Below are 117,099 nucleotides of genomic sequence, written 5' to 3' on the forward strand. Positions count from 1 at the left end.
CCATACCTCTCCTTACCGTCATTATTAACGTCACTCCATTTCCTCAATCTTTCAAACCGACATCCTCATTGTTAGCTAAACATTTCTACACATTTTTCTGCATGCATGACTGTAAACCCCATCATTTAACGTTTCCAACTGTCGCTATTGAATTTATTGTCTTCCTAAAGTTTTTTTTTTTGGAGCGGTTTCAATGTCTTTCTGACGTAGCCAGTTTTTCTTGAAATTCCTCATGTTGTTGGAAACGGATTGTTTATCCCTGGCTGTGTTTTTATTATTATTATTATTGTACTAGAGACTCTGGATTTGAGTGATGATGAAAGAAGGTGGTCATCCTCTCTGTGGACTGAAGTAACTGATAAAGGCTGACTGATGAGTCACTGAGCATAAGCCTGAGTTTGAGTCATGACTTTGAGGCCTCTGTGGCTTTTAGTCTGAATCCTGGAGACAGACTGCATCTGAAAAAGCATAAAAACACATTAGTGCAATCGACTGATAGAATTTGTATCTTGTAAATGTCACAGTATATTGTTTTAAACTGTCTTGGTCATAAATAAAAGCATAACCTCTCAGGTATATGGCAACTGCATGTTGAATCACGCGAGGACAACGGCAGAACTTATAGTCTTATACATTTCCCATGTGTGATGAATAATATGTCAAAATGTTTCTGTATAATCATGCATATTGCACAGACTTATTCACAAGCACACACCGAATGAGTCATCGCTCTGTGCTTCATCGTTTCATTGCATTACAGAGCATGCTCAGTAACACAGTGACTCAATTGGTGGCGAGACGCTGTTGATATACGACACCCCCCTTCCAGGACAGCCATACGTCGCTTCCAGTTTTCAGCAGACATTAAACTTTGCAAATCCACTTTGAGACATTTATATATTTCGGTCATATTTTTAAAAGGCATGGTTTATGCTCAGGAAAAAGCGCAATGAGAAATACAGCCATTACGCACGCTTTATTTATGTCTCTTTCAATTTGATGTTTGACGTCCGTTTTAAGATGTGCACTTTTGTTTTCCGATTATCGGAGCCCCTGCTCAAACGTAGCGTTGGAATTAAAGTAAAGAACACTGAAATTGTGCCTCTCTTGTTCTGCAAAAGCGTTGATGCACCTTTCACTTCTCTTGGGATGTTTTAATTGCAGGTGTTGAAAGGAAAAATATACTACATACTTAATAAATGTAAGCAAGCATCTCAGTTTAAAAAAAAGAGGTCCAACGGTGTTTCAACTGTATGCTTTTGCTGGATTTTGATAGTTTCATTCTGCTTCCATTTCACAATTTCTTCTAAGCTGAGAGTCACTTTACAAAGCACATTTAGCGTTCCTTAACAGGAAAGATCTTGCATTTTGTTTTTAATATTGTAGATAATATTAAATCTCCTCAGTCGCGCAGGAGTGTAGATTCAGAGCCGTCACAAGATTTATGAAAAGGTGGTTGGAATATGTTTTCATGAGCGTAGCCCTGAAAAAAACACAAAGTCCATGCTAAACATCCACTCAAGCTCATTAGATAGCAACAGATGTTGACATCCCCAATGGGAGCCAACACAAACTCCATCAGAAGAACAAGAAAGTGGCTTGACAGAACAAAATAAATGTCTTTATTTCCTCCTTGTGCAACAGATACTCCCTCACATGCAACAATATCATTCAGAGAAAGTTTTCACATGCATCAATGTCAACAGATGTTTCTTGAGGGGCTTAAAATCCAACTTCACTCAGAGACATCTGTTGAGGTGCACGGATGGCTTGCAGGGTTTCAGCTTCAGTCCAACTGAACAATGAATATTAAATGGAAAAATGTTTATGATGCAAAGACAAAAAAAAAAAAGAAAAAAAGAAAACCTCCAAAATTCAAAGATTCATATTTATATCCATGAAAAGAAAAGCTCACTGTGGACTGAGTGACATAATTTATTATATTTTAAAGATCTATCGCTTTACCATGCTGAGAGTAAGATAAATATTTACCTTTTTACCTTTTTTCTCAGTAAACATATTTCTGTTGACATGAAATTCATTTACATGTCAGACAGAAAAAAAAGACCAAATATCCACACACAAAAATCTGAACAAATTAGTCAATTTACGTAGTTAATAGAAAAGCCACAGAAAACCAAGAAAGCAGCACCAGGAATGTTTTCTAGATACTGATTTAAGCTAAATGCAAATCAGGATTAGCTGGCCAATCAAAAGGTGAATTTAAAAAATAAATGTTTGTATTTTTTTTACCCATAAGCTCCCTGCTAGACAAGAGACAATCAAATGAGTTGTTTAACTCTTGTGCGTGCGAGGACTGAGGCAAATGTAGAGACTGTGGCAAATGATACCCCCCCAAGAGTGTGGGGTTGGTTGGACCCCATTTCTAAACACAAGGGTTAAAAAGCAAATGAGAACTCACAGAGCTTCAAAATGAAGAAAACAACAACAACAACATCAAAAAAAAGACTTGTTAAAAGTCTATTTAAGGTTTGGGGCACCATACGGCTCAGTGGTAGAGCAGGTGCATCATCTACAATCCTGAACACACTTGTCACCAGTTTCATTCCCAGTCCTTCCTCTCCCAGTCTCCGATCTCGGCGGTAGGTGACAAACTGAACGCCGCCAGGACGCTGAGACCAGCACGTCCTCCTCTGACTCGCTTAAAACGTTCGGAACTTTATTAAAGAACAACAACAACAACAAAATCAACAAAACGTGCTCAAATTAATGACTCAACAACAATAATAATAACCTGTGATTGTTGTTTCAACAAGGTGTTGCGCAATTCTGTGCGTTTCGGTTCCATTATCAAAATAACTAGCAGAGCAGGAGTTTAAAATTAACTAATCAACCACCGCTGTGTTCAGGGAGCGCTTATTAATAATCGCAAAAATAATGTTATGTCAATCCGCGTTTCCCCATCAGATACGGTATCTGATGGGGAAACGCGGATTGGCAGCTCGATGAGTTAAATAATTTCGCGGGTTATTTGTTTAGCTTTCTGACCGTCATGCTAATCCGGGTGAGTGTTTGTAGCTGTGCGCTGCTTTACCTGCTGTCTGATCCTCCGTATGTCTTTTTTACTGCAGTGAGCCTCGATGTAGCCAAACTCCGTCAAGTATGTCATTGTTTTTATGTCGTATTAGCTTCGTTGTGTTGATGCATTTTGACCTGCTTCAATTTTCCGCCGCAACACACAAACTTCCACATTCACTCAGTGCGTTATAGTTACACATCGCTTTGGATTTGTTGCTGCGCGTTTGCGCAGAGTGAAGGAAAGAGGAGACCAGCTGCACACGCAGGCTGCGAAATGAGATGCAGGTGATCGGTTTGTGTGATCGGCAACAAGAGACCGTGATCGGCGATCACCGATCATACACTTTTTCACGGAAATCGGCCGATTATGATCGGTGGCCGATCGATCGGCACACCTCTAATATACATACATACATACTAGTACCCCCAACAATTCAAAACTACTTTCACCCCTGCATGTTATTGACATTACCACATTTGAACGTCGCAGCTTATCTGACTCAAAAGTCCAGTAGGTTCTGTTCTTCGTAATGTACTGTGCAAAGTTGTGTCTGCAGGCCTCCATGTAACAGGTGTTTATGCTTTCATCCAGGTTTTCATCCCAAGTGTTTTCACCCTCGGGACGGCAGCTGACCGAATGTTGTGCAACGTGCTGCGTTACGTGAGCAAAAGGAAAGTGCGCTAGTGATACATGAAGTGATACATTTGGCTGCCGCTTTGACACCAAGTCATGGAAGAGGATTTTAGCAGATGACGTTTAGTCCAAGTTTCATGGTGAAAAGGGGAACACGTCCAGTCGTGGGAAGCTTTATGGCTTAATTATGCATACTTGATGTTGCTGGATGTACCCTGTGTGTGTGCGTGTGTGTGTGTGTGTGGGTGTGTGTGTGGTCAGTGATCTCACAGGCAGAGTTTGTTTGCGCATCGACACCTGCTCTTGTGCGCCAGTGTGAGGTCAGGAGGCAGATTTTATGCGCCTAATGTCTTCTGAAGTGATCCGTTCCTCCTCTGAGCCTCCCACGAGAGGGATGGAGGCTCTGACCTGCCAACATGCAGGCACACCAGCACCATCCACTGAACAACAGCCCCATTCCTCTTCCTCCCCGCTCCTTTCTGATAAGTTCCAGTGACTGCTGCCCAATCCCTCATGTCCGCAACTAATGCAACCTGACAGATGGATGTGGGTTATGTACGTCTATGCCTAGCAGCTTCATCTTGAGAAAACAAATAAGGATGGATTTAGAAAGAAGGTGGGGAAAAAGAGCAGGGCAGTCCCTGTAAGACATCTTGTGAAATTCCGGGAGATAAGAGGTGAAAAATGGAGTGCGAGTGAGTGAAAAGTTTGCTGAAGTACGGACAGCTGAATCTCTCATGCGGTTGAGCTCATGCTGCCGTCTAGTGGTACACTATTGTTCTCCTGCACGACTCCTTTCCAAAGCCACAGACACTGTGCATTGGATTTGCATTGCAGCATAATGTGGATAACTCAGTTTGGAAAATTGCAGGGAAGAGTGTTCCTACATTTACAGATCCAACTAAACGTGCCGGAAATCATTTCCAGCAGCAGTGAAAGAAATATTGTTAGAGTCCAGCTAAAAGGAAAACAAAGGAAAAGGAAACAGCTTATTAGTTTGCTGCCCAGAGCATTAGTACAGCCTGCAAGGATGATTAAACATCATCAAACAATAAACATGCTTCAAAATAAGAAGGAAAATGGTTTATTTGATTATTAATTATGATAAAGTTAATAAAGCAGTCTAAATAAAACTCCAAATCAGGGAGGCTAAATGGAACATTAGGACTGCAAGTCTGGAAAAAGCAGGTTTAACTCAGTGAAGTCCACATTTACAGTCAAATGCACCCAGCACGCTGAGTATGGAAGGAAACAAAACTTACTTCTCATAAATATCACTTTCTCACAAGTCTGAACTTGCACCTGTGGTGGGAGCTAAAGATTAGCGCCAAGGCAGGGAGGCCTTGCAGCCTCCAAAGCTTTGAATTTTATTGCATGGATGAACGGTCGGCAGTTAAAGTGGAAACATATAAACACCATGCAACCATTTCAAGATGCATTTTTGTATACGTGTAAAAACTAAGGTGATGCAAATTGTATATTGGGCTATTTTTTTTTTTTTTGGAAGATGCCTGTATCATTTTTAACCAAACTTCCTAACCTAATTGGATAAAAATGATTGTAGATCTTAATCAAATATTACCATTAAATGACAATATTTTTGTACTACAAATAATGATATAGAAATTAAAATTTAATAAAGACAAAAGTCATTATATTGGTAAATAAATGAGCTGGTTAAACTGGAACCCCTGTTATCGAGTGATGGCTTCAGAGCGTGATCAAAGTCTATCAAGGGTTGATTTGTGCCTGGAAGATCTGCAAAGTCAAGAAAGGAATCTCTCTCTCACGTAGAGAAAGAGGAAGTTAATTATACACTAAATCTTAAGAAGCAGCAAGCTGCCTCAGAATCTGTGGACTGGATGACTTTAAACATTCCCACATGACTCCTTTCTCACTCGCTTTGTTAAAGAATGAAAAGGAACAACATGTTCTTTAGAAAACTGTTCTTTATATTTCATTGTAGCACACTTTGAGACAATAAAAATAGAAAACAATAATATCCTTTGTTCTACATAAATCCCATTGAATAACTTCCGCTGCTAAAAAAAAAAAAAAGAAATAATAAAAAAAAAGGATAAGGGAGACTTCCACCCTGAAAGAAAGTAGTCCTTTTAAAGTCACAAGAGCAAATCTGTTTTCCTTTTCCAAAATTCAGGATTAGCAGGGGAGAGATTCTCAATTCTCCCGGTGAAGGCCATGTACGGACAAGGGGAAAGGGATCAGTCGTTTTTCTCCCTCTTCTCTCGACGGGCCCTTCTCTTCAGCTGAAGCGTCTTGAGTTCAGTCATGGTGGAAAAGGTCCTGTAAACCCACACCATCTGTCAGCGAGGAAGAAGAAGAAGAAGAAAAGGCTTGACACGTGATCTGAGGTTTAATCTTTTTGAGAACATTTCTAACATATTTGTTTTGATGTGACAAGTTGAAGGAGAATAAAGTTGAAAACTTGCCACGATGATGACTGCATTGAGAAGGAGAGGAATTGAGTAAACCAGCGATATGAACATTCCCTTGGAGTCAAAATACTGGAAATTAGAAAAAGACCTGAGAGAAGAGCAAAAGAAAAACTTTACATAAACAATTTTTTGTAGACAAAGTTTTTTTTTTTTTTTTTTTTCAATTTATAGATACCCAAATGCACAAAAATATTAGGTCTTACCTCCAGTTCATCGCTGCCAGCTCATTCAGATATTCAGCAGTATAAACCAGGCCAACTGTGGAGAGATCTTGCATTAACTAATTTATTAAAACATAAACAAATGATGGCACTTAATGATATCACTAACACAACATCGTCACATCTCTTCACTTTCCTGTCCTCAAAATTAGCTCTAGTTTGACGGCTCCAAATATCTCAGGTTATTTGACAATTAACTGTCACGATTTAAAGTCAGTAAACAAGACATAGATGCAAGATATGGAAGGGTTAAAAAGGTTTATGATAAACAAAACTGAAGTATTTTACAATGTGTGTGGTGTACTTTTATATTGATATTAACTAGTCTTCACCATTTTTCACATTAAAACTTTCTTAGCGATTGAAAACAAGTAAATACACTTAATAACGTATCTGTAAATATGTAAATCAATACAGCAATATTATTTTTCTAATTTAACACATAATGTTTTAAACATATACATTGCAATTTTTATTGATCATATATTTAAAAAACATGATGTATTTAAATAGTTTCTGTGCCACAGTTCATAATGAATTTGCCATTAACATTATGTTCGCCCTTTATTTTTTATTTTTTTGTCTTCGTAGAATCTACACCTGGCTCAGTGTTTCGGTGAAGCTGCGACACCTTCCTGCAGGAGGCCATCAGCTGAGCAGTTGCTGCCAAACACTTCATGTTCGCTTTCTAAATCTGATACATTTGGCCCTGCTTTCCTGTCTTTAACTCAGTCTCTCGCCTAGACGCATGAACTCAACGCATGTTATACGATCCTCATGCCATAAATTACCATGCTGGCTCACAGGGCATACCAGGGGGATTCAACTCCATTCCTAAAAGGCCCGTGTTCTGCACCTTCCAGATGATTTCCTGGACGTGAACCAAATGGCTGGATTAACTCCTCGGTATGCAGTCAGGTTCTCCAGAGTGTTGCTGATGACCTGATTATTTGACTCAGGTGTGTTGAAGCAGAGACACATCTAAAAGTTGCAGAAAACTGGCCCTTAACGACCCCAAGCTCCTGCATCTGTGCTTTTGCTATGGAATTACTGCAAAGTTAATGACTAAATGCAATTCAAACTATCGGTACATGCACATTCAGGAGAAGGGATTTCTATGTAGGCAGTCGCTCCATTCGGGTTTTTTTTAGACGGAGAAGTTTTAAAATTTTCTAGTGTATGTGTTGCATTAAAATAAGCAATCTCTGTTTGAAAAGTCTTGATCTTACAACTGCTTGCTTAGCAGCAAAAACACGTTTTTTTTTTTAATCTTACTATTCTAACTACTTATAATGATGGGTAAAGCTTCTGAATAAAATAAATGCATGCTGTGTGTCAGCATTGGACAATGACAATTAAATAGTCAAAGTTTTTTTTCTGTTTTTATCCAACATTTTCCTATTTTGACATATTCACTTAAAATTAAGTTTTATTAAAATTGTGGCATTGTTCAGCTGCTGACGGATTACTCGTATATAATCTTGTACAGTTAATGTTTTGTCTTCCAATGATCTGATCACCTCCTATATTTATAAGGTTGTAGGCCAGTAGAAGGGATAGCTAAAACAATATGGATTCTTCAGAGTTGTAAATAATGTTCTCATGTGGAGTAAGTGTGAAATACACCGCTGCTATGGCGCCTCCTGTTTACTTTTCCTGAGTATTCTTCGAAGCCAATAACTTGCTCATTTCCAGCATTTTGTTACTTTTGTATTAATCTATCAGCCATTACTCTATTAAGGATATAGGCTTTTTCTGCTTCAGATGACACAAATGTACAATCGGTAGTTTTCCCAGAAACTGATCTAGATACTGATGGGACGTTGCAGAACACGTACCAATGACCAGGAAGTGGCAGATCTGAGCTCTGTAAAACCTGCAGGTTACCACAGTCAGGAACAAACACACAACATGAAATACTATGAGCCCAATTAGCCATGGTTCCGACCACTGCACCTGTAAACACACAAAATGTGCATTGTAATAAATCATTGTTTTTAGTCAGGCAGAGATGGCTAACACCTCGATTAGCTAGTTAGTCAAGCCATTTTGGCAAAAGAAAATTAAAACGTACCGACATTAGAAACGTCCATATCGACGTTATTCTTAAATTACTGAATCCGTCGATGGGTATGGAGCTAATATTCTCTGGTTTTTGTTCTGTCATCTTTAAAAAACGACAAAGCTAAGCGTATAGCTTAGCTAAAGGTAAAAGAAAACGGAAATGCGAATGAAGCGGATGAGGTCACAGCCAGACAGCCAATCAGCTTCCTTCAAAGTGTAAACGTGAATACGTCTTCAAAAGTGTCTTTTTTTTGTCTTAATTATGTTTCACAAAAGTTATTAAAATGTTTAAACCGTGAAAATCAGAAAAATATATTGTTACACAGCTGCAAAATGATTAAAAAGGTAAAATAAAAGACGAAAGTTAAGCAAAATATTTTAAAATCAGTTTTAATATACAATGTATAGTGCAGCTAAGCACCACGTACGACCAAGAGACATGTTTGTCTTTTACTACACAAAATCTGACTTGGTCTTAAAATCTATATTAACAACAAAAGATAAGTTTTCAACATGTAACATAAAAACACATTTAGTTTAGAGTGCACAATAAAAAAATTTTTTTCTTCCATCAGCTGATAGTAATGGCTCTGGAGCTGGGCTCCCTTTTTCTAAAGCAAACCACAGTTGTCACTACAGAGCACAATACCAGTTTCTGACATCATTCATAGAACCTCATCCTTCAGACATGATCGCTGATGTAATACCTCTCCGACTTTGAATTTATAACTCCTACCACATATCTCACCACTGTTTCACTGTCCTTGTGCATGTCATTAAAGGTAGATATGCTTCTAATCACTTTCATGCATGTCCTGCTCCTCTTTGCCACAACTGACTTCAGAGCTCCTCCTAAGGTTTCTCCTGAACTATAAAAATACAGGACTTCTTCTTGTACTTCTTCTTCTTCTTCTTCTCTGCACTTCATCAACTTTGCTAAACTTCACATCTTCTATGAGATTTCCCAACATGTGAACATATTGCACCCTCTAGACCGGTGTTTCTCAACCCTGGTCCTCAGCGCCCCCCTGTCCTGCATGCTTTAGGTATTTCCCTTCTGCCACACACCTGAATTGTATATCTGGGTGATTAACAGGCTTCTGCAGTACTTGATGGTCATGCAATCATTTGAATCAGCTGCTCTGGAATAGAGGCACATCTAAAACATGCAGAGCAGGGGGGCACTGAGGACCAGGGTTGAGAAACACTGCTCTAGACTTACTACCTAAAACAATTGTGTATTAATGCAATTCTAGGGCACAAATTGCATAAAAAAATTGCTAAAATGTGCTATTGCTCTTTTCCATATATGGTATCTTTGGTCAGGTGTATGAAGTTATATAAGACTGTTGGAAAGAAAACGTGCATTCTCACTTCCTACCTGTTCCAGTACAACATACTGTTAATCAATTTTTTGTTCAACTTTTCCGGTTTCTAAATATCTATATCCACAAAAATACATAACCTGCTACTGCTATCCTGCAGCAGGAGACTTGATTAAACATATGGAAACAACAAAATTGTGGGGGTGGGGGGAAAAAGACACAAAAAAACATATATATTTTTTTAAAAATACAAGAATATGAAAAACATAGAGTTTGGTCAAGGTCCCAAGGTTACAACTATTTACAACAAATTCCAAAGGCGGCATCCTTGCACCGTAGCTCATGTCCTGTCTCTGCTGGGGTGAAAATCCGGAACAAAAGTTGCTGCCGCTGCGATGGGAGTGGAGTAGGCGAGGGCGAAGTTGTACAGGCCGAGCATCAGACACTTCCAGGTGGTGCGAAGTGCCTTCCCAACATTCTGGATATAGAAGAAAAATCGTCAAAAAGTTGATTTTCAACACAAGGGTGTCACCATTAATTTAGCCCTACCAGACAAATAGGTTAAAATAATAAAAGGACAAGACTTAGTTTTCAAGGATGTATATATATATTCCTTTGTGGCACAATAACAGCAGCAGGAAGAGAAGCTCGTTTTCGTCCTGACTGCAACATCACGACAAAACGTCCTAAGAACTCCATTGTCTCGCACATCCTGGACAGGAAAGGGCTGACCGGCTGCAGCAGAAACAGGATGAACTGAGTATAACTCTATCCTACTGGAGCTGAACAGGGAACTATAAATTTTAAGCAGACAAGCTTCAGTTTGGATATGTAGCTATCAAATTTATGTAGATTTGACAGCTACATAAATACACCGTAGCTATCAAATCTCCGTCAATGAGGCCTGAAATAAAATATTTCGATATTTATATTTTATTTTCTTCTTTTACTTATTTGACTTTATGTCCACAGGGTTATGAGGGCAAAATTTGTAAATAGGTTTATTAATCTACAAAGACATCTGACCATTTTTAATATGTCATCTGACGTGAAAGAATCATAATCGAAATACATCAGACGAAATTTAGCAGTTGTGTATGGAAATACTTAAAACTCAAAAGTGTGCTGCACACTCCTTTTTGTCGCTATATCTAAACAGTAACAGTCAGTTTTAGTTTAGCTAAAATACACAATACATACCTTTTTTACTTTCTTGTAGTTTTCTTTCTTCCTCTTTTTCTTCTCTTCTTTAGCCTCGTCATCTATCAGTGGTTCATAGCGCTCTGGCAGAAAGGCAAAGTTTAGGTCTTTTTTGGCTTTCTCGTTTGGACTGCTGTCATCAGAGGGTGGTTGATCCACAGAGTCAACATGCCGTTGATATTTTGCTGCACAACTATTCCTCCTTTCACCTGACACTCCTGCTGAATTCCTGTCAAACAGTCGGGATGGAAAGGATTTGGGCTTCATGTTGTCTCCTGGTTGCAAATTTGGGAGGTGTAAGGAGAAGCACCAGTTTCCTCTGAGAGGTCAGCTATGTTGTCAACTAGTGTTACGTGCATCAGGCTGAAATGCATTCCAGTGGTGTTGGAGGGGTGGGGGGTGGCACACAGCCCTTAAAGGTGCAAATCCATTCTCCTCATCACAAGGCTGACCTCGAAAGAGCGTCGTCAAGTGCAACGTTTTAATCAAAGTGACCGTTATTCTGAAGCATACAGCGTAGCAACCAGACTTAAGGCTGAGTTAATATTGATATACGTAATTAGGCTAGTGCATTTTTCCTAAACCTGCCTAAAAATAAATTCAAAACCAATAAATTATTTTTTACAGCTTTCAATAAAACCATTAACAGCAGAAGAAAAATGTATGCGAGTCCTTTAAGTAAACTAATAAATGTTTATATTAATAATCCAAAAACAATATACTGGTTTGCATCCTCCCCCCCAACATCTCTGGTCTTGTACACAAGAGGGTCTTGATTGCTCTATATGTGCATTCAGTGTCTTTCAAGAATATTCATTTCCCTTAAACTTCAGGATCTGTGAAGACTTTTATTTCCTAAGTCTTGCTACAGATTCACAATGAGATTTAGGTCTGGACTTTGCCTAGGCCATTTGAACATGAATATGTTTTGATGTGTCAAAAACTATGGCCCATTTTAGCATTTCTTATGGTTGCTAACTTAAAATGGGTTATGTTCATTTCAACAGAACATTTCTCAACATAATTTTTTGCTCAAAATACAACTTGGGGATTTTGTGTAAAAGACAGCTAAGAAATAGAAAACGATTGACCTTAGACTATTCCATTATTGCTCTACCTGTAATATTGTCCTTATTTAAGGTAAAACGCCTCACAAGTCAAAAGTATTTTAAAATCTCTGGTTTTCTTCCATTATTGTTGTTTAGCTCTCTTCATTTTCCCACCTACGCTGACCAGTTTCCCCTTCATTCTGAAGAAATGGACTGCATGACACAATCATGACATTTCACCACAGGTAACAAGTGTGTACAGACCAATGTGTCGTTTGTTTTTAAACACGGCATTTTTCGCTTGGGGCCAAAAAGTTAAGTTCTGATCTCTGGCTTTTGACAAACGGCATCATAAAGTTATCCTGTAAAGAAATTTTTCTACCTGAGTTTTGCATCTCTGTATTTCTTCCTGTCAGAAGTATTCCAAAGGGAGGGGGCAAAAACACCAATACACATTTGCAGAACAGTTTATAAACTTTATTGTTTTGTGTCTTCAAAAATATTTAACCTGAGATAAATTATGCATCCACTGAATATAAATGAGCCTGAAGAAAATGCTACAAATATGAGATTTTACAAATCTGAAATGTGACCAACCTTTTTAACAACTGATGGCAAAATGATACAAAACTAGCAGCAATTTTTATTTTATGTTATAACGTAAAAGTTTATCATTCACTTTTAACAGCAGCCGTAAGAGAAGCGTACTTGAGCAGAAAGTACAAGGACATGTTGAAAGTCACGTTGAAAAACCTAAAAACTACAAAACTTCTCTCTGCTGCAAAACCTGTACAATTTTTAAAGTGAAAAGGTGAAAAAATTCAATTAATTTAGACGTGTAGGCATTTGTGTCGTATCGACACATTCAAAATCCCACCAAAATCGTCTTTAAATAATTACAAGTAAAATACAAATTAGTAATTAACATTAAAAGCTTAAAAGTTAACTTTTCAAACAGTTTGCATTTCAGACCTTATTTCTTACGTAGCCAACATAAGAAAACTGTGCAACATTGTATACATCTTAAATCAATTTTGCCATTTTTTTTTTTTTAATCAAACAATCCTTTATACAATAGCTTTTACATGAAACAAATGAGATCTTAAGGGGCAAAACTGAAAAACTGTATACTATTACAGAAAAAACAAATAAACTTTTCTTTAGAAATATAAACAGGCAATTTATATATTTTTTGTTTTTTGTGGTGTCAGTATTTCACCACTAGATGCCACTGGGCTCCAGAAACTGAAGCTGTAACTTGTTCTGGTTCAAGCAGTTGCATTGATCATAACCTCGACTTTAAAGCTGCAAGCAGCATTGTGTGGCCATATTTATGAAAATAGACTCTTTAGCGGCTATGTTTCATCTATTAGTAATGCAACCATTTTTTTATTATCATTTTACGAATTGAACATGTTACATTACATTAACAAATTCAACATTGCAATGGAGAGTATTACTGGTCTTCACTGCGAAAGTTGTTCTGCCCTCGGTCAGGGTCCTTTAGGCGGAGGATACGGATGGTTTTGCTCACCGGAAGAGAACTGAGCAGGAAAGAAAGCAACAAAAATATTGACAAGATTTTAAGTTGCTTAGTACTTTTAAAAGAATCAGACAAAGTTCTTAAAGTAGTGTCATTTCAGTTAAGCGGTTCTGCCAAACACCATTTAAGACACGAGAAAGTAAGACAAGTCGAAAGGTGTGGGTGGAATTGATTTGCGTTGCATACACAGAAATGGTTCCGATGGTTACCTCATGTTCTGGGGCGTGAGGAAAATGAACTGTCTGTAGCGCTGACTGGCAGCTACTTTCAGCATCATGTCCATTGATATCCTCCTGTTCACCATGTCCTAAAAGAGCAAAAGAGGAACAGAGTCAAGTTCATTTTTTTTTCCATCCTAGATCAAGTTATGCTGCAAATTCTGGTAAGTTAGAGATAAATTGGCTAATAATTTATTTTAATAATCATAATGATGACTTTTTTTATTATATTAAAAGAAACATTTTGCATTATGCACGGCCAATCATCTCACCCCCCTGGCCCCCCCAAAAAAGGTCAGATTTGTCTCACTTCCATGTGGTACTAAATCAAACACACTCAATAGTTTTCAAAGCGTCTGCAGACTGAGAAGTCACGTTGCAATTTATCCGACTTTAATGTCATCGACGTGAGACATGCACTATAATTCTGCACCAGAAAAAGCCAGATAGTAAATGGATGAAATGTAAGGAGGGATGAACCACACATGTGATGTCTGTTTGATCAGATCTATAATTACTAAATGATACAAAGTAAACTTTGTTAGCCAGCTATGTTCTGAACTTGTAGACATATCGGGCGTCTTTTATGTTGGGCCTAACACATGAAAAAGTAGATATAGTTCATGTTGCCCTCCCCTTGTCCTCATGACACATAAATGACATACAAACACACAAATGTCAATAAAACCGTATGACATTACCATGTAAACATCAAATTCGTCAAGGCAGCGAAAAGGCGACTCTGTGATTGCCCAGAGAGAGAGGACAAAACAAACGGTGGAGAAGGAGCGCTCGCCTCCAGACAGAGATCGCATGTCATTCAAATCCGCTTTGTTTCCTTGGCCTGGCTGCACCTAAGAAAAAAATAAAAATCGACTATGTCAGGTTCATACAGAAAATTCCTTGTCTGAGGTCATTTTATTTATTGAATTTCCCTTTGGGATCAAGAAAGTGTTTTAGAATTAGTGACTTAATTTGTAAAAAGCAGTGGAATCAAAATTGCCAAAAACTTATTCTGTTAACTGTAGATAGACTTTCACAACTGAAACAAACAAAAGAAAATGCTAAAAATATATATGCTTATTATAATTAAATGTAGGTATATCAACCAGGATATTGGATTAGCACCTACAATTTTCTAGTCTTTCTGCTATGAAAGTTCATAGTACTTACAAGTAAAAAAGATCAAAATAATTGTGTCTGCATTTGATCCTTTTGTCACTTATTTCAGAATCAGAATGCATTTATTGCCATTGTACAGAAGCACAACAAAATTTCCTTTCAGTACGGCCAATCCAAAGAAAAGACTAACAGCAAGAGCCTGTTTGTTTGCTTAGTAGCGCTTTAGGTCAGGTCCACAGATGTCATGGGAAGGGAATGGGACCAGAGCAACTTGTTCCGTTAATTTTCCATCTGCCTTAGCAATGGCGACTCCCACAGAGTCAAATTTGTGGTCGTTCCTGCTGAACCGAGCTTAAATCTGAATCAGAATCTGAAACTCATCACTTCATTGAAATACATCAGGGCTTTATTTGTTGTGGATTATGCTAATGGTCAGATAATAAAAACCATCACTAACTTTCACCGCTCCTCAGCAGAACCACAGGTTAATCACCTCATTGTAACATCAATGTAGTAATTCATGCATTCAGTAAGATTATGGCTTCTAATTTACTAGAAGTAAAGACTTGAAATATTTCAACCTGTAATAAATTTATGCAACATATTAGTTTCATTCTGATATTTTGTGCATTTTTAGATATTCTCATGTTTTGAGCTATACTTATAAAGATCAGAGGCAATCTCATTCTACTTCTGTGTGAGGAAAGTTTCTGAGAAAAAAAAAGGGGGTTTTAAAAATATTTTAAGACAAAAGCAAAGTTAGAACATAGTTGACACCAGTGGTTCCCTAATATCTCTGATGCTGATCCTTGAAAAAACAGTGAAAAAGATTCATGAGCCTAACGAGCAGCGCCAATCTCTTGGTGCATCTCTTTCTGAATACCAACTTGAGGCTGAAGCGAACAAACGAAAGCTGCTTACCGAGATGGTCAAGGTCTCATTCTTGTGGTCAAACGTCATGCTTCCACTATAGCCTCTCTGAGCCAGCATACTATTAAAGTAGTATTTACAACGGGCTGAGAGGAACCTAATGTGGAAAAATGAACAATTGTAAATAATAATTAAAAAACACGCTTCCAGAGGAAAAATAAGAGTATCTAAAGGAAAAGCTAATTAATATTTTTCTTTTGTAAATACAAAGAAAATGCTCTTAGTGCAGTGATGCACTAAGTGTGGTGCATCACTGCTAAATGAACAAAGGCGTCGTCGTGACTTACTTTCTGAGATCAGCGTAAACCTGGAGCCTGTAGTTCATGACGGTATCCAGACTTCTGATGAAGCTGTTCAGGCTCCTCATTTGCTGAGACATATTCTTGTAGCTCTCTAAAGCCTCATGATATTGCCTTGTCAAAAGAGTGTAAAAACAAAATTAGGAGGACTAGTATTTTGGTGTGTTGTCAGAACTGCATTCTGTCAAGTAAAAGTGGAAATTGTACATTGCAATGGTTCCCAAATTGTTAAAACATGAAGCTATTACCTCACAATCTCCTCGCGGTCCCCTTGCTGTTCCTGCTGAGTTGAGATCTTGACTTTGAGACGATTAATTTCACTGTCAATGCTTTTGGCAGTTCGACGGACTTCAAGGCGTTCTGGACAAATCTCAGAGGCCTTAGCGACGGAGGCCTAAGTTGAGAAAAAGGCAGCCGTTACAAAAAAAAAACAGAAAAAAAAGCTGTGGCGTGTGGAGTGTCGCCTAGACAACCAGTTTGCAAGCACGAAAACAAAGGAGAAACAAAAACGAGAGGTTAATATGGGCAACAAGAAATGCTCATCTGAGGAAAACAACGTAAGCTGTAGCTAAGGGGTCAAGTCATCAGACTAATCCTGTATTTAATTTGTCTTTATATGTGATCTAAAGACTATATACAGCATATAGTCTTTATGTGTGCAACTGGTTTACAATGACGGTAACAGAACGTTTCATACGTGCAGCAGCGTTATTGGATATCGGGCTTGGAGTAGTTCAGGGATGTCTGTGTCGTTTTTTTTTTTTTTTTTAAACAATAATACTTAAGATTTTCAGTTTAAAAAAAAAAAGGAAAAAAAAAAGTAGTACAACATTTAAAACATTGCTTTGCTTTTATCCCTGTGTCTAAACTAACTGTAGTTGAAACCATTTTATTTTATTTTTCGCTTTAAATCATCTGGACACCCAGTTGTCTCGCAGCCACTTGTTAACAATCGATAACCATACACTGACAATCTCGCGTACCGCAAGGTTTTCCTCCTTCTTTTTAAGTTGAGCTTCGAGAGTGTGAATGTTGCGGAGATGGGCACTGCGTTTGTCATCGTAGTGTTTCTTGTGATGTTTGCACTTCATCACCTCCTGGTCAGTTTTACTCAGCTCGTCCTGCAGAAGCAAGAAGCAGCGTAAATAAAGTGAGAGACAACATGAATGAATTGGCTGACAAAGTCATACAGCTGATATTTAAATGATATTTTCATAGGCAAAACAACGACTCAGAATATGCATTTTCTGAGACATCGCATGAACAGTAGGGTCTCTGTTCCAACAGCTAACTTAGGCCGGTGGAGAGAGTAAAAGCAAAAAAAAAAAAAAAAAAAAAAACCTGTGGAGTATATCTGAAAATAAAGTTTTCACACGTTACTTCATCTTGAAAGAAGCTCAAAGTTTACTGTTGTGAATAATAAACATGTAGTAAAGATACATTACATATGTAAATTTAAAACTAAAATATTTGGAATTACCCACCGCAAAAACCACATTAAAAGGATATGCAGGTAATTTTTGAAGACCCCTTAAGTCATTTTTGTCTGCCTCCACCCAGAATCATTACCTTGACTGAATCAGCCTCCTCCGTGATGGTGCTTATGTTCTCTTTGTGCTGCTTGTATTCCTGGTCTGCCTTGTCATAATCTGCCTTCAGGTTGGCCATTTTGGTTTTAGCTTCCTCGTACTCGGCACGCTTGGATGAAATCTTTGCAACAATCTCCTGAAGCTCTTCCTCCTGAGACAGTCAAAATATAACAGCTTAACACTACGAGCCTGCAACACAGCTGCAGGCTCGTATGTATGTGTGAAGGCAGGAACGTGATCTGTTCCTACCAGTGGCCTGAGGTCCTCTGACTGTGGCTCTTCTACGTTCTTTAGGTCTGTCAACTCAAGCTGGAGCTTTGTGGCCTTATCCTAAAATAAATAAGCAAAGTGAGGCATTAAATTAGATACAGCTTGAAGTAGAAATATATTTTTAAAATTTAATACCGGAATTTATTCATAACAATTGTGGCTATTTTAATTACTCTATATTAAAAGCCATTCATATTGTTCTGCAAATAATTAGAAGAATACAATAATGAAAAAAATATTTGGAAAATTATTTACTTTGGTAGTCTTTTGCTCCATGAGCACTTTTCTTAGAAGTCCCTCATTGTGTTTGATGTCTTCATCCAACTTTCTCATTTGTTGCTGGAAACGAGCTTCCTGACCTGCCTGGTTTTCCAGTTCTCTCTGTAAATGCCTGATGGGAAAAACAGAAAACAGGAAAGGGAAAGAAAAAGAAAGAGGGTATAAGAATGGTAAAGCACAGTCTTTTAGATAAAAAAGGTGTAGATAAAACTCTGAATAACTGGAGCCAATTTATTACTGCTTTGATATTTTTATTTTCACATTTAGGTAAATATGTAGTGTTTATGTTGTACGAAAAAAAAAAGCATGCTTAGAGAGCATATAAGAAACTCACCTGATTTCTTCCTCAACATCCCCTGAGAGGTAGTTTGGTCTGGTCTGATCAGAAGAGTAATTACGGTTAGTGAAGATCTGGTCACCATCCTTAGAGAAGGCTTGGATGCAGTTAGCTGGAGGATTCTTGCCCTGCATTATTCTTCGAGCCTCTGTGCGATTCTGACAACACACACAAAACGAATGCAAATAAGAAAAAAACAACATTTACCGTTTTGTTGACACGTTTAAGTTTTAAGGGAAAAATGCCAAAACCTTCTTACAGATAATCTTTTATATAAAAGGACACACAGCTGATGTTTGGTTCAGTTGGACTTATCCAAGTCTAACTAAAGCTGTCTGAACACGCAGTGAAGACAGTAGGACATTCACTCTGGACGAAAGGCTTCTCACCTTAATAAGAAGAATGCTCTCAATGCTTTTTTGATCAATGAGGCAGTTGGCCACAATGGGGTCTTCAATGTCCAGAGCTTGAAGCACAGAGGGATATTGAGGATGATTCACAGCCCTAAACAAAATAAACCGAAGTTAGGTCAATAAAATCGTCAACTTTTCTTTTTTAACAAGTCCTGTCTGGAATTGTGGCAGAATTGTGCCAGTGTGAAGTCCAACAGATTTACTTTCACAAGTGGAGTATTACAGTTTTTTGCTATAATGCTCCACTTTATAGTATATATATAATACTAAAAAAATATATTATACATTCCTTTGGGCTTATTTCAAATGAACTGGACATAGAGACAGAACAAAGAAAGGGAAAAATAGATAGAAAGGTGGAGGAAAAGTTTAAACGGGACCACAGATAAGAGTAGAGGAGAGAAAGAAAAGTTACATAAGATAAAACCTTAGAAGTCTGCTTCTACACCTGCAGGAAAAGATAAAACCAAGAACCAAGAAACTAACGCAACAAACCATGCGTATAACAATAACTACATCACTGAAGAGTACACGTCAATAATTAACACGAGACATATCTTGTATTAATTACAAGACATCTTTTTTATAAGATCAGTTATAAGCCTTAATCATTAACAGAAACAAAGAAATGTGTTTGTAAAGAATTTATGCAATAACGAGTTTCATTTTTGATTTGAATTACATAAAAACCTTTTCATGATTCTGTAATTTATTTGGCTGGACCTGTATGCTTGGCTATATCACAGCTGATAGACAAGCGACCTCATCTTCCCAAACAGTTAAAATACATCTAAACAATAAATAGCTTTTTTGCCATAGTGCATCACAATTAATGTGGCTTGAAAGCACCATATTTATAAAGAGGAAGAATAAACGAATGAGTCTGGAATGAAATGTATTCACCTTCTTCTTGTATCATGGACATGGTGGAGGAATTGACTGGTGATGATGGTTGGCCTTTGACCAGATCTGTACACTTTAGCCATGAGGCTCTTTAGAACCTTTTCATCCTCATAGTTGTCACATGTGAAGGCCATAAGCAGGTATTTCAGACATACTTCCACAGCCAATGCCAGCTCTGGATCCTTCAGACCTATAAGGTAACCTGCAGAGTGGAATAAATAAGTAAGTAAGGGTAAAGCAGGCTTTCTCTAGCCATTATGCTTGTTTTCTGACTTTAACAATCAAGACAAGCCACTGAAAACGAGAAACCAAATTCTACCCAGAGGTCCTCGAGGTTTGTGTCTGAAGTGGCCTTTGCTGTTAGCTTCCTCAATAGCACTAAGCAATGCAGGCATATGTTCACCAAAACGCCGAAGTCGATTTGAGCGACTGCTCTTCATGGTCTGTAGTTTCCTTTTGTTTGCTTCGATGGATTTCTTGAGCCCATTATACTCCATTCTGTAAAGGTAAAGAACAATTGATCTGAGATGATAAAGTTTTAGACTATGAAACAAACATATCCAACAGAATTTATTTCGCCCCAAAAGAAGTAAATGTGTAGTAAAACTCCATTGGAGTTCGTTTATCTGAATCTTGTTGATTGTATTTACATATATCAGCCTGACCTGAAACATTTACATGAAAATGTCAATTTTTAGTTCTACTAAAACCTTTACTATATAATATCCAGAAAGAATAGCATAAATAATGTCTTTTTCCGTTTACATACTTCATCTTGCCTTGTTCTTCTTTGGCAAGGTTGCTGGCGTGTTGAAACAGGTCAATCTGTTGACCTAGAGTGGAAATGTGAAGATCAAGGTTTTCCTGCTCGGCTTGAATCTGCGCCATGCGTTCTGCCCTCGCCTGGCTCTCTGCTCCGGTTGTTTGGCTGATGCTACAGAAATTAAAAGGTGATCAGAAAGGAGAAAAAAATAAACCCACCAGTCATAAGGTTTATAAAGAAGACTGTAAGCAACGCTCACACCTCAGAGTCAGATCCTTTATACGTGAAGTCAGCTGGGCTTTGTCTTTTTCCAGGTCCCTGAGGTTAGTTCTACACCTATGGACAGTGAGCTGAAGAGAGGAAAAAAACAGGATGACTTCCCTGCATCAAAATTAAAAAAATTAAATAAACATGTAATTCCTAATTACTTCCTAATGAGCTGGATTGGCCAAATAAACAGTGTTTTGTAAAAATGCTGTAACAGCTCTTTCTTCTGAACCGCTGTAACACAAACGGCTACAGGAGATCCTTCCTGCCCACACGATCAGAATCTACAACAAATCTTTGAAGAAACTTGGGTAATAAGAGTCAGTCTTGAATTTTGTTTTGTAGCAAAAGGCAACTGTGGGAAGAAAATGCACAAACATATAGTAGAGAAATAGTTTATCATGAGTTGATGCTGATAGATCTACTTTCTTTGCTTCTGTAACAGATTTGTACCATCTGGAGCTGAGCACCAGTGAAAACAGAAAACACAAAAGTGTGTGTAAAACAATGCTCAGACTCTGACCTCGCAGGACTTGAGAAGGCTGTTGCGTTTCTGGGCTTCAGCCTTAAGCTCAGCACATTTAGGCTGCAGCTCCTGGACTTGCTGAGTGATTCCTTCCAGCTGTTCCTGAATTTGCTTGTACTTTTTCTCAGACTGCTCAACCTTATTCTGTAAAAACATACACGTTACAAAAGACAAGAAGGTTGGAGTCAATAACTATTACATTTAAAGACTAAATTATTGATTTAAGTAATATGAGCAAAAGGTCCAACAGGTCATCATTAAGACCCAAAATAAAGCGGAAAAAAAGGTTCAGGAGATTTTTTTTTTTTAACCGTTGACTGACATTTAAATACTGTTTAAAAAAACAAAACAAAACAAGACATATCCTACCTTCCATTCATCAACCTTTTCATCATATTTCTCTGTGGAACATTTGTCTGCCTGTAACTTCTCCTTTACTGGTTCCAGCTCTCTTTCCATTTCAGTCACCTGAAAGATTCAAGTCACTGGGTTTACTAAATACAAATCCTACATAGAGTAAGATTCATGCTACTTACACAAAAAATTCTATATATATTGAAAAAAAAGAAAGAAAGAAGAAAATCACTGACCAAGGACCAAGCCATTTGTTTCTGCAATTCTTCCAGTTTGGTGTGCATTTCCCCAAGTGAAGCTAAGCTCTTGTACCGGTCCTCTTTTTCAAGGTATTTACGCTTCAAGTCTTTCAAACACTGAAAACAAAACAAATGATATCAGTAATAATAATAATTCTAATAACAATACTGTTATAAGACTGTACAAAGTGTTTAATGTTTTGTTACACTTTAATTTAAAGAGGTAAAAATGATATTAATTTTTTTCATGAATTTCTGAAGATCCTTGGCAATGAAATGAATTAGCTCATGGCCCAGTAAATCCATTAATATGACTTAAGATCATAATAAATAACTGTGGACAATATTTATCTCACTTAGTCAAAAAAAAAAATTAAGTTAAAACTAAACTTAAGATACAAAAAAATATACCAAAACCTAAAAAATACAGTAAAAGAATTTGACATATTACTAATAAAAAGTTGTAATAAATAAAAACTTGTAGGTGAAATCGAGCCATACTTCTCCATGCTGCTCGACTTTCTCCTCTGTGACTTGCTTGGTGGCTTTGATATAAATAAAGTCCTCCCTCATCTGCTCTAGTTGTGTAGCCTTCATGAAAAACTGTAAGGAAAAAAAAAACACATGTACATTTGATTTTACTTGCAGAAAAAGAAAAACAGCTAGATCCAAATGACAACAAAACTGAGGCCAAGATTTACAACTAACGCTGTGTCAAGACAGACTACTAACTACTAAGATAGAATATTAACTACTCTAAACAGACCTTATACTTGTCTCCTTCTCCTTTAGAGTGCAGAAAGTATTTGCTCATTTCCTGTGTGAGAACTGACACAGGATTGTTAACCTAGAAAAGAAAAGCAAAAAATAATGATCACAGATTTTGCTGTAACACAGGACCATTAGTTATACAACCTCATCTGGGTGGAAAAGTACACCTTTTGGTGCCAACATTCTGACGTATTTAGATGTCCAACTTACCTGAATGTTGAAATTGTCCAAGATGGAAATGAGCTCTTCTTTTTTGGTAGAGATAACCTGACCTATCAGAGGATACAAAGAAGGGCTTTCAATGATTAGATTTTCCCTGCAAATCCAAAAACAGAGGAATCTAAAAACCCCTCAAGTGTTTACCTCCGTTACTCTTCAGTTTATAGGTTCTCAGCCCTTCCCGTGTTATTCGTAGGTCTATGGTGATGGCTGGGCCATACACGTCGAGCTTGTAAGCATCTCTCCCTTTGTTACGCAGGGTAATTGACACATCAGCAGAACTGAACAAAAAGTAGAATAAAGCATTTGAAAATTTCTTGAGTAATTTTGAGAATTCAAAATTGCTTTTAAGTTTAAAATTTCATACTGGCTTATGTGGTTTGTAAAGCAAGTAAATAAAAATCTGACTTTGAAAACCCGATAAAGGATAAAGAACCTCTAATTAGACAGGACTTTAGAAAAGACAATAAAATTCCAACTCAGAATAATAGCAAAATATTAAATTACGTTTTTTTTTTTTTTAGATAATACCTTTATCTAGGTCATACTGAAGAGTTTTTATAACAATTCAATCTTTAATTTAAAACTGGCAGAAACAATTTATGCAATTGTTTTTAAACAAAATCAGTTATAGCAGTCATTAAAATCTCTAACAAGCAAACAAATAAAAAAACAAAAATAACTGAGGCATATTTTTAATTATTTTAACACTCCTAGTGGATCTGGTATGAAACAAAGTGGAATAATATGTGGTTACAAAGGCCCTGGTAACCTGCTGGAGTGGCTGGCATCATTGACTCTAAATTATCAGAGTCCATTAGCATTTGGTGGCTTCAGGAGACTGAGCAAGAGGGAATGGTCAAAGGTAAAGGTAATCTTATTTATGTAGCACATTTTCAGCAACAAGGCAATACAAAGTGCTTTACAAGAACTAAAAGGAAATACAATCAAAACAACAAACCAAAGGAAAGAGCAAAAAAAGAAAAAGAATCTAATGTTGATCTAAAGTATGTAAACTCGGTGCTCCTATCAGGGTTGCTAAGTCTCGTCTGGTCCAATTCCATTTCTGGGTTGGGAGACAAGAGTCTGAAAAATAGTCTAACAATGTTGATCCAAAAGTGTCCTCTGGGCTTCTGGTCGCTGCATCTAAATATTGAGTACTCTACTTTTTCTGATAAAATAGACTAAAGAGTGACTAATGTAATCCAATTCCTTTTCTGGGTTAAAAGTGAGTCTGTATGATCTAAATAGTGCGTTCTCCACAATTTCTGATATTACTAATAGACCAATTAATAATATCAGTAAAAAAGACTGGTTTAAATAAGGAGTACTCTACAGTTTATAACAGGTAGACTAAATAAAATAAAATAAAAAAGAGGAAAGGACACATTAGGGCAGATGGCAACATTCAGACAAAACAAAGACGTGAGTGAAGGTGGTGACGTCACAGGACCTTGAAACCACGTTGCTCAGTCTCCTGGCAGAGGTCCGATAAAGGTGTGGTTATCGAGGAATGTCCTTGGGAGCGCTCAGCTCCACAGCTGCATGGATAACAGGAGGGGGTGAGGTGGGAAGAAGTGTTATGTTTCCATATCTTCAAGGAGATTGGAAATATGCAGCCCTTCCAAGGCAACACGGGGAGAGCCAATTCAGATACAGAATGTCTTAAGTCAGGTAGATTATAAATTTCAATCTTCCCTAAAGTCTCTCCGATACATCTCAGTTCCCAATTATCTGAATTAGTGTGGTCGTTCCACTGAGCCGAAACTAGCAACTTCTCCAAGATCGATTCCATTCCGTTAGTGAGTATTAGAGTCCTCAGCTGGGCTGCGAGTCTCGGCAAGACTCGCATCCAACTTGCGTCTCTGTCCACACCAACAGTCTGAGTGTTCGCTAGTTCAGCCAAGTCTGTCACAAATTTGTCGATAAGCCAGGTATCCGCAAGCTCCAAACAGCAGAATAAATCCAGGTGTATCCCGCCGGGCGTGTCCCTGCAGGACAAGAGGGCTCTCCTGTGCCCAGTCTTCTCATCGAGAAAATTTGATGAATTGCATTGAGAGACCGGTTGACCAGATCCACAATATGTAGATTCGGAGGATGTGCAAAGCAAGACAGGACAAAAACAGAGCAAGCAGGGCAGGCAAGGGCAGGGAGGGAGCAGAGGTCTATATGCTCCTATTTGGAAATGTCATAGGTGAAGAATATGAGCTGGCGCTTTGGCAAAAGTGGATGGTACAAAGTATTAACAGCAGTGGTACCAGTATTTAATTTGCTGAAAGTGACATTTTCTTTCCCCACTAAGAAATGGTATTGAAAAATAAAAGAATAGATTATTCTGTGGATCAAAGAGCATGCTAGGCTTTTACACGGTGTCATCAAATGCATAAAAACTATACATTTGGTAAACCTTTACCTTTCTCCTTCTTTCACAAAACCCTTCAAGGAGGATCCTCTATTTGTAGCCTGTGCATTCCCTCCTAACGCAACTATGAGAGCTGTCAGAATGGCACTTTTCCCACCTGTTACAAACAGTTTGCATACAGATCAGAAGTTATAGAAAATTAAAGACAAACAACGGGTATTGTAAAAAGGTAGCTGATCTACATTGTCAAGTTTAAACCATGACAGGAATCCAATAAGGCTTAGAGACTGTCAAGTGTCATGTGTGATCGACTCACGCAGAAACATCTACTTGTACTCTTACTTAGTAATGAAATGCTGACAAGCAAATGCCCTTTTTTTAAAGTAACAAACTACACATTAAGATAATCTGTAAACCCGAAGTTATATTGTGTAAAAAATACTGTTTGAAATATTAATTTTAATTTATCCAGAAAATTATCTCCAAAAGATTGATTCAATTAAAGACATTTCAAACATTACAGATGTTGACTTACTTCCATTATTACCAACAACAAAGTTGACATTGGAACCAAATGCAAATGGTCCAAGAAGTGAGTGACACATGAAGTTCTTCAGAGTGATGCTCTCCACTATCCCTGCATCACTCACCACATCACCAGAACACTGAAACTATACACAAAAAGTTAATGAGAGGGCTTATGGTCTTAATTACTCAGCACTTTGAGAAATACTTCTTGAACCTTTCCACATTTTTTGATGTTAAGCCCCCAAGCTCCAATGAATTTTAGTAGCATTTTATGTGATAGACCAACATAGAAATAAAATGGAAGTAAAGGAAAATGAGTAATGGTTTTTCAAAATGTTGGCATGATCAACAGTCATTTTTAATCTCATAACATAAAGAAAGTCTAATGCAATCAAATTTCATAAGAAGGTTTTGCCATATAGTAAACGGTATGCCAGTTTTCATACTCGTGTGTCAGAATAACCCAGTCAAAGCCCAGGGATAAATTTAAATCAGAATCTGCAGCAAAATTAATGTAAACTAAATGTTTACAGAAGCTCTACATGCAATTTATCTGAGTTTAGAGCATATAAGAGAATATGCTCAGAATAATGAGCAAAAACTGGAAGTGTAAAGCTGCTAGAAACATAGACCAAAAGATAGATTAGCAGCTATAATTTCTGCTATGATGTATTCATTCTGGAGCCCTTTTATAGAAATGCATGCCGCACTTTTAAGATAATCCACTTCGACACATCATTTTTCCTCAACTTCTTCGTTAATGAGTTACTTCATGTTAGTCTAGTACATACAATTCCCCCAAAATACACTGCAGAAAAACATAGATGTAATATTACCTACCCGTTTACTCAGAGCGGAGTCTCCCTGCTCACTTTCAGCAATATCCTGATCCTCGTCGTCCTCATTTTCACCATTCTCGGGTCGGAGACGTTTGTTTGGGGTTTCACTAACAGCTGTGTTTCTTCGCTTCGACATGTTGGACACCCGACCTCACTTTTAAGGACAAAACGAAACCGAAAGAAAAAATGACTAGCATTAAGTAAGAATGAGCTTTTTTAAAGCGTGTCTCATCCCGCCACTGTACTCCCATTTAGTGAGACTCGTTCCGTCGGTTATTAGGATTGAAATGTTAGCATTTCTTTTGCCACAGGTATACTTTATATATTATTGCAGCCAGTTAGCTTGTGTGGCTAATTAACCTTGCCCGCTAAACAAAAATAGACGAGGGTTATCTATTAAAGAAGCCGCTTGGAGCATTGTAATTGACTTTATGCTATTAAGAGTAACAAAGGAAAGACGTTAATTAACGTATGGGCTGACCTCTTACCTAGTTTGTGTGGCTCAGCAACAAAACACCGAACCGGTGTCTATCGAATTCGCGCTATTTCCAACAAAACATCGCGAGAACAGATGAGATCAAACAGTGCAAGAAATTCCCCTTTCTACCATCCAGATGAATTTGAAGGATATGATTACATCTTTTGGCTTTAAATGGCATTTCTAGATGAAAGTATGTGGAAGTAGTTAGCTGTGAAATACCGCAAGGTTTTTAGCAGAATTTTTCAGAAAAAGGGGTTTATGCCATAAACACTGCAGTGCAAATAATTTTTGTTACCACCCTTCAGAGAAGGCATGCAGACCTTTTCTTATAAAGGACCTAGTTATGAATTTTTATTTTAGTTCAACTTCCTGTTTCTATCTAATTTGTGAGTACAATAGGGTACACCATAATTTTATTCACTCAATTTACAGTGACAAAATATTTTAAAATGAAAATTAGATTTTTTTTTTTTTACCAACTTTACTGCTTTAGTGTTCTCAGATGTTTTATTAATCTCCTGAACTTCAATGACTTTTGGATCATATTTCACACAGCCTTTTGTTAAGAAATAAATCAAGTTTATCAAAGTTATTAACAGATTTTGAAATAGATTAATTAATATCTTAGGAATTTTCTGTCTGACCCCCGAGTTGCAATATTTTCATATCTTAGCCACTTTCTTGCCATTTTTGCATTGTGGCACAGTGTCAGGAGGAAAAGCATTGTCCTCCTGAATCGTCGATCCAATTCTTTTCCTGAAGGCAGCGTTTTTATAGGCAAAATTGTAAATAATCCCACTCCCTTGGATAATGGAAGCTCAGGCAATTAGCTTCGATTATCTAATTCAGACTAATTTCTGTCAACATGAGATGCATTCACAATCATGGTTGTGTTCACCTTTTTCCTTTGGACAGTTTTTTTTTTTCAAAACATCTCAGCTGGTATAAAGGGGTCTTTGTCACAGAGAATAACTTTATCAAATTTTTTTTGAAGTGGCTACTTTTGTGCACATCTTCACAGATATCCAAAACACCTCATTCTTCATGTGTTCTTTCTTCCCAGCAATTAAACCTCTCCTGAATTTCTGCACAAATCGAGTTGTTTAGTGAGATGCAATTTTATTAACAGCAACACCCTTGACCCTAATTACTGAGAGGGAGTCATATAAGTGACAAAAAGGATTCAGCTCTGCATTTAATTGCATTTCATCTTATCATTTTTTTAATGGCAACTTAGACTCAGTTCAAATTGCCAGCATAAAAACCAAAGCTAAAAAGTGTTTAAATAACTGTATTTCTGCCAGACTCTTTTAAAGCTTTTGGATCGCTAGAAACAAGACTGAATAATGATCGAAGCCAATGTTTTTTTATTTAAAGAGAAATATGCTTCATTACAGATTGCACATTTCCAAAAGTCACAGATTTAAAATTTTATTGATACACATAAACATACACAGAACTGCACTACTGCTAAATGACCATGCTGAAAGAACACCCAGAAAAGATGTAGCTACAGAGCGTCAGTGGCTCCCGGAGCTCCCAGTGCCAGAAACCTGTTGAGCTTAAAGTCAAAATCTATGGGACGTTCGCCGGGAGGTTTGTAGGCTCCTGTCATTGCTGAACTGAGGTAGGTTATGAGCGCACAGTTCTCTTCAAATGATGCAAGCTTTTTCTTGTACTTCTGACGAAGACAGCCAGTGGACTTTTGATTGAAAGCTTGTAAAACACAACAACAACAAGAGTAATAAAAACACTTAGATTCTTTGTCGTCATAAAACTTGATTAATGATTTAGTTTAAGTACATGCACCTTTGACAGTCTGCTCACCTTTCAAATAGAAGGCCACATACACAAGAGCTGATCTTTTTACACTGACAAAAGGGTACTTTGGTTTGAGAGACCCAACAGCTGTCATGGCTTTGATCACTGGTTCTGCCACTCCCTAAAGAAACAAACAAGTTCAACTCGAACCTGATTCAGAACAGCAAAAACACTCGTAAAATGCATGCAATGAAAATTTCAACTTTAAAAAGACATGAGTCGGGGGGACAGTGTGTCTAACCTGTTCCAGGTAGCCCAGTGTTGGGAGAGAAGTGAGGGGAACAGGCTCATCAAGAGGAGGAACCTTACAGGGCAGCTTTTGGTCACAGTAGAGTTCAGGCGTCCTTTGGTAACATATACCAAGGCAAAAATGTTTAATTCCATTGTCATTTAAAACAAAACCTGTAACTGTTATTTTCAGACAAAAACAGAAATACAGTGATGTAAAAACATTTTTACCCTGTTACAGATTTTCTCCTGTTTGTGCCCTTTTGTCACACTTGGATATTTTGGATCATCAAATAAAATTTCAGATAAAAAAAGATAACCTGAGTAAATGGAATAAGCAGTTTTCTCTCTCTCTCTCTCTCTCTCTCTGTATATATATATATATATATATATATATATATATATATATATATATATATATATATATATATATATATATATATATATATATATATATATATATATATATATATATATATATATACATATATATATGTATATATATATATATATATATATATATATATAAAAAAAACTCCTGCCTAAACCTAATAACTATTTGTGCCACTCTTTGGCCAGAACATCTTTTGAGATTTATTTTAATTTCGCCAGTCTGGAGGCTTCTCAAGCATGGGGAGCCTTTTTAAGGCCTCAGCCTATCAACTGGATTTCAGTCCAGACTTTGACTGGGCTACTCCAAAATCTTGGCTTTGCTTTGTTTTGTTTTTTTAGCCAGTCAGAGTTGGATTTGCTGGTGCTCTTCAGATCATTGTCTTTTTGTGACTCCTTGAGATTTTCCATAAGGACTGAAGAATTTTCCAGAAAATCTGTTTTTCTGTAATGGCTACTGAAATTCTATTTAGATTTCAAAATCATTCATGACTAAAAAGGGGGTGATTGGGATGGGACTTGCTTTTTCACAATGGGCCAGATTAGTTTGGGTAGTTATTTCCCTTGATTTCACCATAAAAAATATTTTCATATTTACTCAACTTACATTAGCTCGATATTAAAAATTAGTTTGAATATCAGAAATAATTAAGAGTAAAAATAAAAGAGCAATGAGAGCATAATATAGCAAAAAGTTGTTTTGTATCGTCTACCTCATGAACTTCTCCTGCTTCTCTTTTGTCTCAAAGATGTAAAGCTTTTCCTTGTATTCCACTGCATATTGCATCAGTCCTCGAACCAGTGATTCATACCTACAAAAAACAATGTTTAGACACGTTCAAAAGATATGACAAAACAGCTACTTTTCTTTTTTATGGATGATGAATTATAATTTTTGCCAGCAATGCATACCTCTGGTTTCCATCCTTGTAAGTGACAGGACAGAATCCCTTCAATTCAATCTGCTGTGGGAATTTGTTTTTCACCTGCAACTCTGTCAGCTTTCTTGGCAGTAGGTGGGGCTCAGGGAGGTTGTATGGACAACAAGGCGCCAAAAACTCGTCAGGATTTGACAGGAATATCTGTTGCCAAAAGAATATAATGCAATTGTTATCTTTCTTAAGCACAACTTTAGCCATATATTTGGTCGTACATTCAATTCAATACAGGGAGCGTGTGTAAAAGAGAACGTAACCATATGTAAGTAATCATATTATGTAAATATCGTACACTGACCTCCAGATGGTTTCCGCCACATAGGCGATAATAAAACTTTTTGTACTCAGCAGCATGAGTCAAGTCTGCAGTTTCTGAGCAATCCACCAGGTGATGGAAGAGAGCAAGGCAGACAGGACAGTAATGGCCAAACTCCCCAATGCGACTATTAAGCTCTTTGGGTGTGATGCACAGCCTGTTTATGCAGGCAGCTTTCCCTGTTTAGAAATAATGTTTGGAATTAAAGAGCTGCACATAAAAAGTTTTAGCAATTTTTTTTTCTTTACAGTTTTTCCAACACTTACCACTATATCTCCTCTTCATGTAGGAATTCACACATTTCATACTGATGTCGACTTGTTGTAAAATATTTTTCCACATCCACCATTTGTTTTTAGAGCCATCGAGCGTGAACCAGTTCTGATGCTGTTCTTGGAAGTACGGCCTAACATGTTCAACCTCTTTCTTGTAAGACGAATCCCAACTGTGCAGGATCTCAGAGCTGTCATGTAATAGGTAAGGCCTACAATGACGAAAAATAAAGCATGGGCAGAGTGTGCATTGATTTTCATTTTCTTGCTTCAACCAGCTATCAGACTTGCAGTATTTAAGGAAACTACTGTTTTTAATAAAGGCTGTTTTACTTGTTGGGGTTCATCTTGTCAGAAAGGCCTCTCAGAAGGACCTCTACGGTACTGATTTGGAGCTCAAACACTAGTATAGGTATGATGTTCTGAGACTCCATGAGTTCTGTCTGCTGAAGGGTCATTGGAAAGCCATCCAGTACATACCTGAAACATAAATTAAACCAGAGATTTGTTTTTACACTCACATAACTAGAAGCTGTGCCGTGTTTTTCTTGCATCAAAAAAGATCATTTTCTTGTTCAAACTTTAGATGACAGAATAAAAAATAAAAAATAAACACTCCTAGACTTAAGGGGGCTTCTAAAGCTATCAATAACACTTGACTCGTTTCAAAATTCATGTTACTACCACAAATTTTGGATTTAGTTTGTAAGACCAGCAAAAAGTAGCAAATAATTGTGAAGTAAAAGGAAAATTATTCATGTTTTTTAACACTGTGACATTATTTTGTATTCAGTTCCTTTTTCTCCGGTATCACAAAAAGATGCAGTGTAACTCGTTACGTTCAGAAGTCACCTAATTAGGGAATATTTCTGCTATCAGTTTAATGCCAGGATAAAGACAGATGTTCTGTGAAGGCTTCAGAGGTTTGTTGACAACATTAGAGAGCAAACAGCATCACAAAGACCAAAGAATACAGCAAACAAGTCAGAGACAAAGCTGTGTGGAAGTTTAAAGTAGGATCAAATCTTTAAACAAATGACATGATTTCGAACATCTCACAGAAGCAAAGTTCAATTCTACCTAGAACATTTGGCCGGTTAAGGACAGTATTCATCAGAGAGGCAGCAGAGATGCTCATGGTAACTCACACCATGGAGAGCAACAGAGATCCACATCTCATATTGGAGCATTTGTGGACAGATTATGGATATGGAGTGGATTGTTCACCCCATATCTATAATCTGTCTGTCATGGAACAGTAGTTAGGAGAAAGCCATTGTTGAAAGAAATCCAAAAGCAGTTGTGTGATTACACAAAATAAAGATTACACAAAACAATTAGCACTGATGGAAAAATAAATAGAGCAGAGAACGTGCAGTATTGGATGAAAACCCCATGGAGTCTGGAAAGTCTTAAGAGCAGAGTAAAGGTTCACATTCCTGTAGTGGTGAGACTAAACATAAAGGTAGAGCTAAAATAGAATGATGTAGATCAAAACAACATATGCATGTGTTAAAATGACCCAGTTAAAGTCCTGATTTAAATTTAACAGAGAACATGTGACAAGACTTAAAAATGTTCACAGAATCTCTGGATCCCATCTGGGGGAGTTTCAGCAATGTTGCCAGAAAGAGTGAGCAGAAATTCAGCACCTAAATGCACAAAACTAGTAGAGACATACCTCAAAAGAGTTGCACATGTAAAGTGCAGTAAAAGGTCGCTCTACAAAGTGTTAATTAAAGTGGAATAAAATCTGATGCACGCATCTCTTTTTGAGGAGGAGGGGGTATGTGCATCTTTTTTTCTCTCAATTCATAATTTATAAAAATTTGTTTCTGCACTTCTTTGTTGGTCTTTCAAATAAAATGCAGATATCTGTAGCTGAAACGCAACCCATTTCAACAAACTGCAAATGATATAGATACCAAGGTGTCATTTCAAATAATATTGTATAAATAATAAAAAAAAAACATATCTTACCCTCGAATGCTACATACAGAGCTAAGGAGCGCCACTTCCAGACACTGAATAGCCAGTTCATCAGGTACAACAAGGCCCTGTGTGAGATACTTTTTCATCTCCACAGCCAGGTTGGTGTGCGCCTTGTAGTTCAACACCAGACGCATTGCTGCCCCAATGGAAAGCCGAGCTAAACCATATTTATCAGCAAACATTTTTGACACTACAGAGATAAATGGTTAACAAAAGTAAAAAGTCATTTGACGCTTTCTTGACAATTGAGAATCATCTGCAGCTGCCCCGAGACTTACCAGTGGTTTTTCCAGCTTTAGGAGGTCCAGTCACTGCTATTTTTATAGGGAAGGAAGTGGTGGGGGTTGGCTGTCGAAGGTATTTTAAGGGGTTCAGTTTGAATTTGCTGCGGTTTTCCTTGGTTCGAAAAAAGTAAATAAACGGACCGAGGATGAGGGGATATGAGGAATTTAGAGGCCAATGGATTGGATGAATTATGTCCTCGTCGTATAGCTGGGTTATATGTAAAAAAAAAAAAGAACAACACAGGCAATCAGTCAGTTTCCAAACTCAAAATAGAAATAAATATAAATGAATGTCAAATCATTTTTAAAATCTCTAGAAGCACAGCTGTTACTTCACATTTTCCTTAATTATACTAACCTGGACAGGGTCTGCACAGTCAAAGGCACTGTTAAGCTTATAGGAGTAGAGCAGCAGACTTTCTGCGAGTCTGTATGAGATTTGCTGACATGATAGGAAAAGTGACTCCCTGTTTGTTATCATGGGGTTGATTTTGTGGAGCATGCGATTCTGGATTTTTTCTAACTTTTGAGATGCATTGAATTCCAGCTTGGGTATGTCATTTTCACTGATGAGTTCCTGAGATTACAACGACACATGGAAAAACTCAGAAGACCATTAAAAAATGCAAGGATGTTAGGATCTTCACATTAACATGAAAAGAGAGTTGGAGAAGACATGCTCAGAAGTCATACGCTCTCCAGAGTGGTTATTAAACTTCCACTTATTAGCTTTTAAAGGTTTTCTCTATTCATACCATCACAGTCATAATGTTTGCAGAATCCTTTTCAAAGCGTTCTTCTATTTCCTCCTCAATCCATTCAGTCGCTGCCTCTTCAGTCTCCTGTTCCTCTATGTCCTCATTGAAGCCAGTTTCAGGAAATTCCACCTCCAATATAGCATCTATCTCTTCCATGTTGGCGAAATCGTCTGCTTCTTCCTCATTTTCTTTTATCTGGTGCCTAAACTATTTGTTTAGATATATAAAATTAAAGAACATCTAAAATCCAAAGTGAGATAACAAGGTATTGATGAGTTTGCTTACGGTAAATCTGGACTCATCAGCCTCTTGCAGTTCTATGAGTTCAGCCCTTCTCTTGGCGATCATTTCATCCTAGATCAAAGCAGTAAAAACAAATGATTTAGACACTAGTAAAGGAAATAACATAATAGAAATGATTAAAAATCAATCTGTCATCACACACACACACACACACACACACACACACAAAAGAAATCACATTCATACTCGATTTTTTTGCCGCAGATGTTGCAGAAGTTTTATCTGTTCTTCATGCTTGTGGTAGAGCATGCGCCACTTCTCAAGGTAGCCTGGCAACAGGCGTCTTTGGACATCTGTGGCTTCAACTTCCATGACAACAACAAGATCAGGGAATAGCTGTCGTTCCAACATGAACTCCACCTGCTCAGGATCATGGGGGAAACCCTCCAAGATGAAGCCTACAGACCTAGAAAGTACATAGTAGTATATGAAAAACAAAAATCGAGAAAAAGTGTTTACTATAACCAACACAACTAAAGATGTAAAAGAAAAAGGTGCATGGTGTTATGTACATTAACTACATTTGAATTCAAAATAAGATTCTGAGCATAGTGGTCGTTAATGGAGACAGGACCTAACATAATTCCCCGAAGACAGATAGGGCAGCTGAAAATCCAGACCCCACATGCTTGCCTGTCACCTGACTCGCATGGCACCCAATCCCAATGTTCCTGAGTGCAAGAGGTGAAGGGGGCTTCCAGATATGTCTTCAGGCTGTTTACAGCCAATCTTCAGGACCAAAAACTCGACAACGGTATTACAGTAACCTCCCCCAGAATAATCCAAAATAAACTGTTGTTGCCACATGGTGTTTAATAAAATGGATACATGGATTTATGGATGGATGGACAAACAAACAACTTTAGGGTACTAAAAAAAACTACTCTAGTGAAGTACATCCTAAAATGAAGAATGTCTGGTGATAATTACTTGTATGGTTCTTCTCGAAAGTAAGGTAAAATAACCATATCCAAAACTTGATTAGTCAATGGCTCTCCATCGGCTAGGTAGGCTTTGATGATTAATTCATCTTCAGTCAAAAACACCTCCTGTTGTGATTATAAAAACACAGAAGTTCTGTTCAAATATTTTATCCTAACAACATTCCTGCTTTTAAAACTTAGAGAAAAAACCTTAAACGTCAATAGCAAAAAAAAAATAAAATAAAAAATTGAATCAAACCTCATCAATGTTCAAGTTGCCAGATGTATTTTCTGTTTCCTCTTCCTCTCCCTTTTCTGCTCTTATTTGCTCCTCCACATACTCAGTATCACTTTTTAGGTACACGGCCTCATCAGCAGAGGGAACTGGCTTATATGTCTTGGCCATAATTTTCATTTGCAGTTGCTCTCTGAACTGAATATGGAAAAGCTTGAGTTTCTTTGCAAGCCATTCACCATTAGTCGTTTTGCCTGACCCTCTAACGCCAAGCATAAAGATTCGCAAGGGAGGAGGCTTGCATAGGAGGAAAATAGAAACACGTAAGTGATTCTATCTTATTCTGAAAAAAAAATACTTCTTTATTCTCATTCTTGCTGCTTTACCTTAAGGAGCTCTCCTTGTGCAACAAAGTGGCCAGGATTTTCAATGAAGGAGTCTCTGGCCTCTATGGTGGAGAAGTAATAAGTCCGTTCACGGTACTTAGCTGAGATTTTGTCAGTCGCTGGCCACAGGACATTATTTCTTTTGAAGGCAACAGGGCAGAAATGCTTGGTGTCGCCCAACAACCTCTTGCTTGCTGGTTCAAACTGTAACATTGGTTGAACAAAGATGATCTTACAGATTATAAAAAAATATATATTTATCTACAAAATAAAAGATCTACATCTTCCTTAGGTTTAAATAGTTTTGTAATATCAATTTTAAATCAAAAGTATCTGTCAGTACATCCTCTTCCTCCTCTTCTTCCTCTTCTGATTCGTCACTATCTTCTTCTTCATTTTCGAATGCTGTTAAGGCCTCCTGATCTTCTTCCTCCTCGATCAGGTCAACTGAAGAAAACTCCCAAGCCACGTACTGAAATGGTCCTAGAGGTGATGGAAATAAAGATGAAAAGACTTTATTTTCTCACAAATTTTCTCTATTTTTGTGCTTTGTCACACTTAAATATTTGAGAGCATAATACATATCAATATCAGACAAAGATAACCTTCGAGTAAACACAAAATGCAGTTTTCAAATACAAAATGTTTTGTTTATTAGGGCAAAAGGCTTTCTAACCCCACCTGGCTCTGTGTGAAATAGTGATTATCTGCCATGTTTAATCCACATTTTATTTATAGCTTCGTCCAAATTCATTCAAACTGGATTAATGCCAGACCTGTTCAGTGAATAAATCACTTTTAGTAGATTTTATTATTGTTTTTGTGTTTTTTTTGTGATGTATGCAACATGTCTTTCTTCTAAATGAGAAAAGTCTCAAGAGATAAAGGATTATATAAAAATTGCACCTGTCTAACAGCATGAAGTAGACTAAATATTCTAAAAAAACAACATAACATGCTTGAATTTAAATCAAACTTGAAAATTTTCGCATAACCTTGAACAGGTTGTTCATGATCAAAAACCTTTGCAGAATTCAAAAAGATATTTTAAAAGGACTTCTTGCCAGTTTTTTCTAATAAATTGTGGTAGTTGCTATCAGCTATGATTGTTGCCAAGAAGGAATGTTTTTTTGGATAATTTTTCTCCCTTAGTAAAGGAAATAATAAGTTTAAAAAACACTTTTTACACATACGTATGTTACTCTTTGATTATAGCATTTTTGGCAATTTGAAATATTTAAATACAAAAATGCTAAAAAGGCACTATAATTTCCACTCAAATTGCAAAACCTTAAAAGTTTATTGTGATGATTTCAAACAGGTTTGTACACTCACTTTCCATTTCTTTGACAATTTCTTGAAGCAAGTCGTCAGGGCTCTTTCTCCCAATCTCAACATCGAAGTGGCTTACTGTTATATTCGATTGCATTTGATCCCACTCCGTCTCAAATATCTCAATTTGCTCTCTATACTCCTTCATCTCTGGAATGCTGGCATAGTCCATTTCCATACCTTCTGGTAATTCTACTAGTACAGCACAGAGTAAAAGGAGAAAGGGATTCAAGTTTAAATCTTTATCATTGGCGCTTCTGTTCATTTTTGTTCAGACTGTCCCGATTAATTCAAATTATGACAATCGACTGCTTGGTTTATTTTGTCTGTGTCTACTGGACAGGCAACATCAATATATTTAAGTTCTTCTGCTCATAAGAATTATCTTAGAAAAGATGACACTACCAAAATATACAAGTTCTAGAAGCACATGGAGACATAATACCCTCTTCCTCTCCGATAATCGCCAGTAGGTCTGACAGTGTCTCTGATTCTTGCTCCTTTTCTTTGCTGAAGTGGGAAGACATTTAACACTGTATTAGAAATGTGCAAAAACACTTAAATACTCTAAACTGGAGAAGGCTACTGAGTCTGAACTTACAAAAGTGTTTCACTTCGCAGAAACGGTTGGTTCTGTAATCTTTTCTCGATCTCTTTGTCCACGCTTTCCTTATTCTGCTCATAAATTCTCTGCATTACTGTTTTGTACACATACACAATAAAGTGGACACATTAAAAACACGGTCTAAGGGGAAACTTGGAGAAAACAAATGCACGAAGTATGCCCCCACTGTAATGTTTATCAGTGTCTTTGAGACAGATGATTGTGTCTGGCAGGGTTCCGACTTGCTGAACGACATCCATTTCAGAAAGATTCTTGGGAAAGTTGTCAAGCACCCATCCTGTTTTGTCCTCAGAGTTGGAGTTCATTGTCTCTATCTGTGACATAAACACTTTAATGCTAATATACTTAAAGGCAAAATTGACAACGTAATAAAAATAATACTATACATCAATTAAGAAAAGCATACTCAGATTAAAAGAAAAGTGACGCATGAGTGGGTTAATTAAAAAACTGAAAATGTGCATGTATTTTGTGAATTTAAAAAACAACAACAAATACTGTCTACAGGACGAATATATATTGAATGCTTTGCCTGTGTGCATATAGTAGATTTTCTATTTTCCATTGTACATGTTCAGGATTTTAAAATGTAACATATTGCATACATGAAGGAAAATAATAGATAAGAATAAGAATGATGAATCAATAAAACAGGAAAACAAGCTCACTGCTAACATTGAACTTGAAACGTACCTCTTCCATTCGACCTTTCAGTGCATTAACATACATTTCAAAGGGCGGTATGGCCATTTGTTTGGCATCCTCAATGGCTTGTTGCACCAGAGCAGTTACTTGTGGATTATCCATCGCCACTGAGAGCAGCACACAACACAAAATTACACATACACACATACTATGTATGTGTGTGAACATGCATATACATATATAAAATATATAATGCCTGTAGAAAATGACATATGACTTTATTTTGCAAATTCATCTTTGAGATATTTATTTTAAAACAATCAGAAAACCATGCATCATTTTTTACTTAATGATTTTGATTTTATTTGATTATGTCTATTACAAAAACCAAAAAAGCAGTGGCTGTAATGTGACAAACTGACAAAAGGTTAATGTTAATGAGGTATGAATGTCAAATTATTTTTAGTTAACAAGATAAAAACTCCATTTGTTCACATAAAAAATATAAGGGTAACATAAGATCAGTGATATTTTGTATATAGCTACACAACTTTGATAAAGGATAATATTTTATGTGAAAATATGAAATCTTAGATAAGACCCAACTTGCCTGAAGTGTTTTCTCGCGCTTTCTTCTTCTTCCTCATACTCTTTACAGTAGGTGTTGTGATGTCTCTAAGTTTTTCGAACCTCTCCTGGTCAGCCTTGGCTAAAAATGGCTTTATCAGCTCCTCTAAATCGAGCACCACAGCACCGTAGTGCTGAGCTAGAAGACTGCACATGGTGCTCTTTCCAGTCTGAGAAGAGCCAATGATGCAAACCTTGCAAGGGGGTCTGGGCATTGGAGGCAGTAGGTACCTGCGTGGATTTGCGATAAACTTCTGGTAGGCGTCCTGGCATGAAAGTATGTACAACTTGTCCTGAAAGCTGTACAATAGTTGAGCAGGGAAAGGTTTTTATCCAGTCATATTTGTTAGTGGTAGGCCAGTCAATTTAAGGAGAATAATTCATTAAAGAACACTCACCCCACACACAAATCTGTCTCTCCTTGAATAATGTTGCCCTCCTTCAGAGCAACTGGACAAATTCTGCCCCAGCGGCTTCTTCTCCACCGAAAGCCAGGGGCCACAATTCTGATGGAGGTCATGAATCTTAGAAGGTCTTCCTATGAAAGAGAGAAATACCTGCTAACACTGATTCAAGTCAAATTTGCAGAAGTTCCGTCAGAGAAGGAGTGTTTAAAGACTCCACCAACAAATTAGTAGGAGGTTTTATTCATTAATGAAAATTAAGGAAAAATATGAGGATGGCCTTGCTGTGGCAATCGTGTCTGTTAGTTCTTCCTCAACATGTTGACTGAGCAGGACTGGAACAGAGACAGGCTTTATAGCCATAGTTCCAAGACGAGCCATCACAGACTGCAAGGTAAAAATTAGAAATAAACTAAAGTCAGTCCACCAAAAAGATCAGCTGCTGAACTTTTCTGAATGTACATTTTTAACTTTACCAAGTACATTTCTTCAGGTGGATCGTTTCCATCTAGTTCCAAGAGGTAGATGGGGTTGTGTTCTGTAAAAACGTCCTGGAAAAATATCAAGCAACACCAAACATGGTATGTGTTCAAAGAAGTTTTTATCACCCAGGTTGGTTCCATTACATTATTTTTTATTTAATTTTTGCAAAACATTGGCTATGTTGGTGCAAATCATGACAATTTTATCCAGGGTGTGTATATGATGTGCTGAATTCTGATGTATAATTTTATTCTTTGTATATATTTATTTATTTATTTATTTTTTAATTTTTTTTTATTTTTCTATATACCCTTAATCTTTGTAAGGATTAAGCCTGCCTGGAAAATGGCCCACACAAGAAGTCAAAGGGCATCGTGCACCTTGGACAAGTCATCAATGTATCACTGGTAAGATGTGGAAAGTCATTTCAATTAACACTTGCAAATTGGGAATGCATAAAAATACACCTTTTGTGTGTTTTAATAGAAAAAAAACCTTTAATAAGTAAAACTTAATTTTATGTGGCTAAAAATTCAGAATATTTTGAAACACAACTTAAGTTGATAAGGATTTTCTTAAAATCTTTAGACGTAAAGAACGTTTTTTGTGGCAATCTATAATATTTTATTAAGGAATCGAGTTGAGCAATTTAGGAATGACTGCAGAACAAAATTTAAAAAAATGATCAAAATATTTCTTGCTGCCAGTTTTGCTCTCCAAGACCTAAATACTAACTTTTAGTGTGCTGCTAAAACTGGCATTTAGGAATTTACAAATTCTAAAAATTTAAGAATATTTTACATGCATGGCAAATAGAAATCAGAATCAGCCTTATTTGCCAAGATTGTACTTAAAACTAGTGTTAATATTTTCCTAAAAGAATAATCAAATCAGTATCGCTATGGTGATCTTTAAAATAGCATTCCTTGTGTTCAGGGGACATAAGAGGAACAGAAAATATCTGCTGTTCAAAACACACTTCTGTCTGAAATGAAAAGAAGTACAATACTTTATGTGTGTACTGAATATTTTAGAAAATAAAAAAAAGCCATTCTAACTTGCCTCCAACTGTCTAAGCACGATGTTCTTGTAAGTGCTGATTTTAGCAAAAATATTTTGGGGCAGGTATTCTGGTAACCACACCATCTGTTCAAACATTTCCATAGAGAGGGTTTCCTCCTCAGGCTGAAAGAAAAAAGGAAAGTGGTGTATTAGAATATTGTAGTTGAGCACATTCTTTTCAGAAGTTTGTTGTTGTCCTATTATCATGTCTTATTTTATTTTATTTTTTTGCTAAAAATGATAAACATGGTTGCAAATCCAGGTTAAAAACCACCACCACCAACAACAAAATTAAGTGATTTATGATTCAATGAAACAGCAGCAGAAGTAGAAAATGTTTTTTTGTACACTAAGTACCTCCTCGTAATCTTCGTCAGTATCTTCCATCTCCTGTTCCTTGCTCCTCCTAAGAAGCTCCTCTTCCTGTTGCCAAAGATTCATGTTGTGTAGCTGCCCAGTTTCTGGATGCTGCTTCAGACCAGACAACCTTTTGACCAGGTCAATGTCTGAACACTGTTAAAAGACAGGACACATTGTTTATAGACGATATCAGTAACTCTGAGGAACAATTTTTAAGTTATATAAGTTTTCTAAATATGTACTGTTATTACACTTTCATTATGGGAACTACAAAGAAGTACAAAATAACAAAATACAACATTCAACTCTACGAATTTGACCTTAATGTTAATGATGAAATCTGGCGTTAGCTTGAGGTTTTTGATCAATTCAATCTGGTCATGGATCTCTTGGGGATCTTCTGTTACGTATGGGAGGCAGCTCAGCACATAGCCTGTACAGAGAAACGGAATGACCAAACATTGGCACAACATCCATGCTGTTTTAATAAAAATAGTTATTTTCTGCTTGCTTAGGTAATCTCATACATTCTGGTTGATAATTTTTGGACTTCTTATTATCAAAAACAATGTTTGGTGTTTAAAGAGCATGCAGTACTAAACCGTTTTAGTTTACTATTAGAGCAGTTTACCGTAGTGCTGAACATCGGGCTTGTTAATTCTGTCAAGAATCAACTGCACAACCTCATCGTTTGTGACACTTTTCCCTTCGTTCAAGATGTTCAGAAGCTGAAATGGTTTAAAATTATAACATGGACATTATATTAGTTTTAAGATGTATATAACCACATTAATGAAAACTAATAGAAATAATCTCTCTTACCTCTATTCCTTCCTGAGTTTTGGTTTTAATGTATGTGTTGAGCATATCTGTAGCTGAAACGTTTTTAAATAAGAAATGCATTAGGTGCCAGGCATACAAGTATGAAAACAAAGCATCTGAGAAGAACATACCATCAATTAGAATACACCTGTAAGAGGTTGCAATGTTTCTGGCCAATGTTGATTTCCCAACACCCTGTCAAAAAAAGAAAAAAAAGAAACATTGAAAATGAGGTCAAGGATACGGAATATGTCTTGGAATTATTATTATTATTTTAAATTTTGAGTGGTTTTTCTTCCATGCTTAAATGTAATTTCCTGCAATAGCTCAAACTGATGCCTTATGCACATTGATAAATCAAACCATAGGAAAACACCGTCCCTATTCATCCCACATCTGTCTTCCTTATCTTTAGTTTCCTTACTTTTTATGGGTTTAGCAGATGAGTCTACTTAATCCATGAATTGATTCATGAATTCACTTGCCGTTACAGAATTATTGATACTTTGTGGAGAATTTAGTCTGTTCTTTATATTTATGAACTGTTATCTTTAGAAAGTAGCCTACATAATTTCCAAAGGGTCCTTGCAGATAACTGTAAATATCTAATAGAACTTACTGGTCTTCCAAATATAATGAAGCAGGTGGGTTTGGCAAGGAGACCCGCTCTCTCAGCTTCATCTTCTATTAGATTGTCCACCAAAGCGTCCATTTAGCTTGTCCAACGGATAGACTACCGAAACATTAAAATGCTTTCAAAGAAGATTGTTTCTTTTTTTAACCATATCAACTGTCACCCATTTAACAGTTTGTGCTTACTTTTGTCTTAAATCGTCGAATAACCCCTTCTATGTGTATTAATTGTAGGTAACGAACACTGTCGACGTTGCTTTTGGAGAAACAAAGCAGCTGTCTGCTGGTTGCCATAGAGACAAACTTAAACTCAGCGCGTGGAAGGGCACACGTTGCTGCATATTTTGCTAGCCTTTCAATAAATTTGTCAGATTACCTTATCATCAGTTAAATGTAAAAAAAAAAAAAAAAAAAAACGGACGGCGGAGTCCAGCGACGACAGGCGCTTAAATTCCGTAACAATTCCAAAATCTCTTTCTCCTTCTTACTGTTTATTCAATGTCACATGCTGTTTTTATTTTGTTTTTAATTATGTAAAGCACCTTGAAATGCCTTGATGCTGAAATGTGCTATACAAATAAAATTTACAAATATAATATATATATATATATATATATATATATATATATATATATATATATATATATATATATATATATATATATATATATATATATATATTTTTTTTTTTTCCCGATATATATTTTATATATAAATTATATATAAAGTATAAATATGAAAATGGGGAGTTAGTATTTTCTCCTCGCATTTTCTCCCTTGGGACTTTTGACTTTGCCCTTTTAGAGTTTTTGACCTCGCAAGGCACCGTATCAGCTGATAAGCGACATATGACTGTCACATGACTACAATGAATTAATTTAGCATATTTCTGGTTTCTGACCGCTAAGAGTTACATAGACATATCTGTTAAAATTCCTTGCTAAAACATTTAAAACTGTAGTTTTAGCATAAGTACAAATAAGATTGTTTCTCAATGGAAGCGATTGTTGTTTTTTTCAGCTAGCTAGCTAGCTAGCTAGCTAACTCATTGGAGAGTTATGTTTGCTAGTTTGGGAGATTCAATCAAATAAGACAACGATCTGAATTAGTTTCTTAATCAGTGTTTGGTTTTAAGGCTCATTTTGTATGGTTTTGGAGTTATATGTTTATTTTCGCTTTGCAACTCTTGTATTATCTCCTCTGTAGTTTGACTTTTTAACGTCATAGGACCAAAAATGCCTCAAACAGCGGCTGTCATCAGTGGGATCCAGAGGATGGTTTTGTACGAAACAAGAGCAGTAAGTTTAAATGAACTATATAAATTGTGTCTGCTGCTAGTTCTATGTTGTCATGTTTATGAGGTTCAATTAGAGTCCAGTTCTAATGCCAACTGATAAAAAGTTACCTGTATGGGCTTCTTCTGATTTTTCTTGAGATTCCTCCAGAGCAAGGATGCAGTGACAATCGAATCAATGAGCATATAAATGCTTAATCCTCCCAACTCTCTGTTTGTTGAGAAATGTATTTATTATTTATAATGTTGATATTGGTCTGAAAATCGACCAATGTACAGAATAAAACTGAAATACCCACCAAGCCTTGTGGTTCTTTGCTTATGAAAGTAAGAATTCTTTAAGCCTAACTCAAAATATGACTGTTGGTTTTGCACTGTAAAATGTATGTGTCATTAGGTAAGTTACTCTGCTGTAGCTAACGGTAGGCTGCTGGATACATTCAGATTGACCACTGGATGATAAAAATATGGAACTTTGTCATCAAAAATGTTTTGGAAACTTGGAACGTGGTGCGTGATAGGGACACATTGTTATGTTGTGACACTAGATGGCAGTAGATGTCTACTTTGGATAAGTGTCACAATCTTATAGGCTTAATTAAAATGTACAACCTTTAGATCGTTTTAGGTAAATGGTGTGATTTTTCTTTTCCCCGTCATGTTGCTAGAAGGAAAGTAAGGAGAGTATTTTAATTCATTTGTATGATTATAACTCATTCAAAAGTGGAACAGGACAGAATAGTTCTAATAGTTACAGAACGTACAAATACATGACGTTCTAATTTGACGCTTCTTACTGGCCTCCAAATCTTCGGCCATCTTGCAACTGAGAATGACGAGGATAATGACATGAAAGGAAGAGACATGAATGGAAGTTCTGATCAACATCTTATGGTGTAGATTTGTTATCAGATATTTGACATGTTCAAATTGTTCAGTACTGGTTACTTTCCATTTTCCATAAAGTGTATTGATCAACATATTGCTTAGTTAAATTTAATTATGCAGGGTATATCAGGCCTTAATACGTTATATTGTATGATTGCACTGACTCCAACTATATGCTGGTTCATTATATTAATAAGTCAAAATGGCCACATAAAGTGCTGTAGAAGGGAGGAATGCCATGTATTTCTATGAGCTGGATTTATAAACCTGTTTGTCTTTTCTTGGAATTTTATAAATGAATTTATAACGTGGTAGACTAAAAATAAATATACATATTGATTAATTGAATACTATGCATAAGAAATATTTTTTATTGAGTCCTGTTTTTTTTTTTATTTCTTTTTTAAAATAACTGTGTGTTTATCTTCAGTATGCACTTAGAAGAGGCTTCTCATTAATTATTATTTTTTCTTACCAGAGATACTTTTTGGTTGGCAGCAACCATGCACAGACCAAGCACAGAGTCCTAAAGATTGACCGCACCGAACCAAAGGATCTGGTGATAATTGACGATAAGGTAAACGGTGACTTTTCATCAGATGTGCAATACATACGTATATATATATATATATATATATATATATATATATATATATATATATATATATATTGCATATATATATATATATATATATTGCATATATGCGTATGCAATACAGCACTATGGGCTTCTGGTGACTTTGTTCAATCCACTGAGCACGTTAGAAATGTAACGTCTACGAGTTCTTCCTGTTTGGCTGCCTGCTGCTCATACATTTCTAGAATGTATGAGCTGGTTGTTAAGACTTTGGTCATGTTCTTGTTTACTACACATATGATGTGTTTCGTTATTATGATGCAGCCATGACTAAAGATGCATCATCTCATGCTTTCAATTTGGAAAACTCAAAAACTGTGACGATGTTGCCACTGGTTTCAGAATCTCTTCTTGAAATCGCTCAATATCAAGTTTGCCTCCAATGATGACAAACCTTATTTCCCCAGTAAGACAGATGCCGCCTCATACTATCACACATGACCACTGCAGCCACGTCCAGGCTTGCAGGTGCTCCTATTCAGACTCCAATCAGTCACCTGACTGTCAACACCTAGGGTATCAGAAGTTCAAAACAAGTCAAAAAACAAAATAAGCAGAGAAGACTAGGGATTTTTATTTTGTGGACAACCTATGTTCTCAACTCTGCTACTAAACTCACAGAAGCGTTTTCTTTACACAATTATAGGCAAATAAACAGGCTTTCTAAAGGTTTCAGATTTCTCAGCAAAAAATATGTTTCAACAAAGAAGTTACGTTCAATCAATGTAGGCATCTATCTCTATGGCGATACCAGTCTAATCCTAGTAGAATAACATTTGTATTTTTGTTTTTCTGTCTGTAGCATGTGTACAGCCAGCAAGAAGTGCGGGAGCTACTAAGCCGTCTGGACTTGGGAAACCGCACCAAAATGGGTCAAAAGGGCTCGTCTGGTTTGTCCAGAGCTGTCTCAGCGTTCGGGATTGTAGGTGAGTAAAGTTTGTTCACTTGCCCCGCTAAACTGGCATTACTTTGACTGTTGCTTTGTTAAACAATGTCAACAAGTAATATAAAGCAGAAACAGTGTGGGGTGACCTGGTTTTGCTTTTATGTAGAGGGAATTGAAAGGACAAAGTAAAAGGAGCGAGCACCTGCTTGTGTGATGCTGTTAACTTTATCTAAACAATCAAAAAGCAAACACGTTGAGTCGCCTGTCAGGTCAACACGTGCTGCACCAACACATTTTGTGCAATAACTAAAATGTCTAATTAAAGAATAGTTAATATTTTTGTCTGTATAGCACTTTACCAAGAATGTGGGGGGAAAAAACAAACAAGCTCCTCTGTTTAAAAAGAAAAAAATAAAGAAAGATCGATTAACAGAATGTAGAACAAATCAGATTTTGGAAAACCAATTTTTTTGGAATTTAGTGGCTTGGCAAACTCTGAGCTCACTTGACAAATTATTTTTCAGTGGCATAACATGTGGTTTTCATTCTGGTTTAGAAGGTCACAGAACACAAAGTAGTTAAATTTGCACAATACTATGTTATGTGTGTGTTTTTGTTTAGATGGTCTCTATAAGGTAGGCCTTGTCCACATAGCTTTTTTTTTTTACCCAAATTCTCAAGTATATTAACTGGTCTAACAAAACATTACACTTCATTACAGCATTGCAGTAATCCAATCACCCTTGAGCTTTTTTCTTCCATTTTTCTGTGTATAGAACTACTTTATACGAGTATAAGAAGGCCAACATTGCTGCAGTAAACAAAAGTACCTCGATGTTTGGGTGAACTCTTCTGGATCCTTTTTTATAATGTCGGGGTTTAACATAATTCTTTTATGTATGACATGGTGGTTTGTTGCTTAGCATTGTTAGCTTGCAGCAAAAACATTGTGCGTGTGTCTTAGCTTAGGGGTTGCAAAGAGTTTGCACGTTACATATTGTTTTTCCAATGTCCTAATATTCTGAAATGACTTTGTGATTTTATATTTTAAATAAATAGTGTTGTTCAATAGAAATCATTCTCAAATCGAGATGCCCTGATGAGTTAGCCAGAGAACAGAATTGGCCAATGACATTGGCTCTGGTTAGTGATCATAAATAAAACTAGAATATTTTTTATTATTCATTAAATGCATGAAAACGTTGAACTTCTACCATTTACAGTCTATAAATTAATTAACCAGAACCTTCAATGCAACTTTTTCACTTAAATGAAAAATCTGATCAAATTTATACTTTGGTTTGAATTTTTTTTTTTTTTTTGGTTAGCATTAATGAGGATAATCTTGCAGTTCCATCATTATCCTTTGGATGTGAAAATTCTGCTATTGATTCGACATCCTTTATTCTGTCATGCAGCACAGTTATTTGTGTTGAATGACGTTAACATTTTCAAAACTTTGAGAAATTCATACACAAAATGACCCCCTATCATTTTTTTTCTTAGAAAAGTAAAGAATTAAATTAATGTGACCTGTGAGATGCAGCTGTAAAAACATATTCATTAATCAGCCTTTCATGTTCCACAGAAAAATAATTTCCCCTTTCTATGGTTTTCATATTGACCTACAGACCTAGTTACAGTCTATTATAATCAATGTTTTTCACTGCTTTAGAGAAGCATTGCATGGATGACTGTTTCTTTATGTTGCACTCAACATCATTTTAAAGCATCATATTAAATGGTCACACTGATTCTGTTTTTGACAGTTAATTAGACGATCTAATTGCTTATTTTCCATCTATGTTCACAAAACATTTTGTAGGCTCTTGATAGTATAAATGATTCACCCATGTGCCTCTTAGGAGACGCTTTGCCTGGTACAGTTCTTATTATAGTATTTATTAAGGATTGTCATTCTAAGTATATTTTTATTCAATTTCATTTGCTGGGCTTGTCATTCTGACCCAGTATCCTGGTAACAAAACACAGCATTCTGAAATAAAGAGAGTTCTGAATTAAGTGATAACTATTTAAAAACATTAGACATTATTAGCTTACATTAACAAAACAATTAGCATAAAGCCACTTTTTTTTTTCAGGGATAATTTTAAAATTCCATTATCAACTAAGAAAAAGCCTTGGATGTCTTACAGAAGACTGAATCGTTTATTTTCAGGATTTCTAAGCCATTTTTAGTGTGATATTTGAGAAATAGGCGAGCCATGGCTAAAAGCAAATAATTAACCTTGCTGCAGGTCATCTCTTTGAGAGATTTCAATGATAAAAGCGTAAATGCATCATTAGTCCATATTTTAAAAAAGAAATGAGTCATAATAAACCTCTTGTAATGGGTTAAATACACTGAAACATTGACATACTTATCAAGTTGTTGAGAGTTTGTATTGAACTGATGAACTTTCTCATAGAGAAAGAAAATCTGGGTCAAGTTACATCAGCAGGAATTAGGAACTACTAGGTTCCTTGCAAATTTATTCCAACCTCTTGAAGTTTATGGCATTTTTGTCTGAATACTACCACAAACTCCAATGTTTCAATAGGATATATGCGATACAAAAATACATGTATTCAAACCCTTTCACTCTGATATGCTTAATGCAGTTCAGTGACGGTAAACAAGCAGCAAGGGGCTACAATGAAATGGTTTACTACAAAGCATACTAGTGTTAGAATCACCAGTCTTAAAACTTAAGAATTTCTGACTACACTTAAAACTTGATATTCACAGATACCTTTGTCCACCCAGCTTAGCTGAGCTTGAACAAAAGAGTAAAAACTACTGTTTGCATCCTACCAAAGATGTGCAGAGGTTGTTGCAGAGAAAGGTACTTCAACGATATATTAACTAAGGAGTGGTGAACACAGATGACTGCAACACTTTTTATAGTCATATAATTATGCATTTCTTTATGTTGGTCTATCACATAAAATCCCTACATATTACCTTAAAGTTTGTGTTTGTAAAATAAACGTGTTCCTTAAAAGAAACCTGTACTTATGTATGTGTGTTATTGTTTTTCTTTTGTCTTTTTCTTTTTTGCAGGGTTTGTGCGTTTCCTCGAAGGGTATTACATTGTACTCATCACCAAGCGCAGAAAAATGGCTGACATCGGTGGCCACTCCATTTATAAAATTGAGGACACCACCATGATCTACATCCCCAATGACTCTGTTAGAGTCTCACATCCTGATGAAGCAAGGTGTTGTCTCAATCGCTCCATCATCCGTTTTTGTGCTTTTTTAAATATAATGAGTGTAAATTAAGATGTCTAATACTAAAAGATAGTTGCTAATATTTTTTCCTATTCATATCTTTATATTTGCAGATATAATATCATATAGATATAATAGATATTTCTTTAAACAAGTTATTTGTTTTAATCTTTGGTTTAAACACCAAGTTAAACCATGATTCGCTTCTAAATTTGTGTTTCCTCTTAAACTGTGGTTTTAATAAGCCTTTATTAATACGAGTTCATTAAGATGCTTTGATAAGTTGGAGACAGCAAAGCAACAATTTACTAATTGGGTTGCTTGTGGCATTTCCTGGCATCAAATGCTTTCCTTGGCATTCTGTCTACTTTTTACTTCATTCACACCTACAGACAAAGTCATGAATAAAATTAAATTCCAGCTTGATGAAACTTCTTGACACCAATCTCTCTTTATCAGGTTATTCTAAAGAAAACAAATCTCCCTGTGGCTTAAAAATAGTTCAGATGTAATACCACACCTTCCACGGAGTGTGTGCAGATCTCTGAATATGCTTATTTATCCACATTATCCTGTTACCACTGAAACAAGCTTTTTTTATTTTTTATTTTTTGAAGGTGGCATGGCATTTGTCGAGTCTGGCCAAGTTTGTTTTTTAGAAGTAGGAGAAACGCTTGTGATCAATGCGTAAAATATAAGCACGTAGGAGGTCATTTTCAGGGCAGCAAACTAAAAAGACAAATAACATACTTGGAGTACACATTAAAATGCACAGGAGTTAGAGTACTTGATTCACAAGTGGGTAGATTGATTCAGAATATCTTTGTATGCCTGTACTAGAGGAGATCAGTATTTGTTTCTACTGCCTCTTGTGGAGAAAGCATTCATATCAGGATCTAGGTATGTTCTGTACAACTTTGTGTTGTGAAAGGACCAATAAGGAGAAGGGTAGTTGAAGATGACAAATGTAAAATGCTTGAATGTGAAAAGCTCAAGCATCCTCATCATGGACATTAAGAACGGATGATATGGGTTTCAGGTTTTATCACCATATTAAGCAATATGTTTTGGGGATAACATTAAAAGTGACAACATCTACAGTACAAATGCTTCACTACTAAGAATTTAAGCAAGGCTTACTCAGAAGTTATGGAAACAAGCCATGTGATGACATTTCCTAATCTAGTAGTACAGTATTCAGACGAACTGTTTGCGCTGATAAAGATTCACTCACCTCAGCATGCCAAATTCTGTAAGTGGATCCAACTGGCTGCAGTTCAACCTACTTTCTTATTTATTCTGCTGAGCTTTAATCCCTCTGAAGATTAGGTCGTCTTTAAGCATCCACCACAACTCACACACCATATGAAACAAGGGAACATCATAAGAGGTATGCTTCATAGATCCAACAGGACATCCACATTTAGACCTGCATGATGATATCAGATTTGATGGTTATTGACTGAAGCTTGTAAATAAGTACATTAGCTCGTCATTGTGTTAAATTTGGGACGGCTAAGTTGATGACTGTGTTTTTATGTTACAGGTACGTGCGAATCTTTCAGAATGTGGACCTTTCCAGCAACTTCTACTTCAGGTACGAGAAACCTGAGTTTAAATTCTTTACGTCAAAAACCTTCTTGAATTTAGGTTTACATTTGAGAGAAATTACACATCCAGCGCAATACGCATTATTAGTTTGTCAAAAAAAGATTGAGTCTTAATTTCAACAAATTAGTTGCAGTTTATCTCGAGTGAATCTTTGACTCAACTGTTTGAATGAACATAAAATAAAAGATATATATTTTATCGTTTTTCCATTTTTTTAACAAGATGCTCCTCAAAATTTAAAATAAAAAAAGTAGCTCAATCTGTTTTCATTAAGTAGAACTTGTATAATTTAATAATGCATATCTGCCAATTTATTAAAGACAGGTGGATCACAAACGTATTAAGGTGGTGTCTTTTGGAGGAGCAAATGGACATTTTTATTTCTTTCTGTTCTGAGCTTTTGAAGTCTAAAGATAGGAATGAAATTTTCTCACATCAGTTTTAAAAGGTTTTCTTCGGCTGAGTTAACAAGTCACTCTTGTCTGATGTAAAACGTGCTCGATATTTCTTACTGTTCTAATCTCTATTTCTGTAGCGATAGCAAATGGGTGAAGGTAAATTGCGGGGCTGAACAGCCTGTTCTTTCTTCACATGACACTGCCATTGTGCCCTGCAGCTACAGCTACGATCTGAGCCACTCATTGCAGTACAACCTGACATTGCTGCAGAGACCTTACGAACTGTGGTCGGCGGCGCCCCCCTTGACTAAGGAAGAGGAGCACACCCAGGGCAAGCAGGACAGCTTTGACATCTTTGAGGACGAAGGTTTGCCTACACAAGGTGAGCAGAGGTGAATCACTGTCACTTTTGTTGAATGTCTTGCCTCGAGTATGCCTGGGTGGCCTCTTTTAGTTTTTATGTTGAGGTCATACTGGTACGCACAAGACAAGGCCAGCGGAATAAAGGCGGAAGATTGCTTCAAGAATAATTGGATGGAGGAGAGCCGGAAAAGAAGGAAGAGTCATTCAAAAGGCTAATTGAATGAGAAATAAAGCATACTTTGGTCACAATACAAAAAAGCAAAACATCCGCTATGTGATATTAACAAATGTATTGGAAATATATTAACTATTTTAAGCATATAATGATTGTAAAATAATTAAATTGGAGGTCGTTTCAGTATCTCGGGAAATAATTTAATTTAATTTAAATATAATTGACATGTCAAACATAAAAGAAAAACGGATAATAACACAGACATGAACTGTGAATTATCAGTGCATCTTAAATTGCATTAAAAAAAACTGCTTTTGGATGTGTAGTAAATTGTTTAGTAAACCTGCAAGATGTAATTGCAAAAACTTTTTTCTTTAGTCGCAACCATTAATTTTGTAATTTATGATACTTTGTTGCATTTTTAAGCTCAATGTCTTCTTATAGATACTGGTCAGAACAGATGTACATGTAAAAAAAAAAACAACTTGCATTTTTTAACAAGCCACTGATTACATTTATATTGCAACGCGCACACATTTCATTTTGCACCACCTTTGTAAGTTTTTTAAATGCACTTCCTAGTTTATGATGCATATTTTCTTTTAAATATGCACTTTTCCAGAACATTATTTGGACTGAATCCATGTCAGTAAAATGACCCGCTTGTTTTGTGTGCTCTGATTTTCCGCCACAGTGGTTTACGGTCTCCAGAACGAGCCGTACTACAAGTACGTGTGGAACGGAAAGCTCCTTGAGCGGATCAAGGACATTGTGCATCCTGACTGGCTCATGTACATAATCCATGGCTTTTGTGGCCAGTCCAGTATCCTTTTTTAAGCAACGGAGTAGTTTTATTTGGTGGTTGTTTTTTTTTTGTTCTTTTGATTTCTCTAAGAAGTTTTTTTTTTTCTTGAGCTAAACGTTTCCTTTGTTTCTACTATTGTTAAGAAAAACGTAAAAGTATATTGGTAATAAATAACACACAAAGTCCCTTTCTGAGGCTTTGAATGAGGATTTACGTGAACACACATACCCAGCAAACACAGTTGCATTTGTCTTTTGTCCAAATTTCTCTCTTTGTTGAGCACGTGGATCTCACTGAGCTCCAGCGTGGGAGTCAGAGTGAAATTTGCAGGATTTGGTAACTAAACTGAAGCAAAATACATTTGATGGGTTTCGGCAAAAGTTATCAGGTGTAAAGACACTGGTGATTACATAACCTCTCCTTCTGTTAGTGGCTGGGAGCAAGTTAATTGTGCATGTTTTTTTTTTTTTTGTTTTTGTTTTTTTAAGACCGAAGGGAAAGTCAGTGTTTTGATTAAAACCTAAGCTTGTGTACATTTTAATCCAGTCTTTTAAGTAAATATATTCTTGATGCATATCACTAAATTGGTTCCACATGAATAATTTTCTCTCGACTTGTGAACAGCTTTTGTTATAATGATTCATGATTTACTCCAACAAAGCATTAGGAGACTGATTGATTCGGGTTGCAGTCTGCCTGAGGCTCAGATTAAAATTTCAAGTCATTTACCTTCAGCACAAATCATATCAAACCGAGTGAAATATGTCACTTTTTTACTAATATTATTTTCAGCTGCAGCTGATTCTGAACAAATAAATATTTCTAGGCCACCCTTTATCTTTTGTTTGCTCTGTAGTTCTGATAAGCGAGTAAGTACTTTTCTCAACATCCCTATTTTTTTTTCTTTATTTTTTTTATTTCACACGCGAGTTTGTGCTGCCACACGCTGACAACGTGTGGGTGAGTTTAGATGATTCCTCGAAACTGCTTGGCCTTCACTGGAGTTTCAGTGTGACAATAAGAGTGTGACAGGTGGACGGAGCCTGGTGCTGCAAGGTTGGAGACCTTGTCCTGTTAGGCGACGGGGCCTGGATTATACCCGTGTTAAACGGACGGCGGAGTCCGGCGATGACAGGTGCTTAAATTCCGTAACAAAAGTATGTTTTTTATCTTTTTTTAACCTTTTTTTTTTTTTTTTTTCAAAATCTCTTTCTCTTTCTTACTGTTTATTCAATGTCACATGCTGTTTTTATTTTTTTCTTTAATTATGTAAAACATCCTTGAAATGCCTTGCTGCTGAAATGTGCTATACAAATAAAATTTGATTGATTGACTGAAGAGAGCCAGATGGTGCAATGCAGCAAGATTCAGTAGATTGGATATATCTAAAAGTATGAAACATGAGGAAAGTACATACTCCAAAAACAACGTGCAAGAAAAGACACTACCTAATCTTGTTGGTGTTGCTTATTTGACACCCCTCCTCCTTCTGTGTATCATCAGTCAAATGCATCCACTTCTTAAGTAACTCGCTTTCACAATAATATGCTAGTTTCTATGACTACAAGACACAAAATAAATACAAAAACATTAATAAAAGCATGACATCATATCAGATTAAAAAAAAAGGGGGACAAATATTGGAATACTGAAAAGTGTGTCCTGATACTGTGTAGTACATTTTCTCTATAGTTTGTTGCGTAGCCTCTTGAATGATTTATGGCATCAATGGTGGCTTGGAGGAAATCATTCTGAGGCTGCACTGAGTTGTTAGTGAAGTTTACTTTGACGGTGGCCTTCAGGTCGTCTGCATTGTTGTGTCTGGAGTATCTCATCTTCCTTTTATCATATCTAACATGATTCTCCTTTAGGGTTTGAGTCAGACAAGCCTGATGGTTAATCTAACGCAGAAGTTTCATGATAATTAATTGATGTATTGGTATTTTTCTCTAGAAAATTAGATCAGCATCTCAATAAATCTTGTTAGTACTTTAAAATGTCCCGGTAGAAGGCTGTGCTGACTTTGGATATGGTGGACCAACACCAGCAAATAACAGAACTCCCCAAATCACCAGTGGCTGTAGAAACTTTATATCAGACATCAAGAAACTTTAAGTCATTCTTTTTGCAATCTTCCTCTAGACATGGATGTCCCACAAAGTGCAGCAATTTTCATCAGACAAGAGGAATTTGGACAGTTTAGCAGCAGCCCATTTCATTTACTCTTTGGTCAAAGCAAGATGTTGTTTCTGGTTCAGGAGTGGCTCTGACCCTCGCCAAAGTCCATGCCTTGTCCAGCAATTTAAATAGCTTCCTTTATGCCATCGGCATCTCAGTTGCAAACAACCATTTTTCTACCAGGATTCCACTTAACTTTCCATTAATAGTCTTTTTAGTTATGACCTTTCTGACTGCGGTTAATATTCAATATTCTTCCCTTTTATTTAATGTTAGACAGCAATATGGGAATAACATGAAATTTCAGTTTTAAAAATATTTTTGATTTAATAATATGTAAAACGCAACTCATCAACACACACAAAAAATGAACAGTTGAAATATCTCCCCCTTTGCACCAATGTAATGCGAGTTTAATTTTTTTAAATTTAATAACAAACAAAAAAAAAAAAGAAATTTTTTTGATTTGTTACGATGTACATAAAACGCAGATGTATCAGAATGTTCAGATTTGAGACTTTAGTTTTGCTTTTGCCAGCGTGCTCATTCATTTCATCCTTAACCCACTGACTTCAGAGCTTCTGATCTACGGTCGACCGGTTCACATCACCCTCATTGCCAGGCGCTCCAGCAAATTCGCCGGGACCCGCTTCCTGAAAAGAGGTGCCAACTGCGAGGTACAACTGTTTCCGCGGCAACGGGGACAATAGATAGTGGAAGCAAAGATGAGGGCCTTCAGCATGATTGAGATGACTCAGGTTGATCACAGGGGGTTAATTGGATCCCCTGCCTCTTTCTTCAGTATGCATGAGTATCTGTGTGGGTGTTTTGTGGAAGGAAGGATGAACTTAAGGCACATGTTTTGTTTTTCATTCTCCTGCTTTGGACTGTTTTAATTTAAAAAAAAAATGTTTAGGATTTGCAGGTAGTCATATTTTTGTGGACATATGAATGAACATGAATGGATATGTGTAAATATAGTTGCAGTCATCTTAAATAAGAAAATCCATAATTAATTTTAGAAAAAAAATACCCATATCACCCTTCACCTTTGCTTTTTGCATTTTCTGTATGAAAATGAAAGAGGATTTTTATCCTGCACCGCTACAGAAGTAAATAGTCCTGCAACTAATATGTCTTAATGTAATTTCAAGACTGTGGCAATTTCTGAAGACATCTCTGAAGAGCATTGTCAGTGCACATACTGTAGCTGTTGCTGTACCAAGATTTTTCAATCTTTTTCTTTACGTTTCAATAAAGCGCTAAAGAACATTCGCTCTCTGTATGTAATGTCTCCTTTTTAATCCCTTGGTTATGGTTTAATTAAGTTTTTCTTTCCTACCTCAGGGGGACGTAGCTAATGAGGTGGAGACCGAACAGATCGTCCACGATGCCTCGGTTATGTCTTTCACAGCAGGAAGCTACTCCTCGTACGTCCAGGTCCGAGGTTCTGTCCCACTGTACTGGTCTCAGGACATTTCCACCATGATGCCAAAGCCACCCATAAGATGTAAGACCTATGGGCATCTCATGCACTATTAAAAGGGAATGTTTTTCATTGTTTTGTGTACATGTATTCAGCTTTACTCGACAAAAAACACAGACTACTTGTCTTTTTAATAAGTTAGAATCTCCAAATGCTATGTTTTTAAAATATTATGAGGCAGCAGTAAGGCCCAGGAAATAATAATAAAAAAAAGTGCCACTGTGAATTTCGTTTTGCTTCTCAAAACCTAAAACAACATGTTTGGAAAATGACAGTTTTGCATTAAAATAAAACTTTGGTTTCTTACAAAGGCCCTTCTGTTTCCTGTACAAGCCTACGTAAGTATCTACTGATCTTTAGAAAGATCAGTAGATAAGGGCAGGATGACCCCCTCATGGTTTCCATATTTGTATCCATCTCATTCCAAATGGAATAAAAGCTCTATAACCTCAACCAATGGGAGGTGATCGGGTGAGACTGATGACACTAGAGACTGATGGGGTTTACCGTGTGCGTAACAACAGAAATACACTGAGGCTTATGTTAGTACAATGCCTGTATCAACTGATAATCCCTTTCTCCTCTGCTGTGCCCCTTTTTCATCCTCAGATGACTTTTAGTCACTCAACATAACCCTCAAAATCCCTCTTGTCTTATTGTCCTGGTCCTCCTCTGATCCTAAGTCCTTATATGACTTTTGGTAATCTAATCCATGCCTTGGACAGTCTGGTTATATTTCATACTATATGTTTGTATATACTGCAAGTATATATTTATGGATTCTTGACACCGGGTTTTGATTCAAGTGAAGTCTCGAAGTTGTTTTTGGGGGTCATCTTATCATTGAAGACGCCATAAATTAATAAATGATTTTTTAAAAATGTTTTTCATATTTTGGAATGTTATTCCTTTCAGCTAAAATATTTTAATCATAAAAAGTGAGAAAAAGTGCTCCTTGTGTTTGTATTCTAACAGTTGAATGTAGTGCAACCAATTGCTGTCACAAAATACCTAATCGGTAAATAGTCTACCTGCGTGAAACGTATTCATAAACTGAAGACCAAGTAACACAGAAAGGAGTCCAGGGAGAAGTTTAAAGCCGGTTTAGCCAATAAAGTAATAAAACAAAGTTTGAACATTTCACCGAGTCCTGCAAACCTACCAATAGATGGCTGTCCACCTGAACTGACAGATTCTCAAACAAAGCCTCTGGTTACTAATGTAGCTGGTGCTTTTCATTAAAAAGCTGAGCTGCTTATTCAAGACAGGACTGTAATTATTTGGCTTTTAGTCCTTATGAAACAGCTTCAGTCTTTGTTTGACTCATAAGAAACTCAAAGATATTTAGTGTTTAAATGAAGCGAAGAATCTTAACTAAGTGTACTTTCATACAGTTTCTTTGTGTGTCGAAGTGGGTGTGACCAGTCCACAGCCAACACGGTTGTAATATTTAACCGATCCTGTTGCTGCCTGACATCTGTTAGAAAGATCTAGGTCAGCGCCATGGCTGTAAATGCATAACCATCCATTTCTTGCTCGTCCTTTTTTCAAAATGAAAGCAAAATCTCTAAATTTGCATCTGTAATGTAATGGGTAATGACTGGATTAAAGACGACATGATTGAGAAGTTGATAGCCTGAATGATTTGCTCTGCCCCTCTGTTGTTGACGTTATCAGCACAATAACTCTGCAGAGGCAGATCAAATTTATAATGGCGAAAAATGATGAAATGAGGGACGACAAAGTTGGAAACTGAGCTGTCAGTTTTAAGTTGCACCAGCGGTCACAGTTATTGTCCTGGTGCAGTCCTGTAAATAGAATAAAAATAGATCCAGCGGTTTCTATTTAAAAATATATATATTTTAATTTAGTTCATCAGTGTCAAGGAATTTTTATTAAGTGATTCATGGCATTCTGTTTACATGAGGTATACATCTGATGTGACAAAGAAGTCCCCTTCTCTTGTTGCTCTTAACTTCAAAATGGAAAATAATGGGAAACACACCATCTAAGTAGGTGTTTATTGAGAAAAAAATAATCTCCAAACGCAGTGCAGTTTAAGAACTGAAGCACTTTGTTTACTGCTGCAGCAGAATATTTTTATTTTTTATTTTTTCGTCCCAAGGATTTTCCACATCTTTACCAAGGGTGGCAGTTAATGTGGAAGATGCTGTACTTAAATTCAACTGCATGAAATGGCGCTTAGGACAGTCTGACCTATTTGATGCCTTTTCTCCTCACACTTAATTTTCGCGCCACATAGCAGTTCTGCGGCTCAGCATGTGTCAGATGGAGACAGGTAATGTTTTGCAGGTTTTAGAATGAACAGAAGAGTGTAAATGGAAGTGAAGACACGCAGCACAGAACGCGAAACAAGGAGGGGAAGGGAGAGCTTGTGGTGAAGTTTGACATCACAGACTCTTAAGTTTCAGACTCTAAAAGTTTCAACCTTGAAAAGAAATGTGCGCAGATTCCAAAAATAAAAGCCATGGATTGATTTTACTTCTATAAGTTGCCATAAGGTTTTTATTTTATTTAATTTTTTTCATTTGTTTTCTGCCTTTGTGAACCCCTGGCTCTCCTGCAAATGCATACTACACTTAGGGGAAGTTATTTTGAGGCAATCTTGCCAAAGTTATGGTTTAAAGCCCCCATGATTTTAGACTGTTGCACTTCCTGTATAGCTGTGATGCCATCTGTTACAGGAAGGATTTTTAAAAAATGTCTTATTTACATATTGTTCTTTATGACTTTGGTTATATGTATGATTGTCAACCAAATGCTTCAAAGGCAGTACTGTAAGAACTGTATGTCTGAATTCCCAACATCCTTAGCACCACACTAAGACAACATATTGCCAAATATGGAGCAAATTAATAATGTTGAATTCTTTTAATAACGACCTTGATCAGAGAAGGATTTTTTTTTTCATATTCTTGAAATATATCCTATCTCATCCTCTTCTATTTTCTGTTTTCTTTCCTCTCTTTTTACAGTGGACCAAGCAGATCCATATGCTAATATAGCTGCCCTGCATTTTGACCAGATGCTGCAGCGGTTTGGATCACCCATCATCATCCTCAACCTGGTTAAGGTAATAAAGCATTTACAGAAATGTCCCTCTGAGATTCAAAATCTCATGTGAAGGGGAAGCCTAGCTAAGGTGTTACCCCACTAAACCATGTCAATAATTGTCCTCACCTTTATGTGAGGCCAGAACATAATGCAGCTTTGCAAAATATAAGTGTGGTAGTTAAGTGGTGAGTTAGATTGAATATAGGTTTAGTAATAATGTCTTTACTTCCCTTTTTACATTACAGATATGGACTTTTATGGCTTGCACATTACTGAAGTATTTTTAAGCTGATTTACAAAAGCGATTTGTATTATTCTTAAGCTACGCCAACAACATTGCTATCAGAGCATATACCTTTTTGGACCGTTTAAAAATTGGGGTTTTCTTCCTTATTTTTGTATGATGAACAGTTTAATTTGTTCAAGTCTGCAAACCTTTTAATTCTCAAAACCTTCTGGAACAAAGACAACACGAAGAAAAGCCCACCTATGCTTTGGATTCACACTGTAGGTACTTGAACACAGTTATGATTCCCCTGAAACCGTCAAACAATCTGACAAACTCTGGAGAATAATTGCACAGCATTTCAAATTCTTAGATGGAGTGTAACTTTCATTTACCACTCTCCTACTGAAAAAGCTGAAAAATGATTTCTTACCAAACATCCTGTTTATTAAAGGAACACCTGGACAAAAACAGCTTTAAATGTATATTCACAGATGGTGATTAAAGCAGGATGACCTTGCTTATGTTCGCATAGCAATGTTAATGTTATACTTAATTTACTATCTACGTTGAGGATAAATTAAAAAGTTATTCATACTTAATTGTGCAAAAAAAACACTAACTGACAGAAACCCTGATGGTTCCATCATTTTCACTCAATTTTAAGCACATTCACTATACACGTTAATTGAGTTGATTCCCAAGCATACTGACTTTTATTTGCTGGTGTTATTTGTATGGATGCATGGCTATATTGATTTAAGATTAAACTTTTTTCTGTGGTTAATCCACTTGTGAATTTTAGATTAGATGTACTTGATCACTTGAACTTTGATTTCTCAAATATGTCTGCTCATTGTAAAAAAAAAAAAAAAAAAAAAAAAGCAAAAACAAAAATAAAATCCCTCCCTTTGTTATTTAGAGAACTGGCATTTTTACTCTGTGGATTATTTAGGAAGCAAACAGGAAATGTTCTGCATTCTTGAAGTATTTATCTTTTTATCCGCTCCGCCTGTGATATCACTTGAGCGGTGTAACAGGGCAAGGTGGAATGTGTAATTTCTGCGGCATTCGATTGATTGCTGTTCATTAGCCGTGAGCTATTATGGTCACAAAAGATTTTTCTCAGTGGTTTGAGATCACCAGCTGTTGAAATCCTACCCAGGGCGGTGGTAATATCAGTACTTAAACTACTCTCACGTTTTAAAGTAGAGACCACTGCTATAACCTTCCCATCCTGAAAGGGGAGCAAACAGATTGAAGTGTGCATATTTCACTTTACTTCCACCCGGCTGTCCGTCACATTGTACAGCTTCTGTTTGCTGCCCAGACATATGATTTGTGGCTTGGATTTCCAGCTCACGTTGTCACTCACAAGGGGAGCTGCGACATGAGGGACCAATCGCAGGCCGCCAATGTCCGCACAAGCAACAGCCATGTGAAATCTGCAGACCATAGGGAATAGAAGAGGGATTTGCCCCCTTCTTTCACTGTACACTCCCTCACTTATCCCAGAGAGATAGATAGAAGGGGGAAAAAAGGGAAATTAACCATAAAGCCTCGACAGCCGACCCCCGCCTCAGTGGGGACACTGGGGTCAGCAGGTATCCTGTCAAGTCCAAGATATGTTTTAGAGGAGTAAAGAAGCACATGGCCAAGCATGTGAATGACTTTTACTATAATTAAATTGGAATAAAATGTTAACTGTGTGCAGTATTTTTAGATAAGATAATAAAAGTTAATTGTTTTAATGTGATCACAATTATTTGGATATTCACTCACGCAACTGAACTGGCAAAAGGGGGGGGGGAAAACGTGTGGAAAAATATGCTTTTGTTGCCTTAGAATAAAATTTGATATAATTACTCCCATTATCTCCAGCTTCCTCGTGTTCACACATGTGCTTGTGTGACTGCTGCAGCTTCTGGTTTAATGTCAGAAGCTGCACCCTCATAAACCATTGACTGTCGTGCATGTCAACACTTCATTGGGGAACTTTGGGGGCGCGTGCACATATATAGGATACTTATAGTATCTCATCTGAGCGCAGAATGTGTGACTGAATGTCTGACGAGCCCTGCAGAGTAAGTGCTAGGAAGTGCTCTGCTAAGTTCGCTGGTTGCCATGTTACTTTGCTGCTGCTAGATGGTGTGAATGGAGATGTGAGCCTGCTTAATGACGCATCCATGACAATTATCACCCAGAGTGAAGGGTCATAAAGGCACAGTGTGGGGGCATACAAATAACTTAATGGATGGTCTAAGTCACAGAGTAGGACTGACTGCATCCCTTTTTATTGACATAAGTCATTGTCCTAAGGCTAGAAGCACATGTGGCTGAAATCAGATGTTTACATAGACTGCAAAAATAGAAAAAAAAAAAATTTTTACCAGTCATCTTACATAAAATTAGAGTTAAAGTTTCCTGTTTTAGAAAAGCACCCAGACAAGCATTTATCTGGGCTAAATGCCAGAATAATTTAATTATTTTTACATACTGTTATAACTTTCTTCTACATCAAAAATATTTCCACACATTAAATTTGGCAGCATTGACTTTAAGTGATATTTTTTGGATCAAACGTCTTTGCTCTCCTTCCATTAGATTCTCTGAGTAATTTGCTGGGATTTTGGTCTTTTCTTCCTTACTAGTTTAACTGATTCAGGTTTTAAGGCTCAGACACAAAATGCGTTTCATTTTTCATTTTCATTTTCATTCTTTCCCACTAATTTCCAATAGGACTGAGATCGAGGCTTTTCAACGGCCTCTGCAATAGACCGATTTTATTGTCCTTAAGCCACTTTGGGGCCAATTCGGTGGTATGCTTATGGTCATTAGCCAGTAGGAAGTCATATTTTTGCCCAAGTTTTAACTTCCAGGTTGTTATCTTGAGATATTGAAAATTTGCACACAATATCTATATGATTCCATCTATTTTCTGAAGTACATAAGTCCTCTATGCACCAATGAATTATGATGCTACCAACAGAGTTCTCAATGTTCTCAGGCCTTCAAGTTTCCCCCTTTCTTCTCCAAACCTAGCAATGGTCATTATGACCAAACATTTTAAAAATGTTGGAGTAAGGGTTTCTTAAAGGGAATATGGAATTCTAAGATAAAAAGGTTGCATCTTTTTTATTTTTATTTTTTTTATTTTGCATCAGAATGTGCAGGTTCTATCTGATATATCAAAAAAAGTGCATCAAGTAGATGTTGATGGATTAAAAAGCTGCCTGATGCCATTTCCATCTTGTTTACTTGGGCACTCTCCATAAATTCACTTCTCAGTCCTATTTTAGCTCTCTGGTGACGATATCTGTTAATGATCTAACCTGGTGTACATCTCTTTTGGATCCTACAGAAACGTGAAAAGAGGAAACACGAAAAGATTCTCAGTGAAGAACTCTACCCAGCTGTGATCAACCTCAATCAGTTCCTCCCTCCAGACCACCGCATTGACTACATTGCCTGGGACATGGCCCGCTACACCAAAAGGTAATTAATTTAAGAATGGAAACTGCCAGAGTGCATGCTTAAAAACTGCAAATATTAATTGTGTATTAAATTACAGAATTAATAGTGCAATCACTCAAAGGTTGCAACAATGTGTCGTCCTGAGATTATTTCTGTTGAAACAATAACAAACACTTAAATTAGATATAAGGGGAAAAAAGATATACTAACCTATAATCTGCTGAAGAAGTTCAGGTTATAAGAAATTAGTTTTATACAAATAAGTGTTGGATTTGAATGACCCAGATTTATAAATCTATCACCATCTGAGTTCTCTGCCCAACTTCATCTTCAATTCCTGACTTTATTATTAGGCCCTTTGGTTATAATCCATTTATTAGAAATGGAAATTTCCATTTTGGACTAAGCTTGACAAGATGTGTCCTTTTCAATAACTCAAATCTTGTGCACATCTAACTGCACAGCCAAGTTAGGCCCGAGTATTTGAGCTATACATTTCCACATCATTTAAATGTAGACAAGCCCAGCTGTCGAGATACACTTGCTTCCCTTGATTTGTTTTCTTATTTAAAAAAATAAAAATAAAAAATACCAAAAAACATTACGAATCCCTGTTTTTCCCTGACTTTTCTAGCTGGCAGTTTGTGGTGATTCTCACACTTGAATGTACCTGCCAGGAACAGTTTTCGGCACCAAAAGGCTGCGACAGGTTTTGCCAGGCATCACACATGACATCTTGTACCTGTGCACAGGTAGCACAAGTTTAAGTGGCCAGTCACGCCCAGAGCGTTCCCATAGCTGAGACGCTCACTCATGCTACTCCGAGAACCGGGGTTACGAAAATAACCTAAAGTTTTCTTTGCTAAACGGAAGGAAAAAATAAAAGGAGTTTCATTTTTTTGGGGAAGATGTTGCAACTTTTGTGTTGGTTCAAGTGACGAAGGTGGAGCGCGAAAAGGAAACGCAAAGCGACAAAGTAGATACTTTTCAATAAAACACTGAATTAAAACCTTTTTAATTCAGAATTTTAGCAGCATTTTTTTTATTTACATTGAAAAGAATTCAGTTAATAAGATATCCTTATGTGAAAATGTATCATCTGAAAAATCTAGGAACATCTTACCACCTGATTACGGATCTGGTGATGTAACGTTCAAAATCTTTCCTATTTTCCAGCAAATTATGCAACGTTTTAGACCGCTTGAGCATGATAGCAGAAAACGTGGTGAAGCGAACAGGTTTCTTCATCAATCGCTCTGACTTCTACTGCCACACCCTGAGACCAGATGACAGGTGAATCTTTGTTTTTCACACTTTCTGCTGGTTTTTTATTTTTCTTTCAGTGACAGCAAATGTGAAACATACATAGTTGTGATTACAACTATGTATGTTTCACATTTGCTGTCACATTTGCTGGGTGTGTTGATTAACACACCCAGATTAAACAAACTGCAAAACTTTTGTCAGGAATATTTTACTGTCAAATCTTTGCGAATGTGATCAGTCTTTTCTTCTTTATGCAGGGTCAAGTGTGTTAGTATTGCTTGGATTTGAAAGATATTAATTCATAATGGAAATGATGCCTGATGGCGGGTCTAATGCAAGGAAACTTTTGCTAATAAGCCAAGTATATTGCCGTCTCTCCTCTGAGAGACTGGTTCCTTCACCGTCTGCATATTTTAATCGCTTTCAGCCGCTATTACCATCCTGTTATGTAACCCAGCAGCCATACCCTGGCCAATATTTATTACCCTTTCTTCTGCATTACACAATGCTTGCTCACTTGCTGTTTTTTTAATGCATATGCATGCACACACAACCACGATTCCTCTGTAGACACTCATCGCGGTGGATGAACAACTAATGATGGCACCTGTAGTCTTCATCTGACACGCGGGGGAAGGTTCATGTCTGAATTTTGTTTTTTTTAAACACCTTGTTTTTGTTTTATTGTTTCTCTGGGATATAGTACCAACGGCAACACTTTGTATTACAGCAGTCCTTACTTTCTGTTGTGGTTGTCTTAAATCTTAATTTAAATCGCTGGAGGTAGCCATTCGTTTTAAAGTGCCTCTTTGAAAAAGCAGATATTGAATGATCGTGTTTAACCTAAGAAAATGTATACATTCAAATACTTTTAGGCCTTTGAAAAACAGAGGTGGGTAGTTAGCAATTGCTTTTATTCGGCTGTATTTAATTGAGTAGCTTTTGGGAAAAATGTACTTTACTTTGTCCTCTTCATCATGCAGCAGTTCAGACTTTCAAAGCCTGTTGGTAAAAATCCATATATTGGTCACACCAGGCAGTGTTCGAAGCATGTTTAAAAAAGTAGTGGCTTATCGTCTGGAAATTACAGGATTTAAAATATTGGATATTAATAACACTTTCCTTTTATTTAATTTTTCCTTGGGATCATTAAAGTATTTTTGAATTTTACTTTTTTTACCTATTGATTTTTTATTATTTTTTTTTTCGTTTTCAGGTGGCGAGACGTAGGTGGATCTGTTGCATCCACTGGACGACTACAGGTACATCACATGCCGGTAGTTTTGGTGTAACTTTGTAAATGGTAAAAACAATTTTGTCTAGCAGATATGTTTTTAAATGTGACCTTAAGACATGTGATTAACATGTTTTACTACTGCTACTGTTTTGTTGACTTACAATTATGAATACTGTTTAAGCATAGCTTTAAACCAGAATCTGAATAGCTTCATAAATATTCATACATTAAAAAATATTTTTTAAAAAGAATAAAACTGGTCTGAAAGCAGCTCGCAGAGAGAGTGTTGCCCTTTAATATTTAAGACTTGGGTAGCTCGGTTGCTTTTGAATTTTAAATATTCCTCTTTGTTACCATCAGTTCTGCTCAGATTTATTTCCTCTTTGGTCTGTGAAGTGAATAAACCTGTTGTAGGTTAACAAAGACTTTGTTGTTGCAGACTGGTGTGTTGAGAACCAACTGTGTGGATTGTTTGGACCGTACCAATACAGCCCAGTTCATGGTGGGGAAATGTGCACTGGCTTATCAACTGTATGCACTGGGAATGATTGATAAGCCCAAGTTACAGTTTGATACAGACTGTGTCAGGTAAAGCTAGCTTAAGACTTTCACATATTAACCATGATTGTAGATTTTGCTTCAGTAAAAGTTTCAGAACCTCATCATTTGACATGTGTTTAGCAAAATAAGATAATAATTCTAATAATAAAACAAAACCTGCTGTCATGTGTAATATTTTTATCTGACCAGTCAGAGAAATCACTCTCTTTTATCTGTCACCTGCTTAATTTAGGTTATTTGAGGAGCTGTATGAGGATCATGGAGATACTCTATCTCTGCAGTATGGCGGCTCTCAGCTGGTCCACCGGGTGAAAACCTACCGCAAAATTGCACCCTGGACTCAGCACTCCAAAGACATCATGCAGACGTTGTCACGGTACTACAGCAACGCTTTCTCGGGTATGTACGCCGTCGACACATGCAGCTTTGCACAGTTATTAACAGTTTTTAAAAAAATAATTTTCTTAATTGCAGCTAGAAAAATAATTCATTCTAATTTAAACACTTTTTTGTTTAAATTAGAACAAGTTTCTAGCCATGAGTTTTTCTCATAAACAAAGTGATGCTCTCACTTGTGACTCGTGATAATATAAATCACACCCCGGTTTGTCGTTACACGTTGGCTACAAGAAAAACAATTCTGACTTGACAATTATATTTTCATGAACGCGAGTGACTCAACCAGTTTTAGGACCGTCGGGCGTAATGGCAGACAATCACAGCTGCTCTAATTTACCTGCTTGGCCAACTTCCTACTTTGTGTCTTGGCTTTTATTCAGGTCAGACGGATATTTTACAAATCTAGGTCAGCGGATGGGTTGGTTACTTTTGTCGGAGCGAAATGCCCATGACTGTCCGTTAGCCGTCTGTCATGGCGGAGCAATAGGAGACGGTGGCTGATTACTGCATGGGGCCCGCACATTGGCTCAAGCCCAGGTGCCCACAATCTCGTGTTTGCATTACTGCTAATATGTTTTTGTTTATGACATTAACGTCATATGATTCCTCAGTCAATATATTGACACTTTTCACACCTGTCTGTGTGGGCTTCATTTAAAAAATTTTTGTCATTTATATTTCCTCCCTATCTGCCTGCACTTTTACATGTTCGCTAAGTTCAACTTGACGGGGTCTTTCAGTCATGCACTTTTCTTTATGAACCTGTTGTATGTGAGTCATGGAAAATTATACTGAAGGTCATGGAAAAGTCATGGAAAAGTCATTTTCTAAATACCCTGGACCTGGGTGCACTGAAACAATGTCACAGAAAGTGTCCCATTTCTTTAAAAGTATTCATTTCATCATTTCCAGAAAGAACCTGACAAAGATCACAGAGAAACTTAATAAAGTCATATGTAGGTGATAAACTGAAAATGCCTTGCTAATCCCACTCCCTACCTGGTGTCTTCTCTACGCCTGTCCTCTAAAAGGAAAACATTAATTTACTTTGTAAGCGTGATGCCCTTTATTTTTTACTTGGCTTGCAGACCAATTACATCTCATCAAACTAATTGCCACTATGAGCTTTCTAAATAGAGTTGAAATTGTGCCTCTTTGTTGCTCATTGACTATTTAAAACACATCACGATTCAAGGCTCTTTGCCAAAAATGTTGTCACTTGATCCATTCCTAATTTTGAAAGGGGACATTTTTTTATTTCGCTCTCCAAGTCCAATTATTGTTCACCTGCCTTTTGTGGCTGTTGCTGGTAAAATGTTGGCCAAGAAAGATGGTAAAAAAAAAAAAAAATAACTTTTTCAACAATATTTTCAACTATATTATTTATATGCTCTTCTCTTACTGAATGTATTGAAAAAAGATTTTAAAAAATAGCAGTTATAAATGTAAACTGCAAGTCTTGTTGGAAAGCTTGGTAAAACATTACACTTGACATGTTCTCATCAGAGCTGAGCTATACTTTAATTGTGTCATTATGTGTAATCTTTACTCATACTGCGTGATGAACAAAGATTCATCTCGCCGTGAGCTCATACTTTTACATTAGCTGGCACAGTTTATCTCTCTACCATGTGAAAAATTGGAGAAATTTATACATGTAAAAATTAGTGTGAACAGTTCGTCAAGGACTCCCTACATCATGACTGCACATAAGTGCACAGACATGAGCAGTGAGGCATAGATGACCGAGTTTAGTTGCAGAACAAATTGATTGACTTGCAGAGTCCAGGTTTCAGCCTAACATAAAACCTTTGGGTTGAATTTGAGCATGTGAGCCAGACCTTCCTGTGCACATCAGTGATTCACCAGTAACCCAAGTCTTATCATTACCTGATTGGAAAAAAAAAGGTTGTTTGGCATGCTTGCTTTAATGGGCCTGAAATTAGCTTCTAATTATCCACTGACACTGCTGGAGCATTATGCACGTGACTTCACAATTTGAAGGTGGAATAACTGACACCAGACTGGGCAGCATGTGGAACATGTGCCTCAGGCTGAGCATACAAACATTTACTGGGATTATGTTGCAGCCGTACAGCCAGAAATCAAACTGCTGCAATGTTTTTTTTTTTTTTTTTTTTTTTTCTAAGGTTGTTAGGAGATTGATTTATTGTTGTTTGATTGGTAAAGCCAGACAGCTTTATTGGGGAAAGAAAATGTTCATCAAGGCTTTTCTATTCACAGTTATGATCTTTAATAGAGAGAAAAATGTCTTGCACCTTTTTTTTATACCAAGATAAAAAGAAAAAAAAAACATCTATCATGGATTTTATGCTGTCTGAAGATTTACAATTTAATTTAAGCATTATATATATATATATATATATATATATATATATATATATATATAGAAAACATTTGTATTTCTAGACAGTGAGATATATCTCTGTTCTCACTTGTTTATATTTTCTAATCTTGTGTGACTGATGGTTGTGTTTGGATCCTTCAGATGCAGACAGACAAGACGCCATCAACTTGTTCCTTCAGGTTTACCAGCCGTCAGAGGGCAAGGCACATCTGTGGGAGCTTCCCACTGACTTTTATCTTCATCAGAGGAGCACCATGGCCCTTCAACCCAACAGACACAGGTAAGGAAATGACTTTATGCTCAGAAGTATAACTCCCCCTTCATGTTACACACACAGACATCGATCCTATGGCTTAAAAATTGCTAGTTAACACAAGAGCGAGTTTCTCGACAACAACTCGACACATAAAAGGCATCAAACAGTGACGATAGCGTCATTTGAAAGAGCATCTTATTAAGAAAGGAATAAAAAACATGTTTCTTGTTTAAATTAAACATGATAATAAAAGTAAATTTACCTGGGGTATAAATAACTTTGTGCTTAACTTTGTGCAGTGTTCCTGTTTCATTGGTACTATTATTTTTGACCCAGTATCACTTGTTACGTGTGTGTGTGTATTCATGTTCTCTGCTTTCTTGTTGTTTTCATGCTTACACAAAAGTGGACCTAATTTTTGGCAACAATGGTCCCAGCAACCAGACTCATTATTCCAAGAAATTAGCATGACTGCAGCTGTAATCAGTTTAGCTGCCACATATTGTCCAGTTTCTCTCTGGCTAGCACAAGGGGGCAAATCACATGGTAAAATCACCGTGAATGCATTTCTTCTTTCATAACGCTGAATAGGAGTCGAGTGTATTCAGCACTACAGTAGGCGGTCATGACAAGCCAATTTCTAAATCTGGGTTAAGTAAAGACTCAGATGAGTGCAGACAAAAAAGAACACATCAGTAGTTCTCAGAGGAGATTAATAAATGTTTTTTTTTTTTTTTTGTCTAACTTGTCTCCAGCTACACATTTTGGTGGTCAGAGGGAGTCCTGTCCTACCTGCCTGTACCTTATGATGAAGGTAACGGTGTCTGTGCATTCAACCGCTCTCTCTACTTACTAGCCTCCGCGTTATTTCCAAACGGCACAAAAATGTAAGAAAAAAAAAAAAAGCCAAATAATCTGTTGGAATTAGAATTGGAATTGTGTTTCTAGGAAATGTGCGATCTGAAAAACCTCGGTAAACCTATATCACCCTTTCTTGTTGCATTTAAAGCAAAAAAAAAAAAAAAAAAAGAACTACATGTTGTGCCTTTTTAGACTGCATAATCTGCTCTTTCTGGGTTTTTTGGGGGGTTTTTTTTAACCTTAAAACAACATGTAAGGATACACAACAAAATCCTACGTCAACAAACAGATGCGAGATTTGTAATAAAAAAAAAGAGAGAGAGAAAGAAAGAAAGAAGCCGGAGGGGGCTGGACGTCATGCTGAGACCCTTTGGTAAAGCCACGCATAAAAGTGGGGTTTTTAAAAACTCTAAAAACATGCTGTGAAAAGACCTGAAGCATGCTGTGAAATGACCTGACGCATGTTTTAGTGCTTAAAAACCTTCCAAGCTGACTGAATTAAAAGATAAGATTAGGACATAATTTTTTCACAGCAACGCAAAAAAAACAACTCTTTCCCTGTTTGTTGACGGTAGTTGTTGCCGTCAGGTTGGTACACCCCCCGGTTATTAGATTTAAAGGACAATTACTTTTTCTATTGATTTTTTTTTCTCCTTATTAAAAAATAATATTGTGAACATTGCTTGTACTTATTCTTTTGCCGTTTTAAGATCTGTTTTATGATCTGAAAAGTGATGAAAACATCCTTATTTGTTAATTTATGATAGATGTGGCAAATGTCTGGCATTGTTAACTTTGACATTGTATCTCATTGTAGCTGAACCATTTTTTATTTATTTATTTTTGCTTTACATGACAAACTTTTTACAAAAATTGCTTTTCTTATTAACGATATTAAATTTTACAGTAAGAAACCACCTGCTTTTAACCTCATTTCACATAATTATCTTTTCAAATGTTGCAGTGCTCATTAATGTGGCACATAAAGACTCTTGATGTCATTTTTGTCTTGTGTCTGGCTGTTAATGCTCCTCAGTATGTGGGGTTTTTTTTGTGTGTGTGTGTGTGTGTTTGCGCAGTTGCTTGTGAGAACACAATGAAGACCATCAAAGTAAGGAGGATGAACCAGTTTGATGAAAGTGTTGACATCTACACAGAGTTCTTCAAACCTTATGAGCTCACCTCCTTTGATGACACTTTCTGCATTGCGATGACCAACTCTGCAAGGTACACGAGTAAATTGATTGTACCGTATTGAGTTTGCTCGTTTGTTGATGTAGAAATTGCAAATGAACCGATTTCAATTTTTTTTTGATGAATTTATTACCCGTTTATTGGCGAGATGGAAAAGGATGTCGAGTGATTATATTTTCTTATTTGTTCATAAAGGGAATTTATGCCAAAATCCGTGGGAGTGGATCCAAGTCCGTTCACAGTCCGCAAGCCAGAGGAAACTGGAAAATCAGTGCTGGGGTGAATCCTCCTTTAAACTATGTTCATTTTGGCACACTGGGGATGATGTTATTATGTTTTGTTTTTTTTGTAAGGTGAATCCCATGTCACCATGCCCTTACACACACACACACACACACGCTTCATTAAACACACACACACAGCTTCATTAATCATCATGTTCTCAGGTTGCCAGAAAATACGGCCTGTCCTTTTCCGTGTTTTTGTTGAGCGGACACATTGATGAGCTCTGTTTGTGAATGCATGCATTTCTGGTATCAAAAGCTTAAGCAGACAAACATTACTAAGAAAAAAGAATAACGCTTACAGCTTTTACGGTCATCTCCGCATTAGTTCAGCGCAACTTTACCGTACGTATGTATTCATGGGCTGTCAGATGTTCTGTGCTGAGTCATGGTTTGACCTCAAAACAAAATATTATGAAGGGATTGAGGTAAGCGGTGACCTGTGTGTGTAATTTAATCTCTGTATAAGCACAGCTGTTTTAAATAGCCTTATGGTAACGTTGGAGGAGCAGTAGAGCTCGACAGCTCATGTGGAATAATCTATTGACAGAATAGGAATTAAGAAAACTGGAAGTGAATCTTGTAGCTCTTTCATCTGAGCTTCATAAGACAGTGGCCAAATGAAAGCCGTTGTTGAGAGGTAATGATAAGGGGTCCCATATGGCATTTACTTACACCTTAATTAAGGTTCGCATAAGAGTTACCAATAATGTGCTTCCTTGTTGAACAGCAAGAGCAGCAAGGAGGAAACCATTCTCCAGAGGAAGACTGCAGCCAGCGCGCCTCCCCCCCCCAGTGAGGAGGCCATGTCCAGTACGTCTGAGGACGACTCGGAGGAGGATCGGGACGACGAAGGGTCTGTTTCACAGCGCTCTACCCCGATCAAGCTGCTGACAGAGTCTGGAGAGAGCGGTCGCACGCAAGAGGTAAGATAAAGCCACATGCCGGCAAAATAAGTCAGAAACAAATCAAATGTGACTTCCTCTGAGATCTGATGTATTATCTGCTAAATGAGGCCTAAATCACATGTCCTACCAACTGAATATTTTTATAACTGTTGGGCCTAGTTTTTTTTCTTCTTTTTTTTATGATGAAGAGACAATTGCTTCCTTCCGTGTGGCAATCCAAATATAAATAATGGCTCCTAAAGGCCTAAGGGAAATAAATGCAATGGTAACTGCTTGTATTTTAGGCCTTAATGGCATTTTGCCTTTGCAAAGTGAGTACCTTACCTCTCCTTATTTCCGTGTTTTCACTTGTATTTAAGTCTCTCACAAGACAATTATTCCCTTTGATTTGCATCAAACTGGAAACTGGAAATATCAGCCTAGTCACACTCTATGAAACGGCATGAAGGTCAATAAGGTGAAGTTAATGTTGATTTTCACCCCAAAATAAGTGAAGAGTCCCAATTAATGTAATTCTCTCTTTCCTACCCTAAAATGTCAATAGCAGTGTTGTTGGGCTGATGTTGCAACATCAGTTTGGTGCTATAAGTCTAAAATGGCACACATGGCTGCTAAACTTTTATGGATACATAAAATGAATTCAAGCACCATAAGCATTTTTTTTCAAGGCACTATATTTGGAATGTTGATGACACACCAAACTAGTATTGTTTATGGAGTACAAAATTGCATAGGTGATGAAAGCGAAGATCTCTTTTGGCACTTTTAAGTTGTTTATGAGTTTGCGTGTGTTTTTGTGTGAAACATCCACACATTAATTGGATTTTTTTTTTTTTTTTTTTTTTTTTGCACGAGCATTCAAATTACACCAATCAATTTCTGTCGGTCACAACTTTTGTTGTTTTTTTTTTTTTCTTTTTCTGCTAAGTTTGATTGGACCAGCTGCACTAAGTGTCATTGATTACTGTCCTTCAAAGTCGGTGTGTATATGAGTCCCAGCAGACCTTTGCAAACTGCAGCTTGACTGATGGACTCAGAAGTCTAGATTAATCATTTACTTCCCAGTAATTCTTAAGGTCTCACATCAGATGCATTGTTCTTTACGTGTTTTTGAACAAACACTATAGAGGACGTGAAACAAAAATATATGTTATTTTACGATTCCAAATTACTTTGTAGCTGAAAGTATTTATTGGGAATTTCATGAATAGTTCAGTAGGTATTTATTGGGAATGTATGTGTATTTTTTCACCACCTTTTTGCCTCTCAGAGGGAGTGTGTCACACTTCCATCTGTTTTCTCCTTTAAATCAAGTTGTCTTTATGGAGTCTGAAGCATGTAGGGCACGTGCAGTGGGATTTGGCTGCTTTTAGTATATCAGGTGAGAGTCACATGCAGGTGTCTGCTTTTCTGGGCTTCACTTCACTCTCCTCAGTTGATTTCTTAGCTTGATTTTGATCTGAGCTCTGGCTCCTAAAATAAATCAAAGTAGGTTAGAGTTGGTAGTAATCCTAATTCACAGAAATAAATAATAAAAAAAGGTAACCATTTTCAATACGAGCAACATCTTTTAGATTTATTGTGCTGAGGCTTTGATTCTGTTTTGTACAAGTGTAGTTCTTTTCCTTTTAGATAGTTTAACCACTGCAGACGTACTTAATGGAAATCAGATTGAGACATCTATTGGTCCATCTGTCCATTAGTCAACCATTCATCCATTAACCTGTAAGTTTGTGTGTAACTCTGGCCATGTTTCCCTCCATTCATCAATCTGTCATTTGTCCATCCATCACTTCAGCTATCTATCCATTTTATCATCTGTTCATCCTTTCGTCTGTCAATCAGGCATTCTGTCTGTCCATCTTTCAACTGTTCTATCAGTCTGTCTGCTCCTCTTTCCTTTCTTTCTTCCTTGCTATAGTTTTTTTTTTTTTTTTACAAATTACATACTGGTACAACTTTTAGGAGAAAAAATAGCTATAAATCAGTTGGTTGAGCTTTTTACCTATACTTTATCAACTGGATGAAAGAAAATGTTTAAAAAAAAGCTGAAAGTTGTGTAAGATCCCTGAAGCAAGCAGCTTTGGATTTATATGTACACTAAGAACTTATCTTAAGAACAATTTGGACTTTAGTTCAGAAAAAACAGGGGGTTGATGCAAAAGCAATTTGTCAGAAAGTGGCAAATAATTTTCTATTTCTATTTCCAATCTCTCCCAGTATTAGAGAATGAAACAAGTTGATTGCCTTCAGTCATTAAAACTAAACCTCATCTGAAAAATTGCTTGGGACACAAACAGGATTTGCAGCATTTTTTCTCTAAAATGAATAGAAACAGAAATTCAACTTTCAATGTAAAGTATTAATCTCACTGTGCGCATTGTTTGAACACCGCTTCCCATAAACACTTTCTGAAGCAACACCTACGAGTATATAGGTTACCATATGTTGGCTGTATCCGTTTCACGCCCCGTGTGGACTGTTCGCACGTTTCCACGTTTCCATCCCCCCCATCGACCCAGATTCTGTATTTCTGCAGGAACATCTAGTGCAGGTACAATGTCACTGTGTCAACCAGATGGATCGAATGTACCATGGGAACAACATTCTCCAAGAGCACTCTTCGTAAGAAATGCATTAGACATATACTTCAAGAGCAAAATGTAAACAAATTCAAACCTCTTCATGGTTTTCATGACATCAGCTCACACTCTGTCCTCCTGTCCTCATTTACATGTAATGAGGCTGTGATTCACAGTTTTTCAGATGAGGTGATTGTTCCCAGAGTCTGAAGTGCTTTCTTGGCTGGTGACTCAACAGCTGGGCTCTGCTGTTGAAGGATTTTGTTGTGTCGGACGTACGCCGTCTGGTTCTGTTGGATATGGAGTGGGGGATCTCTGTCCCTACTTGTAAATAGTCTTTCTGTCTCACCAAACAACAAGTCCTCCTCCAATTTCATGTCACCATCAACTAGTTTCTTACATTAAAGCGTTGCTCTTCATTGGCATATTTTAAAGTACAACTGAGCCCAATTCATATTCACACCTCCTGCCAGATTTAGATTTACTTATTAGTTTCAGTCAAAAAGTTTGGTTTTGTTTGAAAATTAGATAAGCATCTCTTAAGTGCAGTGGGAAAATTTTTTCAAAAAGAAATAGAAAAAAAAATAATTGTTACATTTTATTAACAACGGCATGTTAAAAATGATGACTAAATAGTGAGCAACAGTTACTTGAGCTATTTCTAAAGTTCCACAGATTAAAAATAATTGTTTTCATTTGAGTCAAGTAAAGAGTTCCTTGAGAATAGCAAAAAGATTCATACAGTCATCCATTCATTCTTGAGTCTTTGTGTCATGAAAGGTGACAGAAATTTTCAAAGAAAAAGGATTCTAAGTTTACTAATTTACAAGAAACACTGAGTGTTTTCCAGAGTGTCTATATGCACTTGAATCAGCTAATAAATGAAGGACACTTTAGACAATTATTTCTTTTTCAGTTGTTTTTGTAGTTAATTAACAAGTCTCCTGCTTTGTTATTTCATACACATTTTTTTTGTTTTAGCTCATTACTAAAAGTTATCTGAATTCTTTTCAGGCTGCCTTAAATTTCATTAAAAAAAAATCCTATCTTAAAATCTTTTTTACCAATACAGATCAAGAATACACTGGTCAGGATTTATTTTTCTGTATCTATCTCTAGGAATGGGCTGGCATGTAGTAGCTTTATGTAAAAATAATGGGGGAAATGGTAAAGCAGCACGTATAGTAATGCAATTAATAAAATGCTTATAAGAACACATAACTTTCATCTTAATTACTTTTTTTTAAGTCAAAAGAGTACATGCATTATTAGCATGACTTTAAGCATAAGAAAGTGCACTTAATTAAAAATGTCATTATTTTGGCATTTACCAAATGGAAATAACTTGGAAAACCCAAATGACTTAAAGCAGCTAATGTCTGCTCTAATTTAATTTTATACAGTGATAAAAAGATCCGTAAACATGGGACACCCTTGTGACGTCATATGAAAGCTTGTTGAAGATGTTTGGACACAAAGATATATACTATCAGTTCTAACAACAGAATTGAATTCATCTGAGATAAAAAACAAAACAAAACAAAACAATAAAAACATCTTAAGGACCTTGTTAAAAGAGGTTTAAATTAGGTCACTCCCTTGTGTATTTAGAAGGTCTGTTCCATTTTAATCTGTCACTTCAGTTGCTGAATAGCTGCTGTTTGAAGTGAGAGTTTACACCCAAAGTGGTTGAGGGATTTTGGTGAGCCATTATCTTCAGTCTGCATCTAATTAAATGGATTTTAAACAAAAAGAAAAGTATTGTGCTTTTCTTTTCTTTCTTTCTTTTTTTTTTTTTGCTTCTTTGACACGACGTCGATTAAAACCTTGAAATTAAATTTTTTTCTGAGCAGAGAAAGTCTGCTCTGAGAAACCTCAACAGGTCTGACTGTGATTAGAAAAATGCCTGCCTCTTTTCTCTCCATCCATTTGTTTCCGACTCATGAGTCATGATGTATTGTTCTTCAGTTTTCTGTCTTGTCAGGACCTTGAGCTATGATCCAGTCATGAATAAATGCATTTGGTGCTGGACATGGGGCTCACGTGTCGGGCAACACATTATGTGTGTCGCTGCCTGCAGGCAGTCTCTGAGAATGGATTTGGTGCCAGCGCAACACACGAAAACGCTGAAATATTTAAACATTAGATCATTACCGCATTCGCTGTTAAACTACACATGCTTATTTTTTTTTTTTCTGCCTTAGTGTGGATGTATGAATAAGTTCATGTTTTCCGTAAATGTCCTATTCTTGTCTCTGTCTGCTTTGGACAGGATCTGTGGATCTTTGTTTTTGTGCTTATGTGTTTTTTTGTGTTCAGAGCAGCTTTTTTTTTTTTTTTGTTCATGGTCCCCTGTGTGTGCAACTCATTCGCCTGTCTGTGCAGCTCACATTAATACAGAAACAATAAAATCGAAAGCATAGTGCTGAAACTATTGCTGCAATACAAAGAGGGATATTAGCCTTGGTTGCTGCTTTATGTGCTGTTACATAACCAGCCGTCTGTTGTTTCTTTAGAGGCTCCTTTCAGTTCGAAACGAAGGCATGTAAATCACCTCCAGTTCATAAAAAAATTAAGTGATATATTTCCGAATATGCTTTTTTTTTGGTCATATCTACACATTACAGATCATAAAACACGTTTCAGCAGACTTAAAGATAGATAAAACAACCCTCTAAAACCTTTTTCTCAGGTGCCATAAGGCAACTTTAGAGGTCTAGTAGAGTTTGTATCATGGTGTGTCATTCCTCGTAGTTGGCAGAAATGAATTCTTGCAAAAGATTAGACAAGTGGTCATAATTTTATGGACATTTTGTGTTTCTACGAACTGGGCACCATGCGAAAGAACCCCAGGAGGCCACAGGACACAAACATGGAGAAACCTAAAACTGCCTCGTCAGACACCACTAAATTACTGTCGAAGCTGCTTGTACTAAACTCCTTGGGTGGCCGTAATTGCTGAAGACGTTGCAGAGGAGCATCTGAACTCGATGACCTTGTCTGAATGGGTTTATGTTCCGAGAAGAACGTCCTGAACTGGCCTTCTTTGTACCTCTTTGGTAACATTGATGTTGACGCGTCAGTGATACTTCAACACGTTTATTTATTTCTGTGCCGCTCACATTCGTTTGTTACTATTTGTCTCACCTCTGTAGGAAGTCCAGCTCCAGCAAGCAATGAAGGAGCCTTACGGTCGGATTCTTGCAGAGTCTCCCGCAGAGGAGGATTTGCTCATTTATGAGAGGTAAATTTACTGCTATAGATTGCATTTATGGACCCACCTTTTGCAAATTGTCCACATCAAAGACAGATTTATTGTTTAATAAAGTGGTTTATTAGTTTTTGAGGAATTCTGTTGTTGGATGCTTTTATTTTCCTCTGAACAGATTTTTTTTTTTGTTGTTGTTTTTTTTTGTTTTGTTTTAATGAATAGAATAAAAAAAGATGTTGCCAGCCGTCTAAACAGTGGAAATTGAAATAAAACTGTCTATGTCTAATTGTGGTAAAAAAATTAAAAAAATAAAAATAAAAAAAACATAGCTTGGAGTTGAGCTAACCTTGCCTGAATTTTAACAGGACCATGGAGCAAAAGAAGTATGCTAACTTTATGGATGGGTAAACAAAACTAAGCGTAACTCAACCTTATGATTGTCAGAAAAAAGATGTCCCTAGATGTCCAGTGTTCAGCTATTTTTTATTTTTTGTCTGCTTATCTCTGCTTATCTCATCTCCATCAGGTTTTACTGATTATTTCAAAACGCAGCTGGAGAAGCTCGACAACCAGAAAAAACCCTTTACGCCAGATTAAGGCCGCTAAAAATCATTTTGGCCATTCGTGGTTTTCGTATGCGTCGTGTCCCGTCACCACTGCAACTTCGAACAACAGAATCTCACCTCGCAATCTATTCTCATGCCAGTAATGTCTGTGCTGTGCTTAGGCAACAAGTTCTCTGACCTGACAACTAGCCGTTGAAATAATTGCTTTCTTATCTGACCTAAATACCTAATCTATGTCTGAATAGAAGTGTTGTTCTGATTTTCAAAAGGTTTTATTTCCATTCATATGTCCCCAGGCCAGCGAAGGATGAAACAAGGACTCTGTGTCAGTCACCGCCGCAGGGCAAAAATAATCAATTTTGATAAATGGACATAGTCATATTTGCCCTGCTCTGTGCATCACACTCCTGACCTGACTGTTCTTTCTCCACCTTTGTCCCCTCGCTCACTCGTCTGTTTCTCTTCTGTGTTGCATCTTATTTTTTACCCCAGAATGCACCCAGCAGTGTTGATAAATAGATCCCCAGAGGCTTCGAAATTGAACAAAACTATTTGTTCCTCGGAAGCTAAATGAATATTTGATGATGGCTTTCAAAATGTCTTTTTCCAGACACGGCCTTCTCGTGTCCTTGGAAGACCCGGAACAGTTCGGAATTTAACCAGCAGGCCGATTATTTTTATTTGTTATAGTCGACCTTCAAGTGAAGTATCCTTTCAGTACAAACAGCCCTGAGGTCTACTTTAGTTTTTTTTTCTTTTTGTTTGCTTTGAGTTCACCAAACATTCAAGTGATTGCTGATCAGAATCAGTCTGGATTTTTTTTTTTTTTTTTTTCCAGACCACACGTTTTTCTTTCTTTTTAATGCACAGGACAGTTCTTAAGCTAACTTTTAGCAGTTTCCGTAAAATCTCCGTAGACGTTTCCTCTGCTCAATGCATGAAGATGACCGGAAAGTTCTTAAACAACATCTTTTCCTCAACCACAAGATGTTACTTTCGCTTGAAAAAGAAAATGAGAAGCCACTCATTGCTTAATTTGGGGTTAAGTAACTGGCTGCCAGCTGACAGATAATCACCAATGGCATTATTACCCAGTAGGAGGTTCATACTTATTTGCTTGGTTAAATCCAGCTCACATATTTTAGTTGGGTCATGTATATGCAATTTATTTTTTGTGATGTATTATAAAACCTATGCTGTTTAAGAAAAACGTTCAAAGAAAATTCATCATGGGTTGATTATTTAACATAGCAGCTACATTGTTGCAAATATTGCTTATTTCTCTTGACCTCGTGTGACATTTTTGGGGAAAGCGTGTTTGCGGGTTGGGCGGCACAGTTGACTCGGTGGACTGGACCCGTCAGAAACTTGCCCAGTGCTCTCTGCCAGTCGGTGGAGACGTGTGCTGTTTTGTTCTCTAGTGCCGGCTGATTCCTTTCTGACACACATCGCTACGGTCTCCCCTCCCAGGTTTCGCTTTGTATTCCAAACACCTTCAGCGCTCTTTGTTTTCTGTTTCATGTGCGACTATGACGGCAGACACAGATGTAATTGGAGCAAGGGAATTGGCCTCCAAATTGTCGTGAAGAATGACGCTCATATCCCCCGACCATAGTGGCTCATAATAAGAACTAAATTGCATTCATTATTGGAACTGGAAGTAGCAACAGCTCTAAAGATGTTAGCGAAAGCCAGAGCGCCACTAATCAGTGCATCAATAATAAAAATCATAAGCAAGAACAAGGAATCCCCTTGTGATTTTGCACATTATTGCCAGTGGTGGGGGGGGGGGACAACCTGATGAATAATTAGAAGACGATGGACTCAAAGATATCCATAAAGAAAATAATATGATACTGAAGGGTTAGGAGTTACAATTTACCTTTAGAGGGTAATTTCTTTTTAATTTGCATTTCTTTTTTCTTTTTGCAGGTTTGCACATCTTGGTGAGAACCAGCACACAGTGGAGAAAACAGAACGCATAAACTTGGCGAATATCATTTGCTTGTAAGTAAAACATGTGAACCATTAAACGACAAGAACTGATGTCGCTGTCTAACAGTTCGGCACAAATGCCAGTGTGGTGTTTTCATATCAAAACATAACAGAGTTATGCCCAAGTATGTATGTATGTACGTACGTACGTACGTACGTACGAACGAACGAACCTTATTCACTGTTTTTTCCCTGGATCTCATTTTACTGATACTCTATTTGACTCTACTTCTCCTTTCTCTTGAGCCTGTGGTGTCTTTAGAGCTGGTTGTACAAACACAAATGATCTAAATCCATAACCTTTTAGGAGAGCCCTTTGATTTGATAAAGATGGTCCAGAAACACTCAGAAAGGGAAACACAGCAGAGGCAAACACACAGAAAACAGCAAAAATAACGTTGACTCTTAATTTCAATGCTTATGCCTTGCAGCTAATGAACATCCAAGTTCAGACTCTGAGAAAATTTGGATATTAAAGCTTTTTAAAACATATCGTTCTGTATATAGCCTATGAACTCATGTGGAATACTGTTGACTTATCCATTGTCCTGTAGAAACTCATTGACATCTTCCACAAGGACAGAAAGCCACAAATAGCCATATAGCTTAAGAAGCTAAATGTTCTGATTACTTTTTGAATTCAAACATTGTTACCATTTTTTGAGATACACACAGAAATACTCAGACACGTGCAGCTAAGCTTAGTAGCTCAAACTCACGTTTTGTTCACCGTTGTCGTATTAGCTTTTAGTCATAAAAAAACACTTGGAAATACAATTTCGCCCCCTAAGTCTCCTTGGGAGAAGAGCAAAACTAAATAGGTTCCCGCAAGGCCTCTAGCTGTGCACGCGTATGCTACTTACTTTATTTCTTTTCATTCCATGCGTGGTCCAGCCGTCTTCTCGCTGCGGCTGCAGCCCTGACCCAGCAGGAAGTGGAGGCACTATGCACGAGCACACGTGTAATTTCAATGTGCAGTCATAGAAAAACACTCTTTCTTTTGATGATAAAAGGAAGCACATACTCCTTCTTGAGATGTAACATTTCTCTGCCTAAAGTAGAACATCTCTACTACCCTATTTTTTTCAGATGCAACTTGAAAGCTTTAACATATTTTTCTTTAGTATATATATATTTTTTTGTAATTTTAATTATTGAAATAATTTGTCTAAGTGTAATTATAATTAATTGACAATATGATGCATTAGAGACAAAAGGATGCATGACTTTAACATGCCGACTGAGTGCCAAGATAAGCGGCCATCGCATTATTTATCTTTGAATCTGGATCTAAAATGGATTAAATGCATTTTAATTGATGGTTGGGCAAAAGGCCTTGGAATTGTCGAGCATTAAAGACAAAAGTTGAATTCTACTTTTCCTGCTTAATTCTTTCTTCCTGGCAGCTGCACAATGCAGTTCGAAACAGAGGTGTTAATTTCAGTTTCATCTCCAAGTCTACAGGAAAACCTGAGTGTTTTTTTTTTTTTTTAAACCAGCACCACTCTAAGCAGCAGTAGGTCAACAAGAAAACCTGACCATAAAGAGAAGACACCTTTATCTGCAACTTGGAACCATTTTCTTACATTTTGAGCTGTTTGTAGTATGTATTTTGATGTTTTATGTTATAAAAAGAAAGTAGTGCTCAACTGTGACATGGAAACGTTTTTATGCATTCAAAAGTTCTTTAGGTGAAGAACTGAAAAGTTTAGATGCGTTCAAACCATTTTAATTTGTTACCCCTAAATATAGTCCAGTGTAACCATTTCCCTTCATAGGTTTTCTGTGTGTAATTTAATCTCATTGTGAGTACAAACCTAAAATTATATGGCTAGAAATGATGGAAAAGATAACCAGGGTAACTCTGTATTCACTTTTAAAGTTTTATTTAGTAAAAAAGACAAAAAAAAAATTAAAAGCCTCACTAAGATGCTCTGCACCTGTCTGGCTCTCACATGAGACCCTGAGATAAAGTAACTCACATGCAGATGTTCTTTTTAAATCAGACAAAGTAAGACAATTGGTTGCAATGAATTATACATTATGGGATCAGAATAAGAGAGCTCAATTCATTTGAACATCAGACTTTAGATTTTATTTATTAAAAAACACACGATCATTGTTTAAATACCAACTGCTGTGAATCTGCAATCAGCTACACAATAATTTCATCACATTTTAGTAAATGTCAGATCGATTTGAATACATTTTAAATATGGAAATACTGTATTTTGAAAGTCTTAATGCACAAATTCACTCTTCACTGTTAATCTACATAGTAAAGCAAAAGTTTAGGAAACAACTGATTTTCTGATTTTTTTTTTTTTTGTTAAATTTAAAAGAAATTTAATCTACACAGAGAACATCTATGGATGGGAATATGAAGAACATCTGGCTGGAAAATAATCAGGCATTCTACAAGTTTTAGTAGAATGGGGAGAAAAAAAAAACACTGCATGAAATAAATTCACGTGGCAACCCTTTATTATTTGTCCTGCAATTATATATTGCTTTGTGAGGACAAAGGCTGCAGAGCATGTGCAGTTGAATCACAGTTAAATGAATTGTAAAAAATGACCCTGAAAGAGTTTTTTTTTGTATTCAGAGATTGTAGAAATTTTATAATGTTTTTTTTTTAATCTTTATTAAAAGATGAGATCATCTTTTAGACCCTAAGATTGTAGCACTTAGAAAAGGCATTGATGTTGAGCTCCTGATTTGGACGTCTTACAATAATTATAACATAAAACTTCAGGAGAAAAAAATAGATTCTCTTGAAGGCATCTTTACAAGATCCTCTTTTCTTTCCACTGTTCTTTTTCCTTCTTTCCTTTTTAATTTCTTTTGCCCCAGTTCTCTTCTTTTCCTTTTCCTCTAGGTTCTAGTCCTTCTTTTCTGTCTCCATGTCCATTGGTTTCGAAATAAATCCAAAGTAATTTCTAGTAAAGTTTTATATTGATCACATCAAGCGGAGCACCGTAGCGAAAGCCACAATGCTTCACTTGTGAATGTAAATCTATTCTGGCTTCTCATTGGTACTAAGATAACAACTTTGATTGCTACAAGAAAAACTAAAACCATGAAGAAAAAGGACGTTTTCTATAAGTTGAGTTAGAAGGTGGTCTCAATTTTATCGATTATTCCTTTTTTTTTTTTTTTTTCTTCACCTTTCTTCGTCTCCTCCTGCCTGGTCCACAGGTGGTGACAGGTGTGTTGGCTGTTGCGCAACCGGGCTATTCTAAGTTGTTACGGCACCTTGAACGTGTGGCTCCTGTCAGGGGCGCGTTATTCATTCACCTCCCTCTGTGCGGTTCCTCTATCGATCCATCCGGAATAGGCAACTGGACACCGACTCCATTGGTGGAGATAAAAACGGAAATTATATGAATGCTGTTGCCAATTCCTGTTGTTGGGCATTAAAAAGATGAGGGTATGAATTTCCTTTTCAGTGAAAGTCACCGATGAGGATTACAGTGCAGACTAACATGCTATACAGGAAAAGAAAAACTAAATCCGATTCATTTTTTAGAGCTGCTGGTTGAATCATCTGTTCAATTAGTATCTGCACATAGAAAACATCTTTAGGAAATATTGTAACTCTTGGCTTATTTTTGATTTAATGCAAATTTTAAAACCAAAACATGCACAAATTACACACACATATATATACCCACTTTGCTCAAGATGTAGATGTAAGTTACATGTGTGGCAAGAATTGATGAAGTGAATTTCACAATTAGAAAGTACAGCTGACTTTATTTCTGCGCTTGTGTGTATATTTGTTCCATTTTATCTACTTGTGCTTATTGTACCATCTAAGTCAGTATTTCTCAACCATTTGTGGGCCAGCGCCCCCCAGCCTTTATCCAGGTCCTTACCGCCCCCCACCAAAGAATTTGAAAGCTACTTTGCACTGACTATTATTTTATTATTAAAGTTACTATCACTATTGTAGATGTTTTGATTTTTATGCTTGTTTCTGTATTTATCATCAAAAATAATTTTGATGATAAAATGGCTTTTTTCTGTTCCCACAAAAAAGCCATGGGAACAGAAATTATTTTCATAGGTGTCTACAAAAAATGCAATGAACATTCAAGTTAAAATTGGTAGGCCTAACAGCAGCCAATCAGAGTGGAAAAAATATTCTTGTTCTGTGCCATTTTCTATTTGTTAAATATTACACAAAATGGCCAGATAAAAGATGTACAACAATGCCAAATTAAACTTTGAACTATTTGCAAAAAGACTGAGCTCTGCAGCATTAAAACATGGATAGAACAGTAACTACATTAATCGTAACTCTTCTTCTCTTCCGTGTTTCCGTCGGTTTCTGGTGGTGCAGCTCTGTGCTGCCTTCAGGAGAATGGGACATCAGAGCATCATCCATAAAACTTCACCCACATGGCATGCTCACCATCAGTAATCTTCACTCATCACGTGCTGTGCCGCCTAATCATCATGTGTTTCACATCATGTGTTGATTTTCCCCCGTTCAGCATCGGATTCTGTTTTTATGCCATAATTCACATCTAGTTCTTTGCTCCGTTTTATGTCCCGCTTCTTCTGTTTCAGAGTTTTGCGTAATGTGCGCGTCGTTTTTTGTTTAACCCCTTAAGGTGTGCAGCGTTCGGGAAATGTATTGATGGGGAAAAGGCAGACTGACATAAACCTTTTAAAACAACTGAAACATTTTTCGTTATTCTGATTAATGAAATTTAAAAGTGCAGTGGTTCCGTTGTTCTGTCACACCCGTTTCATACCGGACCACTTACAGCACCGGTGTTAGCGCTATAAAATGAACACCCTTTATCGTGGTATCACCCATGGAGGGATTTCTTTATTTAAATGGGTTAATTTTTCAGAGGAATACAAAGTGAGGGTATCGTGATTTTAGTAATTACATGTTTATAAGAGCGATTTTCTGTTATCCTTCCATGAAAGCGGGAAGCCTTCAAACGGAAATAAAACACTTTTTAATATAAGTTGCTGCTTTGACATGACCACAGAACTGCCAATAAAATATGTACAAAAATACCAGACAAAGTGAATCACAGCAACGTCATCAGCCGGTGTAACGCTGAACTGATGCGGTGAAGCCACCAGTAGCAGGAGCGGAGCTACGCCAAGAAGCCACAAATACTGAAGAGAAGAGCTGCCATCGATACAGTTGCAGCCAAGCATGTTTTTGTCATGTTGGGTTTTAATCGTCTGACCCACATGCAAGAACACCCACAGAACAACGGAAATCAGTAAAATTATATTTATTGCAGAGAATGACAGTCAGAGAAAAAGGGGAAAAAACTGGTCCGGAGAGGATTCGATGCTTCTGGTTGGAGCTAAGGGTGAGAGAGTATGGTGAGTTCGATGACTGGAGGAAATGGTAAACTGCTGGAAGAAAACTTAACGTTCTTACTTTAGCTGAGATGATACGGACCGGGGGGGGGGGAGTCTGAAGGATCCTGGCCGGATTACTTGAGGTCGAGTGTTGCTGCTTCGCTTATGGTGGTGGGGCAGCTCTGGAGGGCGGACGAGGTCTGGGCGGGTTTCGTTATGGCCGGAGAGAGGAGGGCAGCGAGCGTGGAGATCCGATCACCAAGGTGGGATTCAGGGACTTGGGCATCCGGTGGGCAATAATCCACCGGCGTCACAAGGAGAGGTTCTGCGCTGGATTTTCACTAAGGGGTTCTCAGCTTCTGTAGTGAGAGTTCCTATGGAGGCACAAAAAACAAAGAATCACTAGAAATTCACAAAGTTCGATCACTGGAGAACTTCAGGTGGCCTGTAATACCAAAACTGGCAAAACACTCTGGCACTGGTGTGTAGGCTGCCTCCTCCTCTTATGCTCCTCCAAATGAGATCATGCAGTGCAGGTGATGAATATCAGCTGGTCCACACCCTCCAGGAATGACTGCCAGGCGCCCCCTGAAGGATGGACAGGGAAACAGCAACCCCAACCACGGACAGGAAACACCCAGGAACCCAACAGTACCCCCCCCTCAATGACCGCCACCAGGCGGTCCAACTGAAGAGGAGGAAGCATTGAAATCAGAGATCAAAGTAGAATCTAAAAGGAAGGACCCAGGCACCCAAGAGCGGTCCTCTGGGCCATAACCCTCCCAGTCAATGAGATACTGCCACCCTCTGCCCCGCCGCCGGGAGGCCACAATCCGACGGACCGCATAAGCCGGGTGCCCGTTCACATCAAGGGCGGGAGGAGGGGGCTCGGCAGGAGGGCACAAGGAGCTGGTCTGAACAGGCTTGATCTGAGAGACGTGGAAGGTGGGGTGGACACGAAGAGAAGAGGGCAAACGGAGACGAACGGCAGATGGACTGATGACAGATTCAATAACGTAAGGACCAATGTAACGTGGAGATAACTTCTTAGACATGGACTTCAACGGAATGTCTTTAGAGGATAGCCAAACCTCTTGTCCAGGTGAGTATAGTGGTGCAGGACGCCGCTTGCGGTCAGCCACACGCCGATTCAAGTCCGCAGTACGATTGAGTGCAGAAATGGTCTTATTCCAAATTGACTTACAGCGGCGGATGTGGTGCTGAACCGAGGTGACAGCAATTTGGTGTTCATCAGCAGACAGCAACGGTGGTTGATAACCTAGGGACACTTCAAAAGGAGAGAACCCAGTGGATGCAGAAACATGAGAGTTATGTGCGTACTCCACCCAGGGCAGAAACTGAGACCAGATGACAGGATTGGAGGAAGTAACGCATCTGAGAGTGTTCTCGAGTTCTTGATTCATCCTTTCAGACTGACCGTTGGCTTGAGGATGATGACCAGAGGTGAGAGACACCTTAGCTCCAAGAGCCGCGCTAAACTGTTTCCAAACCTGAGAGGTAAATTGCGGGCCTCTGTCAGACAGGATTTCAACAGGGATACCATGGAGTCGGAATACATGTTTTATCAAGAGTTGAGCGGTCTGGAGAGCTGAAGGCAGTTTTCTGAGGGGAATGAGATGGCAACATTTAGAAAAGCGGTCGATAATGGTGAGGATGGTTGTCATGCCCTTGGAGGGGGGCAATCCAGTAACAAAATCTATGGAAATATGGGACCAAGGACGTCTGGGGATGGCGAGGGGTTGTAACAGACCAGCGGGACGCTGATGTGAAGGTTTGTTTCTGGCACAAATTGGGCAGGCCAGGACATATTCTTTGATGTCCTTATGGAGAGAGGGCCACCAAAAACGACGAGATGCAAGAGCAATGGTGCGACTGATCCCAGGATGGGCTGAGAATTTAGAGGTGTGTAGCCAATGGATTACTCGGGCCCTAACGGAGGGAGGAACATACATTCTGTTCGGGGGACCAGTACCTGGATCAGGTTCGGACTGTAGAGCCTGCTGAATAAGACCTTCAACCTCCCATGTCAAGGTAGCCACGGTACAGCTGGGAGGCAAGATGGTGGCTGGAACCTTTTCGGACTCATCTGGGGAAAACATTCTGGAAAGGGCGTCTGGTTTTATGTTCCTGGAACCTGGACGGAAGGATATGGACAGGTTGAAACGTGAGAAAAACAGGGACCAACGTGATTGGCGGGGGTTGAGGCGTTTAGCGGACTGCAGATAAGACAGGTTTTTATGATCCGTCCAGACCAGCACAGGATGTTGCGAACCCTCCAGCCAGTGCCGCCATTCCTCCAAAGCAAGCTTAATAGCAAGAAGTTCCCGATCGCCCACATCATAGTTGCGTTCAGCAGGGTTCAACCTACGGGAAAAAAAGGCACAGGGGTGAGTTTTCCGATCGGATTCTGAGAATTGAGATAGGACTGCTCCTACTCCTGAGTCTGATGCGTCCACCTCCACCACAAATTGCTTGTCAGGATTTGGCTGAATGAGAACAGGAGCACTTGAAAATAGACACTTCAGTTGAGAAAATGCAGCATCTGCCTCTGGGGTCCAAGAAAAGGGTACTTTGGATGAGGTCAGGGCAGTGAGTGGTAGGGCTGTTTGGCTGTAATTGCGAATAAATCTGCGGTAAAAATTAGCAAAACCAAGAAATCTTTGAAGTTGTTTTCGTGTTTCTGGGATAGGCCAGTCAACCACCGCCTTAATCTTTTCCTCGGTGGGTCTTATCTGTCCGCCCTCCAGGATGAAACCCAAAAAGGTGACTGAGGATCTGTGAAACTCGCATTTTTCGGCTTTTACAAAAAGTTTATTCTCTAGCAACCGTTGAAGAACTGAACGGACATGACGCTTGTGGTCAGACAGATCTTTGGAGAAAATCAAAATATCATCCAGATATACAAAGACAAACACGTTCAAAAAGTCACGCAGCACATCATTGACCAGGGCTTGAAAAAAGGCCGGGGCATTAGATAATCCAAATGGCATGACTAGATATTCAAACTGTCCAATGTGTGTCTTGAAAGCCGTTTTCCATTCGTCACCCTGACGAATACGGAGCAAGTGATATGCGTTTCTGAGATCAAGTTTGGTGAACACAGTGGCCCCAACAACCGGTTCGAATGCAGATGAGAGCAAGGGCAAGGGATATTTATTTTTAACTGTTATCTGGTTCAAGCCTCTGTAATCAATACATGGTCTTAATGTGCCATCCTTTTTACCAACAAAAAAGAATCCGGCACCTAAAGGTGATGATGAATGCCTGATGATTCCAGCAGCTAAAGACTCCTTAATATATTTTTCCATGGCCTCCCTTTCAGGACGTGAGATATTGAACAGACGGCTGTTTGGGAGGGGGGCACCAGGAAGGAGGTCTATGGAGCAGTCATATGGACGGTGTGGAGGTAGAGAAAGAGCATGTGACTTACTGAAGACTGGAGATAGGTCATGATACTCAGCTGGGATTAGGGACAGATCAACAGGGTCTGCATCCTGCCGCTTCGCTGGGGAAGGACCTGAAGGAACTGCGGAATGGAGACAAGTAGAGTGACAAGAAACTGACCAGGATTCAACATGCTTCTTTGACCAGTTAATGTGTGGATTGTGGAGCTGCAACCAAGAGAATCCCAAAACAATGGGAGAGTTAGCAGCAGGAAAGACAAAAAACGAAATGACTTCACAATGGTTCCCAGATAATATCATTTTAACTGGTTTGGTCTTGTGTGTGATCTGGGACAAGGCTCGACCATTCAGAGCGGAGACCCTTAAGGGGGTTGAGAGCGGAATAGTCTCAATTCCCATCTGCTGAACAAACTGGGAGTCAATTAGGCTTTGTTCACAACCCGAATCTATCATGGCTGATATCGAAATTGACTGATCTTTGTTGAATAGAATGGCTGGGAGGAGAAGACGAGGGGTTTCATTCTTTCTGAGATGGTCCGCCAGTATGCCAGCACCTACTGACGGACCTGAGCATTTAAACGCAGCCCACAGTTTGAGATGAAATGCCCTGATTCACCACAATAAAGACAGAGTCTTGACTTAAGCCTTCGTTGCCTCTCTTCTGGCGTTAATCGGGCATGCCCGACCTGCATGGGTTCGGGTTCCGGTAAGTTATTCTGCGGAGTAGGAGTAGGAGGGGCGTTTGAGAGGCGAACAGAAGAAAAAGTTCTTATCGGAGGATCCCTTCTCCGCCTCTCCCTTTCCCTGGAACGAATTCGATTATCTAAACGGATGGTAAGATTTATGAATTCATCCAGGGTAGCTGGCTCATCTAATGTAGCCAGTTCATCCTTTATTTGTTCGCTTAGGGCGTGGAAGTACGCACTTTTGAGTGCAGATGGGTTCCAACCCGAAGCTGCTGCTTTAATTCTGAAATCGACCGCGAATTCAGAAACTGTACGTTGACCTTGTTTTAAGATCCATAAATCCCGCGAATCGGAAGTCTTATCTGCATCTGGCGAAAAAATCATCTTGAATTCCTTTATAAATTCATCGAATGTGCAGCCGTAGGTTAGTGACGATGAAAATCTAGATTCTGCCCAACTGAGGGCCTGACCAGAGAGCTGGGAAATGATAAAGGATATCTTTGCATTGTCATGGGGAAAACTTTCGGGTGAATAATTGAAAAGGATTGAGCATTGTAACAAAAACCCCCTGCATTTACTTCTTTCACCAGAAAATCTCTCAGGGTTTAGTGGGCGTAGTTGAGAAAACATGGGCTGGACCGTACTCACGGAACCGGTGGAAGCAGGTGGTGCCGAGGGTGGAACAGAAACTGGAGCTGGAGTCGTGGACGCCGCTGATGCGGAAGCCGGGGAGGTAGGAGGCTGGCGAAGAAATGTGATTAGTTCCTCTAATCGGCTGTTGGTTTCAGCTTGGCGGTTAGCCAACTCTTGTAAAGCAGAGTCATGCATTTGAATTTGAGTGTTTTGTTCTTGAATGGTTCTCCGAAGGGCTTCTGCTGAGTCAGATTGTTGGCCAGAGTGTTCTGTCATGTTGGGTTTTAATCGTCTGACCCACATGCAAGAACACCCACAGAACAACGGAAATCAGTAAAATTATATTTATTGCAGAGAATGACAGTCAGAGAAAAAGGGGAAAAAACTGGTCCGGAGAGGATTCGATGCTTCTGGTTGGAGCTAAGGGTGAGAGAGTATGGTGAGTTCGATGACTGGAGGAAATGGTAAACTGCTGGAAGAAAACTTAACGTTCTTACTTTAGCTGAGATGATACGGACCGGGGGGGGGGGGAGTCTGAAGGATCCTGGCCGGATTACTTGAGGTCGAGTGTTGCTGCTTCGCTTATGGTGGTGGGGCAGCTCTGGAGGGCGGACGAGGTCTGGGCGGGTTTCGTTATGGCCGGAGAGAGGAGGGCAGCGAGCGTGGAGATCCGATCACCAAGGTGGGATTCAGGGACTTGGGCATCCGGTGGGCAATAATCCACCGGCGTCACAAGGAGAGGTTCTGCGCTGGATTTTCACTAAGGGGTTCTCAGCTTCTGTAGTGAGAGTTCCTATGGAGGCACAAAAAACAAAGAATCACTAGAAATTCACAAAGTTCGATCACTGGAGAACTTCAGGTGGCCTGTAATACCAAAACTGGCAAAACACTCTGGCACTGGTGTGTAGGCTGCCTCCTCCTCTTATGCTCCTCCAAATGAGATCATGCAGTGCAGGTGATGAATATCAGCTGGTCCACACCCTCCAGGAATGACTGCCAGGCGCCCCCTGAAGGATGGACAGGGAAACAGCAACCCCAACCACGGACAGGAAACACCCAGGAACCCAACAGTTTTAATGTTACGAAATACAGTTTAAATAAAATAATAAAATGGCATTCTTCTGAATCTGCATACAAGCATCCAGTCAGTAGATAGCAGGAATCTAGTAACGGCAGTGCCTCCTGCTGCGTATTGACACCATGTGTTGACGAGCATAGTCTTAAGAAGTGTACATGGCTCTTATTGCAAAAGGTCGAGGCTTTTAGTCAAAAATTGTAACTCATGCAGCGCTGAACAACTATTTGAGGAAACATGAAGTCATCCTATATTAAAATCGTAACTACAGGAGTAAAACTAACCTGGCGATGAAACAAGGTTTAATTTTCATAGAAAACATATGTATTTAAAAGCTATCCATATAAAGACCCTAACATCTGTGATTTAAAGCTGAAAACGTTTTTTTTTTTGTTCGAGATGATACCAGAATTCTATATGCACGGGTTAATTTTAAGCAAAAAGAGAAAAACAGTTGAATCATTAAGTATAAAATCTCTCGCCTTAGCACATTGACTTGACTTGTGGTGCATTAAGTCAAAGCTGAAGCTCACTTTTTTTAAATTTAACATTACGTACAGACATCAATTTCTCCCTTTTCATTTTTTTTTTTTATCAGAAATGTTTGCTCCTAATGTTTAGCCAGCAGTTGCTTTATATTCTTGAATTCACAGCATTGTGCCTATAGTTAGAAGAGCCGATGCCAAGTTTCTTACATGAAAGCATGCCTTTGTGTCTACCTGAAGTTCTGTCTTTGCTTTCAGAAATCTTATTCCCGGCAAGGTCCTGTTTTTTTTTTTTTTTTTGTTCTACTCGTGTATGATCACCAGCTGCTGTCAAACGGACTGACTGAGTGGACCATCTGACAAGCAGAAGCTTGTTAATTCATTGTTTGAATGGAAAGACATGCTTTGGTGTTTAGTTTCTGGGAAAACATGACAAAACATCTAATATGCTGCTGAAAAAGTGCCCGTCTCCACAATCCCCGTGTTGCTTTTATTATCAGCGTGGCCATTAGCTGCTGCTTTAAACGTGATATTCACAAAGCTTTTTATTTTTTTCTTGGTAAAATAAAAATAGCTTTTTTTTTGCTAAATATATGGAAGGGTTTTTTTTCCCCCCCGCTTGTGTTAGTCTTCTGTTGCTACATGATTGGTCTGACAGTTTGCCTTTATCCTCTTGCATGTCTACTTTCAGAGAACCAGTGTCCCACTTCAAGGATGACAGCATCTATGTCGTCTCTCTTCCTCAAGTGGACAGAGGCAGTCACGAAATGTTTGTGAGCCATGTAATGACGGGTCACGGGCAGGTGAGGGCGCTGTGCAGGGAGGATATGTTGATGTACAGGGAGTACGTGAAGAACAGATACATGTGAAAGCCAAATATCTGGAACTGGATGATGATATGGGCAAAAATGTTTCAGTTTTTTTTTTTTTTTGCTCGTGACTCTGGTAAGTTGTATGCATTTCTCCTGACGATGTACAGAAGACCTTACGCAGCTGAATTTTGACTTGTAAAATAATAATAAAATTAAAAAAAGCCTTTTGTATATTGTCTGTTTTATAAGTTTTCGACTGTTTTATTTGTGCAAACCTGCATTACAAGGCTACGATGGTGGTTTTTATATGATTTTCACATTATTTTAACTTTGGTCAAGTTTATATATATATATATATATATATATATATATATATATATATATATATATATATATAGTTGCAGAATAAAAAGCAAATATAAGTTGCGCGAATTTATGTAAATAATTTTAATCTTATGCAACACAGTGCAAGGAGCTGGCATTGAACTGTTTATAAAAAAACTTATTTGGAGTCAGTTTGTCATTTCTGACTAATCGTTTGTCTCTTTTTAAATGTTTTATTTTGCATATATTTATCATTCCAAAAACATGTCTGCTTACTTTTGTAATTATGAAGCATTTCTGTAAACATAAACCATTAAACTACCATAGTTTACAAAGTGGTACACATTTTTATCCATTTTCATTATGTTGTGTTGAACATATGAGATGTGTCTTAATAAATTAAACACCTATTTATCCAACCTACACAGAGGACTCCATTGTGAAAGTGTTGTTTTCGAGGTGCACATACATAACATTAACAGACAAAAAACTGACCTTGAACATTCTTATGCATGCACAAATGTGCACTTGGCTATTTTGACGAATACTGTTAAAAACCATCATGTAACATTATATATAAAATCAATATTATTTTAATTCGGCAGGCTCTTCTCTTGATATTGTCCAAATGCAACAGTAATATTAATTCCAACAGCTATGTAGATCAGAGATATCGCACTCATTTTCATTTTTTGTCCCATCAAGATCATGAATGACCTCAAAGGGTCGGTTGTGGTAGGATGTGATGAAACTGCCTTTTTAAGCTGTTAAGACATGTTTAAATAGCTGTCTTGGCATTCAGTGAGTACATGATAAAGTTGAATAATTTTGAATATATTTTCCCATTGGTGCAACTTGACAACTTGATTGATAAACTGATATTTAAGAACACAACTGTTGGGTTTTATTTTCTTTCTATTCATGTAAAGAACTTAGCATTGCTTTTCTGAAAATGCGCAACACAAATAAAATTGCCCTAAATTCCTCTTATGTAGTTGGATTTCATGTATGTTTATTCCTTCTTACCCAATGAAGCTTTATATTAGTGGTATTATAACTAGTTTCAATAAAAAAACATTTTTACTGTGGCTTGATGCATTTTTCAGTTAACAACTGAAGCTTCCATATTGTATTTCTGATGCCTTTCATTAATCTGGCCTCTCTAATTCGCTACCCATCCATAAATCCAATATTTTACCTTTCATGCAGCGTTTTTAAGTGTTAATTTCCCCCTACTATTAGATCCTTTTTCCCGCTTTCACGTCCTTGCTGCCTTACACTTTGTGTTCCCTCTCCTGTCACACTCTCTCCTCGGCTCTCGGCTTTCAAGCGCAGGTGTCAGAAAATGTGAAATGTTCTCCATTATAAACGCTCAGTCGTCATTCAGACTGACCACCGGCCACAGCATTAGTGCCACGTGAGAGTTGGGGAGGAGGCGCAGGGAAGAGCATGGTATGCATATGATCCGACGAATGAAGAGGTTTCTTTTTAAACGTGAATGAATATATTTTTTTTGAAACGCCGCAGGGACATTTAATTGCAACGAGCAAAGATTGTATTGCTGATGTCAGGAGTCCAGTAATGACATGTGACAAGAGCCTCTTGGTGGACCCAGAAGGCTTCTTCTCCTGCCTCGGTTGAGATGCTTCAATGACTTTTGGGTTGCGTCACGGCCGCGGGGTTCTCATGGTTTCTTTGTCGACCGCAGAGTAGTGAGGTGATGGTGCTAGCGACACCTCGGGTGTGACGGCATAACTCACACCATGCTCTCTACCTTAATAGATAAGACTACATAGGGTAGAGATTTCTTACTCCTTTGTTTAAGCTCTTCTTTGGAGGCTGAAATACAGGGAGACACTGAATCCCTTCAACATGTAGCTTGTAAACCAATAGAGAAGTGTGAGTTGCAATTATCAGTTACGTTTTCTGTAATTCTGCCAAACACTGCCTAAAAGGCCTTTAGTGGGACAGGACTCCTGTGAAATGGCTCCTATCAACTCTGATTAGCTGAATGTCTTTTATTTCAAAGTTTTAACTCTTGTCAGATCACATTTTCATCGAGCTGCTCCATTCCCAAAAACGGTCTTCTGGTTGGACAGCTGCACTTAAATGCCTCATATCTGATAAAAATGCAGTGAAATTTAAAAGAGACCGGTTTTAATGTGAACATATTTTTCTCTCTCTCGTTTTATGACCGAATAGTAAGAGCCTGCCCAAGAACTTGTGGAGAAGCTTGGTGGAAATAGACCCTTGATTACTCAGGATAAGCCACAGTTAAAGTTAGAGGCGGTAGTGTGATTATACATGGCTGCATGAATTTCTGTTTGTGTACAGGTTGAACTGTTGAGGTTTGAAATAGAACAGTTGCGTAACCTACTGCATCGCCTCATTAATATAGGTTTATTTTTAAACACCGTATGGGTCACAAAGTGTTTCTTTGGATGAAGAAAAGTCCTTGAGATTACTGTTTCTCTGATGAAAACGTGAATGCTTTTTGTTTTTTGTTATCCTAAAACCAATATGAAAATAAAGGCAGAGTTTCAGTCTTAACACAAACCTCTATGTGTTTGTAGCACATAACAGTAAAGTAAAAGAAACAAAATGTAATGTTTAAGTGTTGCCCCAGAATCTCTGTGGGGTTTTTGATGTGGACTTTGAATGGGCCACTCTCAGATGTTTGTGATCTGTTGTTGTCTCACTCCTCCCGTGTCTTCAGCAACTAAAAGAGCGGCTCTCTGGCGGCCATTCATGCAAGAACTGTCACTTTCTACCGCTTGTGCTTAAAAGCATCAACATTATTTGCTTATTGCTAATATCTGCACTAATCTTGCTGGTTAAATGATGGAAATCCTGTAGAATTTGGGTCATGATAGCTTTTACTGTATTCTCACTACTGAACAGTGGCTCTGGAGCTTTTATCTAATTACGTGACAGCTAGTGATGGAGCCATCCAATTTGTATGATTGATGTGTTGCATAAAGAGTACAACTTTCCTTGGGTGAGCACAGCAGCTTTTTAGGTAGGAAGTAGGTCAATTTTATGAGTGAAATTGAAGCGTTATTTCTCTGCTGTGTCTCTATTTAGTCACCAAGGACAGAGTTCTGTTTTTGCTGTCACCACCAAGCCCATTTCTGCATCCACCTGTCCATGCAATTTGTTTTTTTTTACACTAAATCTGTTCACCCACTACTTAAGCGTAAACTTAGCACCTGCACTCTGGGTTGTCTCTTTATTAAAATTTTCTGAGGGAGCAGGCTCTTGTTATTGACCTTTTCACCGCCTATTAGAGACATGCTCGGATTCTGCTTTTGTTAAATATCACTAGAAGGGCATTCCTGTATTGAGGGGTGAGTCGCTGCCTTGTGTTTACATAGACAGGTGTTTGCCCCCTTGTGCTGCTCTGCTGTTTGTGTTTGCTTCCCAAAAATGGGACTGTTTTGACGGAACGGCGGCTTTTCATGAAATAGTCCTGTTTTTCTGTTCCTAATGGCAGATGTCTCATTACGCTGAGGCCTCTCTCAGAGCACATTGGTGTGGGTGAATAAATGCAAACAGCTATGGATTTGTTGTTGTTTTTTTTAGCTCATTACGGGAAGGCCCCTCTAAAATAGAGCAGAGGTTGAATATTTGGATTTAGCAGTGGAGTACTTTGGTTTTGGTGGCATTTTAGCCCATTTAGCTCTCTAGCAAGGCAAATAAAAATGTATTTATTTTTTTTTTATCCTGTTTGGACTTTAGAGTCTTTGATATAAAATATTACACGCTTCATGTGACTACTCAGCTCATGAATAAAGATTTCTGCAGCCCTCAAGCTTGACAGAGGTTGACCAAACCACTGTTACCAGGAAACCAAAGTCAGTTTACATATTGCTTTACTGCTGCTTTGGCTCTCTTTCCATCCTCTCTATTTGAATTCAGCATTCATCAGCAGCTCAAACGCATCACTGATTAGCTTGAAATAATACACTGTTTTCACACAATAAAAGTAAGAGCATGTAACTGTTTCAATTTATGCTATACTCTACTAATTATTTCTGCTATATATAATTCACGTGTAAACTCTATGCTGCCACATGAGGTAGGCGTTTCGAACGCACCACTCTCCCACGCAGAGAAAGAGCTGAAAAGTTTATTTCACAATGCATATGGATGCACTCAGTGGCCACTTTATTAGGTACACCTTGCTGTTACCTATAGTTGCAGTTCTTCATAGGATATATTCAGCAAGATGTTGCTGCAGGTTTATTGGTTTAATTTCCATGTTGCACTTTCCTGAAGTAGAATATGTACTCCAACTAATAAAGTCGTTTTCTTCAAAATTTATAATTAAAGTTCGTTACATTCTAAAGGAAAAAAAATACACAGGTTTGTCATTGAAAAATTAAGTTAAAAATTTGCATGGACTTTTTTTTTTTTTTTTTTAATATTTCCTACTTGACTATTACAGAGATGATATTTTGAGACCAATACGTGACTGAAGTTAAATTGAAGTTAAACATACAAGATGTGTCAACAACCGCAATAACGCTGAGTAAATTTTATTTTAAGATTTTAGAATACTGTACTTTATTCATCATGCTTTTACTTCAATACATATGAATGACTTTAAGCTTTTCATATGTTTGCTCAAAAACAGTAGGTAATATAAACAGTTTGAGCTTTTCCTTGCTTTCTGGATTCCTTATTCTTAATAGTAGCTAAAGTAAGAGTGTATTGTTATTTTATAATTTAAAAAAAAATGAAATGACATGTGCAGGTGGATTTCTGTTGCTTCAAACAGGATGGGCTCTTCATAATCTCCAACAGATTTTAACAGAAAGCAACATTTTAAGTATTTGCTTCAAATCAGATATCCATCAGTCTTTTCTAGAACCTGTCTGGAGTTTTCTTATGACTCTGTTTGTTGGATTAATCCAAGGGGAAGAACAGGGAGCCATGTACTGTTTCTATCTCTCTCTCTCTCTCTCTCTCTCTCTCTTTCTCTCTCTCTGTCTCCCTCCCCCTCTCTCTCTCTCTCTCGTTCGTCGTCTCCACGGTTTGAAGCGCTCCTTGCATGACTGTCTCTCCCCTCTATACCGCTCCTCATCCTCCTCCGCCTCCTCACACTCACCTCTCTCCATCGAGATGAACGGCAGCCAATGCTTCACAGCGCTCCTGCCCTGGGTGTGTGTCCCATGCCTGGGAAGCACAACAAGATCAAGGGCTTCACCTGAGAGGGACCCAAGCGCCTTCATTCTCCACCTCTTTACGATTTGAACCTCGAATTGAACGACAATTCCACTTCTCACTGCTTTGTCAGAAAGGTAGGTTGTCTAAGCCTTTTATAAAGTACCACAGACTGAAAAATAGAATCCTTCTGTCATCTTTTATATTATTGTTTTGTCTTCAGGTAGTATCAGAGTAAGAATTGTGGGAGTTGAATCTTTTTTTTACAGACATGATGTAGAGAAATCCAAGCAGAACACGTGACATGATGGGGGTTTTTTCTGAAATTGAAAAGATTTTTTTATTTTTTTATTTTTATTTTTTTTACTGTCAGAATAACAGAGTGGGGTGGCTATTAAAACATTTAGGAATATTTTTCACAAGCTTTAATCTTTAAGCTAAGAAGCACCCTAACTTTTTGAGACTGATCTTTCAGGACCGGGGACAGTTCCTCTGCTGGCGCACTAGCACTATGAAAAGATATGCCAAGTTTCAAGTTACTGTTCAACCTACTTTTTATACATACATATATATATATATATATATATATATATATATATATATATATATATATATATATATATATATATATATATATGTATGTATATATATATATATATATATATATATATATATATATATATATATATATATATATATATATATATATATATATATATATATATATATACATAAAGAATCTACAAAAAAACATTTTAGGATTATTTTCCTTTGAATTTGAAAGGTTTGACTATATAATCTACTAGAAAAGAATGAATTTAAATGATGGGCATCTACATGTCTTGTAGAGAGAGAAATCTCAAGCAGCTGTTTTATTTATCTCTAAAGAAAGCATTTTGGAGTGATTTCAATCATGCCTTTAAATATACAGAACAACATAAAAGTAAACTTTATGGGGAAATTTCACATTGCTCTCCTCTAACAGACGGTCTATAGTCCATGTTCCTATTATATTATCACTTTGGGAATTGCTTAGTTCAATATTTGCTTGTTCTCTACATATGCTGCTGGATGATTGATTGTGTTCTTTGTTAAAATCAGTTTAGTACTCAGCTTGAAGCACTTTATGGCTCGATATGAGGGATTGCTGCAAAGCTACTGACTGACTAAATGCAATGAGCTGTGTTGCTTAGACAACCTTTTTTTTTTTTTTTTGCCAACTACCAGTTATTTTATCAACAGAGTTTTTACTTTGTAGCATTAAAACCAGAATTCAATTGGAGTCTATGTCACATAATTTCAATCTTTCTATGCGATTTAAATTTTTTGGGACTAAATTGATAAGAGGTTGGATCTGTTGGTCTTCAAAAGGGCATTGGAATTATATTTTGTTGTGAATTAACAGTCATTGTGTTGAAGCGCCTTTTAAAGCCATTGCAACCCTTTCACAAAATCTTTCATTTTGAGCTCCCCATATTCTACCAACTAAAGGTAACTTCGTGATAAAATGACAGCTTCACTAAAAACAACCTTGCTCTTACTCTTTGGCAGTGTGGAGCGATGAACGAGTCCCTGGTTGTGAATGACTCCTCTGCAGCTGGAGAACCCGTCCCATGGATGGAGGCTGAGTCTTTGGAGCAACACAACGGCAGCTTAGAACTGTCCGCCGCTCCCTTAGAGTTCCCTGTCAACCCGTGGGACATCATGCTCTGCATGTCAGGCACCGTCATCGCCTGCGAGAACGCTATCGTGGTAGCGATCATCTTCTACACTCCCACCCTGAGGACTCCCATGTTTGTGCTGATCGGGAGCCTGGCCACAGCAGACCTGCTGGCCGGCATGGGATTAATCCTCAATTTTGTGTTCCAGTACGTCATCTCCTCCGAGACCATCAGCCTCATCACGGTGGGCTTTCTGGTAGCGTCTTTCACGGCATCCATCAGCAGCCTCCTAGCCATCACCGTGGACCGTTACTTTTCCCTCTACAATGCCCTGACGTACTTCTCAGACAAGACGCTGCAGTGCGTGCATCTGATGCTAATCGTGACCTGGGGGGTGTCTCTGCTGCTGGGTCTGCTGCCCGTGCTGGGCTGGAACTGCCTGCACGAGCCAGCCTCCTGCAGCATTGTCCGCCCTTTGACCCGGAGCAACCTCATGCTCCTTGCCACGTCCTTCTTCGTCATCTTTGTGCTCATGCTGACCCTTTACTTTAAGATTTGCAAGATCGTGTGCCGACATGCACACCAGATCGCCCTGCAGCAACACTTTTTCGCCACGTCCCATTATGTTGCCACCAAAAAGGGGGTGTCCACTTTAGCCATCATCTTGGGGACCTTTGGTGCCAGCTGGCTGCCGTTTGCCATCTACTGCCTTGTAGGTGAGAGGGAGTATCCATCAGTGTACACCTATGCTACGCTGCTGCCCGCCACTTATAACTCTATGATCAACCCCATCATCTACGCCTACAGAAACTCTGAGATCCAACGCTCTATTTACATGCTTCTGTGTGGCTGCTTTCAGGCCAACGGCTCTTATCGCTCTAGGTCACCAAGTGAGGTCTGAAAAAGGTGCTTCTGATGTGTTTGGAGGAATGTGTGTGTGTGTGTGCGTATGTGTGTGTGTTAGAAGAGACAGAGCAAAAAGACAAACCAGACAATTGGCTTACTGCCGACAGTGAATGCTTTTCAGTCACAAATAGGGCGTGGATACCGTACCTGCACTTTAATATGTCTCGAAACAAGTTCAGAAAAGTTATAAATGCTGTGAACAAGAGTTCTTATTAAAAAAGGACACCAAATCTGTGAATGTATTTAACTGAGGAAAAAAAAAGAAAAAAAAAAAGAGGAAAATATTTTTGCACTTCATTGAGTGTTTTGTTTTTTAATACCAAAGCAGTATTGTTTGACTTTGGATGTGTTTAAATGTTTTGAACCCGTGTGCATCCTGTGCCATTTTTTTCTATTTTGTATTGTGTTGTCAACAAAGTCCGTTTTGTATCAAACAAATAAAGGAATAAAGTCCTGCCTTCTCGCCATCCCTCGTCTTCACTGTTGCATGTTTCTTTGCTTCCTGTGACTTGTTTTTGTCTTTTTCTGCCAGGTGGGTCTGTTTGGATAGACTAATAGCCCACTGTGAAAGCAAGTCCTGGAAAATAGCTTACATTGACAGCCAGTCACATTCAAGTCGTGTTTGCTCAGTGTGCTTGTGTGTGAACACGAGTGTTTGAGGCAGAATAACCCAGACAAATATAAGAGCTGAAAATGTGCTCTTTGATAGAATTTGCAGACATTTGCGTTACCATCCAATCAAGTGGGTAAAACATATCTAAATTAAGTCAGACTAGGCAATACATTTAGTACTCAGTTGAATACATTAGGCACAATCCACTCAACATGTCTGCACATTCCATAATCGTTGAGAGAGTTATATATTTTTTAACTCTTCTCATCTCTTTAGCATGTCCAGCTATGACTCAGGGCCAAGGCGGCAGCAGGCACGTGGATGTGTGTGTGACACAGCATGGCCAGGAATGATAATAAGCCTTTTGCCTGTTCTAAGTAGACTCTGCAGCCACAAACACGGCGGTTTATCTGGCACGCTGTTTAAACAGGTAGCAGAGAGGCATCAGCGTGCCAAAGGGAGTCGAAATCGGCGCTTACTAGCAGGAGATCTGAAATTTATTCCTCATAAATGTTTTTTTACACTTGCTTTTATCAAACTGTTTCTAACACAGTTCAGGTCCCAGTAACCCTGAAGCTGAACAGTGAGAAATAGGTAAACTCTACTTGAAATGCTTGAATTCAATAAAGTCGTGTTTGGCAACAAGATTGGACAAGTATGTGGGAGGATTTGATGAATTTTCTTCTTTTTTAAAAAAAACAAAAAACAAAAAAAACATCAGCAGCAGTCTTAGTTGCGCTCAGTAAACACAGCAACTCTTTTGATAGAATTTTTTTAAATCTCCAATCTGTTTTATTTGCTGCTTCAGGGTGCAGCAACTGGCAACTGATCTCTTCATTTTTCTTTCTACCACAGATTATATTGTTTTGTCTCTATGGTATACTTAAAGTGACTTGTTAAAGTATTAAGGCTCCTTGAATTTTCACACGATTTTATATGACATACAAACACAAGCTATTGTGTAGTGGAAGGATAACAACACATGGTTTCAAACTATCTTTACAAGTAAATCTAAAGAAGGGCTAATGTGTATCCAGTCCTTTTACTCTGACACCCTTAAATAAAATCCAGTAAAATCAAACTGCCTTTACATGGGGTTCATTGAAGGCCTCTGACGTTCCTTGTGAACCTAATCAAACAACTCAAACTTGCCTTTGTTGTTTTCATTCCTTTCTTTTCTCTTTCCTGTTTAATCTCTGGTGGAAAGTACCATTTTAAATACATTTAGACAGTAGCTCCCACACAGCATTAATACATATCTCCTTCTCTGTAACAGCCTCCAGTAGCAGAGCTGCTTTCGGTCAGTTCTTGGCAGAACGTTAAGTGGGAGAAAGGTGAGGGACACTGAAGGCCAATAATAGACCACAGACTCAGGCCTGGCCACTCAGAGAGGCGGTCATGTTTACTCACTCAGTGATTTTTTTTTTTTTTTTTTTTTACCTCAACAGATGTCTCTTTTGATCCTCCACTGAATCAGGTAAAAACTAGCTCCTTTACAATGCCTTAAAAGTAACCAGTTGCACCAGCTATAGTATGGTTCAGGTCATTTTCAGAAAAAGGTTGATTTAAAAGGTTGATCAGTTTTTATCCTTTGTCATACATTATGATTGAAATCTACAATAAAAGAAAAACAGTTCAAAGTAGTTCTACCTTATGCAGTTATAAGACATCTGTACTAATAATTCAATCAGGGTAAAACCAGAACTGGTCCCAATTTATTGACAATATTTTAATTGTCCTTTTTGGTACATGACTTTTTAAAAGAAAATGTTTCATGTTCCTTAATAAGTGATTTCCATGAAAAGGTCATTTGACCCAATAGTAGTCTTACTCAGTTTAATGTGTTTTTTTTCCCCCTCCATTAGTCACAGTTGAAATCCAACATGGCCACAACATGAAAAATGACCTTGTCTTATTTTCTTCTGCTCCAGATGATTTTTTGCAACCAGAGCAGCCTTTCAGCATTTTTTACTGCAAGACCTCTTAATATTTTCTCTGATCCAACGATACAGAAAAATAGCCACATTTTTTTATTGGTATATAGAGGTCATAAATCAGGTACTTCTTGAACATAGCATCCATTAGACGAAACAGAAGCTGGTAGCTGTGTTTGAATTATGTAATGCTGGATTGGCTGAGACCTGAGTGACTCTTTGGGCAATCACTAAAGTACACAGTCAAATGATTCCCTCATTAATAATATAATTACAGGGCCGTAGCAAATGCTCTCCATAGAAACATTACTATTACTGACTTCATCATTAGTTTGATGGAAAATGCTTAGGTGTTATGGATTATGTAATCCCTTAAACAGGTGCTTTAACTCCCTTACTGGTTTTCCTTTTCCTATTCATATGGGCATGATCTCCCAGGAAAGTCATAGAAACAAGTGATAAGGGATAACACAGCTGGAAAATAAATGTTTGCTCCGATCTCTAATCTCTTTGTTCACAAACAACTTTCTGAGAAAGACGAAAAACATTAGAGTGACTCTCCAACTCATATGTACATCTTGGATTTTACAATAATCAAGGCACATGCACAAACGTAAACAACATCAGAGGACATGTTAACAATTGCAAAAAAAATGTATTGATTTAACTCTAAGTGGGGATATAAAAACCACTTGTCTTTGCAGAACGGCTTCAACTCAGCTTACTTTCACGTAGAGCCTTTTTACACAAGGGCCAGATTGGCTAGGGTCCTTTTTATAATCCTTCCAGCTAACTTTGATTAATACTAAAAGTTATCAGATGACCTGAAGCATTTAAATCTGAGAAGAAACAGCAACTTTTTAACAGCAATGGATTTTGGGTCTATCATAATCATAGTCTTTAGCAAAAGCCACACTGAAAACCACTGAACATAACGATCTGACTGAATGATCACCATATAAAGAAAAAGATATTGATAAATTCATCCTAAACAATCTCACAACTTTTGAAGACACTAAAGTGAAACTTGCACACTACAAAAGAGGAAGCAACTCTTTTATATGTCTTAGAATAACCGTTTTGAAATATTACAGCAACTCCTTGAAGCATTTGGTTTCAAGAATCCCCTAAACAGGATGACAAGTCACCATAAAGGGACTCTGAAAACAGATTCAGGGTCCCCAAAATGAGTAATACCCACACTCACCGGTTTACAAATCCTAAAAGCTTTTATTGAAAAACAGATTTTATGCTTCTCTCAGAGGCATGTCTCTGATTGCCAGTAGATGGTGTTTGTGTTGCCGTGTGTGTCGGTGTGTAGGCACAAATTGGCAGGAGGACTGAGTGGCTTGAGTGTGCTTGTTAGCAGCCTGGCACCTGCAAAGATTTGTCATTACTGAATTAGCAGACTGAAGGTAGGTGTGTATGTGCCGCCTGAATCCAGTCGGCAATGTGTGTGTGGCGTGCAAGAAAGGCGTGTAAAGATCAGAGTATGTCTGAGAAAAAGAGAGAGAGCGAAAGCAGCAGCCATAAACTGTTCCCTTCAGCCTCTACTTTCTCAGAAAAACACTTTGTGACGTAGTAAGTGAGACTAAGAGAAATTTTTCAAGCTACACTGAGCTTAATAAGTATTATGGGCACTCAGCATCATGCTGTTTAACCACTGTACTCTCTGCTCCTAACTATGTTTGTCTTAGAGGTTCAGCTGCAAGTAAAGGGGCAGAAGGTCTTTCCTAAATAGATTCTTCTAGTAGGGAGAAGTGTGCTCTATGTAGGCTAAGTTTGGACGAAGTGTAATGATAGTTGAGTTGACTGAATCAAAAGAACATAATTAATGACATGATTAACAGCATAATTATTGTTTTTTTTGGTATACAGGAACTAATATTTGATTAAAAAGTGAAAAAATACGTTTCATTACGATATATTTTTACTGCAATAAAAAAAAGAAATCTCCAAGAAGAAGAATTTGTGAGTAAAAGGAAAAGAAATACATCCATATTGTGTCAATAGGTGGCGCTGGTATCAAATGTAGCAATAAAAAGAAATAAAATAAAAATTAGTGTAGGGTCAAACAATAACCCGTCCCACAAACTGCAGACTGCAGCTTGAGGCTTCTCTGTATTTTAGTCAGTGTTTTAACATTTAATTCTAATAAATGTTGTTGGTAAACTATTATATGCAACATTCCAAGCATGTGGGAAAGTATTTCTGGGTGCAGAAAAAAGAATTGTGCTATTGTTTTGTCACATCAAGCAAACACAAAATCAATACAGGGTTGACTTGAAGAGGGGTTTTGATGTCTTTTAAAGATCCTAGGAACTTACAACATGATATTTACCAAGTTTTTGGAAAGCTCTGGAAATGCTATTGGGTGAACATGTAACATCCATGGACAGCAGAAAAAAGAAAAAAAAAAAAGTTGGAACAGGTAGGAGACTGAAGCTTCAATTCTGTCTTCAGTTAGTTTTTATTTTTATTTTATTGCTATTTTTTCAGTATTTTATATAATTGGAAGAGCATTTCGTCTCATAACTAATTATATTTATTTTTCTCATTTGGACGTAGTTTTTATCTTTTTCACAATTTTTTTGCAAGACAATCCTAGCTCTCTGATTGCTGCGACTGTACGATTGTGGTCATCGTTTCCAGCTGTGTCCCGTCAGCCACTATGTATAATTTGCCTGTGCACCCGGCTTGTTTACCCAGCCTCTGTTCGCCTTGTCTGTGTCAGCCGTAGATAATCACCTGTTTGCTCGTCATCAGTGATGTTTGATGTTCTTTGGATTTGTGTCTATATAGAATTTTGGGCTAATTGAACCTTGCCTCACATGGCCTTTTGTTCTTCACATTCATTGAAGTTTCTGTACGTACCTGCAGTGGCTATGTTTGCATTTGGGTACTCTTAGTCCTTGCCTGCTCAAAATACATAAAAAAATAGTTTAAAAAAAAGAAAAAGAAAGAAAGAAAAGAAAAAAAATCAGAGGAATACTGAACTCCATCTCAAGTTAGTTATCACTGTCTCATCCTCACAAAGCATTTCAGAATTGTTTTAATACACTTTTTGTAGTGTTTAATAAAATGCCATTGGACTGGTTCATTGCACTTTGTTCTCAGGCTCATTGTGATTAGAATACAGGGAACTTGAGCAAGCCGTTGTCACAAAAATAATTAAAAAAAAAGATGGCAAACTGGAATAAGTAGGGGGCTTATCCTTCCTTAAGTAAAGATGGATTTAAAGAGCTAGGGAAATGAAGCGGTAATTTTCCCAAGATGGTGCCGATGTAAAAGGAAGAGGAAAGGGATACAGAATGAGGTCTAAAGTTCAGAATAAAAGTCAAGTCAAAGGTAGTGGATAATCACATTTACAATCTGTTGAAACCAAACTAAAGTCAAAGTATAATTTAATGTTGTTTCTAAAAGCAAAAAACACCAACAAAAAAAGCGAAAAAGCGAATATGCCTTTTTGTAAAGCAAGAGGACAGGACAGGAGAAACGCAAGCTAGTCAACTTGAGCAACACCGATTCACATGCAGTGTACTTCATATTCTACATAACATCCATGAAGCGCTCCCAATCTGGACAGCTTCATTAAGATTCAAGACTTCCTCTCTGACTCATCATGTCTATGCTCCTGCTGTTGTTGCAAGCTTCAATTCTGCATCCTTGCCATCCACCTATCCAAAGGTTTTGCGATAAAGATGTTCTGACAACTGTAAGAAATGCCAAGAAGCATGTGACCAGGAAGGGATGGGAGTGCTCATACTCCAAACTTGAACCATGTTCTTCAGTAAAGATCTATAAATATTTATGCATGACTTGTCGGGCAGAACATCTTCAAATGCCATGATGTTTTCCATCTGTTGGGAGAGCAGCATCTGAGCCGGTGAGTCAAAAAATATGAATAAAAATTAGAGACGTCTGGCTGTGTTCTGCTTGGTGCCGATGCTGACTATGGAAAGGAGAACGTTGTAAAAACCTGCTGAACAACATGACATTATGACATCTTCATTTGTACTTCACCAAGAACTGAAAATGATCTTCACAGACATATTTATCTAATGGGGAATCACACATTAAATTTTATTACCTTAATTACCCCTACTACTGATCAACTTAGACGTTTGGATTTAAAATGGTGTTCATTCAACCAAGAAATTTGTTACCGTCGAGACAGAAACATCACAAAGAATAAGAAAATATAAGTAAAAAGTGTTTTAAAAAGAATCAATTTTCATCAAAAACAAGTGCTTAAATGTTGATTTGTGTAAAATATATTCTCTTCTGTAGCCTTCTCAGTAGTCAGTGGGAATAAAATATTGCAAGAGCAATCAACCCACTTCTTGTAATTGCTTAGAAAGTGTGTTGCACGTTTCTACTGCTATTTTTTAACAACTTGTTTTTAGCGCTAGTCTTTGAGTTCGAAGCCCATCTTAATACAATTTCCAGTCAGGATAAAAATACTGGTAAATTTGAAAGACTACTTAAAACTGTCATTGATTTTGGTAAACTGTTTACATGTCAATTTCCTTCAAAATTCAAGCTTCAAATGAGGAAATGTGCGTTTAACAACAGTACAGGATTTCTTTTCTGAGGACAGTGTGAGCAAGTGACTTGTGAGCTTTTATAAGATCATTGACCTCCAAACACGTCTTTGCACTGAGATCTTCATTCTGATTATTACCTGCTGTGTATTAGCTGTAGTTCTCAGACATGCAAAAGAAAATCAAAACACTTAATCATCTGCGCAAAGCACAGAACTTTAGAAAACCATGCAATCAATAGCCTCTCCCAGAAGCCCCATTAAATCTCTGTTTCCCAGACAAGTGTCAAACTGAATGAAATATCTGCAATAATTTAATATGTGAGAAAGGACAACTTGACCTACAGGAAAGTAAGGTTAAAGAGACAGAGCGAGAGCAGGTGCTCTCGTTCACTCACACCTCACTCCCAACATGATTACCTGTCATCAGTTTACTTCGTCAGATCCTCCTTTGAATCTTTAAAGGACAGTGTAGAAAAGTGTGTCCTTCATAATCTGGCAGTTGCACTCCTCCAAATCATTTCTACGACAAATCAACCTGGTGCCTCACCACGACTTACACCCGTCACCCCGATATCCTCCTCAATTTACTAAACCCTGCTATCATCCGACTTTAAGGAGAAATTTCTGGGAGATTGTTCCCCTCCCCTAACTGTAGCGATGGTGACTAATGCAGAAATTAAGCATGGAGGGGCATATTCAGCCACAAGCAGCGTGACACTCTCATGAATACGACTTGCATCACTCCCAGCGCACAAAGACTTAAATGCTAACGATTATCTGCCATTACAGCTGCTGATTCGAGAGAAATTAGTTTCAAATGTTTGTTCATGTCTCTCTGGGTGAGTATTCAAAGTGAGTTCTTTACTGATAATCTGCAAGCCTCGGGCTTTACAGTGCCTTTCAAAACTAGTCACATGTCCACAAACGTCAGTGAATTTCTGAAGCTCTTACAAGTTGAAGAAAAATGACAGTTTAACATTTTTTGGTGAAAATAAAAATCAGAAAATGATATCAAAGATTTGCATTCAGTGTCCCTGGGTCAGCAGTGTGGAGAACTCCTTGCTTCAAGTCTCTTCCTGCTTTGCATGATTAGAGATTTTCGTTTAGAACGGTAATGAATTCCCTGTAATTGATATTTATACAAATATAAAAATTCCAAGTTGTTTTATTTGAAAAAGCTCATATAACATTTGTGGCTAGAATGTCGCTTTAGATTGTAAAGGTTGAAGACCCCTGTTTCATTTGTGCAGCTTTATGAAAGCAGTACAATGCATTTTGCTACTCTGTGAAACTTATGAAACTTACTGGAAATATTGTATTTACTCATTTGACTACTTTCTGCCTTTACATATTGAATATTTAGTGCAGAGATTAGACTTCCAATTTGCAGGGAAATCTTAAACATCTTTCTGTACTAGAAAAAGACAAATTCAAAGAGAGAAAAACTATGTAAAATAGTATTTATTAAGTCCTATGCCTTATCAAACTTCATTAGCCTCGGTCAATAAATCATGAGCTTCTCAAGTGAAAACGGAGACATGACGTAGTTTAACTATATCGAAAAGTATTACGGTTGGTTTGTGTAAAATATGTTTTTTTGTTTTTTTTAAAGCAGTCTCTAGCCCAACATCAAGGTGATTATTCAAATTAATTCAGGGATGGTGACGACGATGATAATCTTTTAAATCCCACAGAAGGATTGCATAATGGGTTTGTTGATATTTGTTTTCTCTGGGAATAAGAGAGCGAGCAGGCAGAGGCGTGACAAAGTCTGCGTCGGTGCTGACAGAGTGTAGGAGGGAGGGCGCGCAAATGTTTCCCCAACACAATGAAAGATCTCCCACGGGAACAAATTGAGAATTCACTCTGATCAAATATTCAGATTTTCTATATTTTACATTATTTTTTATTTCGTATTTTTTCTCAACAGAAACTCCATGAAAAATACTATCACGCATTAGCCAGCCCTATCATTTTTTTTATTTGCATCATGGAACAAGATTTATATTCCTTAAATTTACAGTAGATTGAGACGTTTCAACTCAATTTATTGTGCTTTTTATTTTACTCATCTAATATAATCATAATAAAATAGGATTTAATGTTTGTTTTCAGAAATCTGTTCTACAACAGCCTAAGACTGTCAGAAAGTCCCCAAGCTTCTTTCTTTTGTAAAAAGAAAATGCATATACTTTTATATATGAGAAATACATATATATCCAAACTATCTTTTCAGATAGCTGCTAAACAAAATAGCAACCTTGAATGTAATAATTTGGTGTGCATGCATATTTAAAAGGGGGAAAAGTCACGTTGACACTCAATGACTGACTTATACAGTAAAGCAGTTTAAAAAGTACAGTTTTGCTCATTTATGAGACGTCTTTGCTGAGATACAATGTTAAATTAGATCAATATATTAACAATTTCTTAATAAACATGCTATTTTAAAACGTTTTTAGCCTCTGTAAATATGTCATTACTGAAACAACTTGATCAGAAAGTAGTACACAGGATGTCATGCAAAAACTGACAACTGACTTCCAAAACTGGATAAATCTGAATTTATTTACAAAAATGAATAAAATCCATTGTTGTATATTTGAAGTAAACATAACATTTTTCTGTATGTTTGTCAGTTCTTAGTTATTTTTCATTAAATGCATACAGGAAGTGATAAAAAGTCAAACGCATTAACTGATAGGTGTATTTTTTTTTACACACAGGCATGGAAGGCAATCATGCATTCACTGTAATTAAGAACTGGCTAAGATAAGGCAAACTTTACATTCAGTGTGCTAATTAGGCTGCCAATGTGTAGCAAGGGTTTTCTAAACAAACACAACAACAAACAAGCTAAGGAATATGTTCATTCATTTCACAGGCAAATCTACCCAACAAGCTTTATTATCACTGTTGGTCCACAGGATTCAAAAATGGCACAGAATCAAGAAAGTTCAGTAAATTTTGGCAACTTTAGGGCAGCATCAGAGAAACTTTACATGACTATGACGCCACCTGGAGGCAGAACTGAGGCATTTCAATCAACTTTTCGGCTCGTTTAAAAAAAAAGTTTCAGTCCTTACGTCTTTTTTTTTTTTTTTTTTTTTTGGTACGTGCTCAGATAATTATCCTGTTACAAGGCTGAGCTGAGCTTGTTAAGAGCAGCAGCTTCCTCTGAGGTTCTCTGTGGCATCATGTGTCATCTTCATTGTAGAAAAAGACATAGTAGAAGAGAGCACTGATCGTAAGCAGGGCCACTGACAGCACCATGTTCCTTCGGTTCTCTCCTCTCAACATCGCAAGCTCTTTATCTAAGGGGAAGAAAAACTTAAAATGAATTAACATGTAATGTTTGGCAACAAGCAGTACTCTAATGTAACTCTGACTGGTTAGTGTTATTGTTTTATTTTTTGCACAGAACGCAGTAAAAACTCTAACAATAAAATTTAAAAAATAATCGTATATGGCTTTTCAGAAAAAATAGCTATTAGCATGTCATTTTCTTAATTTGCCATTTTGTTAGTAAACGTAAGCCATAACTCAACATTTAAGTGTTAATTAAAATGTTGTTGGCTATAGGTGAGCACTGCTGCAAGAATACAAAAGACGCTGGCTCTAATGTAAGGAAGGTGAAAAATTGAATCTAGGATCTTGAAAAGCTAGCGTCGATTGTTAACAATGATCAAATATCCAAATCATACATTAACATAGTTCAGCAATCCAGTGGAGTGTGTCACCAGGAACAATCATTTTAGATGCATCAGCTCACCTAGCTTTTGCACCCTCTCATTTATTATTGCCATTTCCTTTTCCAGTTCTTGTCTGTGGAAAAAAGTGGAACGGGGAAATGATATGCATCAACTGCTAATACAAAATAAACAACCAAATAAATAAATAATACACAAACGTACATCCCCAAAGACAGTGTGTCCTGCAAACATATTCATACCTCAAAATGTAATGTTTCAATTATCGACTGTGTGTTCTATGATTTGTGTGTTTTTAATGACGTAAAGCACTTTGAGTTGCCTTGTTGCTGAAATGTGCTCTACAAATAAACATGATTTTGTAACATTACACTAATACATTAGTATTTCTTATCAGGATTTTATGTGATTGACAAACACTAAGTTGTGCGTCATGATGAAACAGAGCTGAAGAGATGCGTGGTCTGGACAGTCTTTCCTATGAAAATCCCCTCAGTTAGCCTCGTGTGTGAATGGTGCTATTTACATAAACTTGTTTTGCACACCCCACCTCAAGTCCCACAGCATAATGCTGTCACTGCAGTTGTAGTGTTTAATGTATTCAGTTTGACTGTAGTGTTATTTTTCCACCACACGGCACTTTGCATATACAGCAAAAAAAAAACAAACAAAAAAAAATTCCATGTCATATATCCAACATGGAAAGAAAGACAAAACATTTAACATATAAATTCTTTGCAATAGCTTCTCAATGGAATGTTAACACATAGATAGATAGATAGATAGATAGATAGATAGATAGATAGATAGATAGATAGATAGATAGATTTATGAACGTCTCACTGCATTTTTCTGCGTATTTAGAGTTGATACCTCCACCTTCTCCACCCTCACCTCTCCTGCTCGGACAGCCTCGCCTTCCTGCTTTTAAACTCCGCCCTCTCCAGGTTGTCCTGGCAACTCTCCCGTCTTTCCTCCAGCCGGTCAATCTTTACACATATAGAGACATTAAACGAGGTTACTGTGCACTCAACATAACAACTTTTACGAAATTAGAAAGAGAACAAGCAGAACAGTGAATGAATGAATGATAAACACCGTTTGGCATAAAAAAAAAAAAAGCGACTGACGCATAAGTACCGAAAACAAAGCTTGGAAAGTTTTACCTCGGAAGCGATGCTGACATTTTCTCGTTTCTTGTCTTTCATTTTAGCCATTGTGTGGCTAAAGCGACAAAAGGCAAAGTGCAGGTAGTTGGAAATCTGACTGGGCGGAAGTGTTTTCTTCTTCGCAATGTTTACCTTCCCGCTGTGACAAAAAGCTCTGCTGCCCTCACTTGGTAAAAACTCTCATTTCTACAGAACCACCACCTGAATCACTTGATCTTTTTTTTTTTTTTTTTTTTTTTTTTAAGGAAAGATCAATGTCAATTATACGGTGGCAACCTAATTATTTTTACATCACATATGTTGTAATATTATAGTTGAGAGGATACATTATTAGCAGAAGAGGAAAGAGGCCAACTCAGCATCAGCTCTGCGTTTTTATTGTTTCATTCGGTCAGAAAAACGTCGCTTTTCATGAACAGGGAGCAAATAGTTACACATCAAGTACAGTAAATCTATTTGAACACAACCTGAGGGCAAGTAATTAATGATGATGTTGGAAAAACAAATAAAGTGAACGTACATACAGTTTACCAATAAAAATATTATTTTAAAACTGAATTCCCCATGCTGTCCACCAGGAGGCGATGCCAAACTGCTGGTGTTGCTGTGTGTTTCTCAGACACAGAGCTTCTGTGCTTTTGGCACAAGAGCCCACCAGGTCCACATGGAGAGACCCCAACGGAGAACTATTACTCAAAAAGTTAAATGATGTGTTAGAGGAGTAATTACCTCCTCTAGCACATCATTGGATTAAGCAGTTTGCAAAAAAAAATAAAATACAATAAACTAAATCATTAGAAATTATATTGTCACATACAATCCAGCAACCTTTTCAAAACAAGTAATGCGACGTTAATGAGTGATCATATTGTTTTTAATATTTAAAAATGTTTCTCATGTGACTAAACTCTGAGAAATGTACAGAAAAGAAACTTGGGAAATATTGGGTGATAGTTTTTGACTTCTTCTTTACTTACCTTTTTATTAAATCACCTTAACAAACAACGTTATCTACAGTAGATCCATAAATCCACTTACCTAATGTGATATCAAGTTCAAAAAGGAAACCCAAACGTCGCTCTATCTGGTAAAAGTCTCCAACTCCTCTTGGGTGATCTTGAGATGCTCTCAGGCCAGAGGGAATATATTTAAAGGGGTTTTTCAAACAACGCTTACTTATTTCAGCAATTAAAAAAAAATTATAACTATATAGATTCACAACACTCAGAGTGATATATTTCAAGCATGTGTTTCTTTTAATTTGATGACTGATGCTTCTTGGGACCGTGTGAAGCTTTTAGGGAGGATTTGATGAGTCAGGTGATCTGCTGGTTACCTCCAATCAAGACCTTTACCAGAAACATTCAAAGGATTTCATGCTTCCCTCTGTTGGCTAACATTAAGTATTGATTTAATTCTCTAGCTGGAATTTTAGCACCTTCCCACACTCCCAAAAGTATTAATACCCACTTTAATGAAAATTGGATTGCTATGCTTGCTTAGCCTGCAAACTGCTCTGATCTAAATCTCATAAGGAATATGAGGTAATATCTGGAGGAAAATTAGACACAACAGACTCAACACTGAAGACAAGCTGATGGACAATAAAACTTTGACGACCCCCTCAGCTAATCTAATAGAGGGAAGATTTACTTCACTTTTCCATGGCCCTGACTAAAGCTAGACTCCTGCCTTTATGGTGCTTCTTTCCAGAAGCCCAAAGACAACTTCCCCATGTGTTTGTGATCACCCTCCAGCAACACAGAATGCTAAAGTTAACCAGCGATAATTTGATTTGTCAGTTTCAAGTCTGCTAATTTTAGAAAACATTAATCATTGTATCATGAGTAGAATACCAAACTGCATGTGGTAATCTGATTTTTCTCGCCACCTGTTTTTAGACACACACAGTCTCACCTTTTTTTTTAATTGGGCACCATGTCGGCGTCAACATACTGCAGTGAGATCTTCTCACAATGGATCGATTTTTTTTTTTTTTTTTTTTTTTTTTTGAAGCTGACAAGTGCAGATGTGATATGCCGTGCAGTGATGAGTGTTAAAATGTTGAATGAATGATTTCTAAACAGCGAGCTGGGGAAAAGATAAAAATGATAATAGAAGTCGCAGGATAGCTGAAAACTTTGGAAGCATTTTGTGTTTAGATAAGGGGAGAGAAAAACACCTAAAGTAGATGTGAAAAGATGAACAGAATGAGAATCACAAGATATTGCAATACAGTAGCAGCTACAAACCCAAAACTCACCCATATGCACAGTCAAGGCAGAGGAATGCTTTTGAAGTTTAGAATGGTGGCACTCAAGACTGGATAGGATGAAATTTGTCAGCATGTCTGTGGAGATCCTCATTCGTCCAGATGGTGATCGTTTTCCAGAAGGTTTATAGTCTTGCCACATGCGAATTAGAAACTCACACACTATTTTGAAACTTAAACTGTGGAGTAAACTTGCATTCCTTTAGACTAATTGGGGACTGCATACCATTTCATGTTACAAATGATATCTTTATGCAGTCAATGTTTTTTTTTTTGTGAAGTATGAAATTATCCAACCCTAAACAGACTTTTAAAGCCTTACAAGATGAAGGTCATTTAGGCATAATTTCAAACTCGAGGCAAAAATGGATCAACTATACACTCACCATCTTTTAATTAACTTCATATTATTGTGCGTAGTTTGCATTGCTTGTGTGTTTTAATTTTGCTTTGCATTGGCATTTTTAACCTTTTACAAACCAATAGTTACATCTAATGTTATACGGCCATGTAGCGAGAGAGAGATAGCAAACTAGCGTGAGTTACAATTGATGTGATATTTTTTTTTTTTTGGTTGACTGAAAAAATAAATGGCTAATAAATTAAATTAGCTGCACCCTTAAATTTAAGGCTTTTAGCCATCTTTCTTGGTAATTGACAATAACTATATGGTGATTTTTGGCTAAATCAATTATACAATATATTTTATTACCATGAAAACTAAAGTTATGCAATGAATTGTGGTTAAATAGGTATATCAAGAACCAAATATGCTAAAGCTGCTGCAATTCAAAATTAGAATCTATACTATATTATTTAATCTCTTTCCTCAAATAATTTTCATATTG

At 37.5% G+C, this 117,099-nt stretch overlaps 7 protein-coding genes and 1 long non-coding RNA gene across 9 annotated transcripts; 2 read left to right on the forward strand and 6 right to left on the reverse strand.

Moving 5' to 3' along the window:
• Positions 1 to 5,604: 5,604 nt before the first annotated feature.
• Positions 5,605 to 8,604, reverse strand: tmem18 (transmembrane protein 18). Its single transcript, XM_015014200.2, has 5 exons — positions 8,425 to 8,604; positions 8,189 to 8,306; positions 6,333 to 6,387; positions 6,124 to 6,217; positions 5,605 to 5,994 (listed from the first exon to the last, which is right to left on the reverse strand). The coding sequence occupies exons 1-5, from the start codon at positions 8,515 to 8,517 to the stop codon at positions 5,896 to 5,898; spliced, it is 459 nt and encodes a 152-aa protein (XP_014869686.1). The 5' UTR covers positions 8,518 to 8,604; the 3' UTR covers positions 5,605 to 5,895.
• Positions 8,605 to 8,788: 184 nt separating this feature from the next.
• On the reverse strand, positions 8,789 to 11,302 carry LOC106903277 (required for drug-induced death protein 1). The gene is made up of 2 exons (XM_014967007.2): positions 10,940 to 11,302; positions 8,789 to 10,217 (listed from the first exon to the last, which is right to left on the reverse strand). The coding sequence occupies exons 1-2, from the start codon at positions 11,204 to 11,206 to the stop codon at positions 10,080 to 10,082; spliced, it is 405 nt and encodes a 134-aa protein (XP_014822493.2). The 5' UTR covers positions 11,207 to 11,302; the 3' UTR covers positions 8,789 to 10,079.
• Positions 11,303 to 12,443: 1,141 nt separating this feature from the next.
• Positions 12,444 to 27,351, reverse strand: LOC106934217 (structural maintenance of chromosomes 6). Of its 2 annotated transcripts, XM_015014017.2 has the most exons (27): positions 27,248 to 27,351; positions 26,761 to 26,913; positions 25,928 to 26,063; positions 25,444 to 25,549; positions 23,175 to 23,311; positions 23,022 to 23,083; positions 22,807 to 22,887; positions 22,542 to 22,643; positions 22,038 to 22,157; positions 21,817 to 21,915; positions 21,445 to 21,591; positions 20,916 to 21,004; positions 20,661 to 20,825; positions 20,211 to 20,389; positions 19,892 to 20,093; positions 18,965 to 19,079; positions 18,573 to 18,733; positions 18,215 to 18,350; positions 17,939 to 18,019; positions 17,670 to 17,840; positions 17,084 to 17,221; positions 16,349 to 16,494; positions 16,089 to 16,214; positions 15,793 to 15,898; positions 14,451 to 14,603; positions 13,741 to 13,838; positions 12,444 to 13,532 (listed from the first exon to the last, which is right to left on the reverse strand). In XM_015014017.2, exons 2-27 carry the CDS (start codon positions 26,893 to 26,895, stop codon positions 13,445 to 13,447), a joined length of 3,279 nt encoding a protein of 1,092 aa, XP_014869503.2. In that variant the 5' UTR covers positions 26,896 to 26,913; positions 27,248 to 27,351; the 3' UTR covers positions 12,444 to 13,444. The 2 variants fall into 2 exon arrangements, with proteins under 2 accessions (XP_014869503.2, XP_014869580.2); XM_015014094.2 differs by lacking the exon at positions 27,248 to 27,351 and having other exon boundaries at positions 26,761 to 27,233.
• A 1,256-nt stretch (positions 27,352 to 28,607) lies between these two features.
• ak9 (adenylate kinase 9) lies at positions 28,608 to 43,654 on the reverse strand. The gene is made up of 34 exons (XM_088002158.1): positions 43,066 to 43,654; positions 42,578 to 42,641; positions 42,447 to 42,499; positions 42,256 to 42,352; positions 41,945 to 42,057; positions 41,622 to 41,777; positions 41,265 to 41,387; positions 40,196 to 40,270; positions 40,005 to 40,106; positions 39,714 to 39,853; positions 39,299 to 39,615; positions 38,737 to 38,855; positions 38,210 to 38,357; positions 38,020 to 38,116; positions 37,864 to 37,928; positions 37,422 to 37,613; positions 36,430 to 36,569; positions 36,087 to 36,290; positions 35,725 to 35,997; positions 35,473 to 35,591; positions 34,729 to 34,948; positions 34,525 to 34,593; positions 34,237 to 34,446; positions 33,840 to 34,058; positions 33,476 to 33,689; positions 33,186 to 33,387; positions 31,539 to 31,685; positions 31,200 to 31,417; positions 30,916 to 31,112; positions 30,592 to 30,761; positions 30,393 to 30,491; positions 29,303 to 29,405; positions 29,068 to 29,182; positions 28,608 to 28,956 (listed from the first exon to the last, which is right to left on the reverse strand). Exons 1-34 carry the CDS (start codon positions 43,156 to 43,158, stop codon positions 28,751 to 28,753), a joined length of 5,079 nt encoding a protein of 1,692 aa, XP_087858284.1. The 5' UTR covers positions 43,159 to 43,654; the 3' UTR covers positions 28,608 to 28,750.
• A 264-nt stretch (positions 43,655 to 43,918) lies between these two features.
• Positions 43,919 to 94,697, forward strand: fig4a (FIG4 phosphoinositide 5-phosphatase a). The gene is made up of 23 exons (XM_015013572.2): positions 43,919 to 44,377; positions 45,740 to 45,838; positions 46,701 to 46,824; positions 49,849 to 50,005; positions 51,565 to 51,615; positions 52,246 to 52,409; positions 53,260 to 53,388; positions 56,125 to 56,225; positions 56,896 to 57,058; positions 60,031 to 60,128; positions 63,697 to 63,830; positions 64,986 to 65,102; positions 66,292 to 66,337; positions 66,752 to 66,900; positions 67,106 to 67,272; positions 69,782 to 69,920; positions 70,652 to 70,710; positions 71,837 to 71,984; positions 72,147 to 72,230; positions 72,966 to 73,161; positions 78,881 to 78,969; positions 81,435 to 81,509; positions 93,830 to 94,697. Exons 1-23 carry the CDS (start codon positions 44,315 to 44,317, stop codon positions 94,005 to 94,007), a joined length of 2,730 nt encoding a protein of 909 aa, XP_014869058.2. The 5' UTR covers positions 43,919 to 44,314; the 3' UTR covers positions 94,008 to 94,697.
• LOC148153055 (uncharacterized) lies at positions 86,749 to 87,483 on the reverse strand. The gene is made up of 2 exons (XR_015761879.1): positions 87,289 to 87,483; positions 86,749 to 87,208 (listed from the first exon to the last, which is right to left on the reverse strand). It is a non-coding gene; the product is annotated as an uncharacterized LOC148153055 (long non-coding RNA).
• A 5,581-nt stretch (positions 94,698 to 100,278) lies between the features above and the next one.
• On the forward strand, positions 100,279 to 102,464 carry gpr6 (G protein-coupled receptor 6). The gene has a single exon (XM_015013700.2). It carries the CDS (start codon positions 101,001 to 101,003, stop codon positions 102,000 to 102,002), a length of 1,002 nt encoding a protein of 333 aa, XP_014869186.1. The 5' UTR covers positions 100,279 to 101,000; the 3' UTR covers positions 102,003 to 102,464.
• Positions 102,465 to 111,650: 9,186 nt separating this feature from the next.
• ccdc167 (coiled-coil domain containing 167) lies at positions 111,651 to 114,137 on the reverse strand. The gene is made up of 4 exons (XM_015013820.2): positions 113,977 to 114,137; positions 113,705 to 113,799; positions 112,873 to 112,925; positions 111,651 to 112,414 (listed from the first exon to the last, which is right to left on the reverse strand). Exons 1-4 carry the CDS (start codon positions 114,025 to 114,027, stop codon positions 112,296 to 112,298), a joined length of 318 nt encoding a protein of 105 aa, XP_014869306.1. The 5' UTR covers positions 114,028 to 114,137; the 3' UTR covers positions 111,651 to 112,295.
• Positions 114,138 to 117,099: the final 2,962 nt, after the last annotated feature.

The sequence above is a fragment of the Poecilia mexicana genome, unplaced genomic scaffold (genome assembly GCF_051168715.1).
Source record: "Poecilia mexicana isolate PSO_F unplaced genomic scaffold, ASM5116871v1 scaffold_21, whole genome shotgun sequence".
NCBI classification, from domain to species: Eukaryota; Metazoa; Chordata; class Actinopteri; order Cyprinodontiformes; family Poeciliidae; genus Poecilia; species Poecilia mexicana.

Bases quoted from the DNA above. Each gene is read 5' to 3' on its own strand.
- tmem18 (XM_015014200.2), bottom strand. From the start codon at position 8,517: ATGACAGAACAAAAACCAGAGAATATTAGCTCCATACCCATCGACGGA. The intron at 6,388-8,188 runs GTACGTGTTCTG...ATCTCTCCACAG, and splicing joins CTGCCACTTCCTGGTCATTG to TTGGCCTGGTTTATACTGCT. The intron at 6,218-6,332 runs GTAAGACCTAAT...CTCTTCTCTCAG, and splicing joins CTGGCAGCGATGAACTGGAG to GTCTTTTTCTAATTTCCAGT.
- LOC106903277 (XM_014967007.2), bottom strand. From the start codon at position 11,206: ATGAAGCCCAAATCCTTTCCATCCCGACTGTTTGACAGGAATTCAGCA. The intron at 10,218-10,939 runs GTATGTATTGTG...TTCTATATCCAG, and splicing joins ACTACAAGAAAGTAAAAAAG to AATGTTGGGAAGGCACTTCG.
- LOC106934217 (XM_015014017.2), bottom strand. From the start codon at position 26,895: ATGTCGAAGCGAAGAAACACAGCTGTTAGTGAAACCCCAAACAAACGT. The intron at 23,312-25,443 runs GTAAAGGTTTAC...CTTTTTGTTCAG, and splicing joins TTTGTGAAAGAAGGAGAAAG to TTCTGCTGATGTGTCAATTA. The intron at 15,899-16,088 runs GTAAGTCACGAC...TTTCCACATTAG, and splicing joins GTTTACGCTGATCTCAGAAA to GTTCCTCTCAGCCCGTTGTA.
- ak9 (XM_088002158.1), bottom strand. From the start codon at position 43,158: ATGGACGCTTTGGTGGACAATCTAATAGAAGATGAAGCTGAGAGAGCG. The intron at 31,418-31,538 runs GTAAAACAGCCT...TCGTCATTGTAG, and splicing joins GACAAGATGAACCCCAACAA to GCCTTACCTATTACATGACA. The intron at 31,113-31,199 runs GTAAGTGTTGGA...ATTTCTAAACAG, and splicing joins CATGAAGAGGAGATATAGTG to GGAAAGCTGCCTGCATAAAC.
- fig4a (XM_015013572.2), top strand. From the start codon at position 44,315: ATGCCTCAAACAGCGGCTGTCATCAGTGGGATCCAGAGGATGGTTTTG. The intron at 45,839-46,700 runs GTAAACGGTGAC...TTCTGTCTGTAG, and splicing joins TGGTGATAATTGACGATAAG to CATGTGTACAGCCAGCAAGA. The intron at 56,226-56,895 runs GTACAACTGTTT...TTCCTACCTCAG, and splicing joins AAAGAGGTGCCAACTGCGAG to GGGGACGTAGCTAATGAGGT.
- gpr6 (XM_015013700.2), top strand. From the start codon at position 101,001: ATGAACGAGTCCCTGGTTGTGAATGACTCCTCTGCAGCTGGAGAACCC.
- ccdc167 (XM_015013820.2), bottom strand. From the start codon at position 114,027: ATGGCTAAAATGAAAGACAAGAAACGAGAAAATGTCAGCATCGCTTCC. The intron at 113,800-113,976 runs GTAAAACTTTCC...ATATGTGTAAAG, and splicing joins ATGTCAGCATCGCTTCCGAG to ATTGACCGGCTGGAGGAAAG. The intron at 112,415-112,872 runs GTGAGCTGATGC...TCTTCCCCTTAG, and splicing joins TGAGAGGGTGCAAAAGCTAG to ATAAAGAGCTTGCGATGTTG.